Below are 144,179 nucleotides of genomic sequence, written 5' to 3' on the forward strand. Positions count from 1 at the left end.
CAGCGGTCAACAGCACCTGAAGTGCGGAAAAGGATGACATAGGTGTTCTCTTGTCGATGTGTGCCCCAACTGGTAGTCCCGGTGCGGTCGCTTTTGTAGATGCCAGTCGGTCGATGTGCCACGTTGCCAGACACTGTTGCAATTTGGCGCGAAAACAAATTGCTCCGTCATCGGATGAAGCGGAAGCGTGCCAGCCAAGATTTAATGCCCGGTGTCCGATGGATAGTTGACGGTCGATGGTGTTCCACGGGATCCCGCTGCCAGGACAGCGGTCAACAGCACCTGAAGTGCGGAAAAGGATGACATAGGTGTTCTCTTGTCGATGTCGTGCCCCAACTGGTAGTCCCGGTGCGGTCGCTTTTGTAGATGCCAGTCGGTCGATGTGCCACGTTGCCAGACACTGTTGCAATTTGGCGCGAAAACGAATTGCTCCGTCATAGGATGAAGCGGAAGCGTGCCAGCCAAGATTTAATGCCCGGTGTCCGATGGATAGTTGACGGTCGATGGTGTTCCACGGGATCCCGCTGCCAGTACAGCGGTCAACAGCACCTGAAGTGGGGAAAAGGACGACATAGGTGTTCTCTTGTCGATGTCGTGCCCCAACTGGTAGTCCCGGTGCGGTCGCTTTTGTAGATGCCAGTCGGTCGATGTGCCACGTTGCCAGACACTGTTGCAATTTGGCGCGAAAACGAATGGCTCCGCCATTGGATGAAGCCGAAGCGTGCCAGCAAAGATTATCTGTCCGATGTCCGATGGATAGTTGACGGTCGATGGTCTTCCACGGGATCCCGCTGCCAGGACAGCGGTCAACAGCACCTGAAGTGCGGAAAAGGATGACATAGGTGTTCTCTTGTCGATGTCGTGCCCCAACTGGTAGTCCCGGTGCGGTCGCTTTTGTAGATGCCAGACGGTTGATGTGCCACGTTGCCAGACACTGTTGCAATTTGGCGCGAAAACGAATTGCTCCCTCATCGGATGAAGCGGAAGCGTGCCAGCCAAGATTATCTGCCCGGTGTCCGATGGATAGTTGACGGTCGATGGTGTTCTACGGAATCCCGCTGCCAGGACAGGGGTCAACAGCACCTGAAGTGCGGAAAAGGATGACACAGGTGTTCTCTTGTCGATGTGTGCCCCAACTGGTAGTCCCGGTGCGGTCGCTTTTGTAGATGCCAGTCGGTCGATGTGCCACTTTGCCAGACACTGTTGCAATTTGGCGCGAAAACGAATTGCTCCGTCATCGGAGGAAGCGGAAGCGTGCCAGCCAAGATTATCTGCCCGGTGTCCGATGGATAGTTGACGGTCGATGGTGTTCCACGGGATCCCGCTGCCAGGAGAGCGGTCAACAGCACATGAAGTGCGGAAAAGGATGACATAGATGTTCTCTTGTCGATGTGTGCCCCAACTGGTAGTCCCGGTGCGGTCGCTTTTGTAGATGCCAGTCGGTCGATGTGCCACGTTGCCAGACACTGTTGCAATTTCGCGCGAAAACGAATTGCTCCGTCATCGGATGAAGCGGAAGCGTGCCAGCCAAGATTATCTGCCCGGTGTCCGATGGATAGTTGACGGTAGATGGTGTTCCACGGGATCCCGCTGCCAGGACAGCGGTCAACAGCACCTGAAGTGCGGAAAAGGATGACATAGGTGTTCTCTTGTCGATGTGCGCCCCAACTGGTAGTCCCGGTGCGGTCGCTTTTGTAGATACCAGTTGGTCGATGTGCCACGTTGCCAGACCCTGTTGCAATTTGGCGCGAAAACTAATTGCTCCGTCATCGGATGAAGCGGAAGCGTGCCAGCCAAGATTTAATGCCCGGTGTCCGATGGATAGTTGACGGTCGATGGTCTTCCACGGGATCCTGCTGCCAGGACAGCGGTCAACAGCACCTGAAGTGCGGAAAAGGATGACATAGGTGTTCTCTTGTCGATGTCGTGCCCCAACTGGTAGTCCCGGTGCGGTCGCTTTTGTAGATGCCAGTCGGTCGATGTGCCACGTTGCCAGACACTGTTGCAATTTGGCGCGAAAACGAATTGCTCCGCCATTGGATGAAGCCGAAGCGTGCCAGCCAAGATTATCTGTCCGGTGTCCGATGGATAGTTGACGGTCGATGGTCTTCCACGGGATCCCGCTGCCAGGACAGCGGTCAACAGCACCTGAAGTGCGGAAAAGGATGACATAGGTGTTCTCTTGTCGATGTCGTGCCCCAACTGGTAGTCCCGGTGCGGTCGCTTTTGTAGATGCCAGTCGGTCGATGTGCCACGTTGCCAGACATTGTTGCAATTTGGCGCGAAAACGAATTGCTCCGTCATCGGATGAAGCGGAAGCGTGCCAGCCAAGATTATCTGCCCGGTGGCCGATGGATAGTTAACGGTCGATGGTGTTCCACGGGATCCCGCTGCCAGGACAGCGGTCAACAGCACCTGAAGTGCGGAAAAGGATGATATAGGTGTTCTCTTGTCGATGTGTTCCCCAACTGGTAGTCCCGGTGCGGTCGCTTTTGTAGATGCCAGTCGGTCGATGTGCCACGTTGCCAGACACTGTTGCAATTTGGCGCGATAACGAATTGCTCCGCCATTGGATGAAGCCGAAGCGTGCCAGCCAAGATTATCTGTCCGGTGTCCGATGGATAGTTGACGGTCGATGGTCTTCCACGGGATCCCGCTGCCAGGACAGCGGTCAACAGCACCTGAAGTGCGGAAAAGGATGACATAGGTGTTCTCTTGTCGATGTGTGCCCCAACTGGTAGTCCCGGTGCGGTCGCTTTTGTAGATGCCAGTCGGTCGATGTGCCACGTTGCCAGACACTGTTGCAATGTGGCGCGAAAACGAATTGCTCCGTCATCGGATGAAGCGGAAGCGTGCCAGCCAGGATTGTCTGCCCGGTGTCCGATGGATAGTTGACGGTCGATGGTGTTCCACGGGATCCCGCTGCCAGTACAGCGGTCAACAGCACCTGAAGTGCGGAAAAGGACAACATAGGTGTTCTCTTCTCGATGTCGTGCCCCAACTGGTAGTCCCGGTGCGGTCGCTTTTGTAGATGCCAGTCGGTCGATGTGCCACGTTGCCAGACACTGTTGCAATTTGGCGCGAAAACGAATTGCTCCGTCATCGGATGAAGCGGAAGCGTGCCAGCCAAGATTTAATGCCCGGTGTCCGATGTATAGTTGACGGTCGATGGTGTTCCACGGGATCCCGCTGCCAGTACAGCGGTCAACAGCACCTGAAGTGCGGAAAAGGACGACATAGGTGTTCTCTTGTCGATGTGGTGCCCCAACTCGTAGTCCCGGTGCGGTCGCTTTTTTAGATGCCAGTCGGTCGATGTGCCATGTTGCCAGACACTGTTACAATTTGGCGCGAAAACGAATTGCTCTCTCATCGGATGAAGCGGAACCGTGCCAGCCAAGATTATCTGCCCGGTGTCCGATGGATAGTTGACGGTAGATGGTGTTCCACGGGATCCCGCTGCCAGGACAGCGGTCAACAGCACCTGAAGTGCGGAAAAGGATGACATAGGTGTTCTCTTGTCGATGTGCACCCCAACTGGTAGTCCCGGTGCGGTCGCTTTTGTAGATGCCAGTCGGTCGATGTGCCACGTTGCCAGACCCTGTTGCAATTTGGCGCGAAAACAAATTGCTCCGTCATCGGATGAAGCGGAAGCGTGCCAGCCAAGATTTAATGCCCGGTGTCCGATGGATAGTTGACGGTCGATGGTGTTCCACGGGATCCCGCTGCCAGTACAGCGGTCAACAGCAGCTGAAGTGCGGAAAAGGACGACATAGGTGTTCTCTTGTCGATGTCGTGCCCCAACTCGTAGTCCCGGTGCGGTCGCTTTTTTAGATGCCAGTCGGTCGATGTGCCACGTTGCCAGACACTGTTGCAATTTGGCGCGAAAACGAATTGCTCCCTCATCGGATGAAGCGGAAGCGTGCCAGCCAAGATTATCTGCCCGGTGTCCGATGGATAGTTGACGGTCGATGGTGTTCCACGGAATCACGCTGCCAGGACAGGGGTCAACAGCACCTGAAGTGCGGAAAAGGATGACATAGGTGTTCTCTTGTCGATGTGTGCCCCAACTGGTAGTCCCGGTGCGGTCGCTTTTGTAGATGCCAGTCGGTCGATGTGCCACTTTGCCAGACACTGTTGCAATTTGGCGCGAAAACGAATTGCTCCGTCATCGGATGAAGCGGAAGCGTGCCAGCCAAGATTATCTGCCCGGTGTCCGATGGATAGTTGACGGTCGATGGTGTTCCACGGGATCCCGCTGCCAGTACAGCGGTCAACAGCACCTGAAGTGCGGAAAAGGACGACATAGGTGTTCTCTTGTCGATGTCGTGCCCCAACTCGTAGTCCCGGTGCGGTCGCTTTTGTAGATGCCAGTCGGTCGATGTGCCACGTTGCCAGACACTGTTGCGATTTGGCGCGAAAACGAATTGCTCCGTCATCGGATGAAGCGGAAGTGTGCCAGCCAAGATGATCTGCCCGGTGTCCGATGGATAGTTGACGGTCGATGGTGTTCCACGGGATCCCGCTGCCAGGACAGCGGTCAACAGCACCTGAAGTGCGGAAAAGGATGACATAGGTGTTCTCTTGTCGATGTGTGCCCCAACTGGTAGTCCCGGTGCGGTCGCTTTTGTAGATGCCAGTCGGTCGATGTGCCACGTTGCCAGACACTGTTGCAATTTGGCGCGAAAACGAATTGCTCCCTCATCGGATGAAGCGGAAGCGTGCCAGCCAAGATTGTCTGCCCGGTGTCCGATGGATAGTTGACGGTCGATGGTGTTCCACGGAATCCCGCTGCCAGGACAGCGGTCAACAGCACCTGAAGTGCGGAAAAGGATGACATAGGTGTTCTCTTGTCGATGTGTGCCCCAACTGGCAGTCCCGGTGCGGTCGCTTTTGTAGATGCCAGTCCGTCGATGTGCCACGTTACCAGACACTGTTGCAATTTGGCGCGAAAACGAATTGCTCCGTCATCGGATGAAGCGGAAGCGTGCCAGCCAAGATTATCTGCCCGGTGTCCGATGGATAGTGTACTGTCGATGGTGTTCCACGGGATCCCGCTGCCAGGACAGCGGTCAACAGCACCTGAAGTGCGGAAAAGGATGACATAGGTGTTCTCTTGTCGATGTGTGCCCCAACTGGTAGTCCCGGTGCGGTCGCTTTTCTAGATGCCAGTCGGTCGATGTGCCACATTGCCAGACACTGTTGCAATTTGGCGCGAAAACGAATTGCTCCCTCATCGGATGAAGCGGAAGCGTGCCAGCCAAGATTATCTGCCCGGTGTCCGATGGATAGTTGACGGTCGATGGTGTTCCACGGAATCCCGCTGCCAGGACAGCGGTCAACAGCACCTGAAGTGCGGAAAAGGATGACATAGGTGTTCTCTTGTCGATGTGTGCCCCAACTGGTAGTCCCGGTGCGGTCGCTTTTGTAGATGCCAGTCGGTCGATGTGCCACGTTGCAGACACTGTTGCAATTTGGCGCGAAAACGAATTGCTCCGTCATCGGATGAAGCGGAAGCTTCATCCGATGACGGAGCAAAAGCGACCACACTGTTGCAATTTGGCGCGAAAACGAATTGCTCCGTCATCGGATGAAGCGGAAGCGTGCCAGCCAAGATTTAATGCCCGGTGTCCGATGGATAGTTGACGGTCGATGGTGTTCCACGGGATCCCGCTGCCAGTACAGCGGTCAACAGCACCTGAAGTGCGGAAAAGGACGACATAGGTGTTCCCTTGTCGATGTCGTGCCCCAACTCGTGGTCCCGGTGCGGTCGCTTTTTGTAGATGCCAGTCGGTCGATGTGCCACGTTGCCAGACACTGTTGCAATTTGGCGCGAAAACGAATTGCTCCGTCATCGGATGAAGCGGAAGCGTGCCAGCCAAGATTTAATGCCCGGTGTCCGATGGATAGTTGACGGTCGATGGTGTTCCACGGGATCCCGCTGCCAGTACACCGGTCAACAGCACCTGAAGTGCGGAAAAGGACGACATAGGTGTTCTCTTGTCGATGTCGTGCCCCAAATCGTAGTCCCGGTGCGGTCGCTTTTGTAGATGCCAGTCGGTCGATGTGCCACGTTGCCAGACACTGTTGCAATTTGGCGCGAAAACGAATTGCTCCCTCATCGGATGAAGCGGAAGCGTGCCAGCCAAGATTATCTGCCCGGTGTCCGATGGATAGTTGACGGTCGATGGTGTTCCACGGAATCCCGCTGCCAGGACAGCGGTCAACAGCACCTGAAGTGCGGAAAATGATGACATAGGTGTTCTCTTGTCGATGTGTGCCCCAACTGGCAGTCCCGGTGCGGTCGCTTTTGTAGATGCCAGAAGGTCGATGTGCCACGTTACCAGACACTGTTGCAATTTGGCGCGAAAACGAATTGCTCCGTCATCGGATGAAGCGGAAGCGTGCCAGCCAAGATTATCTGCCCGATGTCCGATGGATAGTTGACGGTCGATGGTGTTCCACGGGATCCCGCTGCCAGGACAGCGGTCAACAGCACCTGAAGTGCGGAAAAGGATGACATAGGTGTTCTCTTGTCTATGTGTGCCCCAACTGGTAGTCCCGGTGCGGTCGCTTTTGTAGATGCCAGTCGGTCGATGTGCCACGTTGCCAGACACTGTTGCAATTTGGCGCGAAAACGAATTGCTCCCTCATCGGATAAAGCGGAAGCGTGCCAGCCAAGATTATCTGCCCGGTGTCCGATGGATAGTTGACGGTCGATGGTATTCCACGGAATCCCGCTGCCAGGACAGCGGTCAACAGCACCTGAAGTGCGGAAAAGGATGACATAGGTGTTCTCTTGTCGATGTGTGCCCCAACTGGTAGTCCCGGTGCGGTCGCTTTTGTAGATGCCAGTCGGTCGATGTGCCACGTTGCCAGACACTGTTGCAATTTGGCGCGAAAACGAATTGCCCCGTCATCGGATGAAGCGGAAGCTTCATCCGATGACGGAGCAATTCCAGACACTTTTGCAATTTGGCGCGAAAACGAATTGCTCCGTCATCGGATGAAGCGGAAGCGTGCCAGCCAAGATTATCTGCCCGGTGTCCGATGGATAGTTGACGGTAGATGGTGTTCCACGGGATCCCGCTGCCAGGACAGCGGTCAACAGCACCTGAAGTGCGGAAAAGGATGACATAGGTGTTCTCTTGTCGATGTGTGCCCCAACTGGTAGTCCCGGTGCGGTCGCTTTTGTAGATGCCAGTCGGTCGATGTGCCACGTTGCCAGACACTGTTGCGATTTGGCGCGAAAACAAATTGCTCCGTCATCGGATGAAGCGGTAGCGTGCCAGCCAAGATTTAATGCCCGGTGTCCGATGGATAGTTGACGGTCGATGGAGTTCCACGGGATCCCGCTGCCAGGACAGCGGTCAACAGCACCTGAAGTGCGGAAAAGGATGACATAGGTGTTCTCTTGTCGATGTCGTGCCCCAACTGGTAGTCCCGGTGCGGTCGCTTTTGTAGATGTCAGTCGGTCGATGTGCCACGTTGCCAGACACTGTTGCAATTTGGCGCGAAAACGAATTGCTCCGTCATCGGATGAAGCGGTAGCGTGCCAGCCAAGATTTAATGCCCGGTGTCCGATGGATAGTTGACGGTAGATGGTGTTCCACGGGATCCCGCTGCCAGGACCGCGGTCAACAGCACCTGAAGTGCGGAAAAGGATGACATAGGTGTTCTCTTGTCGATGTCGTGCCCCAACTGGTAGTCCCGGTGCGGTCGCTTTTGTAGATGTCAGTCGGTCGATGTGCCACGTTGCCAGACACTGTTGCAATTTGGCGCGAAAACGAATTGCTCCGTCATCGGATGAAGCGGAAGCGTGCCAGCCAAGATTTAATGCCCGGTGTCCGATGGATAGTTGACGGTCGATGGAGTTCCACGGGATCCCGCTGCCAGTACAGCGGTCAACAGCACCTGAAGTGCGGAAAAGGACGACATAGGTGTTCTCTTGTCGATGTCGTGCCCCAACTGGTAGTCCCGGTGCGGTCGCTTTTGTAGATGCCAGTCGGTCGATGTGCCACGTTGCCAGACACTGTTGCAATTTGGCGCGAAAACGAATTGCTCCGCCATTGGATGAAGCCGAAGCGTGCCAGCCAAGATTATCTGCCCGGTGTCCGATGGATAGTTGACGGTCGATGGTGTTCCACGGGATCCCGCTGCCAGAACAGCGGTCAACAGCACCTGAAGTGCGGAAAAGGATGACATAGGTGTTCTCTTGTCGATGTCGTGCCCCAACTGGTAGTCCCGGTGCGGTCGCTTTTGTAGATGCCAGTCGGTCGATGTGCCACGTTGCCGTACACTGTTGCAATTTGGCGCGAAAACGAATTGCTCCGCCATTGGATAAAGCCGAAGCGTGCCAGGCAAGATTATCTGTCCGGTGTCCGATGGATAGTTGACGGTCGATGGTCTTCCACGGGATCCCGCTGCCAAGACAGCGGTCAACAGCACCTGAAGTGCGGAAAAGGATGACATAGGTGTTCTCTTGTCGATGTCGTGCCCCAACTGGTAGTCCCGGTGCGGTCGCTTTTCTTGATGCCAGTCGGTCGATGTGCCACGTTGCCAGACATTGTTGCAATTTGGCGCGAAAACGAATTGCTCCGTCATCGGATGAAGCGGAAGCGTGCCAGCCAAGATTATCTGCCCGGTGTCCGATGGATAGTTGACGGTCGATGGTGTTCCACGAGGTCCCGCTGCCAGGACAGCGGACAACAGCACCTGAAGTGCGGAAAAGGATGACATAGGTGTTCTCTTGTCGATGTCGTGCCCCAACTGGTAGTCCCGGTGCGGTCGCTTTTGTAGATGCCAGTCGGTCGATGTGCCACGTTGCCAGACACTGTTGCAATTTGGCGCGAAAACGAATTGCTCCGTCATCGGATGAAGCGGAAGCGTGCCAGCCAAGATTTAGTGCCGGGTGTCCGATGGATAGTTGACGGTCGATGGTGTTCCACGGGATCCCGCTGCCAGGACAGCGGTCAACAGCACCTGAAGTGCGGAAAAGGATGACATAGGTTATCTCTTGTCGATGTCGTGCCCCAACTGGTAGTCCCGGTGCGGTCTCTTTTGTAGATGCCAGTCGGTCGATGTGCCACGTTGCCAGACACTGTTGCAATTTGGCGCGAAAACGAATTGCTCCGTCATCGGATGAAGCGGAAGCGTGCCAGCCAAGATTTAATGCCCGGTGTCCGATGGATAGTTGACGGTCGATGGTGTTCCACGGGATCCCGCTGCCAGTACAGCGGTCAACAGCACCTGAAGTGCGGAAAAGCACGACATAGGTGTTCTCTTGTCGATGTCGTGCCCCATCTCGTAGTCCCGGTGCGGTCGCTTTTGTAGATGCCAGTCGGTCGATGTGCCACGTTGCCAGACACTGTTGCAATTTGGCGCGAAAACGAATTGCTCCCTCATCGGATGAAGCGGAAGCGTGCCAGCCAAGATTATCTACCCGGTGTCCGATGGATAGTTGACGGTCGATGGTGTTCCACGGAATCCCGCTGCCAGGACAGCGGTCAACAGCACCTGAAGTGCGGAAAAGGATGACATAGGTGTTCTCTTGTCGATGTGTGCCCCAACTGGTAGTCCCGGTGCGGTCGCTTTTGTAGATGCCAGTCGGTCGATGTGCCACGTTGCCAGACACTGTTGCAATTTGGCGCGAAAACGAATTGCTCCGTCATCGCATGAAGCGGAAGAGTGCCAGCCAAGATTTAATGCCCGGTGTCCGATGGATAGTTGACGGTCGATGGTGTTCCACGGGATCCCGCTGCCAGGACAGCGGTCAACAGCACCTGAAGTGCGGAAAAGGATGGCATAGGTGTTCTCTTGTCGATGTCGTGCCCCAACTGGTAGTCCCGGTGCGGTCGCTTTTGTAGATGCCAGTCGGTCGATGTGCCACGTTGCCAGACACTGTTGCAATTTGGCGCGAAAACGAATTGCTCCGTCATCGGATGAAGCGGAAGCGTGCCAGCCAAGATTTAATGCCCGGTGTCCGATGGATAGTTGACGGTCGATGGTGTTCCACGGGATCCCGCTGCCAGTAGAGCGGTCAACAGCACCTGAAGTGCGGAAAAGGACGACATAGGTGTTCTCTTGTCGATGTCGTGCCCCAACTGGTAGTCCCGGTGCGGTCGCTTTTGTAGATGCTAGTCGGTCGATGTGCCACGTTGCCAGACACTGTTGCAATTTGGCGCGAAAACAAATTGCTCCGTCATCGGATGAAGCGGAAGCGTGCCAGCCAAGATTTAATGCCCGGTGTCCGATGGATAGTTGACGGTCGATGGTGTTCCACGGGATCCCGCTGCCAGTACAGCGGTCAACAGCACCTGAAGTGCGGAAAAGGACGACATAGGTGTTCTCTTGTCGATGTCGTGCCCCAACTGGTAGTCCCGGTGCGGTCGCTTTAGTAGATGCCAGTCGGTCGATGTGCCACGTTGCCAGACACTGTTGCAATTTGGCGCGAAAACGAATTGCTCCGCCATTGGATGAAGCCGAAGCGTGCCAGCCAAGATTATCTGCCCGGTGTCCGATGGATAGTTGACGGTCGATGGTGTTCCACGGGATCCCGCTGCCAGAACAGCGGTCAACAGCACCTGAAGTCCGGAAAAGGATGACATAGGTGTTCTCTTGTCGATGTCGTGTCCCAACTGGTAGTCCCGGTGCGGTCGCTTTTGTAGATGCCAGTCGGTCGATGTGCCACGTTGCCAGACATTGTTGCAATTTGGCGCGAAAACGAATTGCTCCGTCATCGGATGAAGCGGAAGCGTGCCAGCCAAGATTATCTGCCCGGTGTCCGATGGATAGTTTACAATCGATGGTGTTCCACGGGATCCCGCTGCCAGTACAGCGGTCAACAGCACCTGAAGTGCGGAAAAGGATGACATAGGTGTTCTCTTTTCGATGTGTGCCCCAACTGGTAGTCCCGGTGCGGTCGCTTTTGTAGATGCCAGTCGGTCGATGTGCCACGTTGCCAGACACTGTTGCAATTTGGCGCGAAAACGAATTGCTCCGTCATCGGATGAAGCGGAAGCGTGCCAGCCAAGATTATCTGCCCGGTGTCCAATGGATAGTTGACGGTCGATGGTGTTCCACGGTATCCCGCTGCCAGGACAGCGGTCAACAGCACCTGAAGTCCGGAAAAGGATGACATAGGTGTTCTCTTGTCGATGTCGTGCCCCAACTGGTAGTCCCGGTGCGATCGCTTTTGTAGATGCCAGTCGGTCGATGTGCCACGTTGCCAGACATTGTTGCAATTTGGCGCGAAAACGAATTGCTCCGTCATCGGATGAAGCGGAAGCGTGCCAGCCAAGATTATCTGCCCGGTGTCCGATGGATAGTTGACGGTCGATGGTGTTCCACGGGATCCCGCTGCCAGGACAGCGGTCAACAGCACCTGAAGTGCGGAAAAGGATGACATAGGTGTTCTCTTGTCGATGTCGTGCCCCAACTGGTAGTCCCGGTGCGGTCGCTTTTGTAGATGCCAGTCGGTCGATGTGCCACATTGCCAGACATTGTTGCAATTTGGCGCGAAAACGAATTGCTCCGTCATCGGATGATGTGCCACGTTGCCTGACACTGTTGCAATTTGGCGCGAAAACGAATTGCTCCGTCATCGGATGAAGCGGAAGCGTGCCAGCCAGGATTGTCTGTCCGGTGTCCGATGGATAGTTGACGGTCGATGGTGTTCCACGGGATCCCGCTGCCAGGACAGCGGTCAACAGCACCTGAAGTGCGGAAAAGGATGACATATGTGTTTTCTTGTCGGTGTCGTGCCCCCTCGATGTCGTACACACAGTCTTATCACACACTACAGCTTAAGGCGCCTCCCCGACGTGATCCTCCATCGCTGCAGTACTCCCGACTACGGGACAGCCGATCACATCTGCCGGCGATGCCCCGGCAATTCGGGCTGCGCGGGTTCCACCTGAACGACCCCCTTCCACGTTACGACGAGCATCCTCAAGAAATCCAGAAATACCTTCGTCGTCCGTCGTCTTCTGCTGCCGATTTTCCACTGAGGTTCCCGCTCACCTTCAGCTTGACAAAGCCTGTCTCCCATGTCCCACCAGGAGTACTAAGCGCGGCAACCCCTGGGTGTGGAGTTGCCGAAGACGGACGAAGAAAAGAGCCTCCAAGAACGTCGCAGAGCGCCCACTTTAACACCGTCATGCTTGTACACGACGATTCTGTAGTGGTGTCCAACAACCTCAACGTTGTTATCGACGGCCGCGGCGCATCGGCACTCGTGGACAACGGTGCGGACTACTCCGTGTTGAGTAGGACACCCTCTCGACGCCTCCGGAAATTGACGATGCCATGGGACTTACCTCAAGTACGAACCGCCAGAAGGCACTTCATTACGTTCACCGCTCGCGTCGAGATTCAAGGCGAGACCAGCCCGGTGAAGGTCGTCGTCCTACAGGACTGCGCGAGGGACGTTATTTTCGGTATGTTTTTTTTTTCTGCGAGTACGGCTCTGTCATCTACCTAGGAGGTAACAAGTAGATGCTCCGAAAACTTCTCCGAACGCCTAAGGACTTCAAAGTAACGATATCTGCGGTCCAAGCCGTCACCGACCACTCGAAGCTGCCGCCGTGTTCGAGTGTATTTGAACATATAGGGAGCGACGCATCCAGGTGCGGGGAAGCTCTTCCGGAAGGTAGCGTTCAACTGCCCTTGGGGAGAGGAATTGGCGTATCACGAGGCATTGCGGATTTCCAAGACGGACGTGCAACTGTTTTTGTGGCAAACTTTCTACAGGAGTAGCAAAACCTAACAAAGGGTACCGCCATGGGCTGCGTCGAGCAAGTTCCAGCGTCAGCCGTTATTACCACAATCTCCGAGGAACTTTCGCCGACACAGTTCAACGGCACGCTGCCTTCGCAGCTCGCCATCGACCTCGAGCTGCTTTCTTCAGAACAGCGACTCCTAGTTGAACTTTTAAACGAGTTCAGCAAGTTCTCTACGACGTCATCGAAGGTTCGTCCGCTCATAGGCATCGAACCCTTTTGCATGGGAATCAAGCACGATAACCAGTTGGCCACAGGCGCGCTCGCTCGGAGGCGCGCGTGGCAATATCAGCTTTTATCAATATATTTAACGAACGTGAGTGCGGCACCCCGGATATTATTCCAATTAAAATATTGTGGTGAACGGCGCCAAATGTGTTCCTTAACTATAAAAACAAAGTGTAATTAGCTTATCTGCAAGTTATGGTGAATAGATATTTTTTTTCATATACAGAAGGTCTAGATGTGCAGAGTTTCATTTCTAAAACTGTTTGGTGCAGTTAATATTGCTTTATGATTCACGTGCTCCCCAAGACATAGCATCCAATCGATAAAAGAAACATTTAATAAATGATGTAATATTTTATTGACTTTGGTCTCAAATGAATTAGAAAAAATGTCAAAACAAAAATTGGCCTAATTATAGCCTTGTTTGAATCTCATTCTTATTTTTTGTTTTGTGAGATAATGCAAGCTAATCAATTAGACTATTTGGTAATACAGCGCGCAAAAGAAAAGGTCAGAGAGAAACAGCAGACAAAGTCGAGCGCTGATTTTCGACTAGCCATTAATTAAAACAGTCCGACGGAAATCACAACCACATCAAAATCGCCCCAGTACGTGCTGAAATGGCAAGCTTTTTTCTGTGTAAAAATCGAAGCTTGACTTATGTATTCATTCTGACTCTCCCCTCACCTCATACGCCTCCAAAAGCCACCTGGCAGTCTTAATACCCCTCCCCCCCCCCCCCCCCTGAACAAAGTCGTGGCTGACATGGCATGTGCCATAGTGCAAAGGAAAGTGCCAACCTGAGACAGACTGGAATAATTCTGGCTGTATTCTTAATAGGAAGGGCTCTGTGTTCATAGTCTCCCGCTGCTTTGCCTTTTTCTTATGAATTAAAGTTTGTTTTCCTCCAGTGCAATAGGGAACAATATAACAGCTTATGTTACATTTGGTGTTATTTTGCATCCCACTCTTTCTTTCTATATGGTACACGTACCGCTAGTTATAAAACGTTGGTTTATTATGTTTACAGTGTAAACACTTTTCACCTCGGTTTTCTACGGCAAGATTTTTAATTGCTATTTTAGTTTCAAAGATTTGTTGCAATATTGATTTCATCAAAAAGTGTCTTGTCGTTGAAGACAGACAAACGTATTTTGGTAACAAAATACGTTAGTGTGTCTATGCCTCTTTTACATATTTATTTATGTATTTGTCTATATCCAGAAACAGCCGAGGCCTTAGTACTGGTACACACTCACGCACAACATACACTTTAAAAAAAACACGTACACATAATGGCAGAACACATATAACACCCGAACACTGATGTTAGTAAATGTGAATGGTTAGTCCGCTTTTAAGATCCCACTCACTCCCGAAAACGTCAATCACCGCGCTCAGTGCCTTACAATTGCTCTGAATTGGTAAAATTGGGAAAAATAAACATATGTATTGCACGTAAAACGGGTTGTACTGTCGGCAGTTTACACGAAGGACATAATTTACATCATTATTTTCTTAACTTACTGTGTTGGATAGCATAAAGCAAACACAGAGAATCCTTGAACATGGTATTTGTGTTTTATTTACGTTACAAATTATTAGTGACCCAACGTTTTTTCATGTTTTTTTTTTTTTTCGTTTGGATTTTTCTTTAAAGGCATGGCTGGATCCAAAGAAAAATTACAGTTATTGAGAAAGATACTAAACGCAGAGTTTGAATATTCTTGTGGTTTAAACCTGGCTCTAACGGGTTTTTAATTTGAGTAAAAATTACTTAGTGTCATTGCGTAATTGCTGCAAAATGTATTTCGCATGTATTTTGTTTGTGAGGGTGCTTGTGTGTGTCTCACGAAAGGGCATAAATGAATAATCGGAAGATACCGCTGATATCTTTTTAGAACCCACCAGGCATGTTGGTGTATGTATTTACATTTGTATTGCAAATATTCATTGAGGTTGGGGTGTCCACACTCACCCCGGTAGTCAGCGTTATTCCACTATGATACAGGCAAATTACAATTTAAGGTTTTAAGATCGTTTCTACATTTTTATTTTGTAGAAATAAAAAGTAAATCATGACAAAAAAGCTGGTGTTGCAGCTTGCAGAGGTCTTCCTTACACACGTTGACAAAGAAATAAACATCGAAAAAAATCCTAACATACAAACTCAAACACGTACATAACTGCTGAAATATCGCTCTCATGGATACTTGCAGAAACTAAATATAGAAACACAAGCACAACTACTGATATCAGTAGCCTGACAGACACTTCCAGCGCGAAAAACAATTACAAATTCGTAGACGATACATCTCACTGTAGGCAACACCTGAAAAAATTTGATTGTCTGCAAAGAAATGTAATTTAAAGCTTTGCGTGATTACCCAAGGACGTTCACGACATTTGGTTCCAGTTTATTAAGTAACGATGGCAAGGCATATCGTCATGATATTATGAGCAGTGGCGCAACTTGGAGCGCAATGGTAATACGCGCCAAATCGACCTCCGAGCTTGGAGAGGTGAGCAGGCCCGGCTCGTGGGCCTCAACAACAGGAAGCGAGAAACGGCGGAGCAAATTTGAAAAGGAAACCGTTGAAATCGGCCGACCTTCCGGTGTTTTCCCTGTACCTCCTCCCTCTGCTCCCGCCAAAGGCCATCCGAGACCAGAAATAAACTCCCTCACATTATAAAGGCATAATTGCGGTGTCAATTTTCTCCACGAGTTGCTGCGACGTGCGAACCTTTCGATATAATGTTTGCAAGCATGGCAGTGCAGACATAAAATGATAATATTATAATGTAACGCCGTCGCCCGCAACCAGAACCTATGCATCTGGAGCCTGTACATCTTTCATCCTCCGTACATTCCAGGAGTTGAACCACTTTCAGGGAAAATTGTCGCCATGAAGATCTGCGAAATGTTTCGATCTGCAATTCAAAATAAAAGGCTTATTATATTGTGCCTAGCCAGTAATTTGTATTTTGTTAATGTATATTTTCTTTCTCCTCCCCCCTTCCGTAATGCCTTCGGTCCTTGAAGGAACAATGACTAAATGAATAAACAAACTGGTCAATAAAACTGATATTATTTTTTTTTAAACTTCGATGAAGTTTAAGCTTCGCCTTTAAGAGTGGAACACTATAGCGTTATCGAGCCCCATTGGTATCGCCTTGTCATCACTTCTCATGCACTTCCGGCCAGTAAGCAGGATATGTGGCGGACATGGCCTCGTCAGTCGCGAGTTCGGCTTGCAAACAAAGGTTCGTGGTTTCGCATTCCGTCTAAAATTAATCAAACTTTACTTTGAGGCAAATTATATACTCTATAAAGCGAAATCATTCGAGAATGGGGCGACCTTTAATTCGCATTACATGTCACGTTTTTATTCACTTATATTTCACGCGTGACGTCATGTTTCACGTGAGCGTTCTGGATTGTTTGAAATTCCCTTGCAAGTTCATGTGGCTGTGACGTATGACCCTAACGACCAATCGAGATTTTCCCTTCACGCCATCGAGATTGACTTTTTTGCGACACGAGCTCCGTAACAATATTTTGTTAAAAATGTTCCTTGGAAGTGTAATATTTGCAACAATTCGTAGAGCGCTCTTTTGGATACGTAGTCGTTTTGTGAAGCTGTCTTTTTTCTGTTTGTCCTCATACAACATGGAAATTGATGTACGTAATGAGTGTAAACCGAAAGAATAATTTAAATGCAATTTACACTGTTTGGGAACATGTAGTAATTTTTGCAGAGAACGTAAATGAATTTATAGACGTTTCCAGTAATATAACCAACGTGCTCACTCCATGAAAATAATTCAGTGAAAAACAGTGACATAAGCTCACCCCGAGCGAGGACACGATTGACTCTCCTCCATTTTTCTACCTATATATGGCTAACAACATCCACAAAAGCGAAAACCACACCTAGTATTTGGCCGACTTTACCAACCGAAGTGTGGACGAGCGTAACATTACTTGAAACAAACCAGCTATCAGTATATTGTGTGATCTGAATAGAAAACATTTATTTTTATCTGTATTTAAGAACATTTACCTTCGTCCAGAGATCGATGTTCAAATGGACTTCATCCGCCTCACGCTCTATTTCGGTGACAATGCGGTTTTTAATAAAAAAAATAAGAAGTTCTAGTTTTAGCAATATTTTCTAATTGTTAAAGGAGAACACTTCAGCAAAACAAAATTACACATATATATATATATATATATATATATATATATATATATATATATATATATATATATATATATATATATCAGTGTGTCGAACCGAAAAAAATACGGGTTCGGTTACGGTTAAGGTTCAGGTAAATTTATTTTGTTCCGGTTCAGTTCCGGTTCGATTAATTCGATCCGCGAACCGGTTCGCGAACCGGTTCGAGGCGCTGAACCGGTTCGCGAACCGGTTCGGAAATTATAAATGACAAATTGCAACATCAAAATAAATTACAAATAAAACATCTGAAATCAGCACATACGAAATGGGATACATCGTAGAGTAAGTCTCAGGGATTTCTACCAGGAATGGTTTCTTTATGTGCACTCAAAGGTTACCTCACCGACGTTTACGCATTCGGACTTCATCTAATTGGGTCCGACGCAGTAGCTGCAAAATCCGCGACCTCCTTACAAACCCACTTACAAGTAGAACTCGCTAACCATCCCGCCACCTCGGCGTGTAAGCAATTGAAGGAACAGTGGGGAGAAAATGCAGCTTTCTTTATTTGAACTAGCCTTCGGTAACTTTAGACCCTTAAAGAAGTTTTCATTAAACAAGATACGGAATATGAAAAACACTTCACCGAACGCAACGCCAGAAGGACGTAATAGGATAAATATTAAAATAGAAGAGTTCGCTGTCTCACAAATATGTTAGCTTCTAAGTGCCTATACCAAACCGGATGCATTATTATCAAACTCCACAGCCTTTTCTTTTTTCATTCCGATGGAAGCAAGCTTCAAGAACTCGCGCGTTCTAGAAACGTGTTATGAAATGAGCACACAGCGGCATTTAGATTTACGAGATTGTAAGAAAATGAAATCCCGTGACGCGATTTTTTTTTTTTTTTTTTTTTTTTTGCACAGTCTTTTAATTTTTTTTCTTCCGTGCAAGCCGCGACCAGCGCAATACTGGTTCCTATGTCAAGATTCATGGATGCAGCGTTTATATTCCTAAGGCTGAGTGGAAAAGAAAAATATGTAAGCGAGGTGTGTGTCAGTTGACGGCACTTAAAAAACAAATGGCATTGATAGCACATTCATTGTCAACAGCGCGTGGCCGAACCGTTTTGACATAAGCCGGTAACCGTTATTTATTTTCCAGTTCAGTTCCGGTTCGGGTTCATCGCGATAACAATATAACAGTTCGGGTTCGGGTTCAGTTCCGGAAAAAAACCGGTTCGGTTCCGGTTTTCGGTTCGGTTCGGTTCCGGTTCGACACCATGATATATATATATATATATATATATATATATATATATATAATTTTTTTCTTTCCTCTTTTATTTACGGTACAAATCAGGAGTGCAGGAGGTGTCCGTTCAGCCTTGGTCTTTTAATCGAACTGACGAAGGGGCCCGATAAAGACGGTCGTCGTCATCTTCTTCATAACATTACCCTCCCCCCCCCCCCCCCCCCCCTTTAGGTGTTATGGCGGTCGTCGCGACCGACTGCAGAGTAGTGTGTGTTATGGGGTGAAGGGGGTGCAGTAGGGCTTCATGATGGCGACGTGTACGGTGTCGGTGGAAGTCTGGCGAATATCAGCCGCTGGTTCGTGAAGCGTCACCTGGAACACACAAATCCCATGTTCGAGGTTTTCCTGTGTTTGCATCACAGTGAGTTGAGGAAAGAATGATGTAAATTATTATGTAAACCAGGCCTAGGGATAGTGTTACCAATATACTTTAGTTGGTCTTCAATGACAAGATACTTTTTGATGCAATCAATATTGCCACAAGACTTTGAGACTAACATAACAATTCAAAAATCTCGCTGCAGAAAACTGAGGTAAAGAATGTTTACACTGTAAACTTAATAAACCGATATTTTATAACTGTCGGTACGTGTACCATATAGAAAGACAGAGTTGGATGCAATAAAACACCAAATGTAACATATACTGCTATAATGTTCCCCATGGCAGTGCAGAAAAAACAAACTTTAATTCACAAGAAAAAGATATAGCTGGGGAAGACTACGAACGCACAGCTTTTCCTATAAAGGATACAGTCAGAATTATTCCGTTCGACCTCAGACTGACACCGTTTTTTGCACTGTAGCACATGCCATGTCAGTTAAAATTGTTCAATTTTACGACTTTGTTCAGGGAAGATGATACGACGGGCCAGGGAACTTTTGGAAGCGGGTGAGATGTGGGGAGGAGGACATGAACGCGTAAGTTAATCTTCGGTTTTTACACATGATGTGGTTGTTATTTCGGTCGGACTGTTTCAATTAATGTTTAGTAGAAATTCAGCGCTCGACTTTGTCTACTGCCTCTGTCCTCGTCTTTTGCGCGCTGTATTACCAATCTGTCGAATTGATTAGCCTGAACTATCTCATATAAGAATTAATATGTTAGAAAGCAACGTTTTCACATTTACGTGAATTTAGTGAGAGGTACTCCCACCAATAAGAGTGAGATTTAAACAAAACATTGTAACTATGCCAATTTTGTCTTGAAATTTTTTCTAAGCCATTTGAGACCAAAATTAATAAAATATTACATGCTTTATAAAAAAAATTCTTTCGATTGGATACTATGTCTTCGGAGCACGTGAACCATAACGTAATATTAACTGCACCAAATCAGTTTCAAAAATGAAACTCAGCAGATCTAGACCTTCTGTATACGAAAAAAAAATATATATATATATATATTTTCCCATATATATATACACTCTAAGAAAAAAGTTGGCCTCAAGGGACTAACGGCAGCATTTGGTCCTCTGAACCTCCACTTGCCCCCCGTAAGGACCATCTGGTTCAAGCTAGGTACCGCGCGCAAAAGCTGGGGACTAACAGCGCTCGACTGGGACTAACCAATAGGCGTGCGCGAGCAAAAGCAGCCATTAGTCCCCCTCAGTCAGGGGGCATCTGTAGGATTTAGTCCCCGAAGGCAAACGCAATGTTCGCCGGGAGGCCGGATGATATTTCGCTCGTCTTGGGGATCGGCGAGACTCTGCCCAGCACGGCTGAAAGTGTTGACAAAATTTGGACGAAATTGGCGAATTTGTTTAATGTGCCACGAACGTTCAGACATTACATGGTAGAGCTTCACGCGTTGTTCGAATGCGAGTTAACGAAAATGTTGACTCTACTTCACCCTACTACCTCGTCAAAAATGATCTGTTGACATTTCACAAGTCCCATTCACGTAATTTGCCTTCGCGCAAAAAAAAAAAAAAAAAAAAAAAATGAGCATTAATCCAAATGCAACACCTCCGAATACTAACATTTTTTTTTTTTTCTTAAATGAAAATTAAGAGTTTGCAGAAGACGCGCTTTCAACACCGGAGGCTCGCAGTCAGAATAAATGGCCACTTCACTCGCTAAAACTGAGTTACTGAGAACAGGTCGAGCCTCGTCTGTGCGTCTCCCCGTAACCAACCTTTTTGGTAGTCCAATGTCGAACTCAAAATCCGCACTGACACACTTGATGCACGGCACGTTCCACTCAAAAAGCACATTCAGGGGCAGTATCCAGACGCCTTCATGCCATCGTCGTCGATGGTTCTGATAACATTCCAGATGAACAGCGGAGAACGAACCGCGCCCGGACGTCATTCATGGCAACACCCTGCTAATACAAAACAAATGCGAAAAAAAAAAAAAAAGTCCCCCGAGAAAATTGAAGAGAGAGAGAGAAAGAAAAACAAAAGCGTGCTTGCTCATAGGTCACTTGACCGACATGTTGAAAATGGCGACCTTCGACGTTCTCCCGTGTCCGTGTGTAGTGGGAGAGGGAAATTCGGGGAAAAGAGATTTCCCTTTCCCCTCCCACCAACTCTTTACCCCGCATTCCTCGCTCTCGTGGGGGGTTGGCAGATGGAGGGCAGAGAGGGCCGTCGGGAAAATGGGAAGGGGTCTTTGTTTGAAAAGAACCTGTTTTTAGAATAGCCTTCGTCAGGACTTAGAAGCTGGTCGTCTCCGATCATTGCGGGATCCGGTTTGGAATCGCGGTGCTGCAACACTGCACTTGATCTGTTCTGAATTCACAAGACAAGGGAACTCGATTAAGGTATGTCAAAGTACTTCAGTTTATGGTATATTCATTAACTGCGGCGTCAGAAAGTGTTTTATTTTGAGCGCGTTCTCTAGCTTCCAAAGCACGCGCCATGCTCTATTCTTTTTGGCACCATGGTTGCTTATTTTGTTACGCAGCACAGAGACCTGATATTCAATCGTATTGAGCAAAACGCCAGTTCTACCCATCGCTTATTTTTTGTGCTTTGCAGACCTTGGCAGGATCGCTTTACCATAAAGGCCTCTTTACACATGCAGCTGAGAGCTACAAGCATAGCGCTGACCTAGCGCTAAACGCGTGCTGACGGGAGCTTTCACCAGCTGTGTATCGCACCGTCAAAACTGTTGCTCATGGCAGACGAAAAGCAGCTCAAGACACGTGAGCAGCGCTACTTCAGCGCTTCGCTGCGTGTGAGAACCGGCTTTAATGGAGACATTAATTCGATTGTACAGACTTTTGCGTTGATGGCGGGAGCTCGTTCCGTCACTTTAAAGCATAGTTTGAGCACGCACACGCTGGGTCTGTAATTCGCAGCGAACGGTCTACTAAAAATATAATATTGCGCTGGTCTGCTGTCAACAGATCGCATGTTAGATGTGAACCATTGTAGCACCTTTGTAGACTATTTGTTATTTCAATATGTGTGTGTTATATCTCATACTTTTGCTGAGCGATCGGGTATTTCACGCTGCCCCTGTTGCTAATAATCCAAATTCCTCGCAAACAGGCAAGAAGCTGCAGGTGCCCCAATAAACGGTGCTTGGACCACGACCGGTTTGGACAGCCGTCCGAGTGTTCAAGCCATCGTCGACGCAAGTGCACCTCTTCGGAATCTGGCCTTATCGTGGAGTCTACCGCTCAGGAACTTTGACTTCAGTCATCCTTGAATGCGATGTGTATTTACGAGGCAATAAAGCTACGTTTAACCTGAACTGCACGATTTCGTTTTGGAAATTTGTGGCTCGGGACCAAATGCAAAGGATAAACCTTTAGTCCCAAGGGTCTAAATCCAACGGCGCAACGTTTAGACCCAGGGGTTCAAGTGCAAGGGCCTAACAGTTGGTCCTTAGGGTTCATTTGAAACGGTGTAACAGTTAGTCCTTGGGGTCCAAGTGCAAGGGCCTAACAGTTCGTCCTCGGGGTTCAATTGAAACGGTGTAACAGTTGGTCCCAGGAGACCAAGTGTAAGGGCCTAACAGTTGGTCCTCGAGGTGCAATTGAAACGGTGTAACAGTTAGTCCTAACGGTGCTAGTGCGAGAGACTAATGGAGGGGCGCAACTGTTACTCCCCTTCCCGTTAGTCCCCGAGGGGACTAATGGTTGTGGCAACGCACTTGCTCCCTTCGGGGACTAAGTCGCGCTCCCCTTTTTCTTAGAGTGTATATTCGCCATAACTTGCAGATAAGCTAATTACACTTTGTTTTTATACTTGAGGAACACACTTGGCGCCATTCATCACAATATTTTAGTCGGAATAATATCCACGGTGCCGCACTCACGTTCGTAAAATATATTGATAAAAAGCTGATATTGCCACGCGCGCCTCCGAGCAAGCGCGCCTGCGGCCTAATGGTTATTGTGCTTGATTCCCACGTAAAAGGTGTAGGCTCGATGGCTGGGAGCGGATGCACCTTCGATGACGTCGTAGAACACTTGCTTAACTCGCTGAAAAGTTCAACTAGAAGTCACCGTTGTCACCGTTCTGAAGATGGGCAGCTTGGGGTCGATGACTATATAGCTGCGAAGGTGGCGTGCATGCCGCTGAAGTGTGACAGCGAAGGTTTTCGGAGATTGCGGTGATGGCGGTTGACGCTGGAACTTGCTCGACGCAGCCCATGGCGGTACCTCCGCTAGGTGCTGCGACTCCTGTAGAAATTTCGTCACAAGAGCAGTTGCACGTCCTTCTTGAAAATCTGCAATGCCTCGCGAGACGCCGATTCCTCTCCCCAAGAGCAGTTGAAGCTCTCCTGGAATGCACCATTTCAGGAGAGCTACGCCACACCTGGCTACGTCGGTCCCTATACATGCCTCGCACATACGTCACACGATGACGTCGAACGGCGGTAACCACCATGCTGGTGGTTGACTCAACGGTCCTTAGCAGCGAGAGCAATGGTAAACTGCGCGCGCCACGCTCGGTGTAGCAATTATTACGTATCCCGATTCCCGACAATCGTATCGTCGGCATGTCCAGCGAGACAGAGTAGCCGTCAAGTTAGAGAAAGTACGTGCGGCAGGAAAGGGATGCGGCCGCGGATTACGGAGTTTGCGGGGCGCATTTCATAGCGGCGAGTGCCGGCACTTTTCTACCGTTGTTTACGTTCGCGCACGCCTTTGAATCGGCTTTTGACCATTTGTGGTGCAGATTCCCTTTGCATTTCGTTACATCACGTCCTTTCCACGCTTCGAGCGCACCTTCTGGGCTCCCGGCCGAGTACGGGCGAGTGTCGCGACACGAGCCTGGCCAGACGGCGATCGGTCGGCGGCGGCCCCCGTGTTCAAGCTCGCCGAGACGCCGCCGCCGGGACATCGGTTTTATACAGTCCGCGAGACGGTAACCTTTACAAGAAACGGAGGAATGCAAGCAAGCCGGTCAGGAAACATCATAATATAAACCCTGAGACAATTACAGTTTTCTTGTTCGTTAGTTGATTAATTCTCTTATCAGGGTTTAGACTATGACGGTAACTTTGCGCTGTTTGCCAGTACTTCGCAGAAATGTACAAAATTTTTTACAAGCGAGTCTTAGAGTCGCTCGTCAAATTTTGCGGTAAACATTTAAGCCTTCTTTCTTTTTTTTTTTTTTTTTTTTGGTACACTTAGCTTTTTGCGTCAAAACTTAGCGGCATATCGAAACTTTCTGCTCGTAGCGCAATCGCACCAATGCCGAAATTTTCCGCACCGTATTGGCTAAACTTCATCATCGAAAGTTTGGTTCGTTCTTCCACGTTAACATATAACAAAACTAGGTACCTTTGATGAAAATATGGTGCATGTCAGCGCATGTCCGGGCAGTTAGCCGCCTCCAACGCCTCCTCCCGCGCAATCTGAAGTAAACCATCAGCATGGCGCAGTGCCCCGTCCTTCCCTAGCGTGACGTCATGTGCAAGACAAGTAGTGTTCAAACATACTCGAACGACGTGGCTGGTTTATGTGGTCGGCGAGAACTCGGATGGCAGCTGCCGTTACTTTGGAGTCTCGGGCGTTCGGGCAGGTTTTCGGAGCGTCCCCTTGTTCCCTCTTAGGTCGATGACAGCGCCGTATTCGCATGAAATGTCCATCCCGAGAATAACGTGCCTCGCGCAATCCTGTAGAACGACGATCTTCACCGGGCAGGTCTCCACAGGAATCTCGACGCGGGCGGTGCACCTCCTATTTTTGTTTTGCCAATTTTTCTAATTCATTTGAGACCAAAGTCAGTAAAATATTACATCATTTAGAAAATGTTTCTTCTATCGATTGGATACTATGTCTTGGGGAGCACGTGAATCATAGAGTAATATTAACTGCACCAAAAGAGTTTTAGAAATGAAACTCTGCACATCTAGACCTTCTGTATATGAAAACAAAATATATATTTACCATAACTTGCAGATAAGCTAATTACACTTTTTTTATATAATTGAGGAACATATTTGGCGCCGTTCACCATAATATATTAATTGGAATAATATCCGGGGTGCCGCACTCACGTTCGTTAAATGTATTGATAAAAGCTGATATTTCCAGGCGCGCCTCCGAGTGAGCGCGCCTGTGGCCGAATGGTTATCGATCGTGCTTGATTCCCATGCGAAAGGGTTCGATGCCTTCGAGCGGACGGATTTTCGATGACGTCGTAGAGCACTTGCTGAACTCGCTGAAAAGTTCAACTAGGAGTCCCCGTTCTGAACTGATCTTTACACCGTGTTTGCTGTAGTTTGTGGCCAATGAAGTGTTATGCCAAATTAGTCCTTAATCGCGCAGCAAATGCAATGCAAGCCGCCCTGGCCACCCGCCTCATACAGCCTATCCAGAACATGCTTTAGTGGCGCCCTCTCGAGCCGTCGACACGGAGTGCGGCAGCCGTGAGCGTTCGATGAGCTCACTACTCCTCTAGTTCACGGCCACTCAAGCCAGTACCTACGACGTCATGAAGGAGGTTATTTTTAGAGCGCAGCTCTTAGGGGCCCGTTTCCAGCCTGAGCGGCGTCGGCTTCGGCGTAACCGGGGGGGGGGGGGGGGTCACGTGACCCCCCCCGAGGTCACGTAACCCCCCCCCCCCCGGGGGTCACGTGACCCCCCCCCCCCGAGGTCACGTGACCCCCCCCCCCCCCCCGAGATCACGTGGTCCCCCCCCCCAGGTGACGTGACCCCCCCCCCCCTTGAGGTCACGTGACTACCCGCAGGTGACGTGACCCCCCTCAGTACCCTTCCTTACTCCTCCTCAAGAGCTGCGCTCCAATTCGGCGTTACAGGGATTTGTAAACGGCTTTCATTTTTTGTTTGTTTTCGTAATTCTAAATTGCCTCTAACTTTTAAAATAAAGCGAAATTTGTGAAAAGATTAAGTTACTACGTTCAGTGCGCTCAAGTTCGGTGCAAATTAAAAACCAGTCAAAAAGTTGTTGCAGGGCCCCCTTTAAGAAAAGTTTCGTCGACAACATCCTTTTTTTTTCCCCAGTGTTAATGGTAAAAAAGAAATGACGTAAATATCGCCCAATGCCTCGACAAAACAAAATGTTCGAGAAAAAGATTTTAAAAAGTAAGCCTACACTGTGGATCGAATCCGAGTCCGCTGCCTATGAGGCGAGCTATGCTACAATTTCCAATAAGCTACGCTACAACTTCGAAAAACTCGTTTTGACAATTCGCTTTACATAAGACATTCGGACGGCACTTGAAGACGTGAGTGGAGTGCCATTGCACGGCCCGTGAACGTTCTGCAAGAGTGCCGTCGGACGGTACTCGAAACTACAATATATATTATATATATATATATGTATATCTTTTTGTAATTACTCAATGCGCGTTTTTTTCCACAACCTTCACAATACACTACAGATAGAGGGCTACCAAATAAGTGCAACATATACAACATTTTGTATAAAAAGTTTGTGCCCTAGTCAAAAAAGAACTCTTCGCAAGCAACATCATCAATGCAGAGAATCGAACCTGAATTCGAACACCCGCAGTGAAAGCAAACGGGGTGCAAATACGAGCGCCAGCACGTAATGGGCACCTTTAGGCCCGCTTCAGACGGGGCAACTTTCCCAGCAATTTTGAGGTTGCTGGTGGGTTGTTCCCTAGCTTTCCCTAGATCGATGCGAATTGCTGAGATCGGGTCCGGCTCGAACAAGCGAGCAACTCGGAGCAATTCGGGGACGGTTGAAGCGGCTGCGGCCAATCAGAGACGCGTTATTTTCACGTGACACCCGTGTGGTGGTGATGATGACAGCTAAAGACTTAGTTCTGGTTTGGAATGGATCGTTTTCGGAAGTAAACAGTTTCAGAAAAATGAGCTAGTATTCTCAACGCCGTTCAAAGATGTAAGAACGCGTTTTTAACGCGTAGCTGGGCGTCTAAATAATGAAAGAAGGATCAAATTTGATGATGATGATGGCAGGTCGGAGCAATTCGGTTGCTGCGTGTGAACGCGGGCGGCCGGCGTTGCTGGTGTTGCGACGTCAAGTTGCTGGGTGAAATTGCTCCGTCTGAAGCGGGCCTTAGCAGTCATGGGATCCGCGAAACACACCACCTAGTTAGGTGGTAACAAGGCGCCACCCGATTTGTAGAACTCGTCTTGTCCACCGATCCACGAGATAAAGCTCCCGATACACTTACGAAGTCCCGTCCCCCCCTCCGGCTTCGGTGGGACCTTCGCCTCTGTGTGCGTTCCCGCAATCTGACTGCTCGCTCAGTGACAGGCCGTGGTGACAGGTCGGTTGCGGGACTTCCTTGGGAAAAGCTCGAAGGTCATCCAATGCGCAAAGCACGTGTGCGACAAGGAGCCCCACACGTTCGCCGCATTCGCCTTCACGCTTCCTACACACACACACAAGGACACTTCACAAACGCTCCGAAAAGAAAGCACTGAAAACGTCAAGCGAATAGGCGAGTACTCACCAAGTAGGCTGAAACCCACAGCTGGGTCCATGGGCACGGCGGCACCTGAGACACTTTTAGTTTTTCGGAGAACGTTCTTCGAGGGCACTACAGGCCTGAAACTGCCCGAAAGCACCGAAAGTTTGTAGCTTGCTTTGTTTTTGATTTTGGTTACGCTGGCGATGGCGACGCGGCGACGTTCGCGGCTTACGACGAAACTCATTTGACGCAACGTGAATGTTTCTGTTTTAGTCGACATACATTGGAACTTTTAAACGTAAAAAAATTTGTTTAAACATTTATCTAATTCTTTGTAATGAAGTATGTTGGTTGTGTACTAAACTGAACCTTGGCCTGTCTCAGCTTCGTCGTGTACTAAACTGCAGAGCTTGGCCTGCCTCAGCTTGGTTTTATTTCAACATGGCGGCGACAATCGTTGCGTGCTGTGTCGTGCTCAACCTATTTTCTGTGCATTGGTCGTCCTGTTAGCCACCTCCTGCAATCCACATCAGCCGCAAGCATGCTCTCGGAGTATTGTGTGCCCACCGGAAAGAATATACAGTCTTCTCGGAAGCAAGGCTGCTACTAGGGCTGCTCGGATCGTGGCTTGGACGTCGTCGGCTCTCACGAACCGCGTCCGCGAGCCTCACGTCGTCTGCTTGGTTCCTTTACGTTTCCGGCGATGAATCCCCCAGCCTTGGCCTTGGTCTCATCCCTACAGGACCTAGCTGGTGAAAAACAATCTACGACAACGCGGCGTCTTTGGAATGCGATTGCTACGATTGCGATTGCTCTTAAAACCTCAGCGGCCCCCTTCAATTGTGAGCTCTGTGTGTGTGTGTAAGCGTTGTAAAGAAAGCTTTTTGGTGTGAGCGCTCTTACCTTCACAGTGTGCACACTCTTCGAATGGTTATTCAACAGGCGGCGCTGCGAGACGCGAGCCTTCGGCGTTGCTTCAACTCGCAGTGTGGTGGTGTGGTTCTCAAAATGGGAACTTTTACTCATTCTCATACATAGCGTGCAAAGCTGTCAAAGGTACTGAAGTGGTGCGCATGAAAATACAGAAAAAAAATTTGTTCCTGGGCGCGTTTCGTGGACGAGTGGTAGGGCTGCTCTGGCGATACCGACGTTTCGGCGGCAGTAATTCGAACCCACTAGACGCGCAGTTTTTTTTTTTTTTTTTTTTTTTTTTTTAGACATTTCTTGTGCAAGATTGTGCGCATTGCCGAACTGCATATTTCAATTCCTCCTTTCTTCTTGCTTTTTATTTATAAGTCGCCGAGAGGCCACATTTCTACCATCTGCTCTGCCGCTTTGCAAGTGTTATTTGCCTCCAGCACCGAGTTATATTTTTTTTTTTTCGTGCTGCGTGGAATGAGGAATCTCACTGATAGCAGCCTTGCCCCAAAATTTATAATAGGACGTTAATCGACAATAGTTGTGGCCTGAACAGTTTATTTTGAAATAGCTGCCAAGGGTATGAATCCCCCTCTCGGGGTACTTGCTATGCACCTTGAGGCGAATGGCGTTGTGTGTGAATTCGGCATGCTTGACAGTCCCCGTGCTCGAAACTTCTACATGGCGAGGTCTTCGCTTCGGGGACGCCAGCTTGCCAGATAGACACTGCGCCTTGTATTTCGCGACAGTACGGGCGCACACTCCGGTGTTGTTACTGACCGTCTTCAGGACTTCACGACCGACTTCTCCGGGAAACGCGTTCTTGTACTCGCGTACACGTTGGCGATCACCTGCTTGCACTCTTTCAAGGTCTGCGCACAACGAATCTTTGAAAATATCCGAGCAGGAGAGGTACTTGAGCTTGTTGCGTAAGGCGCCATCGTCCCAAAACCAGCCAGTGCCACACAACCCGAAAACACGCAGCTGCAGCCGCACGGACGAAAACGAAAACAATTTAAAGTAGTTTACATTATCTTTTCCTTTTTATTGAAAACAATTTTTCACCACTATCAGTTTCTAGCTCCAAGGAGGCACCTTTTTCGACTTTTTTATAAGTGTTTTCGCAGGGGACGCACTATTTTATGGGGTGAACGTAGACACGGTCGGCGATGCAAACCAAACCGGTGCGCTAGCTTTGACTGCGTTGCATGCTACGTATGAAACGGAGTATAGTCTTGAATAAGCTGCTGCACCTTCACTCGCTCCCAGAGACGCACTCCACGACAGTTCTAGAAATGTGTAAAATGCAGACGCAGGATTCGGTTTCGAATAATATGCACGACGCAAAACTTGTTGATTCTCGTATAAAACGAATTCTCAAAACGAGTACTCGCAGGTGTAGCTATGTGGAAAGATGCCCGCTTCTTACGGAGCGAACCCAGGTTCGATGCGAAAAATAAACATACGTTTTTTTTTGTTTTTGTTTTTTTGTTTTGTTTTTTACGATTATTCTTGAGAAAAGTGAATGTCGACGAAACTTTGTGCATTATTTTTTTTTCCTTTTCTTTTAATTTTTTTTTGCATAATTATTATTTTAAAAAAAACGTCGACAAAGCTTTGAACTAAATGGTGTCGGACTCCCTTTCTAGAGGTGCATAGGGAAACGGCGGAGCTTGGGTTGCCGGATGGACGCCGCGAAGCAGCATTCATACTTTTTTTTTTCGGTAAGGCAAATGCTGCTGACCTGTGACTCCCGTTGAGAAGGGGAAGAGTCAAAACAGAGTCACATGAAAAATGTCTCTCTAAGAGAGTCGTGAAGTGTCAAAGAGAGTCATGGAAGCAGTGACTCCCTTTGGACTCCTTTTTTTTTTTAAAGTGTAAGATCCTTGCTTGGGGGTACAACAATATTTAGATATCCAATAATACTAAATCTCAGAGAAAAAGTTGTACGAATACTCAAATATTTGGGGGCAACCTAAGAAAAAAGGGCACTCAACCATCCTTTAAAAGTACAAAAATCTAGTGTGCGTGCTACTTTACATGTCGTTAAGTAATTTATATGATACACTAACCTGTTATCAGTGGCAAAACGGCAAACGAGAAACACCGTAGTCAAATTAAAATGTTTTATTTATGTCCATTTTGGAATGCGTTGACGTAGCGAAAATAACAAACAATTTGGTTGATCTACGTGCCTCTCTACCTCCGCAGCAAAACAGGGAAGCACATGCTAAAAACGCAGACCTATGGTACATTCATCAAGCAAGACCGGAAAAGCTATATATCAGTGTGGAACAAAATAAATTAAATACATGCAATCCAGTATTCATAACTCAACTGTTTAAAACACCCGTGAAAGAAGCAAGTATATGATTATTGAAGATAGCATTTTTGGGGACTCAGTGTTGCTACATGAATTTAACAAAAATGATTAAGTAGCCATTTCTTCGCGTTAAAGGGAAACCCCGTACTGCGAGTAATTACCAAAGCAGAACCCACATTAGCAGGGGTTTCCTCAGGAGTTGAAATTAGGGGTCAGGGGGTCTAAATGTTTAGGGGGAGGGGGGGGGGGCGGCATTGTGAATAGTGGAGCCGTTGCGAATTAAATGGTGGCTTCAGAAAAACAAGGGGTGTACAACCCCCCCCCCCCCCCTTTCCTGGAGTGTGTGTAGCAAAATTACTGCACATTAGGTAGCTAGTAGTTTAATAAATACCTTATTCGAAATAAGCTTTAGGCAGTGATTCCCGATATAAAAAGAAATCCAACGAAAAACTGGAAGGTAGAGTTATAAAAGTTCAAGAAAACCTGAACCATACTGCAGTTTAAATGAAAATGTCTCATAAAGTGTTTGATAAATAATCGAAACTAGGCTGTTTGTACCATTTGATAGCTTTAAATATTTTCTTCCTAATTCTGAAGGTTACGCATTTCATTTGCATTGTTCTATTATTTTTTATGTGTGTTTTCTTCAGACTTGGACGTAGTTCAACTACTCTACTCAAACTACTGCAGTTTAACTACTTTTTTGAGTAACTTGGTAACTTTCAATTACAATTTGATTTGGGTAATTAGTAGTTTAATTTAACTACTTTTTTCAGGTAACTTCTACTCAAATTACTAACTACTTTCGAAATTATATAGGGCTAATTTTGCCCATCACGAAAGTTTGAGCTAAGAAATGAGTAAGACGCCGGCATGATGAAGAGGCATTCCCTAACATGGGGCCCCCTTGTTCGGAAGGTGTCCTTGGGTCAAGGTGGCGACGAGCAGCCAAAACATAACACCCCACGCACGAATGCAGGAAGAGATGCTTAACAAGCCTTGGTCGGGTATTGACCTAATCCGGTAATGCACGCAGGCGTCGCGTTTCCAGCTGCAACCGTGAAAGACGGGGACACTCCGATAGTTGTTGTCTGTCTTTAATGAGTTCTGACTCAAGCGGTAGGTTCCACGGGAGGCGCCACTGGAATGACCTCGCAGCTGGGCGCCTGTTCCCATGGTCGCCTTGTCGTAAGCGCATACACCTTTGCAAAGCCGGACTCCCCCGCGCACAAACCCTGGCACAGATAATCCGTTCATGGAAGCACGTTCCCGCTTCCAGCTGCAACTGTATACGAGCGACGATGCTTGTTTACGTAATCCTTCGTGTCCTTCCGACCATCCACGCCAGGGAGACCTCCTCTTTGTTAAAAACGATTTACTTGTCAGGCGTGTCAGACGCGTCAGAATATTGTAGTCGCCGGCGAGGATTGGGAGTTACCCTTGGGAGATCCTTTTGTTGGACCCGGCGTCAGCGGCGAAGTATACTTCGGTTCATCTTCTGTTAGACCAAAACATTTCTTTTTTCAGTAGCGTAGCACTAGCACTACAACGGGACGCGCAGTCGTCCGGATGATCACATCGTCGTGGCGCGAGACTTGAACCCTTGACGGTCTGGTGCACTCGCTCAGCGTACTCTCAGAACGACGTCGGAATAAAGAGGGGCCAGTCATAACAATCTCAACTTGACAAAGAAAAAATAAAAAAGGAGGAAAGTTTGTTATAAAAGACCCTCTACCCGAGGCGAACCTCACATGTTTCGTCATGGACACCTAAGATGCCGACACTCGCTTACTCGACCCTGCACAGCCTGTTTCTCAAATTCAACGCTGCCGCTCCATTCAGTGTCACGGTGGAACGTCTATTTAGCTTGGCTGGGGACGTCTTTAAAAGAAAAAGGGGAAAACTCTCCTTTCAAAAACTTTGAAAGTCAATTGCCTCTGCGAGCGAATAAACTATTTTGGCGAAAACGCAAGCTATAAATAGACTGCATTTATTTTAGGCTCGCAGGGTTTTTCATTGATCAAAACTGCTGTTCATTTCGCCACCACAAAAATATAAAAAAAAGTAACTTCGAAAGTAACTTGAAAGTAACTCGCTACTTTTTAGAGTAGTTAGTAGTTTACTCAATTACTATTACAAATGCGTAATTTCTACTCTACTCCAATTACTTTTGGCGTCGATACTCAGTAACTTAACTTAACTACCTTTTTTGAGTAATTCGTACATGTCTGGTTTTCCTACATCATGCCGAAGGTTCGGACCATTATTTTTTTGCTTGTAGCTTTGAGCTGAATTCTTTCCTTTTCTATCATGTACTTCCTCGGTGCCTCCTCGGATTTCTATTGTGAATTGAAATAAGCCTCTTTTCGAAAACTGTGGGAAAAAAAATCGGTTTTTTTCTTGCACTTTCTTGGCAAAAGCAGGAACAACACGGAATGTATTTCATGTTGCTTTACTGTAAGGATGCACAGGTGAACTTATCACAAACATTTCGTGCCCCAGAGGTGAGTACGAGCTTTCGAGGCGTAGGCGTCAATTTTTCAAGCTCGTTTTACAGTGAACATTCTGCTTGGGACACCCTAAACATTAGAGCTAAAAAACTCACTATTACCGCTTAAAAAAAAATGCTTTGTTTTTACAGGCAAAGAATTAAGCTTGAGATATTTGAGCAACCACAAAAACAACAAATATGTGCAGGTCAGTTTCAGAGACTCAAGTGCTAACTTGCGAGCAACGTTCACGAGACTGGGTCTTTAAAGCATGAAATACTTTATAACGATACCCCCAATTCCAAAATTGTGTTCGTCCGTCCATCTGTCCGTGCATTTGTCACTGAAATCAGCGGGAAAACAGATATCACGAGACCTATACACAAATTCAGTTTCTCGGCTAAATTTAGCGGGAAAATTGATGTAACGTGACGCGATATCACGGTACATACAGATCAATTCAGTTTCCCTGCTAAATTTGGCGGAAAATTTTACGTCACATGATTTTACACCACTTCAATTTCCGTGCTACATTTGGCGGGAACGTGGCGTCACCTGACGTCACGTGACCTCTATGTTTTAGAGAAATTGGCGTCACGTGACCGGTACGTCAACCTAGTTTTTCCGCTAAGTTTTGCGGGAAATTGACGTCACGGGGCCCCTTCACCAATTCAGCTACCCGCTAAATTTAGCGGGAAAATTCACGCCTAGGCACACAGACCAATTCAGTTTCCCCACTGAATTTAACGGGGGAAATCGACGTCATGTGACCTACAAGTCTGCATAATTTCTCCGCTAAATTTAGTGCGAAAATTGACCTCTTGTGGTCACAACATCAATTCAATCTCCACGCTCAATTTAGCGGGAAAATTGATGTCACGTGACCACAACACCAATTCGATTCCCTGCAAAACTTACCGGACATATTCAGTTTGTCGCTAAATTTAGCGAGAAAATTGACGTCATGTGACCTTAACACCAATTCAATGCCCTGAATTTAGCAGGGAACTTTCCCTCTAAGTCTAGCGGAAAAAATTACTTTTTTCATGGCTGACGTGACACCAAGTCATGTGAGGTCATTTTCTCCTCTTAGCGGGGAAGCTGAATTGATGTTGAGGTCTCGTGACGTCAATTTTTTGCTACGTTTAGCTGGGAAACTGTGGGAGGAGGGGAGGGTAAAGAGCAAGGGGATGGGAGGAACTGGAGGGGGAGGAGGGGAGGGTACAGAGGAAAAGGAGAAGAGAGGAGGAGAGGGTACGGGGGAGGGGGAGGAGGGGCATACCTTCTCCTCCGTACTCACCCCTCCCCCTCCACAAGAGCTGCGCTCTAATTTCGCATTACAGAGGTTTGTCTTTCATATTTTCATGTTTCCATTAAGAAACTTTTTTAAAAGTAAACATTTGCCAGAGTTCCGTCTGGTCTGGAGCAATTAATTATTAAAAAGTTGAAACGCCAACCAAGCTTTTCTAGGGACCCTACGTTTCGAAGCCCATTCGGCCCCATCTTTAGGGGCTCAACGGCCATAGCCGTAGTCGCCCCTGAAGAGGCCGAATTGGCTTCGAAACGTAGGGGCCCTCTAGGAGGGCTTGGTTGGTGTTTCAACTTTTTAATAAGAAACTGTCTTGTTTGTTTCACTCTCTTCAACGGTTATCGTGTTAGGTGACGGGCCAGGCCGCGCTCCTTGTCCAATTGACGCGCCAGTGCCTTCCAGTCCTTCATATATTCGAGGAAGCGGTGCACGCAGAGAGATTTGCTCACAACCTTGGTCAGCCTTTCTTCAAAGGGAACGATGAAGTTACGCTCCAAGCTTGTTCCCAGCTGGTACTGCGGAAACAAAAAAAGATATAGCGTGAGATGTAGGCATCTGAATTACGTTTTTTTACAGGAAGCTCCAGACTGTGAATGGTTCATTGCTTGTGGATGGGGCCAGCTGAACATTAAAATTTCATGAAAAAGCTACAGATTATTTCAGCCATAACTCTACTGCCTAACTTGAAACATTTCATTGAACGATAACGTAAGGCCGGAATGTATTCTGCGTGGTAAAAATTGTGCTTTTCCACTTTCACCTTTCTGCTAGTGAAAACGTTTGCCTTATTGAGGATAATTTTGAAATGAAGTAGTGATTTCAAATACATATGGTAGGAAGGAACATAATAGAAAAGTGTATGGCAGATGTTATTGAAAGGGTTTTGCCTACTTCGGCGGATCTGACGAAAGTCACCCAATTCCCGTTGGGCGTGGCAACGCTCAAAACGCCCCCATGCGGAGTTTTATTTGCTCCGGTCGGCGCTTTCTTGTCGTAACCGATGTGCCTGGAACAGTGTTACCAATTTGGCGGGTTTTTTTTTTAGTTGTCAAGCGGGACAAGTGAGCGTTTTGCGGGCGGTGAGATTTTGAGCGATTTTCAAGTCAGGTTAGCGTTTTTAATGGCGGTCTAAGATGCTCTCAGATTTACATTTATGAATCATAAATAACTTAATTTCTGTAGTAAGCTAGAGTCATGGTTTAAAAAAGAAAACACACACGAAACAATTAGATGTGTAGGGACGAAGACAGACAGTATTGTTCTTTGTACTGTCTGTCTTTTCGTTTTCGTAGAGTCATGATCTTTCCGTTTCTTCACTCTGTCTTTTTGTTTTTGTAGAGTCCTAGAGTCGCTATTTTGGCTTACTGCCAGCAAAATTGTTTTCAGTAATAGCAACGCCTGAGACGCCATCGACATATCACAATGGCAAACCTCGAAACTCATCTTCAACTGATTTGTTCGCGCATGACTCAGTTCGTTTTCCAGCTCTCCCAGATAAAATGCGCCATTAAACTATGCACATAAATTTAGGAAATATGGGGGCAATATAGTTATAAGCTTCGATACCGGAGTTTGTATGGTGTAGGTGACGGTAGACGAGTCAGACACACCGGAAAATGCTATAACTTTTTCCAAAGCATGCGAATCTGGTCACTGAAGCTTCCAAATACCAAAACAACATTGCATTAATTATCGAATGATGGAGGTGAACGTCGGTAGGTTTGGCAGACAATGCGCCTGCTAACACAAGCATGGTAACAGTAAGATTATGCAATGAACATCGGTTTGTGCATGGAAGCAATTTGCGTCGAACAACGTAACTCCCTTTAAAGAGTTTCTTTTTTATTTATTATGTTATTATGGACTGAATATGGCAATGTATTATGTGATCCAAATATTGAGCGTATTAAATGGTTTCCCATAATTACTACAGCTGGTGTTCGCTTTTTGCGTTTGCAACACTGGTCGGTGAACTATGCGTACAATATCTCCAACAATAGAATAGGAGTGGAGTTTCGAAATCCTGAAAGTTTCCGTTCTTTATCCATTCTCAATACGTTCTCGTCAATATATTATGACACCTCATCAAACCTCAAGAGTTTCATGCTGTGAGAAGATTGCAATAATAATAAAAATAATAATAATTATAATAAGGTTTATTTCCCATTCGGTACAGGAATGGAGGAAACAGAGGGAAAAATCTGTTCAACAGTTTGACGGAGCCCCCTGCTCCCTTACAGCTCCACATGACAGATTCAAATACAAAGCAACAGCAAAAATATCAACATTGTATACAAACATAGATTATAACCCATCGCAGAAAACTAATATATTCAATTCAAATAAAAAATAAATCCTGCATTGTGACAGAAAATATATCAACGTTTTTGTTTAAGAGGAAATTTAGTAAAGTATTTAGCATATACTTTAGAGACTGCAAGGAATAGTTGCTATGGCAAAGAGGCACAGCCCGACGTGTCGCCGAACGAGTTGGATAGGAGGTAACACATTCCTTTAGTTTAGAAAGTTTAGCCAAAATATCCACGTTTCTTTTTTTTTCTACCTTAAAGCGGACCATCAGTTTATACTTATACATATCGAAAACACGCAACAAATTATAGTTTTTAAACAAACCCTCGGAGCTTGAAATATAAGAAACATTAGCTACGAGGCGGACAAATTTTTTTGTAGTAGGTGTATTTTTTGTAGATTTGACTGGTGGTTGTACCCCATACCAAGTGGAAGTAGTTTAAGTGGGATGTAAATAGAGTTTGATATATAAGTAGTTTAACGTTGTTTGGTAAAATAAAACGGTTTCGTGAGACTAATCCAAGACTTTTAAAATTCTCCACTAACTCTATAACATTTGATTTTATTACGAGACTTTTCGTCATAAATACGCTTTTATTTTTGGTTCGAAAGAGAATTGCTTTGGTTTTACTAATAATGATTTAAGCCTTTGTCGGATGTCCAATTTTGCAACCCTGTTAAAGCATCATTTGCGCAGTTCATAAGTTCATCACTAGTGTTAGCCGAATATAAAAGGGGTGTATCGTCTGCATATATAACAAATTTAGCAAGATAATCTATGTTAACAATATCATTATTGGGTGATTTCAGATAAGATCGACCAAAGGATGGCTAGTCGACATTTTCAAATCAACTGATGTTTTTATACGTTATTGTCTAGTGTCTGGTAGGAACGAATCCAAACTTAGTTTTGACTAGAAAAAATACTTGGGGACAGGAAAAATCGTAAGGCATGAGGTGGTGGACAGTTGCATTAACGCGCACTGATGGAGGGGGCCCGTTTGAGAGTGAATGACTAAAGCGATAACATTAGGAAAACTCTAATACGTTTTAGGCGCAAACTATGGGTATAGCTTGCTTGTAATATAAAGTAATCATATTTATTTAAAATTTATTTATTTTTCTAAAAATTGACAAACATGCCTGCTCGAACGACAAATGGCAAACTTTGGAGGTCTGTATCTCATGAAATAATTTAATCATTATAATATAATTTGCAGATATTATTCTACTAATATATAGCTAATATTTAAAAAATAACTAAGGTATCTGTGTGATACAATAGTTAGGATATATTTAGTCAAACATGGAAAAAAAATCAAACAAAGAAAAATTCCGATGCGAATAAAAAAAGAACACCACCCTCGATTTTTTTTAAATTTAGGTAACCTGTTATACTCTATTTCGGCATTCATTTCCATTAAAAACATGTTGCATCATTTTATTTAGAAAGAAGATACAACTCCCCAAAGTAGGGTCCTTTTTCAAAGCCTACACTTAGCAGTATTTTATACAAGAACTGACTCTGAGTTCCAGTTTCATGAAACCAACACACATCTTTTATATATTTTTATTCAGATGAGGCCAATGATAACTAAAGAAATCGTTCACACACTTAAATTAAGGAGAAACTACTGTGTACAAAGAGGTATCATATTACGGACTAGTGATCCGAGAAAAGATCATGCAGCCATCGGCCACTAGGAACTTTGTTTACTTTATTCTCCTGCGACACTATATGCTATTCCCTCTTCCGCTCTACCTTCATCTCTCTCTCTCTCTCTCTCATATATATCCCTGATATATATCCAGAATATATATATATTGGAAAAACCACCATGAAAATCAAACTGGCCAAGCTGGTAACTAAGCTGGTCAATCTGGTCAATGTGGTAGTCAAACTGGTATAACTGACAATCAAGCTGGTTTAAGCTGGGCAAGGTAGAATTTAAGCTGGTCAGTCTGGTTTAAGTAAAAACCAGCATGGTCTAACTAGAGTCTGGTTTTAGATTCAATCTGGTGTAGCTGGGAGCCAGTCTGGTCCTAACTGGTCAAACTGGTTTTTCATGGAGCCGATGTGGTCAAGCTGGGAGACAAGCTGGTCATGCTGGGAGACAAGCTGGTGAATCTGGTCGAACAAATAATCGTGGTGGTCAAGCTGGTCATGCTGGGAGCGCGCACGCCAAGGTCGGCTAGAGATAGCCGAAATGGCATTGCTGGGAGCGCGCGCGCCAAGGTCGGTTTAGGATAAAACGACGCCACGTCCTGTTCTTTGTCCTCTCGTTTTTGGAAGACAACAGGGCGCGTCAGGCGCGCTGCAAGCTACATTTGTGTGTGAGAAGAGAGAGAGAGTGGTAGGAACGGAGAATTTTAGACGCGTTTGGTTATCTTCGGCAGATTTTCGAAGGGAGGGCTGTGTGCGCGTTGTTTGGAGACTAGTTGAACGACGATGCAAGCGAAGCGGGTTTTGAGGAGACAGTGAGCGGCAGTCCGTTCAGTGCGGGAAGATGTCGGACGTCCCGACTGCAGCGTCGCTTCGTGTCTTAGAACGTGTGTGTGCTCGTGAATGACGGTGGTGCCGAGGAGTATCGCCAATGCCAGACAAGCCACACGGATTTCCTCGCCTCTGCCGAACACGCAAGTTGCCGCTTCGCCCCCATCACTGGCGGCACCCCAGGTTCGCTTCTCTCATCCGAGTAGTTTCTTCTTCAGCTATGGCCTGTTTTTGGCGTGTGTCTAGTATTTTTTGTGTTGAAAGATAAGCAATCTGGTGTTATTAACATTGTTCGCTTTGCACCGAGAACCACTGCCTGTGCGTCGGTTAGTACAGTGTGAGCGCCGAGGATATGTAGCATCACAGTTCATGTGAGGCGGCCGCAAGTACGAAAATAATAAATTGGATGCCGAGTTGGCTTTTCTGAAGAGCTTGGCTTGTTTATCCTGTGCATTTATTGAAACAGTTTAAACTGGTTGGGAAGTCCACCAGCATGACCAGTATAACCACCATGACCAGCATGCCAAACTGGGCATGCTGGGGCAAATGACCCAGCTTGAAGCTGGGACCAGGTCAACCAGCATGACCAGCATGCCAAGGTGGGCATGCTGGGGCAATAACCCAGCTTGAAGCTGGGACCAGATCAACCATCATGACCAGCATGCCAAGCTGGGAATGCTGGGGCAATAACCCAGCTTGAAGCTGGGACCAGCTTAAGCTGGTTTTTTCAATAGGGGCAAGCATTCCCTTTCTGCGTGGTAGTGTTCTGTGGCTAGCAAAAATCATTTCCTCGCTAAGCTCACGATAATGGCAAAATAGTTGCCGGAAACCGCAGACGACACTCGTCGCTAGTTCTGGCAAAACGGCCGATACAATCTCTTTTTCGCCTTTCCCCGCTCGCTGTCAAGGACAAGGGGGTTCGCTTCAACCAGCAAAACATGGCCGCCGACGGCTGTTTACTGAGCAGTCATGCCTGTCGCCATCTCACTCGCTGGCACAAAGGGGCACACCTCACACAAAGGTGTGCCCCTTTGTGCCTGATAATATCAGGCACAAAGGGGCACACCAACCGGCAGCATTATCCCCAAATACTCGAGCCTCGCGTAAATACATAGAGTGTAAACGCTGTCGCCATGTTATCGTAGTAAGACCGCCCCCCCCCCTCCCCCAACGGGGGACTGCAGTACGCGACGGCGTACTAACACAACGGCGACGATATCGACATCGCGGGCTCCGAATTTTCCCATAGTTCTACTCCACGGGCATTTCTCGAAACGCTTGATATTGTGTACGCCCGCCTGGAAGGATTTCAGGCGCGTAGTTAAGATAAGGCGGTTCTCCGCGGCAAAAGAAAGCAATTTCACAAAAGCTTAAAAGCGGCGGCGACGCGTGTGCGGTGAACGCTTGTAGTTTTGGTGTAGACAGGGTGTGTGTGTTCTCGTTGTTGACACCAGCCGGCGATAAGGCACTGCAGGCGGTAGCTCAGTACAGCAAGGGCTAATCCGAGTGACCATCAACGTAACCCCACCACCAACCCCTCGCGAACCGGTCGCCGACATGGCTCAGGCTGTGTCATGAACCACGTGGTAGAAGCTCGGGTGCTTTCATATCAGCGCGTGGAGGGACGACAGTGCGATTCCGGAAAGTCTTTTTCGAAGGCCGCTGACCACAATTTTTTGTCTGGAGACTTTCCCTCTTTCTTCCTTTGACGTGGATCAAGCTTTGCCGACAGCCTCAGTTGTGACCTCTCTTTTCAAATGTACGTTTGCAGTGAGTGAGCTCCTCAGCCTCGGACTTGTCACTTGTGCACCCAGTAGTTCTTTCACTTGGCAATTATATGCCATCAGTTGGGGTTTAATTTCTATTATTTATGTATACATTATGAAGACGTCCTGGAGCTCCGAACGAGTGTTTTGTGCAGATTACTTTTGCAAACACAAAAAGACTATACCAAAGCAGCGGAATTTTCGAAGTGTTGGCGAGTTGGACCTAAACTCGTTGAAGCAAATTCTTCCGCCTGACTGTTCCACCAAAGTGAGTGCGACGGACTACCTGTGCTACCATTGCTTCATGCACATCACTAAGGAGATCTTGATGCGAAGCTCAGAGCAGTGCCCTGACATATTTGTGCCAGCTGAAGAAGCAATTGAAGATCTAAATCGCAGCATACTACCTACAGATGTGTCGCCGCTGAGACAACCAAGCGTCGTAAGAAGTCGGGACAGGCCTGCCTATGTCAAGAGAAAGCAGACAGAACTGGAGCAGGTTGCTGTTAAGAATATACGCTCAAGGCTACGTATTGCGTACGACAGGGACGCACCATCGGGGTCGTCCGAACCAACATGCTCCACATGCACTGAGTGGGTGGACAACTTTCGGCAGGCCTTTGAAACCGCCACCTCTCTCCGGGAACGTTGTCAACTGCTTACACTGCTGCCGTCAACACTGACGAAGAATGAGGTTCAAAAGATGATTCCACAGGCCTCAATGTACCTCATCAGTAAATCCCGAAAACTCAAGGAAAAGCATGGCGTGTGGTATGAGCCGGATCCTTACACGAGGTGCAAGGTGAGCCTTGAGAACCTGTCTGCTGCCCTAGAGTACTTCACGAAAGACGAGCTACAATGTTCGCGCCAAAGTCCCAACCAGAAGGACGTAATCTCTGTCATGCTCAACGGAGAGAAAACGTTCGTGCCAAAGCGCTTCATGACACGCTCAATACGAGAGGCGTTCCGTATATACAAAGACAAGCATCCCGATTCCGGCGTTGGGCTAACGAAATTTTATTCGTTGCGCCCTAGATGGGTCCAATGTATTCCACACCAGGAAGTGTGCGTTTGTGTGCGCTGCGCCAATTATTATCTTTGTATTGCCGCTCTAGAGAACGTTACAGGCTCAACATTCAACACTGGTGAAATGAACTCGGCATTTCTGTGCGACCCAGCAACAGAACTGTGCCTTCAAGGAGACTGTGATCACTGCCCAAAAGGCCAGTTTCTTACACTCCAGGAACTTGATATCCCGGAGGATGAAGAGATTGTGCTTGCAACATGGGAGTCCGGCGACCTTGTGAAAAAAACTTTGGAACCTGAGACTTTCCTAAAAGTCATCCAAGTGACGGTTGGAAGTTGGGTACTTCACAACCATATCCGGCAAACGCAAGGTAAACCGATCTACGATGAAAAACAGTGCATGCAACGCGGGAGCATTGTCTTTCATTTTGACTTTGCTGAAAACTGGACCATCGTGCTTCCTGACGAAGTGCAAGCATATCACTGGAAAAAAAAACAAGTTTCGATATTTACATGTGTAGTGACGACAAGAAAATCTACAAACAGCTTTGCCATCATCAGTGAGGACCTGTGTCACGACGCCGCTCACGCTTGCTTGGCTCTAGAAAAAGTGAAGGAGTGGGTTGAAGACAACGTTGCGGTATACTCGTACGTGACGTACGTAAGTGACGGCGCCGCCAGTCATTTCAAGAATCGCTACCAGCTTCACCAATTTGCAAAGGACGATTGCCCACAAGCCCAGTGGTTATTTTCTGCATCTGGACATGGGAAAAATGCATGTGACGGAGTTGGCGGACTCGTGAAGCACCAGGCCACGCTGAACAACCTGAGAGAACGTTCAGTAAGCGCAATTCAGACGGCCTGGACAATGGTGAGCGTTCTATCAAAGAAACTGAAAGGCGTGCATCTTGTATATCTGGACGAAAATGAGGTTGTTCGGTATCGTGAACAAAAAAAAGAAGAGTGGCTGACGGTGCGCGCCTTCCCTGGCATTCAGTCTTGGCACGCGTGGCGGCTCAGCAAGTCATCAACAGAAGGGACCTGTGACGTATATGTAGCACGGACAGTCGGATCTGCTTGGAAGCAACTTTATTAAATGGGTACAGCGAGGAAAACCTTAGCGTAAAGTGCCGAATTTGATTTCCCAAGGACTACTCATTTTGAATGCAGGGACATCTTATATATCACATTTTTCTTCACGGGGTATTTAACCTACTGTTTTTGTTGGTGGTTACTAATAATTTTTATCTGATCACTATAAAAAAATCCCAAAATGTTATCCTCGAGCAGGATAAAATATATCGGCTTGCCACGATTCATTCATACACCGAGAGCATCGAAGCTGCTCCAGTTAGGCACTATGGCATCCGTCACCTGAAATTGTTTGTAATCGTAAATACACAGCCAACCTAAATATCTTACTATTATATCTTTGTTTTTGTGTGTGGAAGTAAAGTTATTTATTTTACTCTAGATGTAAAATATACCGGAAGGTACAACTTCACACTGCATCATCTTTTCTCAAATCATTAGTCTCTAATATGATACCACTTTGTACGCTTATGTAAAATGCTGTATATAGTTTCTCCTCCCTTTTACTGTGTGACCGATCGCTCTTTTTATCAATGACCTCATCTGAATAAATGTATATAAAAGATTTGTGCAAGTTTCATGAAACTGGAACTCAGAGTCACTTCTTGTATAGGACACTGCTAAGTGTAGGCTTTGAAAAAGGACCCTACTTTGGGGATTTCTTTTTTCTTTGACAGTGCAATGATGCAACATGTTTTTAATAGAAATGAATGCCGAAATAGAGTATAACAGGGTACCCAAATTTTAAAAAAATCGAAGGTGGTGTTTTTTTTTTATTCGCATTGGAATTTTTCTTTGTTTGATTTTTTTCCCATGTTTGCCTAAATATATTGTAACTATTGTGTCACTCAGATACCTTATTTATTTTTTCAATAATAGCCATATATTAGTAAAATAATATCTGCAAGTTATGTAATAATCATTAAATTATTTCATGAGATACAGATTTCCAAAGTTTGCCATTTGTCGTTCGAGCAGGCATGTTTGGCAATTTTTAGAAAACTAAATAAATTTTTAATAAATAATATTACTTTATATTACAAGCAAGTTGTACCCATAGTGTGTTTGTAAAAAGTTTTAAAATTCTCCTAATTTTATTGTTTTAATTATTCACTTTCAAACTTGCCCCCTCCATCAGTGCGCGTTATTGCAACTGTCCACCTCCCTGCCTTACGATTTTTCTTGTCTCCAAATTTTTTTTCTGGTCAAAACTAAGTGTGGATTCGTTTATACCAGACACTAGACAATGTCATATAAAAACATCAGTTGATTTAAAAATGTCGACCAGCCACCCTTTGGTCGATCTTATCTGAAATCACCCTATTATAAATGTTAAATGACAAAGGTCCCAAAACACTCCCCTGTGGTACACCGGAGAAAACAGACTTTGTATTAGATGAAAAGCCATTTAAATAGACAAACTGCTTACGATTACTCAAATATGACTGAAACAACGTAAGTCCTTGGCCCCGAATTCCATAAAGATAAAGTTTTTTAGTAATAAATTATGGTTTAAATAATCGAATGTTTTCGTGAAATCAATAAATATGGCTAAAGACATCTGGTTTGCCTCAAAACTCTCTAAAATAAATTATTTTTGTTCTAGTAATGCTAGATCTGTCGAACGATGCTTCATGAACCCAAATTGATCATTAGTAATTACGCGATACTTATTTAAAAAAATCTGACAGACGACGGCGAATAAGTTTTTCTAAGCCCTTAGAAAAAAGCCGGTAAGATAGATAGGTCTATAATTCATTATGCCGTTTTTTGTCTCCCTTTTTATAAAGCACAGACACTTTAGCTTTTTGCATAAGCTGCGGAAACACCCCAGTTGAAAAACATAAATTAGAATTGTAAGTAAGAAAGGGAGTGATCATTGGTAAAACATATTTCACCGGCCGAATCTGCATACCATCAGCATCACAGCTATGGCTATTTTTTTAATTCCATAAAGACAGTACACACCTCTTTATCAGTAACTGGCATAAAAAAAATGGAATCCATAGTTTTAAAGGTTATATTATCACATGCGGCATCTCTGCAGTTAATTTGAGGCAAATCAACAAACCTGTCATTAAATGCGTTTGCCAACGACACGCCAGTTAATTTCTTCCCTGCAGAAATAATGCCTTCTACACGATGGGACGTTTTGCCTTCTATAACTGAATTTAAGTTCTTCCACATAAGGTCGGAGCGGCCTACAAAGTTTCTAAAGGATTCATGATGGTAACGCTCCCTTGCTTTTCTCAGGGCGTTCGTCAGTTGATTACGGTACAATTTAAAAGTCCGAAGGTCATTGGGATCTCTAGTTTTTGTGAACTTTCTATATCGCGCATCTTTAACCTTTACATGTTCAAGTATATCTACAGTTATTAATGGTTCCGGATGCGTTTCTTCACTTTACTTAGTTTGAAAGAAAAATTGCTCTGATAAAGGCTTTTAAACCGCTCAAGAAAAAAATTGTACGTCTCATCGGGATCGCTCTTTGAAAAGATATCATCCCAATTTTTATTTGCCACAGATTCCGCGAACCTCTCCAAACCATCCGGCATAGCACACTGGACTTAAATATAAATTTAAAAATAAAAATGTTGTACCAAATAGTGCTCTAATTAAAAAAATACTGGAGTCACTTAAAACACGCGGGCCTAATGTATAAATTTTGGGCGTATTCAGATAAGGACAATCAAAGTGGTTTTACGTGTATTTTTGTTGGTTTTAATTCATTATTTTATGTGACGTAGCAATACATGCCACACACAGAACAGTCCTTACTTCTGCAAGATACGTTCTCGTTTCCGTGAAAAAAGTGGCGTATGAGAGAAGGTGAAAACGAGTTTCCTAATTGCACGTTGACGTAGGTAGCTACTGATTCAGCCAAGAAATGTGTACATGATCATGTACACATTTCTTGGTTGAATCAGTAGACAGACAGTGGAGAAGGCTAAACAGTGCTGGTTATGAGGATGAATTCGTAGGGAAGCAGTTATCCGTAAAATTCGCAGACGAATGTACAAGAGAATCAAAGCAAAGGCCAATATATATAGAACTATTGTAATTTCGTTTTATCACAAAATTTCTCACAACTTAAATACTTGCGCCAGAAAGTTCGATGTGGAGCTGGTGTTTAGTTCGGATTATAAGTTGCGTAAGCTTCCACCCTTCCACAAAAGTGTAAGGGAATGCACAAAAACGCATCGAGAAAAGTCTATTCCGTGTGATAATGGAGTGGTATATGAAATCCCCCGGGAATGTGGCTTTAAGTATGTGGGGCAGACGTCAAGGTGTATCAATGACAGATTGACTGAACACAAAAGAGATGTCAAAAACAACGTGGCTAATTCGGAAATAGCGAAACATGTTCAAGAATGTAATCATTGTATACCACGCTGGTCCGAAACAGAGATAATACACAGGGAGTTAAACGACATCAAAAGGGTTGTAAAAGAAACAATAAGAATGAAATCGATGGGCAACTGCATTAGTCAGGTGTCGTTACAGCTTAGCAGCAGTGCAAAACATTCTTGCGGATTTGAGAGTTTTGTAAAATGGTTGTTGAATGTGGAAGGGTGTAAGTGGTTTTCTCCTTTGTGTCTTCGGGTGGGGATCAGGTGGATTGGTATCTTTTGTTGCCGAGATGCTTTGAGATTGTGGGCCGGAGAGTAGAGGGGGAGGGTGTGTTATGTACGCGAAGGTTCGGTCAATTGTCTTCCGGGAGATGGGAGCCAGGGTGTGTAGCTTTGTGGAAAACGTCAAGGTTGTTCAAGGTCGTCTGACAATTGTGGTGGAAAGAGATGAGACCTTTGTTATGCTTTGCCTTTGGAGGTCGAGAAGGTCGAGAAGGTTCTGTGGTGAAGTTTGTGGAGTGTATATGAGAGGGTGACCAAATAAACTTGTTTTTAGCTGTGTTAGAGACGGGTCCTCGACTGTTCATTTTTCTTCTACTTTGAAACTTTCCTCTTTTCCTGCCTCAGTCTCGGGCTAAGAAAAAAATGGTTACCAGGAGATGAATCTCTTAATAAAAAGTAAACGTTCATGCCGTAATTATTTGAAAGCCATTAAATCGAGCCGCTCCACTGCGGTTCCAAGCCATGTGTTTCCTTGCCCTCGCGGCACGTCGTATACTAATAAAACGTTATATGAATTTATTTCTGATACGTTTATTGGACACATTCATATCAGTTGGCATATGTTGCATATGAGTTTTTTATGTCACATATCAGTTTTGGGGTATTTTATATCAGTTTCATATATCGCATATCATTTTTTGTATATTTCATATCAGTTTGATATGTCGCATATCAGTTTTTGTATATTTCAAATCAGTTCTTATATAGATTCATATAATTTTTTTCAGTAGGAGAAACGGAGCGAAGAAGCAACTCCTTTTGTATTGGGGCATTTCTCGGCGACCTTCGAAAATACATTAGAAGTAGGTCTTTGAGCAGAACGTTTGGGCAGAGTATATCATGCTTTTTGTACTTTCATCGAAGAGACACGCGCTCAACTGTTCCGACTGGTTTTCGCATTGCGCCCGGATCTTTGTTTAAAATCGAAAAAGTCAACTGTATGCAATCTTTGCACGATTAAAGAAAAACAATAATTTTGCCGAAGCTTTTTAAACTGCACTTAATATATCTTTAACAACCGGTAATTCCAAATTTGTAAAAAAAAATGTTGCCTATATTGCTTCAAGGTAAAAAATAATCACTTAAAAAGGTATCGTTTGGGGGGAGGGGGGGGGTACTGTCCTAACGACTAGTAGTCGGTGGCCTGCCGTCGACTATACTCGTTTTCATGTCAAGAAAGAAGCAAGTTTTGCGTATTGTTCATACGCCACGCGAAGTAGTTCTTACGAGATTTGGTTGTCGGAGGAGAAGCGATGATTTTCTGCGTTTGCAGCGGGTTCGCCTTGTTAAGATAACATATATCTATTCTAAAATTAGGTTTCATATATCTTAATTCTCTACACAAACGGGGAAATTAGTAATGCGAAGAGCCGGATTTTTTTTTTTACTTCAGTTCTTGAGGTGAAAACAAGTGTAGTTGTTAGCACACTACCCCTCCCCCACAAATGGTAACTGGTTCAGCGTTTCTTTATTGCCTTATAACAAAATACGGCAACATATTTTTTAGACATTCATAATTACAGTTCCTCAAAGATTCATGAAATGCAGTATAAAAATATCTATAACTATTTTCACTGTTGCACGGGGATTGCATACTTTTTACTTTTTCGATTAAAAAAAACATCTTCCGGGCGCAATGCGAAAATCAGTTACAGCAGTAGGGGGCTTAATGTAATGTACTATTTCCTCGTTAGCTGAGCAAACGCTTTCCTACTAGGCTGTTAAAAAAAAAAGATTTCCCTTTGCATGTGTCCTTCAAGCAATATCAGCCAACCAACTAAAAAAAAAAAAAAAGCTCATGTTTCTTTTTATAGTACTTCATGGTGCCCGGATGTTTACATGACCAGGTACGGCCACTATGGCATTCGGTGGTGGAGTGCTACTAGTAGTTAATATAATCACTGGACCCCGGGAAAGTAGCACCAAGCTCACCGTATGGTCGACATTTTGGTTCATAGAATGAACAGTTTCTTTTTGATATCCCCATTCTTTGTGAGTCGGTCTGAAGTCGCGGTGACAGGTTGCTTTATGAAGACATGTCTTGTACACAAAGATTTGATTATCCAGACAACGGCAAAATAACAGTTTCGCACCACCACAATGTGGGGCGTCGGTGCTTGGTGGCACTGGAAAAATAATTTCCCTGTCTTGAAATACCCATGAAGAGCAATACCATCATAAGGAATATGCGGAGAAAGCTATGACTGATAAGTGCATTGGATACACAGCGCCAAAGACGCTTATATTTGGGATAATATAGTAAGGGTGACGTCGAACTGGTGAATGTTAATGAATGTCACATCTGCCCCAGTCTCAGATTTGTTCAACATGATTAACGTTTATATTGGCGAGTAACGTTTTCAGGACGATGACGCTGCATAGCAATTTTGTCACGACTAGGGTGCCTTCACGTGCGCTTTCCTTAGGGTGGTGGAATACTTGGTACTACCTGATGCCGACAGCACGTGCTCCCTAGAAATTGAGGGCCCTTCCACCCCGTGAAGAGGGAAGGCCAGCGAAGCTGGCGCTCTGGTGGGATTTGCTAAGTTGGGGTTTAGCTAAATTGGGGATTTGCTATGTTGAGTGCGCCGCACAGGTGGCTGCCGAAGAGCGCGTGGCATTGCATAATGTCAGGGAATAGAGAGACGCCGCGCATGGCGAGGAGTATACACTACTCGGGAAAGAGGCGGCGGAGGTCGAGAGGAGTATGAAGTGGTGCATACGTCGTTGTGTTTGAAAATTGTCGTTCTACGCTCGGTCTGTCGCCGGAGATGATCCGCCAGAGCCTAGCCAAAGACAGCTTCGCTGTACAAAATACAAACAAATGGCTGTAAAACACTGTCGTCGTAGCACCCTCAATGCCAAAAGCTTGTGCACGGAGGCGCGCTCGCTCACGCTCAGGAACAAAAAAGAAACGAAAGCGCTGGGAACAAGATGATCAGATGGCATCACCCTAAGCAAAGCACATATGAAGTCGACCTGGTCGCAATAGGTTAAGAGCGAACCTTCCGAAGCTTCAGTGGTTCGAAAGGACCTATATGGTTATTGTCATGGCAATAAAGACGAATCAGCTAATCGCTGGTGAGGTTTCTGTCGTCTATAAGTTAGTACCTTCCTCTGTACTCTTAGCAGGCAGTCAAGACAATGGCGCTACTTTCCCGGGATACAGTGAGTTTAGCTGTTATGACAGGAACCCCCAAAGGTAATCGGCTGCAACATAAACCTGATTACACGTTTATACTTTAAAGCACAGCTCTTATAGGCGCCCGTTTCCGCCCTGAGCGGCGTCACCGTCGCTGTCGGCGTAACTGCGCGTTGCATTATGGAAAGCTTTCCATAATGCCGTGACACGTGACGTCACGTGTGACGTCATGAGGGCAAAATTTTCCTGGGGAATTTGGTGGTAAATTTTTCCGCTAAATTGAGCGGGAAAATTTTACCCTCGTGACGTCACACGTGACGTCTCGCCTGACGCCACACATGGCGCTCTCCTACGTACCCTCTCCTCCTCCGCCCCAAGAGCTGCGCTCTAATTCGGCATTACAGAGGGTTGTAAACGTCTCTCATTTTTTTTAACTTAAAACGTGTTCCCGTAAATTTTTATTTAGCAGCTGCTAAGGATCCATGAAATCAAGTTTTAAGAACAACGAGGATGCTTATTTCGTTATTGCTATACAAGGTGTCGCAATCAAGACTTTTTTAATCGTCAAAACACACCAGGGAGCACCGCAAAAATGGCATACAACATAAGAACGCTGCATATTTTGTTAAACGTGCCCAGACTGTGATACACCACTGCGCAAAACATTTGATCTCAAACATTTAATTCTAACATGTTGTAAAATTATCCAAAATGCCTCATTATAAATGAGTTCCTCAAAAAGACAAATTTTCATCATATTTCTACTGAAATATAAGCTCCTATAAAAATATTCTAGAAGATTTGGTGACAAAGCCAAATTCTCATTTTATTTATGTTTGAGTATAAGCTCAAATAAAATAAATTTGTTATTTTAGAAGAGTTGCTGAAAAAGCCAAATTCACATTACACTTACCATTGAATTTAATATCAAATCAAATTAATTTTTCTCATTCAAGTTAACACATTTTTGTGCATTACGCATAAAAATGACGACGGTGTTTAAAGTAGTATACTTTACTTCCTTGACCTTGAATTTGCGTCGACTCGCACTTGGGAAAGATGCAGGTTGAGCCTCCACTGAGACGCGATCTTTTCATATGAAAACTAGAAAGTACCTTGCAAGAGTAAGGTGCGTTCCCTTGTTTCTTCGTAAAAAATATTAATTGAACACAAAAATATAGAAACATGACACCCCTCTGACTGTCCTTATCTGGAGACACTCTGGTACGAATAATCGCAAACGATACTTGTACAAGTCAATGTGGCGATCTCTGGGAGAGTGTAACGTTTTGTCAGGGTTAAGTACATTTTCTCGTAAATTTTCGATGCCATGAAGTGAAAGAAAAAAATGTTTTATAATCAACTCTGGACAAAAGCTGTTTTCATATATTTTGAAAACAGAGTTTAATGGCAACCACACTCGGGCAAGTATATGAGGTAGCTCTCACAAAGGAAACGCAGCTGTCGCAATTTGTCTAGCGATGTACGCATTATCACATCGAAAAGTGCCGTATTTTATATACTTCGTTGTCTATGCCTGTCTAAACGTTGTTCTTGTACGTCGTGCAGACAATCCAAAGTTAGAGACTAGACAAGAGTTCTTTTTTTATCGCTTTTTATGACGAGGAACGAAGAACTGTAAATGGAAGAGTGTGTCAATTAAGTTATATGTATTATGCAAGCTTCTTCGTGACGCAATAAAGTGGGATTTTGTCAAGGTGTAATTTGTATGAAAATTCGTTTACCTTCGGACAAGGCACAAATTGCGGACCATGCACCGTGTGTTACTATGCGCAAGCCTCCGGGTGTGAACTACCCAAGGAAATACTTTTAATCACTCAAAAATATCTGCGTGGACTTTACACTAAATCAGTACCCAGTGTATAATCCTGCTTTTTGGATCTAATTCTGAAGAATAAGGTGTACAGTTTTACTTACTCTTAAACCCTAACAATATTGCACTTACACCGCGCAAGCTTTATACTTGGTTTCACTCTAGGTTCAACATGGGCCAACGATATTTGACCCGAGACCGGTTATATCGAAGTCGGTTATAACGAAATAGTGGATATAGCGAAGTGATTTCCGATTCCGGTTGACGTCGCTATATCTGGTCAAGAGGGTATGGCCATAGTTTTCGTCGCCTTTCTGCGTTTGCTATGACCGGTGAAACAAACCAGGCGCATGGTCCGTCTTTCCTCGCGACATTGGTCTAGCTCTATCGGATGGTAGCATTGGCAGCGGACAGATTATAGCCACCTATCTAGAAGACCGACAACGACTGGTCTATCCCTTAGTTATTCGGCGCATGTGTTTACCTCACGCATGGCCAGCTGCGCAGCTCTGAGGGCAGGTTCGCCGTCCTTGGTGAAGAATTGTTGGTTGGCGTGCAGGAGGCCCGGAACCTCGCCCTTGCAGGACTCGTGGAACTCGCAGTTGTCTCGGCGGAAATTCCACGTGCACGGCATCAGGAAGAGCTTGTCCGGGTTTTCGTTGAAGATGACGTTCACAATATCCTGGTCAGCCCACTTAAGGCGCGAACCGTACTGCTCCAGAAGCGGTTCCATCCTCGACCCCCAAGCGAAGTTTCGCATCCTCGTCAAATTCATCGGCATCACTCCAGTGTTCACGCCTGCAATTCATTGTTCGCAGGATGAGAACTTAAGCCAGCTTAAAGGGGCCCTGAATCATATTTAAGCATCTATCTTTCTTGCGGTTCCCACGTCTCTTCGGGTTCGGGTAAGCCAGCGGGCACGAAGAAAGTTACTAAATATTAGTGTGTCATATTTTAACCGAACGACGCGGAAACCTCCTCCACCGACGCGGGCGACCCGCGGTACCGAAAGCGCGCGATATGTGACGTCCTTGGTCCTGGGCTTACTACTGGACGGAGCCGCTGAAGCTTCTTTTTAGTTGAAATACAAAATATAAGTGGCGCGAACCGTTTCAATTATTTATAAAAGTAGTTTTTGTTCAGTATTTTAGATCAGAAAAGAAACAAGTGCTGTTTATTAAGTACGTAAACAAGAAAAAACCCGTCCACTTACCCGCCACCAAGTGGTGGAAAAGGCGCGTAAACTAGAAAGGTGTAGTGGGATCAGTCACCGACGAGCGGCGAGCGTAGAAAGGTCCCGGATGTACCCGGCGGCGCTGCGGTCGTTGCAGGCTCGAAAATCCGACCGGTTCCGAGCGTTCCGAAGGCCTTCGGCGAGAAGGCTTGGCTTGCAGTTCGAACGTTTGGCAGTATGGCAGCGCGAAGTGGCTCCCGTTCTAAACTGATCTTTACCCCGTGTTTGCTGTCGCTTGTGGCCAATGAAGTGTCATGCCGAATTAGTGTTTAATCGCGCAGCAATTACAATGCGAGCTGCCCTGGCTGTCCACTTCATACAGCCTATCCAGAACATGATTTAGCGGCGCCCTATCGAGCCGTCGACACGGAGTGCGGCAGCCGTGAGCGCTCGCTGGGGTTACTACCCCTCCTCTAGTTCACGGCCACTCAAGCAACCAAGATCGTCATGAAGGTGGTTATTCTTGCTTGTTTTTGAAATTTTAATATGCCTATAATTTTTAAGATAAAGCGAAATTCTAGAAAAGTTTCATTAAGTTACTACGTTCAGTGAGCTCAGGATCGGTGCAAATTAAAAACCAGCAAACAAGTCCTTGCAGGGCCCCTTTAACGAAGCAGCCGCAAATTAAAAAAAGGCGCGCCTTTAATTTACTGCTCAAACGTCGCGTATGCAGAATGCATCAGGAATATGCAGGGCTTTACAGACTGCTTAAAAGAAAAAAAAAATTTCTCGAACTGAAGGTCCGGTTCAGTCGTTATAGCGATATCGATCGCGGTGGATGTCATACGGAAAGAATTTAACGTGATAATTAGCAAATGAGGGACCTAAATAACACTAATTAACTTAATTCATTTTAATAAATAATAATAAATAAGTTCATATGCTGGAAGAGGCCAGATCGCTAAAGAAACATTGGTTTGACACACTTGTTGTCCAAGCAAATAAAAATGCGACAATTAGTCATATATGGATATTCTACAAGTGTTACTCTAAAACTAAAATCCGCACGCGCTAATACGACCACATTCACATACAAGCATCATGTTATTGTGAATAATTTGCATTGAGTTTAAATTATAATGGCTCAAAAATATATACGGACCGAATCGGGGCTCCAGAATCATTGGTGACAATATTCACAGGTGCGAGCTCATTCTCCGAAATGCGTATGCAAATAATATTCGAAGTCAAACCACCAAGAAATAAACTTCAAAATAATAAAAATATACAAATATGTGACAGCACTGAAAGAGGGATGTAAAAAACTGGCAAAAAAAAAAGAACTGAAAAATAACTTCATAGACAATTCAAATTCCCAACCTAGGCTGAAAGCTGGAGCTAAATTTTGTTTCTTTCAATATTTTGGCATGTTTACGTTATTATTTTCTGCCTCGTACCGCAGACGGCGCTACACGGCGCAGTTGAGGTAGGCGTCAACCAGGATTGTCTCTTAGCCCGCAGTGTAAGCAGCAAAACAACAAACAGTGCGACTCTATTTATGTTGTCCGCGTGTGCGGGTGCGTGTCTATCTGTGCGAATGTGTCACCCAGTGCTAGGCCGCTTGTGCGAGCGCTAAGGCTTTCGAGAGGTTGCGTTGGCGCCGCAAAGTCTTGCAAAAGTAATTGTAATTGTGCCTCATATTTTGCAATTACTGACGCTAGAAAGTAATTAAATTACAATTACAATTTCTTTTAGCCGAAAGTAATGACTTACAATTACAAATTACAAGAAAGTAATTATATTTCAGTATTTCAATTAGTGTAATTTAAAGACTGCCCAAGTGCCGTCCAAGTGCGGATCGCGGATCCCTCGTAAGATGACCCCCCCCCCCCTCCCACCCCACTCTTGCCCCTTTCCGCGTTTCCCCAGGAATGAAGGAAACGATCGCAGAATAAAGAAAAGCTGCGGTTTGGCAGCCATGTGCCCCCATACGTACAGTCGAACCGCTATTCACTCGTATGTTTCCAGAGATCCTGTTTATTTCATTCTTCGAGAGAGTTTGGCGGACCCTAGGGGAAAGGCACAGGGACTGTCAACCCCAGGCCATGCGTGCACTTTGGCCTGGGGTCGAGGAAATATTCTGTCACGCGGCCTTTGTCACTCGCCGGTGATACATATCCCCTTTAGATAATGGATGTTCCCTCTATAACGTTTCTTGTTAGAGGTCGCAAAGCCGAGGTTGAACTCATCCATAGCTTCCACTAGTTACAGATGTTATGTTAAAGTTCACAAAAAACCGGGAACATTCGCATTGTTATTTTTACCGGCTTACAATTGTGACCCACAAGCTGTTTTTTTAGGCTTTGGGGCGGAGGGGGGGATGACTAGGGCAGCGGTTAGTGAAGGCGCGTCTGGAACGCATGCATGGAAGAGCAAAATGTTTACTGTACCAAATTCGTGCCTGGATTGCAAAAGGGGACATGTGCACATGACTGTCAGCTAAATGACTGTCAGCTAGGAGGAGCTGGAGCACCATCATTATATCTTCAGCTGCCTCTACGGTATTCTCCCTGCTCTGTCGAGACAAAAAGTTAATTTTTGCCTACGTCTAAACACCCATGGCGAAGTTGTGACGAGGTTCTGAGGCTGTCGTCGCAGTAACGTCCAAGAAGAAATGCAAGTAAGAAAAAAAAAATTGGAGATTCCTTCCTGAGTGGGAGGAAGATTTCGCTTTCGGGGAGAAAAGCAGTAAGCCCCTTTGCTTCATCTCTAATGTTGCAGTTTCGTACCACAAGGCAAGCAATGTTCAACGGCAATATGAGACCGATTACGAAACCCTTTCTCGGGACTATCCCGCTTCATCTGAGCTGAAAAAAGCAAAACTGACCCAGCTCAAATTCCGACTCTAGAATCAGCAATCCTTGATGAAGGCCTTCAGCAAGGAATCTGACTTAGCAGCCGAAGCAAGCTTTGCAATCGCCTGGAACATTGCTCGTACCAATCGAGCTTACTCGGAAGGAGAGTTTGTAAAAACCAGCATCTCCGACGTCGTGGCATTGTTGGATCCAAACAACAAGAATCTTCTAAGGTTGGTCAACCAAGTCCCAGTTTCACGACATTAGGTTGAAAGACACATTTCACAGCTAAGCGCCGACGTCGTCGACAACCTACAGGAGGGCCTAAACAGCTGTAAAGCATTCATCTTAGCCTTTGATGAATCTACGGATATACAAGACAATTATTGTTATTGTAGGGAATATTCGCAACTTTCACGACCTATAGGGGGCGTACTGGTGCCTATCAAAATAGCTGTCATCTGGATGATCGTCGTAGAACAGCAGTACGAGGCTGGGCTTCCGACGCGTGGGTAATTCCAGTTTTGCTGTATACGAGCAGTATCAGAGCCTTGCTTCATTTTTTCACGTCAGGAAGGTGTAGGCAAGCAACTGTATTCTGAAGCCGATCATGCAGGAGCTAGGGAGCGCGACTCTCACACCGCGGAACCACCATCGCTGAAAGTTACGAATAGCGCAAAAGTAAACTCACTCACACTGGAAATACACGCACACCAGAAAAACGGTCACTCACGTTGCGCTGACTTACAACTCAGTTTGCATTCTCGTCTTTTTTCTTTTTCTTTTACCCGTAGTAAAATCGTCATTTCTCACTTTGTTGTCTTCTGTACAAAACAAATAGCAATGTCTATCACACATTACCTTCGGGCGTCTTAAGTACGCCCCAACAACAGTCGGTTTCCCAACCCCCTCCCCAAAACGCATTCTACTACTACTTTCAAGATATAACAATTATGTTTCAGTTGGTGTTATAAATGGACTACTAACACAAGTGTCACTTCTTTTCATGATGTTAGCTGCCTCAATTATGTCGCGTGTTAATTGGTGATAGTTCTTTCCAATTACGGCGCTATTTTCGAAGTCCGCAGTGCACCCACAGTCACGGAAGTGAATGTCAAAAAGTCATGAGTTTTAATACTGGTAAAAGTGACTGCCCAAAAGTTCTGATTTTATTACGGTTAAAAAAAAAGATGAAAATACAAACTGAGTTGTAAGTCAGCGCGACGTTAGTGACCGTTATTCTGGTGTGCGTGTATTTTCAGTGTGAGTGAGTTGACTTTTGCGCTAATTCCTACAATGTGAATATCCATACATGACCAGTAACAGCTTGCAATATTTGTTCGTTATGTTTCATCTAAAGAAAGCGTGAGATCAGAGCTTCTGGACGTGGTAGCCCTCAAGGAAAGCCCTCGTGGTGTTGACATTAATAATGCATTGTTATCAACGTTGGAGAAAATGGCGCACCGTTCATTCACGAGGGCGCCCATCAAACCAATCTGGCATCGTTGCTGCGAGGCGGCAATGCAGTTGCCTCGCCTCAGACACAATCACATGGTCCTGTCGCCGCGGGGTCGATCGGGATCTCGAACTCGGCTCCCGACGTGCCGCTTTTTCTCCTATCCACTGGATGGCGCTGCACGCGCCCCAGGGCGGGCAAGGAGAAACCTCCTCGCCCATCGATCGAGATATAGAGGGGGGACCGGGGGCCAAATAGTCTCTTAGGACTCCGGGCGGGCTCTGGGACAGGCAAGTGCGTGCGACGAGATCTGGGGTAATAGCGGGACACGAGGCTTGAGGGCCCTTTTTGTGTTTAGCTTTGGCTTCACGTGCGTTTGTGAATATTTGTGTAATGTCGCGTGTATTTGTAGTTTAGACTGAGTGCTTTAAGTGTTGTGTCTTATGTACCAATAAAAGGGGAGCGGAATCCTGCTCCCGTGAAAGAACCAGGCTTCACTTGGGTTGTTGACGCACCACGTGGGAAATGGCAAGTCGGCGGCGGTACGCGATTTCTTACAAGACGTTCGACGTTCCTCTGCAGAAACTTGTCGCTATTGCCACTGATGGTGCGCCTGCTGTGGTTGGTAAGAACGCGGACTTGGCACGTCTTCTGCGAAGCGACTCCAGCATTCCAGATTTTCTCCTAATTCATTGCATTATCCATCGTGAGCACCTGGTGGCGAAGCACTTCAGCTACGAAGACGTCGTAAGCTCCGTCCTTCGAGTCGTCAACTACATACGATCGAATGAAAAAACCCGCCAACAATTCTGCAACTTCCTCGACGAACTGAAACTTCATGAAGCGCCCACAGACGAATCGTTTTCCTGTGCTGTACGTTGGCTGTCAATGACCAACGTACTATAACGTTTTATAGATCTCCTGAAGCCAATTTTAGCTTTTCTGGAGGCAAAAGAGAAGCGAAGTCCCGAACCTAAGACGCAGGTTGGTGTGTCGATCTCAGTTAGCTCACTGACGAAGTTAAAACTCTAAACATGTCGTTGCAAGGAAAAGATAAGTGGTATTGAGATTTGCCCAAACTGTCTTCAGCTTCCAAAACAAGCTAAGTCTTTTTTTTTTCTCAGAAAGGCCTGAAAACAAAGCGCCCGATCCACTTCCCGCGACTGAAGAGCATGCTGGATGGTGAACCTGAGTCTGAGCTGACCGATGCTAAGATCAGGTAATATTTCGTTTAGCTTGAGGAACTCGAGAGGAACTTTCACTCCAGGTTCATAGATATGCACCAACTCAAGCCCTGTTTCGCGCTTCTGATGAATCCTTTTTTGGTTAACGCATAATGCGTTGAGTGTCGATTGTCCAACCATGGAAAGCTTGGCAGGAGTTGCAGGAGCCTTTGAAATGGAACTGCTTGAACTACAAGAAGAAAAAGGGCTAAAGACATTTTAGCGGCAGGCGCCAGAAGCAAGATATCCCCACGCCAAGCTCGCGGTCTAGAAAAAATTCTCCATGTTTTGATCCACATACTGCTACGAGGCTCTGTTCTCAACAATGAAGGCGGTAAAGTCAAAACAACGCGCGGCCCTTACGGTCGACCACCTGACTGAGCTGCTCCGGAGCGCAACGACGTCGTTCGAGCAGAACTTCAAGGGGCTTGTTTCACGAATGGGGAAGCCGCACACAGGCACACAATGAGCAACCGCTGCATGAGTGTAATTCACTGTGCCCGCAGCCGAGATAAATGAAAAAAAAAACCTGCTACGCCGCCTTTTTACTGCGGCTCTTCACTAAACTGGTTTTCTTTTATTGCTCCTTGCATATGTTCCTTGGGGAGAAGGGGGGGGGGGGCATACTTTTGTCCAGGTCTGGACAAAAGTATGCCCCCCCCCCCCCCCCTGGACAAAAGTTTTGCTCTCCCCCTCTCCCCCCGCGGCTCTTGAAAATTTCGAGGTTTTGCTCGCGGATCTTAGGCCAGGTCAGCCTGGACACCCCTGTTCTGTACATTATCCACCAGGATTGCGGCACCTAACGCGCCGGCTTCTTTGACGTGATTCTGTTGCCACTTCGGAAGCACGTTTCATGTATGAGCGAAATAGGACGCCATAGACCATTTTCTTTGAAAACGCCAGCACGCGGTGTCCAATTTCTGACATCGCAGTGAACTTCCGATTAAAAAAAATAATAAACAAATCCCACGTTAAAACCGCTTCTTAAAACGTCGATGAAAGATTCAACCACCAATTCTCCAGGTGAACGCAAAAAAAACCAAGGAACGCGAGATTCGTTCGACGTTTTCGAATCGTCTTGTAAGCCAACTTGTCTCCTCCAGAACGTGAAATCCTACAGCCGAATCGCTAACCGCCGAATTCACAAACTTTACTTCAATTGAGGCGCCCCTTCACATCCTGGAGGAAGGCGTGAGGGCCCGCACTGGCCGATTGCGACAACGGATAGGCGGCCTAGGCTGCTCATCCGTCCTCGCGATTGGACAGCGCCGGCCCTCACACCTTCCTTGAGGAAGAGGAGGGGCGCCTCAATTGAAGTAAAGTTTGTGAATTCGGCGGTAAATCTCCCACTTCGTTGTCCGTGTAGCATTTATGCTTTCTAGCACAGCTCATATAAGGAAGATGCAAAGAGGGAGCGACCAGAAGTCGTTTGGGACGCAAGGAACATTTCATTTCTGTAAAGAGTACAAGGGCCTAGACCAGTCGCAGGCCCATTCCAGGCATCGTAGCCGTGTCAGTCGTGGAGGAGGCTTCGGTCGTCTTTCTAAAAGAATTGCCTTAGCTAAGACAAGGTGGAAGAAAGCACTGCCAAAGCTATCGCACGAGTGGAGTGGCGTCTCAAATTGAGTCTCAAGCGCTCGTGCGCCCCAGGCTTGGCAGGCGTTCGTTCATCCAGTCTCAGCTAAGAGTGGTCTGTTGCAAGCCGATGCTGGATATCTGGCTCTCCGCGTTCGGATGTTCGGCACATAAACGTATACGTTTGATGGCGAGCAGAGGACTTGAGTCGTGCGCCAGCGTCCGAGGCACTTGGTCCGGTCGTATTGACCGAAGTGAAGCTGCCCACCGGCAACTCCGCACAGGAGTGGCCTTGGACAGCGGTGGGAAATCCGTTCTCCACAAGATGCATTCACGTACGTCGCGCAATTTAACACAAAGTGAACTGTTTCCCACTCAGAAGTATCGCACTTCAATTCAAATTCTTTATTTGTCTTCAAATTGGAGAAGGGATACGTAGATAAAAGCAACTCTATTGCTGCATGACGAGCCTCTATCATCCTCAGCAGCGACAAGGAAAAGCAACCACAAACATAATATTTGTTTTAAAAGTAACGCAAAAAAAATATTCTTAAAAATTGTAAAACACGAAAAATTTAAATCACACAACAAGTTCAGCAATTATATATGCAACCATAGACGAATGAATCCCAAACGAATAATGACCGTATTGTTTAGCAGAACCATTCGGAATTGAAATCCTAAGCGCAAAAGAAACAATTTAAATGTCCAGGAAGGGCACATTATAGCATCTGAGTGCCGTAAGTTGTTGTGCAGTACGTTACCATCTATGCCTTAGACCTAAGAGTCTCATATGCTGCTTCAGTATGCTATAGGTGAGAGATTACCATGTAAAAATTTTCATTGTGTTTTAAATATCGTTCGTATGAAAGAGCACGTTTATATTTGTGATGATTTGGAACTGACATACTATTTGTTTACTAAAGAGCAGTTTCGTATAACTATTATACCTAACGCGACACATATTACGAATACCATTTTTGTAGTATATGTATTTGCTTAAGATTTGTGGAAGTTTTGGTTCTTCAGAGTAAGAAGCAGTACTTCTGTTCTGCGCAGAAAAGATGATTGTATATTAAAAGCATTACCGAGGTGGGAAACATACTTCTACATTTATATATATTACGTACAGCCCTTGCGAGTTTATTAAATAGATGTTTCACAGCGTCATTCCAGACCACGAACGTATTAAATGTTATTCTCACTAATTTTACACTTTCTACTATATCTATATTATTTGCACCAAGCGAGAGCACGGTCGTGGGAAGACAGTTTATTTCGAGATCTAATACGCCGGCTTTTGGTTTGTTGACACTAATTTGTAAAGAATTTTATGTCGTCTAATCATTTAGCCTAATTAAAAATTTATCTGCATCGTGTATAACTCGCCGCCTTCGAAAGGTGATGATGCCGTGGGATGGCCCGATAATACGAACCGCCGGCGGACATTTCATTACACCAGTGGGAAGGTATACTGTGCGCGTGGACATCCACGGGGAGACCTGTCCCGTGAAATTCGTCGTCCTCAAAAACTGCTCTAGAGACGTCATCCTTGGCATAGACTTCCTCTGTGAGTACGGTGCCGTGATCGACCTTGGAGCAAACAGGCTGACGCTGCGAAAGCCCGCTCTACCTCCCGAGGGATCCAAAACGACGCCTGCCGCCGTCCGAGTCATTGCGGACCACGTGAACCTGTCGCCACGGTCGAGTGTTCTTGTGCTCGTCGTGACCGATGCAGTTGCCAGCGGGAAAGTCCTTCTGGAAGGCAAGAGCCCCCGTCGAGTCAACTACCGGCTGTGCCAAAGACGACGGCGACGAAGATGGTTACTTTTATTGGCGCAGTGAGCATTCACGGTATGGCAGCGCTCCGGCGGGACGATCCTGAGCTGCGCGCACTGATCGACCAGTTGGAGGGACGAGGGGGTACGATTCCCCGAGCTTTCTCACGTGACCTGCCCAGATTCGCCGTCCCGAGAGGTATCCTCTATAAAGGGAACTTCGGGGGCAGCAACTCGACGTGGCTCCTGGAGCTTCCTACTAGTCTTCGAGACGAGGTCTTCCAAGCCTGCCACGACGACCCAACACCTGGTCACGTTGGCTACAGCAGGACTCTTGCATGGATACGAGAAAAATACTACTGGCCCAAGCTCCCGAACACCGTATATACACCTCTACGTCCGTTCGTGCCGCGAATGCCAACGACGCAAGAAACCACCGACGAAGCCGGCAGGTCTCCTGCAACCGATCGCTCCCCCGACTGCACCGTTCCAGCAAATTGGAATATATCTTCTTGGACCTTTCCCACTGTCGACGCAGGGAAACCGTTGGAGAATCGTGGCAACTGATTATCTCACCAGGTACGCCGAGACAAAAGCACTCCCGTCGGGGACCGCCGTGGAAGTAGCCAAGTTCTTCGTTGAGTCTACCGTCCTCCGACACGGCGCTCCCCAAGTCCTGATTACGGACCGAGGTTCCTCGCTCATGGCGCACCTGACACAAGAGATACTCCGCCTGAGCCACACCGACCACCGCCGGACCACGGCATACCACCCGCAGACACACGGGCTGACGGAGCGACTCAACAAGACCATCGCCGACATGATTTCGATGTACGTGGACGTGGAGCACAATATGTGGGATGAAGTGTCGCCCTACGTCACGTTTGCGTACAACACGGCGATTCAAGAAACTACTGGCATTACACCTTTTCAGCTGGTGCACGGCAGAAAGGTGACAACGATGCTCTACGCCATGCTGCCCCATGACCCGACGGACGACGGCACTGACGACGCCCAGCTGGTCACCCAACGGGCAGAAGAGGTACACCAGCTAGCCCGCCTTCGCATAAAGGACCAGCAACGTGTCGACGCTGGCCGGTACAACCTCCGTCGCCGCGACGTGGAGTTCCATCCCGGAGACAGGGTGTGGGTGTGAACGCCCATTCGCCGCCGCTGCCTCAGCGAGAAACTGTTAAAGCGCTATTTTGGACCCTACAAGGTCATTCGCCGCCTTGGGGACTTGAACTACGAGGTGCTCCCCGACGGAACTCGACCATCAGGACGTCGCCAGCCACGACCCGAAGTCGTCCACGTAGTTCGACTCAAGCCGTTCTACGCGCGTTAGGATTGTGACACCGAATGTTTAGTTCGTTTCACCGTAAATTGTTTTAGCCATTTCTGTTTTCCTTTCGCTTTGCATCGGGACGATGCACTTTTAAAAGGGGGGATAATGCCGCCCGCAGGGTCGATAAAGAAACGCTCGGTCACGAAATTCTAGAAGATGCGCGTTCATTCTCGCACCAGACGTAACTTTCCCCTTGCTTTCTTGTTCTCGAAAGTGTCAGTTCATCCTCGCTCCGAGCGCGCGACGCTCGAACTTTCTTTGCCGAACTTTCGAGATAGTGACGCACTGTAGATAAGCAGCTGCCCCCGACCTTGTCGAGTCAGTCTCGCTCGCGCTCTCGGTTTCGCCGCCGAATCGCCGCCTGCTTTTCTGCTGCCTCGACGCTCTTTCATTACTTATTTTTGGTTGGCACAAGTTCGCCCATCAAACCTTTATTTTCAGTTCACTGTTCTGTTTGTTGTCACCTTCATTCGTGACAATATATATTACGAACAGCCCTTGTGAGTTTATTACATAGATTTTTCACAGAGTCATTCCAGACCACGAACGTATTAAATATTATTTTCACTAATTTTACACTTTCTACTATATCTATATTATTTGCACCAAGCGAGAGCACGGTCGTGGGAAGACAGTTTATTTCGGGATCTAATACGCCGGATTTTGTTTTGTTGACACTAATTTGTGAAGAATTTGATGTTAGCGTTCAGAACCCGCAGCTGGTGGGGCAGTCGTTCCGTCGTCACGCCGTCCTTGAGTTTAAGGCGCACTATCCTTGTGTTCGCCTCAACGCCGCTGAAGTTTTCTTCGCGCCAGGTCTCCCTTTCCAGGCGTTCCACCTTCACAAAAGGCTTGAGTGCCTTACGAACGAGGTCGTATGGAACTTCAGCGGGCAGCCGACGAAGCTTCAGTCGCACTTTGGCCCTGTTTGGATCCAGAACAAGGCAACGCCTACCCTTAACTTAGAGCATTTTGCCTCCAGTAGCTTGTGCTTCGAGGCCAAGGAGTGGAATGTGACCACCGAGAAGTGGTTCCTCTGGTACAGTCCACATGCCTTGAGGTCCCGCAGCCCACCTGCGGTCTCGAGTCCTGTTTTGAAGTCCGCAATCATATACGGCCTTCCGGATATGTCACGATGTCACGGTGAAGGAACAGGGCGCTTGAAAAAGCATCGCCTCTTGGCAGGGCAGGCATTACCACCTGATACTCCTAGGACACGTCGCAAGCAAAGAAACCGCGGCCCAAGAGGGCCCTTATATCCGCTTTATCGGAGCAAGCCAGCCTTGCGTCAGTACTCGCCGAGCACCGGACACAGAATTCGCGGGGTAACCATTCGTCCACGCACGCGCTCGCTCGGCTACGCATGCGTGTTGCCGAGCAATATATCCTGACCATTATTGTACGATCGGACGTGTACAATCTGGCGAGTGAACAGCAATGTGCGTGAAGTCAGATCCAGGAGCGACGTCATGAAATGTTTCAATTACGTCAAACTCCTTTGAAATGCATATTGAGTTTTGGCCATGGCGAAGGGACATACCTCCGAATCGGGCAAGATGATGGCACCAGTGACTTCCAAAATGATCGTATAAACTATTAATTTATGAACAGCGAGAGGTCGCCCCGAACCGGTCAGACGATTCACGTTCACAGATGGGCGATGACGTTCCTGAGTTCTAGCAGAGAAATCCAGAGATCAGTGAGGGTGGTGCCATCGATCAATTGGGAAGGAGAAAAACAGTCGTGCCCCTAGTGGCTAAATTGAGAACTACACCGATAAGGACAACAACATAGAATCTTTCCTTGGGTTCTGAGGCAGCGCTCGGCATCTTTGTACACAAACTTTGCGTCCGCGTTCGGCTGGGGCTCGTGTTCAATCAATGAAGTTAAGCGCGGACGCTGCCAAACATTGGGCACCAGTCGTGCCCAATTTTTGTTCCGCGCTCAATCGAGAAAGATGAAGTAAACAATCCAGTGCACGTGCCTTCTGTTGCTAAACACAGAACTCTGGCAAACCGTACGTAGCATACTCCAATAGCTGAGCAGATAGATAGCGGCGGTCTTTGTAGTGCGAAGATTGCAGCTAGTTCATTTTGTATCAATGAGAAGAGACCTGTCTTAGCAGCACCTTCCGTGGCTTGTCATGATACAGCACTGCGCGCATCTCTTGCGTAGTCCCTTGGATTTGTCGTCGACACAAATGAAACGGTATAAAGCCCGAGGTGTCCACGGGGCGCAGGAGCAAAAAGAAATAAAAGAAAATATATATCTGTATAATGACAGTCTCCATAAGCCGTCAGATTTCCGGTAACACGTTATTCGCAAAATTAAAAGGATTAGCAGCATAAAACGTATCACAAACAAATCTTATTTGAAGTTTTTTTCAAAACAACTAGAAAGAAAATTCAACAGAATTTTCACGATATTCATATTCAAACACGTCGATCGCCGCTATCTTATGCAAACAGCAGAATAACGTTATGCTTTCGGAGAACGAACAAGGATACGTATATACATATATTCATGCTAAACATATTACCGATATGCTAAATGTATTACATACAGCCGTAAACGGGGATAAGGGAGCTATTGACCAAACTGACCTGAACACCACAGCCACCTCAGTAATTTGTTTAAGGTCAGTACGCATTCAGGGTCGAGAGTTGGCTTAAAAAATAGTTCAATTAACCGCTTGACCTGACGATATTTCGTATATTCGTCACACTCGAACGTTATTCTGTAGAAACGTTCACAGGGATGCAGTTGCTATACCTTATAGAAGTACTTTTAATCAGTACAATGATCAGCGCCACTCAGCTCCCATGGATTAGCGAAAAAAAGCTACAAACGTCTGTGAAGATACGTCCCCCCCCCCCCCACACACACTCACACTCTCTCTTTCCCCAAATATTGAGCACCAATATTACGGCCTGGTTTCCCACCAAGCTTAGCGCTAAGCGATGTAGGTGTCATTATCTAAACCAAAATTAATTTAAGGTTTTCAACAAAGACCCGTCTTGCCATAAGTGGCGTCGGTGCAAACGGCTCTAGGAGTCAACTAGAGCAGATTATGAAGAGCACGACGACTTCGCACTCTCAAAAACTCATGTTTAAGAAAGATACGCACCATATGGTTTTACGTAGGGAACAAACCCATAATGACGATATGGATTTGTGTCAATGTCTTCAATCTCATACGCCTGCGCTATCAGGTGGCTGGGACCCATTGAATGGAAGATACGCCAGAGTTCTTCCACTGGGCGTAGCAGGAGAATATCGGCGTCCAGGTAAAGCACAGCATCTTCCTTCGGCAGCATGTCCTGTAAAAGAGCCAACACAGGACATAATCTACATTAGACAATCCGGCCATTAAACGTTAAACTAAGTATATATCATCAGCAACGATGTAAAAATATCGGGTACCAATTATTTTTTTTTTATTGAATGCATGGGATTGAGTTAGGAAACATGTAAATATTCCTTTTTGTAACTTTGAGTATTCAAACATACAACCACTTAGGCCATTTTCTTCAAAAGAAAACCCTTTTACGCTGATTTATATCCGAAGCACAGATTGTACTCAGCTAGACACACTAGAAATCAGTACGGAGCGCAATTTCGTCTGCTTCTTTTGCACGGGTTTCGGCAATGTGAGGACGCCGAGCTTTGATTGACACTGACTTAAGGATAGTGGGTAGACCTCAATGCAGCTTGCTTTGAGGTCTACCCACTATCCTTCAATCAGAGCCAATGAGAGCTAGGCGCTATGACGTCACCACAGCACTTGCCCCCCCCCCCCCCCCTTTCCAAGAAAAGACGAAAAAGAAAAAAGCAGACGAACTTGCGCTCCTCATAGACGTAAATAATTATAAGAATGAATGCCAATGGTAGCATTCGTTACGTAAAATATTTGTAATTCATATTTGTTTTTTCACCACAGCTAAAAAAAATGAAATCATTAAGCTTTAGAAATAATACTTTCAGCGGCTCAGTGATTTATTGATCTGGTGAAAAAGATCTAGAAAAACACCAGATGTATATTGATTGTTATACACATAAACGCCATTGATCTTTAGCGCCTTGTTATTTGATGTGATGCTTAGATGTCGATGGCTTTAGAATTTTTACCTTCGACATCTAATGCGCCTTAAAAGTTGCCATCGATGTTTGGTATCGTACAATTTCTGTTCTGCGTAAGCAACGGGCCGAACTTTGTAGATTTGGCATTCCTTGTTTTATAGGAAATCATTCGCCAAGTCTCGAACATGTTTGTTAGTTGCGTTATCTTTGTCTCCCAAATATCACAAGGAGCGGAAAGCTTTCTTTTTCTCACTTTTGTAACCTGCCCGTTGCTAACTACGTAAGCTGTTCTTCGCCGATGGCTTTCATAGTTTTCAACAAAAACAACATCTGTAGAAGAACGCAATGTTCTATCCCCTATCCCGTATTTGTTAGGACGTCCTATTTATCCCCTAAAATTATGCTCAGCCACTTCAATCCTTTTTCTGTCCTTCCCTTCCCCAAAGCCGTGTGCTACTTGCCCCTGATAGAAGGGCCACGTCTTTCACAACTTCTCCCCTTTTCTCTGTATCTCAACACCTTCACTACACTAAACTCCGTTGTTTGTTTGTCGTTCTCTGCGACACAAATTTCCCAATCACAAGTATCTTAACGCACTTAGCAGTGGCTTGTTTTTGGTCCTTCTACAAACGCTTGTACAAGCTTACTAATATAAATTTAGCCCGATACTGTAGCAGCAGGAAGACGTTTCAAGAGTGGTAGCTAGAAAAACAAAGAGGGAGAGACAACGTCTCTAACTCAGGTAGTGATTTTATTTATTCGCCCCCTTACACATCTATCAGTCTATTTAAGGAGTGTATATAAATTGCTGTCACAAGCGTTCCGACCGACTTCTCCTGAGTTAAGAAAACGTGTTCACCAAGGTATGGCAGTGTGAGTTATGAATGAGATATCAATTTAGTTATGGTGTCTGTACAATTATACATAAAAAAATGAACGCAGTGCCTAACGTTACGCCCGACGGAACCAAAAATAACAATTCAAGTTACGTCCGATGTAACCCAATTTGAAAATTAAAGTTGCGTCCGACGGAACTCGAAATAAAAACTAAATTTACGTCCGACGTAACTTTACCCCAAGGTTTCGATCTACGTCCGACGGAACTCGAAATGAAAATGAAAGGTCTGACGGAAATAAAAGATAAAGTTACGTCATTTGTAACATGCGCAACCTTATTGAATGTTACGCTTTACGGCCGATACATGATGTAAACACAAACATATCGTGAATTATTAGTACGTTACGCCCGATACAGCATTCGTTAATTGGTTAAAATTGCGACTACATTTGTACATCCAGGTACAGTAGCCCGTCACAGTTTAAAAAAAAAAAAAGCTTTCTCGCGTTTTTTTTTAAGACATTTTTTTATTTTTAAGACGATTTTTTGCGACGTTTTTTGAGAATCGCAAACGTTCGAAGGCAATTATTACGAGAGATAGAATGGTAACATGAACGTGCTGTTTACAGCAGCGGGGTTTCCGCAGACTTGTTGAAAATTGGAACAACCTTCACGTACCGCTCAAGTCGCCACGCCCACTAGGTTTGGCAGTGTTGTCTTTCAGAGTGTCTTAAATAAAGAGCTGTTTCGAGGGGGCCGCCCGGGTCTGAGAATGACAATAGAGCCTCGGCCTTTAGCCATATAAACCTTGCTCTCAGCCCGAGCCAGCAAGGGCTACAAGCAGGTGAAACAAACGCGGCAAGGATAGCACGAAGTGTTTTCCTATCGAAAACAATTAAATAAATTGTCTTAAAGGAGAGAAAAGAAGAGAAAAATAACGTGCATGTTTGGGGCCACCAGCTTCAGCATCCTCGATGTGCGAGGAACACAATCCAGCCCTCTCAACAAAGCTAAAGGTACGGATAGAGTTGAGATTTTAACCGATTCACGAAGGCTGCACATTCGACGTAACACAGTAATAATTCACAATATTTTGTATTTACGTCATGTATCGGCCTTAAAGCGAAACATACGCGTAGGTTACACCAGACGTAAGTTTAACTTTGATTTCGGGTTCCGTCGGATGTAATTTTACTCTTTATTTCAAGTTCGGTAGGACGTAGCTTTAATTTTTATTTCGAGTTCCGTCGGACGCAACGCTAGAACACTCCGAAAAACGCAAAACGTTTACAAATCTCTGTAATGCGAAACTAAAACACAGCTCTTGAGGAGAAGGAGGGGAGAGTACGGAGGAAAGTGTACGCTCCTCCTTCTCCTTCCCTCCTCCTACTTTCCTCCTCCTCTCCACCTCCCGCTGAATTCGCTCGTGCCTGACGTCACACTAAGTAATGTAACGTCATTTTCCCCGCAAACTTTAGCGGGGAAACTGAATCGGTGTTGATGTCGCGTGACGTCAGTGTCCCCGCTAAATTAATGAGGAAATTTTCGCGCTAAATTTAGCGGGTAAATTGACGTCACGCAACCTCAATATCAATTCAACTTCCCCACTAAATATAGCGGGGAAAATGTCACATGACTTCGTGTCACGTCACCCAAGAACAAATTCAGTTTCTACGCTACATTTAGCGAGAAAATTGACGTCACGTGACCTCAACACCAATTCAATTTTCCGCTAAGTATAGCGGGGTGGTTACGCCGACGGCGACGGCGACGCCGCAAAACGAGGAAACGGACGCTTAAGAGATGCGCTTTAAAACATCGTATTGGTTTAAAACTAGAAGCAGAACAAGAACTTCAGTTACACGCATCTCACTTTAGATTTAAAAAAAAAAAAACGGTCATCGGGAAGTTTGATTTATCAAGGCTGTTTACTCGGCGTTGTTCTCTTTGAATATGAACCAACTGACATAAACCACCGGTTTGCTTCATTTCAGAGTCATAATAGTCAATATTTTGTATCGTTTTTTTTTTTTTATGTTAAGAAATGCAATTATTTATGTTGGCATTGTTGCCCAATGACATAAAAGACAAGAATGATAACATAACGAATTAGCAATTATGCTATTTTATAGCTTTACAAATTTAATTTATTTAATCATGAAACAGATATTGAGGTGCACATTGTAAATATATTATTTTACTTCAAAAATAAAGTTTTGTAACAATCGAATTAGGTTAGATGTGCTCCTGATTGCCACACTACATATTATATTACCGATGTAGATTAAAAGTAAATATAAAAACTGGAGACGTCCGTCAATATAGGGAGATATGTTTGTACCGAAACGACACAAAAATACTTAATTGTATTGGTTGATGATAACAATTAATAATCTAAGAAACAATGCGCTCTTTTTGCGCCTGCTTCCCATGCACAACACAATAATTCTAGATATGATTCGCTTCATGTCACATGATATTGAGAGAAGAAATGTTCATGCTAGAAATGTTTTCCCATTTCTACTATATACTTTAGTTGTTTTTGTTCTTGCGCTATTAATGCGTTTAGATTCATGGAAGCTTAAATAAAATATGCCTAAGTTATTTTTCATTGATCAACATTTATAATAGAAAGGTTCGAGGTGTAAAAGTTCTCAATATTTTAATGGGAGAATATGGCGCGCCTCTGGCAAACTGGGGTGGTTATTCAATTAAAGTAATTTTGTCTATCTAGTTTAATACTTTCAGCAAAAACTGATATTAGTTACATGACTTAATTCAAAATAGAGCAGAAAAAGAACTCATGTTTCGAAAGCTTGTGATAAATATATATCGGGCAAATTCTGCACAATGACAGGACTAAAACCAAATACCGTGGAAGCCAATACTGGCCACTCCCGCCGAAAACGGGCGAAAGGTGATTGCAGCGCCCCTGGCGAGCTCGGAGTCTCCGCTAGCAGACAAATTCTCCAAAATGCATTGGTGTTGCCTATCTCCGTGCGAGGTAACCAACGAAGAAAAATTGTCACGGACATTTGCTGCTTTGAAAGTTAAAGAATGGGTGCCAGCTCATGAGTGAAGGATATTCTCTTCGCGTGGGAAAGATGTTACAGCTTTCTGGGTGCAATTTCGGAGTTCTCTCGAAAAAAGCATTCTGTCACAACTTATGTAAGCCAAGCAAAACACGAATGTATGCCTTCGCGCTGTTTCGTGAGAAAGGGCAATGTACAAACATTTCAGAACATAGCTTCGTTTCAACTTTATTGTTCTTATCAGTCAATTCGTTTTGTTGTTGCAATTCCCATTTCTCATGCATGTCTTTCTTATAACCGTTTCGTCGAACAGGCGAGCTGGCTAATCCCGTTAAGATCGTCTCCGGATGAAGAAGCAGAAGTCAATTTCGAACCACGTACGTTACGGCGATGTCAGTATGCTCCGAAAGAAGGCGTTGTGCACATGCAAATCTGACGCGATTATAGATTAACAAAAGCGGAGTTACGAAAAAAGCAGACTTCTCGCGCTTGCAAAGAAAGAAGGGGAGGGAGTCGTAGCCCGCGCAATAAGGTGATTTCAGTCACGTTATCTACAGTGCACAAATTCCGATTGTTAGCGCGGGGACGACCAACATCTTCTGCTTCGCTGCTTCTTTACTTCTACGATAAACGCCGACCCCCGTTGAATCGTCTCCACTCATTCCATTTTTGAGTCTTCTTTCTTTAGCAAATGCATGGCCTGTGACGATCGAGCGATCGTCACAGGCCATGCATTTGGGAGCTTCACTAGGCTAAGATACCTTCTTCACAACAAATAAATTTTTTACATGGCTTTGTATACTGCAGAAAGAACGCCAACTGTTCATATAATATTTTCGTATATTTTTGTCAAATATTCAAACCTGGCCCCCTTGAAAAATACTTACCTGGTTTGGATGATGATAAACTTCGCTAGGTTTAATTTTATCTCAATTTTAATATAAAATGGAAGCTTATAAAAAAGTACCTATTCAACAAGTTCAATATCGTTATTGTAAAATAAAGTTGTTTTAGCAATAAACGCCTATGAAGCCAAGAGTAAACTCTAAAAGTGTAAATTTCAACATACTGTCAAAAAGACTATTTTTAGTATTTTTTCGTTTCTTTTTTCTTATATCAATACTTTTCGAATGCCCTAAAGCATGCAATAAAAGCAGATGTACTCTATACTTTGGGCATATAAATCCATGCATTAGAAAGTACGATATATTTGAAGTTAAAATTTTCGGTGCGAAGTTGTGTCGTAGCTATTTCTTTTAGCAAGTTTATGAATTATTTGTTTATCCTTACACATAGTGTCGGTTGGCTTCGATTTAATATATTAAAGTTTTCATGCACACGCAAAGTTTGTTTGTATAAAAATCGCAATAGACCTGTGTTTCGTCCTCTCTCTGTTTTATACTTTCTGTTATCTAGTACCTTTTGCTATATTACCCAAGCATCAAGGAGAATATGGGGGTTGGTGTTTCACGCGCCAGACGTGCTGGCCTCAGCAGTAGTAACTTTTGTAAAGCAAATATCTAAAACAAATGGCATCTTGCACGCGCGTTCGTCGACGCTTTACTTTAGGTATTTACTTCGAATTGTTTATACGGGGAACGCGTGCGCGTGTGGCGCGTGGAACACCAATCTCTGCATTCTCCTTAAATTCAGTAAGAAATATCACAAGTTTATAAAGATTACACTCTGAAAGTCTTATCCGGGGTACCACGTCGCAATAGTGGCCAGAAAATGCAGACGACTTTTGTTTATTGGATCTTGACGGGACATGCGAAATTCGGTCGAATTATCCGATAGTCAAATTAAAAGATGCCTGCAAGATTTGGATATCCAGCGCTTTAGATCAGCCCCAGCACACTTCCCGGCCTCATGCTTGGGCCAGTTTGGCGCAAGCTTGGAACAAGCTTGAGCCAAGTTGGCTCTAGATCGCGCCGGTCTGGCCCAAGCCTGAACCGAGCAGGTGTGCTACTTGGGAGGTGAGCGAACATTTTTATAAGGAGTCGCCGCACACTGCCGCACGGCGGTGGCAGCGGCCGTGTATGTCCGCGCGATCGGTGCGACCGCGGCAGCGGCGACCGGCGGCCGGCGAATCAACCGGACCGCACCGGCATCTACGATGTAAACGTCACCGCTGCACGCGTTCACGTCATGAGCGGCCCTCTCTCACAAACAGACAATCGGCGCTCGCTGCTCCGCAGCGGTGTTGCAATTATAGTTTTGTGTTGAGACCCGGCCGTGTTCCCTGTTTCAACATGGGGTCTAGCTCTTTCTCTTTCTCTTCGCGAATAGGAGCACTCTTCAAAATTTGAAAACTTTTTTTTTTGCTGACGGGCGCAGTGGATGGTGCTTGTAATTTGCCTACCGCGGTTCTCTCTAGGTCGAAATAACCAATATTTTATATTTCAAGATCGAAATAAAGAGTTTTGTTTTCTATAGAAATGTACGGGCTCCTGCTGGGACCTTTGAACAATGTCGAATTCAAACGATAAGTCGAATTTAATACTATTTCTGATGTGCCGAGAGATCCAGCGAACATTTCCGTCATTTTACAACTGCCGCTTCGCCACGCACGCTAACCCTAATGACAAACAGGGTTCATTTCGCTCTTTCATAGTTTCTTTTCTTTTAAAAGCGCAGCTCTTAGGCGCCCGTTTCCGGCTTGAGCGGCGTCAGCGTCGCCGTCGCCGTCGGCGTCGGCGTAACCGCGCTGTGCATTATGGGTAAATTTCCCCGCTAAATTTAGCAGAAAAATTTGCGCGCTCTATATGGCGGAAAAAACTTCCGCGCTAAATTTAGCGGAAAAATATTCTCCGCTAAATTTAGCAAAAAAAATTCCCCGCTAAATTTAGCGGAAACACTTCCTCGCTAAATTTAGCGGGATATTTTTCCCTGATTGGGAAGCGAGCAGGAGAGGAAGAGGGGCATAGCCTCCTCTCCGTACCTTCCCCTCCTTCTCTCCAAGAGCTGCGCACTAATTCGGCGTTGCGGGGGATTGTAAACGTCTTTCATTTCTTTAAAAGGGGAAAGCTCCCGCAAAACTTGGGGATGTACAGTGTTCGCCAAACGGAGCGCCACCATGAGATAGTCAGTTTTGGGCACGTTTTCTGTGACTCCTGGACCTACCGGTCCAACTAAGTGGTGTCATTTTGATCTACCGAACGAAGGTCAGCATGGTGAAGACATTCGAGCTGCTGCAGTGACCAATTTAGTTTTGAGTAACCGGCAATAGATTAATATTTGGGCAACCTAGAGACGGCGTTGTTTGAGGAGCACTGTACATACAATTACATCAAATATGTGTAACGCAAGTTTACAAGAACTTTTATAGTGAAAACAAAGCAACGTTAAAATGAGATAACGGTTAGCTCTTAAAACTTAGCAAATTGTTTTAACATAATTTATATATATATATATATATATATATATATATATATATATATATATATATATATATATATTTCGAGTTTTTGTTGAAAAGTGGCATAACGAATGTTTTTGAAAGGACTAAAACCATTCTGCTTTTATTTTTGTGCATCATAGCGGTTGTCTACATGTGCTGCATCACTTTTCGGAGGAATATTTCCAGGCGCTTCAGGGGCGACTATACTAAACGATGTCACCAGCACGTCCAGTTGTGTTAAGTTCTGTCAATCTACATGGAATAATTTGTCGCAGGCGGGAAATGTTTGTGATGTAGACATGAACTTCCCTTTTTCGCAATGTAACGATCGAGTATGGAACAGCGATAGATGATGATGATTTTAGTTGGCCGGAGGTTGCTGAAAAATGCTTATCCGGCTTAAGTACGGCAAGAGTAGCGTATAACCCCCTAATTCGTTAATCTTGCCGTACTTAAGCCGGATAAGAATGTCAGCAATTTCACGCAACTTGACGGTAGGAGGGTGAGGTGTTTCGTCAGAGGCGTCGGAAGTATTGAGGTACAACTCACGGCTAGCGCTGTCAATGAGGGCGTCAGTAGAGGTCAGGAAACCGAGTCCTAAAATTATATACGAGGTGCAGTGGGGAAGGGCAAGAAAGAATAATATAACATACCGAGTTTCAGCCAGAAGCACTGATAGGGCGGAACATCCCAGCGGCTGGTAAATAGTACAATTTTTCAAACTCAAAAAGTGTCCACGAGCAGGGGTCAGAACTACGTGTGAGCGTTGGCGGACGTCATCGGAAATGCAAGATACCACAGCGCCAATGTCGACTACAGCAAGAAATGTTTTTTCCATAATAACCACAAACACACACAAAAAAAAAAAAAGTTTTGTCCGGTTTTTTTTTTTCGTGTCTCCGGTTACTATGTAAGTTCTTCACCAGCTCGCTTGTGTTTTTGCCCTTTCTTCCCAAAATGTTTTACCGGCGATTTCCATGTTAACAGATGTAGGCCCGACAGATGTAGGATTTACTGCAATGCGCGAGTGTGCACCCTGACCTCCGGTGACTTTGCAGGCTGCCGCCCTTAGTTCGACGACTGTGCGGGAGCGGCAGCATTGTTAAACGGAGAAACTGAACGACGACGGGCAGGGTATGGATACGGCGATCGGAAACTACGGTTCCCGGATTCCTGGCATTGCCTTGCAGCGCGGTGGATATTGAAGAGGTGGCTCTCGTCGCACTTGGAGTATCGCGGTGGTGTCGTGGTCATACAGTAAGGGGTTTCTTGATTTATTCGACGGCGACAGTATCGATCAATATGTCCAAGGATGCGGCAGTAGAAGCATACAGGCCTGTTATCCTCCGTTCTCCACACGTCAGATCGGCATTGAGCTCAAAGAATCCGTGTAAACAACTTAATGTCGATGTCGTCTTTTGAATATGTATTCAACAGCAACATATCATTGAGCTCTGCTGTTGGCATGGTAGCAGGAAAAGTGATTTTCTTCACCTGTACAGGGGCAACAGCGCTCCCGCAAAACAGTTACTCAAGTTTAAGCACACAAAGGAAAGACTCAGTTACGCAGCGCTAACTAACAACTATTTACACTCTTGTCTTCGTCTTCTCTTGGTAGTTTAAGTAGTCTCTTCGCCTCCTGCTTATCGGCTCATATCATAAAGCAGTCAATATACGAGTCTGTTTTAGTTCCATCTGTATAAAACCTATTCCCTTTATATTGAGCTTGATAATAAAAAAAAATGCTTGACTCATAATTTTATTCACAGTACCTTTTTTGGAATGCTTGTATAATGTTAAATTTCACTTCATAAGATGATAATGCAACGGGGATATAGCAGATAAACATTATACCACAGGAGACTTTGAACCTATTCCTACCGATCCTGCTGAAATCATATTGCTCATTTCGAAAGGAGGAACAACGCATGGTTTAATCACAAATGTTTTCTGGAACGTGATTTTTCAAGGGTATCACGAGAAGGGTGCTCAGGGACAGAGCGAGCTTAATAGAATACACAGAACTGAGTGCAAACTTTGTAGTTCCAGGAGATGGTTATGCATACAGACTAGCTACCGGAGAAGTGCGAAACGTACTGGTAGGTAATCACAGGTCCTGATGGTGATGGGCCCAGCATCCTTAAAGGAGCTGTGCAACGATATTCAATTGGAATGTTTTTCTCTCTACACGAGCTTAATGGCACACCTGGGACTCAAGGATACTCACACGCAACGCCATTGTCAAAGAAACTCCTTTGTTGCGGTGTAATTTCAAGGACAAAAGCGATCATTTTCATTCAATCTCTCCTTTGCAAAATTTGATGACGTAACTCGGGGATCGCAGTACACCCAAGTGACGATATTTGAATGCGGTTCATAGATTGGACCCGAGCATTGCGTGGGCACTCGACTTGGGCTCGTGACAATTGCTAGCTCGAGGAGCATTCGGGTTGTGAGCCGTGTCCAATCGCTGCAACGATGACAACAGCCGAGCCATAACAACGTCTGGAACTCAGCGCGTGTCCTGCGCTTTGCCAACCCCAGCGCGTGGCTATGATCAACACTGGCGGCATATAATCGGCTCCAGATCACGTGGCCGCTTGTTCTGGGTGCGAGTTGAGGGGGTGAACGCTGCTCGTTTTTCTTTAATTTTTTTCTGGGACTTCTATTGCGTGGGGTGAAAAACGAACGCCTGTTTCATAGGTCATTAACGTTAGGGATCCGTTTTAAGCGGTATTTGCGCAAAGTACAAAAATTGTTGCATCGCTCCTTTAAGAATAATGCTCGGGCAAAGTCATACATAATGCTACAATATTCAAGCCTTGTGCAAACAATCGCACGATATATGCGTAACAGTCATAGTATATCAGAGCCCTATAATACACGTGATGGAACCTTAATTAAATTCAGTGATTTGAATGATTTAAGTTCTAAGTTCCTAATATGTGGAAGAAAGTCAATTTCATGTCAAATATAAGTCACGGAAACCTGCGTTTTATTTTGTAACGATTAGGATTTCATGCATATTTAAAAAAAAACACATTATTTTCGAACTTCTCAACGGTGACAGAAACACACACAGGACGTTTTGTGATCCTGGAGACAACTGAAAAGCATTCGCGACCACCCATTTTTGTAAATTATTAATTGCAAGTAGGACCCGACGTTCTCGCATTGACCGATTACAGGACGAGATAGAAATGTGAATATCACCTACGGATATTGTCACGAATGACGATTGATGAGGCAAATATAACTGAAGAAACTAAACGTTTAATGGGGCGAACTTGTGCCCAAAACAAAAAAAGTGAAAGCCGTTTACAACTCCCTGTAACACCGAATTAGAGCGCAGCTCTTGAGGAGGAGGAGGGAAGGGTACTGGGGGGTGAAGTGACCTGGGGGGGGGGGTCACGTGACCTTGGGGGGTCACGTGACGATTCCGATCATGTCATCAGTGACGTCACTGATGACGTCATCCGTGATGATGACGATGACGATGCGGATGTCGGTGACGTCTTCAGTGACGTCACTGATGACGTAATCCGTGATGATGACGATGACGATGCGGATGCCGGTGACGTCATCAGTGATGTAACTGATGACGTCATCAGTGATGATGACGATGACGATGCGGATGCCGGTGAGGTCATCAGTGACGTCACTGATGACGTCATCAGTGATGATGACGATGACGATGCGGATGCCGGTGACGTCATCAGTGACGATGACGTCATCGAGGAGGTCACGTGACCTTGGCGGGGGGGTCACGTGACCCTGGGGGTGGTCACGTGACCTCGGGGGGGGGTCACGTGGCCTCGGGGGGTCACGTGACTTTGGGTGTCACGTGACCTCGGGGGGTCACGTGACTTTGGGTGTCACGTGACCTCCTTGAGGGTCACGTGACCCTGGGGGAAGGGTCACGTGACCTTGAGGTGACCTTGGGGGCCACGTGACCTTGGGGGTCGCGTGACCTTGGGATGACCTTGGTTACGCCGACGCCGACGCCGCTCAAGCCGGGAACGGGCCCCTAAGAGCTGCGCTCTAAAAGGAAACAGAAGAAAACAGCAGAGCGTCGCGGGCGTCGATGTCGGCGAAACCGCAGGATCGAGCGCAGGGGCGAGACTGACCCTGGCTCGCCACGCGAAGCCCCTTATGTACACGCGTGGGCTTCTGGAATAATCGGCATTGAAGGTTCGATGCGTAGAACATTCGGGCATCAATGGGCGGCAGCAGTCTCCACCCGTTGATGGAGACTGCTGCCGTACCAGATGTCTTCGGTTCCGGACGAGGGCACCTGCATCCGTGTGGACCACGTAGGAGCGTGGACGCTGTGCTGGGCTAAGGACTGTGCCGGCACAATTTGCGTCGCGTATCCACACTCTCTCCCCCTCCCCCAGGGGACGCAAAGAATGCGCAGCATGCCGGCGGTCGAAATCCTGACGCCGGCGACGTTGTTGGGCAGTGTCGCGCCTGTGAAAATCTGCCGCGACAGGTGATCCTGGAACCAACATGGCGGTTGGGACTGGGAGACAGGGTCCGGAGGCTGCACCCCATGAGCAGCTGAGCGGGGCTGTACCCAGTCACCCCCGGTCCGTTGCGGTAGGACAAGAGGGCCAAGGGCCAGTCTGGAGACTTCTCGAAAAGTTCCTTGACAGTCCGCACCATCTGCTCGACTTCACCGTTGGACTGGGGATACCTGGGACTGCTGGTGACGTGGGAGAGGCCGTAGCTCTGGGAGAAGGCACGGAACTCGTCGTGCGGAGGAACTGCACTTCTGGGTACCTCGAGTAGTAATCAACGAGGAGAAGGTAGTCTGTACCTTCGTGATGAAAAATGTCCACACGGACTCTCTCCCAGGGGCGGCTAGGCGTCACTGCAGGGAGCAGTGGCTCTGCTCGCTGGACCCGCGTGGTGGCGCAGTTGGGACAGTTCTCCACCATCACCTTTATCTGGCTCCCCATGGTCGGCCACCAGAGAGCCTCTCTGGCGATGGCGCGGCAGCGGTTCACTCCCAGGTGTCCGTCGTGGATGATGGACAGTACGTGTTTCCGCAGAGAAGCAGGCACCAGTAGACGTCCCCCGGAGAGGAGGAGGTCGTCGCCGACACTGAGTTCAGCGCGATGGCCCCAAAACTGAGCCATGCTGACGGGCAGACTTTCTTTCCGACGCCACCCTTATTCGCAGTACGCCCTCAGCTGAGCGCACTCCCAATCCGCAGCCTGGTGGGCACGGAAGTCGTCGAGGAGGACCGCAAACGTGGGAGGGATAGCACGAGCGCTTCTTGGACGTACAGCTCAACCTTGTCGATGGCTGGAGTCGTTGGCGGCTGGTCGACCGGGTCCCGCGAGAGTGCATCTGCGGTAGCCAACTGTTTTCCCAGGCACATACTTGACATCAAACTGGTACTGGAGGAGGCGGATACAAAAGCGCTGAATCCGGGGTGGCATGAGGTCAAGGTCCGCGGTTCCAAGATGCTTGACCAATGGCTGATGGTCAGTCTCCAGGGTGAAACGAAGGCCCCGTAGAAACTCGTCGAAACGGTTAATGGCCCTGGTGGCGGCCAGTGCCTCTTTTTTGAACTGGCTGTACCTTTGTTCCGTTCCTGTCAATGCACGGGAGGCGTATGCAACTGGTCTGCGATCCCCTGATGGCTGGTCTTGAAGAAGCACTGTACCCAGCCCGAAAGAACTGGCATCTGCGGAGACGGTCGTCGGGAGTGCAGGGTTGTACCTTGCGAGGCAGATGTCCGATGACAGCATAGTCTTAAGCTTCTCAAACGCTGAGGCTTGCGCTGGTCCCCACGTCCAGGCTGCAGTCTTGTTCAGGAGGCTTCGGATTGGTGCAGTCGTCTGAGAGAGATCCGGGAGGAAGCGACCGACATGGTTGAGCATACCGAGAAAGCGTTGGGCACCATGAATGTTCCGAGGAGCTGGCATACACTGAATGGCCGCCACCATGTCTGGATCAGGAGCAATGCCGTTGGCTCCGACGACGACACCGAGGAACTTCACGCTTGACACGCCGAAACAGCACTTGGCGGCGTTGAGGGTGACCCCCACTTGTTGGAGGCGACCGAGGACTGCTTGGAGGCGCTGGTCGTGCTCTTTCGTGGTGCGACCAAACACGAGGATGCCGTCCATGAGGTTAACGACGCCGGCCAACCCTTCCAGCAGGCGAGACATCTGACGCTGGAAATATTCCGGGGCCGACGCAATGCCGAATGGGAGGCGGCAATAGCAGTACCTGCCAAACGGAGTGATGGAGGTCGTATACTTCTGGGAGTCCCGGGCCAAAACGTACTTGATGGAAGCCTGCAGTTGCGTCCAACTTCGAAAAAACGCAGGCATCGCCGCGAAGTCCGAGGGTTTGGTCGACGGTCGGGAGTACGTGGCGCTCACGCAGAACACCTTGGTTGAGCTTGGTCAAGTCGACGCAAAGGCGGTAACCCCCGCTGGCTTCGGTACGACGACAAGGCCGGCACACCAGTCCGTCGGTTTGTCGACGCGCCCGATCACGCCCTCCTGCTCCATCTTGTCGAGATACTTCTTGACTACGTCTCGTAGGGGTATCGGGATACGCCGGGCTGTGCTGAGGGAATACGGTACCGCGTCCGGCTTGATGCGGATCGTGTACTCGTCCGGGAACGTGCCCAGGCCGGCGAAAAGGGCTGGAGAGACTTTCCGAGGTGGTGTGTCCGGGAGAGCAGCGGTCCGGGCCGCTGTGACTGCGCCGACAAACTGGACAACGCCAAGGGCGACGATAGCGGGATAGCCGAGAAGGGGCAGCTCCTGTCCAGCAACGACGTAGAGGAGCTCATTGACGTGTTTGCCTCGCCAAGACATTGCCGCAGAGAAGGTGCCGAGAACCTTCAGGGGTTGTTTCCCCGGTACGAAAAGTTTCTCGCCACGTGGCTTGTCGAGGACAACTGGAGAGTCAGGAAACGAGCTCGGAACCACCTAGACGTCGGCGCCAGAGTCCACCTTCAAGACGAGAGGACGCCCGTTGACCTGGACCTCAACGTACCGCCCGTTCCGAGTTACCGCCGCAACGGAGTGGAGCTCCACGGAACCGAGGCGCTTCTTTGAGCGACACACTGACGAAAAGTGGCCTCGCTTCTTGCAGTGGTTACAGACCGCTTTCGCAGCTGGACAGTCTGACCGTCGGTGATACACGTGACCGCTGAAGAGGCACTGCGCACTCTGGCTGCTTCTAGAAGCTTCTCGAACATTGCTGGTTCGAGAACTTTCGGGCCTTTCACGTGACGCAGAGTGCCAGAGTTGCCAGAGTCCCGTCTGAGGTCCCGTCCGTGTGCGCGCTGCACGGGTTTACGCGAAGTCGCTGCGTCCACGTGCGCTGTCGGCTGACCAGCTGTGAGGGACAGGCGTTGCTTCTCTCGCTCGGTGTCTTCGTGCTGACGAGCTTGCACCAGTGCGTCGTCCAGGGAGAGGCTCGGTGTGCGGCACAGCTTGTCCGAGAGACGAGAATCCGCCAAACCCACGACGAAACGGTCGCGAACAAGACGGTCTTCAACGGCTGGTGACGGATAGCTACACTTGCGCACCATGTTCCGAAGGGCCGTGAAGAAGCTGTCGACGGTCTCGCCTGGCTGTTGCGTCCACTTGTGGAACCGGGAGCTCTCGTACACCTCGTTTAGGGGGTGCACGAAGTAGCTGGTGAGCCAGCGGGTGACTTCTGCATAGGACTGGTAGCCCTCTTCGTCGGACATCAGCGAACTGAGGACGATGCGTGCCCGTGGACCCACGCAAAGAGGAGTTTCCTGACTCGTGTCTCGTCCGGCGCCACGTGCATGCCGGTGGCGAAGGCGTAGTCTTCGAATTGCTGCAACCACGGAAGCCATTCGCCGGCATCGTCGAAGGAGAACGGGGCCGGACTCCGGAGACTGGCGGCAACAAGGGCAGGAACCGGAGCGTCCTTAGCAGCCATGTCGAACCGCGGGAACAGGGCATCCCACTTCTGACACCATGCAGTGGGCGGGTTCGAGCCGAGGCGGCCGAGGTGACGGCCAGAGCCGAGGGCCGCGGAGGAAAGAGTGACACAGCTGACGCTCCGAGTGCTCGGACGGAAAGAGCTCCCGTTTATTCACTCACACCCTATTTACGCACACTCTGGAGGGCGCCCCGTAGCCCACTGCGCCTACGCGCCCTCTACAGTGCAGACGCTGCTCGTCGGTTCAGCCTTTGTGGCGGGCAACGCGTTCATACTGGTCAATCCAGTCTTCGACGTCTTCGTAGAGTTCACCGTGGAAGGGGGCAGCCGTCCGCGGTGCGACGGGCATGAAGATGACGGGAGAAGCGGCGGGGGCTTGCGACTGGTTGGCCATCGTCGTCTTCTTCGGCTTGTGCTTGTCCAGCAGCAAACCGTACTCAGGATCCTCTCCCTTGGTGCGGCGGCTGGTCTGAGCTACAGGTTCCGCGTTGAGTGGTCTTCTCACGGAGCCGGGAATCGGACTTGCACTGCGGGCCCTTGGAGGGGAACGCTGTACGGGCATGTAGAGTGCCTTCATACACACGCGCGCTTTTGCTTGAGTGGTGACATCTCGGCCATTTTTCCGCCCAATCGTTCTTTCTATGCGTTTTGAAGTGCGCGCAATCCGGTGTCACTCAGCACGAGCGCGTAGCTTTGGCTAATGCATAGACGCCATTTTACCGCCCAAGTCACGCACTAAGTGCGCGAGAGCGTCACGCGCTGGCGCATTCAGGGCAACAATGGATGTCTTCACCCTGAGACAGACAGACATGTAGGCACCCTACGGGCATGCGGTACCCAGCACCTCCACCAAAATGTCACGAATGACGATTGATTGGGCAAACTTAACTGAATAAACTAAACGTTTAATGGGGCGAACTTGTGCCCAAAACAAAAAAAAAGGAACAGAAGAAAACAGCAGAGCGTCACGGGCGTCGATGTCGGCGAAACCGCAGGATTGAGCGCAGGGGCGAGGCTGGCTGTGGCTCGCCACGCGTAGCCCCTTATGTACACGCGTGGGCTTCTGGAATAATCGGCATAGAGGGTTCGACGCGTAGAACATTCGGGCCTGGAACAAGCCCCCCAACATGATTCTCGAATTTTCCAGAACACTAAATTGCATGAATAAACAAAAGACACGTCACTCCCTGGAATCGAACCCTGGTTTTCCGCGTGGGAGACAAGCACGATAACCATTAGGCCACGCGCGCGCTGCGTACTTGGCCAGCTGCGCGCGCGGCAATATGAAATATTGCACGGAAGGAGGTATGCACGGGCAGTTGAAATCATCCTTACAATAAAAAAAAAGTTGTGCTCAGAACACCTTTTTGAAAAACTCCATTTTCTTGCGAGAACTCCTTGAAAATGGTTCTACCCAATCTTGCGTAAAAAGTGCGACGCTGTACGTAACTCTGCATAACACCTAGCATTCGACCTCAAGCACCAAGGCTGAACAAACACTGCAAATTCCAAAACGCCAGGTCTTACAATAACTCTTTCTCAATAATAAATTAAAAAAGTGTTCCCTATTTACAAATTCACAGTAGTCTCAAGTCGAAGCGTGTGATCGAGCGTGGATCGAGCTGCGCTTAAGCATTAGCATACCTTGAAAGACGACAAAACTGACCCTCCAACCATATGCCGTTGAAATAAATTTGAGCGTTGAAAGGAATTCGTGCGTTGAGTACAAATGAATTCGAGCGTTGAAAGGAATTCGAGCGTTGAGTACAAATGAATTCGAGCATTGAAGAATATAGGCTGCATAGCATAAAGTAGTGGATACCATCAGGGCCAAAGCAGTATGGTTGGGACCATGTAGCACTGCCTCGAATTTATGTATCGTAAATGGTGAATTAAAAAACTCTTGGTTGCCGCCTGAGGTACTTACAACTTATTTTATGCCATGAAATTTATACCAGATGAAAGCTGGCGTATAATGATCCGAGCTTAAGACAGACTTCAAATGATCTCCTAGTAAATTAGCTTGCTCCACAATATTCTCAATGAAGATTTTATCTCGAGTCAAAAGAGAAATAAAGCATGCACGGTAGCAGCCATTCATCTTATGCACTTGGTCCCAAGCACACCTCCTTGCGCGATGCCTTACTCTTTATGGAACATGCATATACCCTGTAGCTATCTCTTTTAGACGGCTTGCAAATAAATAAAGCACGAGATTTCAATATCTTGAAGGTCATGACATTCGCTTGCGTGGAATATCCCTCTTTCGCGCCTAACATTAATGACAACGGAACATGAATACCATTTTAAGGTTGTACTTGTATCAGGCCGACAGAGCTCGCTGTACGCGACTAAGGTTCCTCTCCTCCCTTTGAAACTGCTTCAACCGTGGCTAGTCAGGTTGGGTTCAAGACACCAAAAATCACGGCTGTCGCTAGCAAAGAATCCAAGGGCTCGAGCTCTCTCGAGCTCCTTGAGCGGTACTTTTATACCCGCAGATTTCACTAGTTACTCCATCTGTCGGCCTGTCAGTTAACCGTTTATTTTTTTGCAATTTGTTTACGTTTCAACGTTACACCTCGCTTTTTTTTTCTCTTTGCCATGCGTCAATCGTCATTCCACCATACTTGGGGTTTCTTGAAAAGGTCTGTTGACGTCATGGATATGGTGTAAAAACTTCCACGGCGGTCTAGAAGACGACGAAACAGCGGACAGAACAAGCCAAGGCTCGAGCACCACCGGATGAGCACGAGCAGCGAGGAAACGAGCCAGCTACATCCGTTTTCTGCCTAGCTTCGATGTCCCTTTTCTGACTGTAAATAGTGTACATAAAGTTGCCATCGATCTAAACACCATAACGTCCAGAAGTTCTTCTATATATGGCAATGATTGATGCTTCTAAAATATGCTTGGTGATATGCACAGTTACGCAATCAATGAAGAGCTCATGGAGAGATGTGTAGGTTAAACAAAAAGGTTCGCTTAAAAACTGACCAGTTTGCAGCGTCCAATTTTCAGTGGGGAGTTTGTGTTGAAGTGTAATAGGTCGTCCAATTCTATATAAAATTATCGGAAAGTTATCACTTCCATGTGGGTTGCCATCAACACTCCAGGAGAAGAGAGGGAATATGTTGGGTTATTAAGCGAGAGGTCAATGGGGGTGAATGAGGTGGTTGGAATGCTGAAATATGTTGCTTCTGAGGTGCTCAGCAGGCATAAACCCGTACAACAAATAAATTGTAGAAGGGTGGTGAGCTCGGCTAGTTGGTAAGCATTATATGTGGTTAAAGTCAGCGAAACAACGTCAGGATACTGTAGAAGAATGCAGCAGACACGATAGACGCTGAACTCACAACTCAATATTTCATCTAGAAGAGAAGAAGAAAGAAAATTTCATATAACCAACAGGCACTTTGAGTACATGTACAGGCTTGACAGTGCAGAGGGAAGAGGCCCCCCCACCGTCAACCTCATAAACAGGTTATGTTCACGTAGCCTATCGTTAACACATCTTACTGTCTGTCCCACGTACGTCCTACCACATGTTCAGGGAATGCTGTATACCACGCGCGAGGTACAGGGCACAAACTGTACAGCATGTTGCTTTTTTTGCATTTCATTCCAGATACTTTATCACGAGGGTCACTCTCGAAGGTCAGGTCGTGACCTTCGTTGTTACCTTCACGAGTCATTTTCCTGACGTCACTCGTGACCCTTGTAATGTTTGCCGACTACTGGAACAGAGGTGCATGAAGACAACAGCAGTCCAGTGTGATACGGAAGCAGTGTTCCACAAACGCGGGCCAAACCGTTCCTGCTTCGTGCCTGCTTCTGCAGAGAGCGCGTGAGGGGCCGGCACGCAAAACGCGCTAGGCTCGCGCTTCTAACATTCTAGCATTTTCGGCCGTCGGGTTTGTGCGACGGCCGATAATCATAATGTTGATTATGGCTGCGCCCACGCGCCACCTAGACAGTCACACTCCTCCCCCCTCCGCACGAACCAGCTGATGTTCTGCCGATGTTCATGGTGAGAAACGCACCACGGGTCTCTTTAGTCTTGTGCTCCTCCTTGGTAGTGGGGTGCTAGGGGTAGCCATGCCTTGAGACGCAGCTTTGGCAGGAGTGGCCAAGGCAGGCTGTGAGTCCACCACAGGAGACCCTTGAATCGGTGCAGCCTCGACAGGGGAAGTGGTCTGATGTGCTGCTTCTGTTGATGCTGCGGTTAGAGCAAGATCACGATATTGAAATTCCTGGTGATCTGGTGTTTTAGTGACTTGAGCGAGATCCGGACGCAGGTGTTCTTAATGACGCCTCCAACACCGGCCATCTGGTAGTGTCACGTCTATGATCTGGTCGCTCGGCGTCTCGATCACCGTTGCCGGGACCCGTGGCGGACCCGGACGAAAGTTGCGCGCATAAACTGCATCTTCTATCTAGGCAGGCGGTACCAGCCGAGCGCTCTTGTCATGCGCCATCTTCTGACTATGCTGTTTTTCTGACACTGATGACCTCATGCCCGGATGCAGCAACGTCAGCGCTGTCTTCAACCTGCGTCCCATAAGCAGTTCTGCTGGTGTAGATCCTGTGGTCTCGTGCGGTGTAGTCCTGTAGTTCAACATGATGCAGGCCAGCTGACAGGTGAAGTTACCGCTAGCGGCGTTCTTCAACTTGGACTTAATGGTATGGAGTGCATGCTCCGCAGCTCCATTCGATGCTGGGTGAAAGGGCGGCGTTAGAACGTGCCTTGTGCCATTCTTTTGTAGGAAGTTCCTAAAAGTGCCGCTGACAAATGCTGGCCCGTTGTCGGATACGATAAGGTCCGGCAGCCCGTGACTTGCGGTCATGAGTCGTAAGCAAGGAATTGTGGTTTCTGCTGACGGCGTAGACAGTGGAACGACCCCGATCCATTTCGAGTAGGCATCGACCACGATAAGCAAGTACCGGTTGTTAAGTGGTCCTGCGAAGTCGCTATGCAGTGTGAGCGCGTGGTATACTCCGTCCCCTTTTCTTCTTTCTATTACCTTTGACGCGCCCCAAGTGAGCGTGCCTGGCGACGGAAGACAAAGAAACCGCGCTCATGCGCGGCCCGGACCGCTCGTGCGTTCCTGTCTGGTGCCTGTCGCGAGCTTGTCGAGCCTTCAGCCAGTCCAACCAGCTACCACCAACTCGCTCTTAGCCCTACTACTTAACGTTTACCTTTAATGTAAATATACTTTCTCAATTCCTTTACAAGACTTCGCCCTCATGCCTTACATCTGGCGCAGTCGACTCTGAACCGTGAAAGCCTACACTAGCCCGACCTCCAGTCTTGCCTCGAATCGCCTGGTTCCGCCTACGCCCCGACGTGAACGTGACGTCAAGCCATTCCCGGCATTGTCTGGAGCGAACTGGACGCAAGAACTATGTCGTGTCTAAGCGTCGAACTTATTAAGGAAGAGCTCGCTGCACGTCAGCTAGACCCTTCCGGCTCAAAAGAAGCCCTCATTCAGCGACTCGCCGCGGACATCGAGGCGCGCCGCAAGTCTTCACCTTGCTTGGATCAAGCGTCGGCCTCTGCCGCTGGCTCCTTGGCACTTGACCCCATCACGCTACAAAACCTTGCTGTTTTGTTGCAGCAGTTGCCTCGTCCTTCAACGAGAGTTACAACGCTATCAGACCTGTCCGCGTCCCTCCCACAGTTCGAGGGCTCGCCAAAGCAGAACGTGAAAGAATGGCTTGAGGACGTTCGTCGCGTCCAGCAGCTTGCGTCATAGGATGACGCCACCACTCAGCTCATCGCTGCAAGCAAGTTGAAAGGTACTGCACGAAACGGGCACCTCGCGTTCGGAAGCCAATAGGACACGTGGCCAACTTCGAGAGACGCCCTCAAAGACTCATTCATCACAGAATGGACCCTTATCCACTGGCAGGAACGGGTGATGGACGTGACTCAAGGGATTGGCGAATCGCTTCTTCAGTACGCCTTCGCCAAATTAAGGATCATTCAACGCTGCCCGGTAACCCTGAGCGATCCGCAGAAGATCGACTGCCTACTCCAAGGCATGCGGGACCAACATATCGTCGCAGCATTGGCAGCCAACAGGCCAACAACCGTCCAAACCTTTCTTGCGACATGCACGAGCCTGGATAGGTCGGCCCAACACGCCAAGGCAAACCATTCGACTACTCCAGCCCTACCCAATCACCAACATCAATCGTCTAGGTTGGCTGAATCCGAACGTCCTGCCCACCCTACGCAGCGCTCTGGCTTGACGTCACCGTCACCCCCAGCCTCGCGCCAACGCATCGCAGACCTGCCCACCGACTTGCAAGAGGCCCAATACCAAGCCATTTCGTCGCAATATGGAGCCCCAGCTTTCCGTAGTGGCCAAGACTTGTCCCAAGCGGTCTGCTACAAATGCAAACACCTCGGAAACCTCGCTACCAAGTGTACAACATACACCGATGAGTCAGCACAGGCATCGTCGTCAGCAGCTAGGGTCATGCCTGCAAAGCCATTTCCACCAGCTCTTCACAGCATGCCAGCGACCTTTGAAGACTCTCAGCTGCAGTGCTCATTCTTTTAGCCACCATCACTGGAATCGGAAACTATGATGCTTTCCCAGGCTCAGGTTCCAAGTTGACTCTCATAGCAAAGTCGCTTGTTCCAGAACGCATGCTACATCCCTGGACTAAGCCTCCACTGGCAGTTGTAGGAGGTACCACCGTACTCCCAGCGGGTGCACCTTTGCTTAAGATCACCATTGGCCCAATCGTGGCAGTCGTCGAGGCCGCGGTTCTGGAACACAACATCCTCCCATTCATCATCGGTGAAGATTGGTTTCGAGCCGCACAGGCGCGTCTGATCTTTGAGCCTCCGCAGCCCGTCCGGCTCCAGCATACGGCCACAGGTCTGTCTATCATAGGAGAACAAAAACTAGCACCACGGATGTCTAATGCCGTAATTCTCACCCAATCGAGCCTTAATTCACAAGTGCAGACCATGTCACAAGATTGCTTACAGAGAGAGCCCTTGCCGTCGTCGGAGCAGCCGTCCGGCCAAGCCTTTGCCCAAGAAACTCCACGTTTGCCTTTCAATAGTCCCAATGCCGAGCTGCCAGCCCAGATAGCCGGTACTGTTGCTAAAGTCATTCACGCTGATCCTCCGCCAGCCCTTTTTGGAGATCAGTTATCTTTCAGTCAAAATATTGTCATTGTCGACATTTTGACACAGCAGAATGGAGTCTTCGCCCGTCACGAGGATGACTTAGGCTATTTTACAGGCATGCAGCATCGCATTGACCTGTTACCAAACGCCTTGCCTTACAGCCGTAGCCCATACCGATATGCTCCCGAAGACAGACGGTTCCTGGAAAAACAGATAAAGAAACTCCTGGACCAAGGTGTTATTCTTCCAGCATCTGGCCCATGGGCTTTTCCAGCGGTCGTAGTGTCTCGCGGAGATAAGAAACGTTTGTGTGTTAACTATGCACCACTCAATGAACGCACGATCACAGTGGTGTACCCCCTGCCTCTTGTGGATGATATCATCCATGACATCGCTGGATGCGCGTACTTCGCTACCATTGACTTGAAAAGTGCATACTGGCAAGTCAGCCTCCGCCCCCAGGACTATGAAAAGACAGCTTTCATCACTCACCACGGCACATACATGTGGACTCGGATGCCGTTTAGTTTGAAAAATGCGCCATCCATATTCCAACGTATCACGCAGTCTTTCAAGATCTGAAGCCCCGCCACGACAAGTCTGGTATTCGTGTATATCTTCATGATATTCTTGTCTATGCTCAGTCGTTCGACACGGTTGCGCAACTTCTTCGTGAAGCTCTCCAATTGCTTCTGGACAACGGACTTAAGGCTTCGTTAGACAAGTGTGGTTTGGCCTTCCACAGATTAAGTTTCTCCGATTAGTTATATCCAGCGCAGGCCAGCAGCCAGACCCCGACAAAGCCGCAGCCATGTGCCGCATTCAAACCCCTCACAATCAGAAGCAAGTACTCTCCTGGGTACAATCTTCTCCGGATCACGGTCTCTCTCATCACGGCTCAGCCTTTGAATCAGCGGAGTTCAAGCGCTTCATGCGCCTACAAACCGTAGGGCTCCACTACTCTTCAGCCTACCGGCCTGAAGGTAATGACCTTGTAGAGCGGAGCAACAGAGCACTCCTCACAGCGCTGCGCAAGCTTAGCGTATTGGAACCCTTGGCATGGTCCACCAAGCTACACGAAGCTGCCTTTTCCGTTAACACGTCAGTTAATTCGAGCACAGGCTTCTCGCCTTTTAAGCTGTTGTTCGGCTACGTACCTAAGCTTCCACTACAGCAACATCGCCATACTCAGCAGTCAAGTCTTGTTGAGCGTATTCTCGACATGACTAATCAACAGTCTGAAGTAGCAGCCAATAACGAGACAGCACAGTCATTGAGTAAAGGACTTTACGACCGTAGCCACCGTCCACATGATATAACAGTCGCCGATCTTGTATGCGTGAAGCGCCAAGTGTCTGTCCCCCATGGCAAGCTAGCTCCACGATTCAATGGAGTTTACCGCCTTGTAGAGCAGTCGACTCCTACAACCTTCAAGGCCTTCCGCATGTCTGGTTTGGGATCTCGTATTCTTAACCAACCCACGACAGTACATGTGTTCCAGATTAAGTTGTACCTTCCCCCGACTACCTCAGTAGAGGTTCAGTCGCCCACTTGCGAAGTAGAACCGTCCAGCCCCGCCACACAAGTAGCAAGCCGAGGCGGAAAGCGATTAAGCCCCGAAGAACAGCAGCGTTCCGCAAAAGGGACAGCAGAAAGAAGTGAACCGTCTCCTCAGCTGCCACAGGGTCATCAGCGCTTACAACGTATTCGGTGAAGACCTCACTAACTATGTACAGTAGTACTATGAGTTGGACTGAACGTTTGCCCCGGCCGTTCTTATTCTTGTTCTAGTAACTGTGAATTTGGCTTCACACAAACTAAGGGACTCCGTTTTTATAGATGCGACGGGGAGTGAGTGTGTTCGTTTCTTTCCTTTCTTTCTTTTTTTCTTTTGCGTACTTTTGAAGCCTTTGCATTCCAGCGTCAACAATTTACCTTTATTTGAGGTTAGCTGTAAGAGTGACTATGCGTTTCGAATGTTAGGCCTCATTTCGCATATTTTTTTTTCTTAGCTATAGCCTAGTGCTTCTAGTGGTAAACTTTCGCGTATTTTTGATAGCCATTGCCTTCTGCCATTGCCTTCTGCGTTCTTTTCGTTTTATTTTGTCGTAACCAGGTCGTTTGTTTCTTTTGCCCTAAACCAAGAGACTTGGTCTTTTAAGGCTACGGTGGGATGTGAGCGCGTGGTATACTCCGTCCCCTTTTCTTCTTTCTATTACCTTTGACGCGCCCCAAGTGAGCGTGCCTGGTGACGGAAGACAAAGAAGCCGCCCCCATGCGCGGCGAGGACCGCTCGTGCGTTCCTGTCTGGTGCCTGTCGCAAGCTTGTCGAGCCTTCAGCCAGTCCAACCAGCTACCACCAACTCGCTCTTAGCCCTACTACTTAACGTTTACCTTTAATGTAAATATACTTTCTCAATTCTTTTACAAGACTTGGCCCTCATGCCTTACAGCAGCCGAGACCAAGGCTTCTCTGGAAACGGCCATGGCATCATTGGTACTGGCCGCGCAATACGTTGATTCTCTTGGCATACATGGCATCCTCGTACTGTCGCAGTAATATCATCGTCCAAAGATGTCCACCAAACATTTCTACGTGCCACGGCCTTCATTCTAGCGATACCTGGGTGGCCTTCATGCAGGAGTCGCAGCACATCTGGTTGCAAGACTCCGCGAATGATTACCCTCGACCCCAAAAGTATGCAACTTTCTTATACACTCAGCTGAGTTGCTCGGCCTGCGTACGGTTTCAACTCTGGGTCGTGCAGCTCAGCTCCAGACCACAAGGCATCTCGAAGCTTCACCAAGGTCGGGTCCTTTGATGTAGCATCGGCCACAACAGACGCAAGTAACACCTTGGGATAGACGTTCTCAAGCATGAGCACCTCGGCTGGCCGCTCGATGGGGTGCGCAGGGACAGGCAGTGGCAAACGGCTGAGGGCGTCTGCGTTCGCTGTGCTTGTACCAGGCCTGTATAGCAGCTTATAGCAGTATGCACACAGCATCAGCGTCAACGCAGGACACGCGGTGAACAGGTCTCGGCCACAGGCTTGTCCGCAGCAAGCAGTTCCAGCAAAGGCATGTGATCTGTGACAGCGTCAAAGCCACGTCCCCAGAGGTATTGCCGAAATTTGGTCACGCCAAAGATTAGGGCCAGGGCTTCCTTATCGAGCTGGCTGTATATGCGCTCAGCTGGTGAGAGAGTTCGAGAAGCAAACGCAATCGGCCGCTCAGCGCCTGAATCTTCACAACGAGCTAGCACAGCCCCAACTCCGTACGGTGATGCATCACAGATCAGCACAACAGCTTTCTTTCTGCCATAATGCACCCGCACCGCAGCAGAGAGAAGCAACTCCTTGCTCTTACCGAAAGCTTCTTCTTGCTCAGAAACCCAAGACCATGGCGTCTTTGTTGCCAGTAGACGATTCAATGGGTGCAGCACACTGGACAAGTTTGGCAGGAATTGCCGGTAAAAATTAACTAGTCCCAGATAGCTTTGCAATACCTTGACATCCGTAGGCCTCGGTGCTTTCAGGACAGCCTCAATTTTCTCCGGGTTTGGTTGGAATCCCGCCGAGGTGACGATATGGCCCAAATATTCAACCTTGGGAATCAAGAAAGCGCACTTGTCTAGCTTGAGCTTCAGCCCAGCTTCCTGCAGACGATTTAGTACCTTTTCTAGGTTCTGCAGGTGATCTTGGTCATTTTCGTCAGTCACAAAGATGTCTTCGAAATACACGACGACGTGCTTGAGGTCCTGTAACAGGTTGTCCATTTCACGCTGGAAAATCGATGGTGCCGAGGTCACACCGAATGGCAGGCGCGTGTATTGGTAAAGACCGCGAGGAGTATTGATGGTCACCAATTTTGAAGATTCTTCATCCAGCGCAACTTGTAGATAGGCATCCTTCAAGTCCAGCTTGCTGAACTTCTTGCCCCCACTCAGCTTGGCAAAAAGGTCTTCTACCCGAGGAATCGGGTACTTCTCAGACACAGTCACAGGATTTACCGTCACCTTGAAATCCCCACAGATGCGAATCTGTCCACTCCGCTTCAGGACCGGAACAATAGGCGCGGCCCATGCCGACGTCGTCACGGTACGCAGGACTCCCTCCCGTTCCATACGCTGCAGCTCCTCGTTAACCTTGTCGAGCATCGCGAAAGGGACCGGCCGAGGCTTGAAAAACATTGGCCTGGCGTCGTCTTTTATAGTTATCCTTGCAGCCACGCCCTTGAAAGTTTCTAGGCCATCACTGAAAACACTCCAGTACTTAGCGATGACATCTTGAACAGACGTCACAACGTTTATTTCTTTTGCCCCACGCAACTCAATGCCGAGACCCTTTATCCCCCCCCCCCCCCCCCCCGCCCAAGTAGGGACGGACAGGCACCCGGCACGACGTACAAAATGTCCTGGCACCGGCGGTCTCCAAGCTCTGCGGTTGCAGCGAGGCTTCCGCGCACAGGAGATAGTTCACCCGAGTAGCTCTTCAGCATGACGCTTGACCGGTCGAGCCGCAACGGCGGGAATCGTCGGCGAAATGTTTCTTGCGACACGACGGACAGGCTAGCGCCCGTGTCGAGTTCCATCAGTAACGGAGTCCCGTTCACCGAAACTTCCACCCGGAACGGCTGGCCGTCGACTGCAGGGGCCCCCCGTTGCCACATCTTGTAGACCTCCGGCGGCAAGACATCCCTCACGCTTTCGCCCACGGTGTGGACCGATCGTTGTGGCCTGGTTGGCGGCGCTCGGCCATCGAAGCTAGCATTCTCCTTGCAAACTCGTGAAAGATGGCCCTTGCCCCGACATTTGTGACAGATGCTGCTTGCGTGACGACACTGGGTGGCGAAGTGCTCGCCCCCGCAGCGAAAGCAGGAAATGGCGCCAGTCCTTTGTTTCCATTTCGATGCAGCAGCAGCAGTAGAGGTGGTAGAAGCATCATGTGACACTGCGTTTTCAGCCGCAACGCTCGGCAGTCTCGGTATCGATAGCAGCTGCAAATCCTTCGTCGCTGCTTCCATCGCGATGGCAGTCTTCTTCGCGAGGTCGAGGGTCAGGTCCGGAAGTTCCAAAAGCCGCCGCTGTATCGCCTCATCGTTGATCCCCCCGACTATACGGTCTCGCAAAATCCGGTCACGGGACACGCCGAAGCCGCAGTCGTCCGCAAGTTTGTTTAGCCCGGCGAAAAAATCTACTGCAGCCTCCCCGGCATGACGTACCCGTAAATGAAACTTGAAAATCGCCACGACTTCTGACGGCCTCGGCGAGAGGTGCCTGCCAAGCACATCGAAGACGGTCACCAGGGTGGCTTCTGACGGCTTCACTGGAGCCAGTAAACTGTGCAGCACTGAATACGTGGCCTAGTCACAACAGGTGAGGAACACGGCTCGCCGTTTGTCCTCGTTGACATTGTTGGCGATGAAGTATTGCTCGACTCGTTCCCGGTACTCCTCCCAGCTAGATTCCGCGTCGAAAGGTTCAAGCTTGCCGACTGATGGCATTCTGGAACAACCGTACGTGTCGGCGGCAGCAACTTCAGTGCGTAAACGTCCTCGTCGCCAGTGTAATGTTTGCCGAGTACAGGAACCGAGGTACAAGAAGACAACAGCAGTCCAGTGTGATGCGGAAGCAGTATTCCACAAACGCGGGCCAAATCGTTCCTGCTTCGTTGCTACTCTGCAGAGGGCGCGTGAGGGGCCGGCACGCAAAACGCGCTGGGCTAGCGCTTCTAACATTCTAGCATTATCGGCCGTCGGGTTTGTACGGGGGCCGATAATCATGATGTTGATTATGGCTGCGCCCACGCGCCACCTGGACACTGTCACAACCCTAGTGACCCTCTTGACGTAACACGCGACGTCAAGTTGAAGTCATTATGGGAAACTTCCCATAATGCAATGCGCGGTTATGCCGACGGCGACGGTGTCGCTGCTCAATCTGGAAACGGGCGCCTAAGAGCTGCGCTCTAAAACCATCATCTCGACAAACTGAGTGATACAAAAAAAAGCCTGCTTTGAATCCATGTTAATATCTTACGAAGAAATTGTTCGCTTGTAATTGGCGAAATATGTTAGAAATATATGATCAAGCGTTTCACAACACACACTGGTTAGACCCGCGGTTCTCAAATGCGGGTCCGCAGACCCTTTGGGGTCCGCGAAGACTCGCCATGTCAGTCGAGTTTGGCAATAGAAGTTTTCTTTTATCCGATGGAGACGAGACATTCTAATTCTCGGGTGAGTTTTTTCGCGTGTAAGTCAATGGGAAAAGTCCACTTTACACCAGCCCTTAGTTATATTCACCTATTAGATCATTATCATAATTAACCTACACATTTCCCTTCCCCTCACCACGAACGGGGTCCTCCAATATTTCCGCCGATCCACAAGGGGTCCGCGAAACATCAGTGACTGAGAACCACTGGGTTAGACTATGTTCGGTGGGCTGACGCCGCACCGAACATGGTCTTAAGTCTATTTGTAACCTAGGTTCTTTGTGATGCCTGGGGACTTGGATCAACTGCTTTCATCGTGGGATTCGGTCAAGACGCCATCACTGCTGACTCGCGATGGAGTTTCCTGCATCAACCAGTTAACATCGTCCTGCCGGATGATTATCGGAATCTACCACTGCGTCTGGAACAAACCGATTTTTTTGTCCGGCAAGCAGGAACGTCTCCAGAAAGGTTATTTCAACGCCCATCACCGACTGCCACGTTTGTGGATGACGCCGCGCCGAACAAGGTCTTACGCCTAACTGTAACCCAGGCCAGTTACTTCAACGGTTCGTCTTGCTATAGATGTTCTAACCGTTGCCTTCCTGCGGTGTCATGCGCCTACGACGTTGGTGAAATCTGGCGCAGTGTGCTTGCAAAATGTTTGCTATTCATTTGCCGTGCAGTTTCAATGTGTTTACTTTTGCTCTAGTCCGGGAACGTAGAACAAAAGCCGGGACCTGATAAGAGCTCTGGACCGGATACGCAAAACTACTCTTGTGAATGTTCCGCTGTTCTCGATACAGTAAGACATATTTAGCAAGGACAATTGTAATTCCTGTCGTGATTTCAAGCTATGTGGCAATGGCAGGCTAGTATTATTATTAAGATGCCAACGCTTGACGAGCGAGTTATGAGCCTCGAACAAAGCAGACCAGTCTGTTTATGCTGGAAAAAGCGGTGGAGCAAATGGAATCGTGACGTCGCCGGTGTGAGGAGCCTAATCTCCATCGCCAAGAAACTGCATCGGAAGAGAACTGCACCGTGGCGTGTCCGGTGACGTCGCCGAACTGTGGCGATTGAGTTGAAACTACATCGTTGTTTTTCTCCCTACAGGGGATTTCTGAGAATCGCAAAACTCAGCAGTGAAGAGTTCTAGAAAGCAATAATCTTAAGTATTCGAAACGTATAGTGCAGAGCAATTTAACTAAACTATTTTTGTTGAAATTTGTCACATGAAATATTTAGTTTTCGATCGTTAGTGGATGAAATTCGATTTCATCCACCGACGATCGGTGGATGAAATCGAATTTCATCCACCTATCGTCGTAAAAGGTGTGAAAAGAAACACAAAAACACAAAAACAGGGAGCCAAAAATAATTCTTCGCTATAGAACTTTAAAAAGAAACTGGACTCTTTTGCGCCTTCTTTCCTTCGAAAGCTCTCTGCCCTTTCACTGCGATGTATCGGCGGAATCGCAGCACGTCAGCCGAATCCACGTCGCCTATTGGTAAGAGCCTACCTCACCAGCACCGCGATCGTAAACAATAAATAGCCGGCGAATGTTTCCTAAAAGTTTTGTTAAATAATATTCAGATGCACATTTTGTAGCATAATTAGAGATGTGTGGCGAAAATTGCCAATTTTGATAATGCTGAGAGCCAAGCGCCATCTATCTATGGTAAACGAAGCAACTACTGCGCGTGCGCATAGGGCCGACAGCGTCGCTCAGTTACTTGGGTCGCGACGACCAACGAACGTTTATTTTTCTACCTGTTTTCTTCTCGCGCGTCCCGACTTCAAGCAGTAAGAAAAAAGTACTTGAAACAGACCATGACGAACAAGAACGCTGGATCCACAAACCCCCGAAGAAAAGCGACAACGGCCACGAATCCACCAACCCCCGACCAAGCGAGCTCGGCAGATAGGCCTAGCAGGCACTCCGACTCGGCGCAGCATTGCTTCAACGGTACTTGGCCAAGAACCGTCTGCCCACGACCGGCTGGCGTGCTGAATGGAATATGCCCGCGCGACCCTTGTTGACCCTTCCCGTATTATAGTTTGATCGCTGACCTCAACTTTAGATTAAGAGGTGAGGTCAATCTCTTCCCCTTGTTTTCCGAGGCAGTGTTGACGAACACTGTCGTCGAAAGGGGACTCTCGTCGATTCTATCTTCTTGTTTTGTGTGATATAAAGCTCAAATAAACGCCGTATGGATTACCTTCGTAGCACGGTATGTACACTTTGTTATTAGTATGCCATTATTATTCTGACACGACTGCACGTCACTGTCGAACTATAACAGTTTGTGGGACCTACGTGCGATGCCGGTCCAACCTTTCATTGTCACGTCGGTATCGAGTTGCAATCGTAAAAGATCGGTCCCGAAGCGCTTAACAACAGCGCGAATACAGCACTTCCATCAAACGCGCCCGTCAGCTCCGAGTGTGAACAGATATTTACGTGGCTCTTGCTGACACTGTCGTAGTTCAAACGTTTCTTCTTTAACGTCGGCTCGCTCCTGCAACTCCGAGGCCGCGAAAAACGCCGTAGCAATTTGTTTCCATCTACGTCGCTTTGCAAACGACTGACACGGGCCCCCTTTTAGCAACAATGACAGTTGGGTTGACTTCTGGAGTCTTAACCGGAAGACTCGCTGCACTTCCCAACAGGCATACCGGCGTATGGGACTAGTCCCATGCTGTCGCTGTAGCGCAACATATCTCATTGAATTTCACTCAGCTGCGATGTGTCCATGGCTATCGCGGCGATGAGAGGCGCCGATTCAGAAAATACGTCGGTGACATCAGCGCCATCAACGCAATAAAACCTACCGGCGCACCCCCAACTCGCCGCCGCTAAGTCTCCCATTCTCCTACAGCCTAGAGAACTTCCGGTTCCTGTGCCAGGGTACGTCACGACCGTTCAAATTACGCCGCGACTTGTTTTGCGGTCAGTTGGAGAGAAAGAAAAAGTCGATATTTCATTATTTTTTGTGTAGAAGTTAATAATCCGAGATTAAAACGGATGCCTGTTCGGCATTCAGTGAACGTTGAAGGTTTAATATAAAAGTTATCTGGCAAAAGTAAAAAGGTCATTTCATGGTCCCTTTAAGTTACGCAAACACTATTAGCATTAGCTGCAGCCCTTTACGTTGCGCAGGCAGGCAGTCATGGCCAACAACAGGAAGAAGTGGAGGTAAAGTCCTCGCGTGTCGGTCCACCAGATGAGCCTTCTGAACGACTTTTTGACAGAAAACCAAGTTTAATGAGGGCCGCCACTGAAATTCCTCTGCCAAGCCCGAGTGGGACGAGGTGTGGGACAGTATTGTAGACGAGCTGAACTCCCAAGGCACGTCAATCAAAACGCGAGCAGAATGAAAGGGCCCCTGGAATACTCTTGCGTGCCACGCCCGAGCACGGGATTGGATATAGCGTGTGCTGTTCGGCCGCGTATCGCTACTGCGTGGTGCACGTTAAAAGCCCCAGGCTAGCAGTCGTACCGCACTGGCTAAATTGCTTAGCTACAGTGGGTAACAATGTCGCCATGTTCAGGCAGACTACCCTCCTGCTGTATAAACAACTAACGACAAATTTGACTTTTTGACTTTGTTTGACTGCGTTAGTGCAACTTCTCTCGTGCTGCACGAGAAAGAAAAAATGTTCCTTCGGGGTTAAATTTTCGGTGAAGTAGGAAGCGAAGAAAAAGAAAACAGAATATTTCCCTCAAGGTGGGAATCAGTTGTTAGTCCCACGGTTTGTATGATCTTTTCTTTATGAGTATGTTTATTCCAGTTCAGCTGGCCTTACCTGAAGTTGTTGCTTTGAAATAAAGTGTGTATATACATATATATATATATATACCTGAAGTATGAACCGACTAGCTCAACTTAAGCCTGTTACCGTTGCTTGGCTTTTCGCTCTGCCAAATCGCTTATATGGTGTGCACTTAAAATGAAAACACAATCGTGTTGAATCGTGTGAGAGTATTCAGAATATTTAGATCACGCCGCTTAACTTGCATCGCTCGAAGAACTTCCTATTTGCGAGCGCCTTCTCTGCTTGAGTTTGTTGGAAACACAGAAAGTTCGATCCGAGGCAATCGAGGATATCGCTGGTGACATCAACAAGTACGCGACTCACAGAGCACTGGTGAACTCCAATGTTTTCGTCGCTCCCGACGGTTCCCTGGAAGCCGCCAGCGGCGTAGACGCGTAGAGCTGCGAGGACTTGTTGTTCGACCGTCAGCACACTGGGCCCTTCGCGACGCCGCTGAAGCTTTCCGCGAAGATGGTCGCACAGCCAGCGAGTCACCCCTTTGGTCAGCGGGTATTCGCCCACAAACCTCGCATCGCTCGTCTCGAGAGCATCCCGGTGATCTCCTTTTGCCCCTAGCCTACCCCGGGCTCAGCTCAACCAACAGGATCCCCTTTTACCCGGACACGGGAAAGTAACGTACAGACAGCCGAGGGTGCGAGAACACACATGGCTCAGGGTCTGTGGTAACGCGACTCACCAAACATCTACTGACGCAGGTGTCCCCTACGTGAAACGCAACAAAAACTATCATCAACCAAACCAGTTAAACATTTCGTCAAAAGGGCCAGGTTGTGGATTTGTTTTTCAAAATCGAAAGGAAAAAAAACGTTTGTGAACAGTTGCCGCTTCATTATCAAGTTTAAAAAAAAAAGCTTATAAAATGTATTTGTTGTGCGAAAAACATCTCAAACAGGCGAAGCCGCCAAATACGTGACCTGTAAATATTGACTAAATTCAGAAATCTGTCTGATATTTTAGCTATCAAAATCTCGAAAACTAAAATTACGACGGAAAAGCAGTTTTCAGTTTTAGCCTAGTGAACCATTTGCCCGGCATTATATGTTTCCAATCGCTTTTGAGATCTGACCCCTTTTACTGCTCGATTCAAAATAAAATCACCCTGTTTTAATTTTCTTACTTTTTAGCCGAAGGCATGGCTGAATTTTAAATACAATTACAACTATATTTTTTATGATACTATCACATTGAAATTATGTTTATAAAGTTCTACAGACGCGAAAAAAGATCAAGCGCCTGGTCTCCCTTCTGCCAAGTCGTCGAGCTTTAATAAGCGCTGAGACTGCGCCAGACCGCCGACTGTAGACGCAGAGCTGAACAACTTCCAAAGCCAGTGCACTCGCAGAGGGGCACAGAAGGCATAAAAAGAGCGTCCCTTCCATAGTCGGCGTGTTGCGAAAGAACCGAAATTATGAAATGGTGACTGTACATCCATCGCCTTATCACGACTCATGAAGGACACTTCATGAGTATTTAAGAGCGTGAGCCTCTGCAGACTCTCTCAATGCCCACTAACACTAATAATACGCACGTATTTCAAACTGCCATTATAGAAAGATCACTAAAATATCGGTGGGGTTGCAAAATAATAAAACAACTTACCCATATTATGCTCAGAGATCAGAATTTATTTTATATTATGATTAATGTCAATACAACAACGGTCATAATGCGTTGAATGCAAAATGCCATCTCATACTGCATTTTGACGCGTATTTTAGGGGCGAAGCTCCTTGGGGGCTAGCCATGTCCGTATGTCCGTCCGATGTCCGGCGTCGGGTGCTCGTGCTCACGAGCACGTGAGCACGTGCTCCCGTGCTCGTGTAGGGCAAAAAAAAACAACCGCATCTCCACGTGGTGAATGATGTTGATTGGGGCGAAGCTCTGGTGGTGCTTGTCTGCGTAGACGCTGAGCCGCAGCATGCCGAGCCTTTCGTTCGTTTTCATCCATGTCAGAAAGGTATGGAACGTGGTTATATACGCATTTCAGCATTTGACCGCAGCGTGACATGGATGAAAACGAACGAAAGGCTCGGCATGCTGCGGCTCAGCGTCTACGCAGACAAGCAACACCAGAGCTTTGCCCCAATCAACATCATTCACCACGTGGAGATGCGGTTGTTTTCTTTTTTTAGCCCAGAAGAATGCTACCACATCTTTATCATTGAGCTGGGGCTAGAGTTTCAATTATACTAATTACAATGTAGTTGCGTTACTTTCTGGAAGTAATGCATAATTGTAAAACATTACTTTTGAAAGCTATTATATTAATAATAAGTTATCAATTTATGCAGCGAAGTCGCTGTACTTGTATTTATATTTTAGTTTCGAATTACCCAACTGTGATATCTGGTAGCTGACACCATTCCGCTGTACGCATTTGTGGACTTCGTCGGCCACTATTTTTATATAAACTTTTCTGAAAACCAATTAAGATTTTCAAATAAGATAGCAGTTATTTGTGAAACTTTGACATCTGTTCTGTACCCTGAGTGCTATATTAGAGCAGAGTAAACCTTCGGCGACGCAAAACGTTTTTTCAATGGAAAACATTAACTGTTTTTCCGGGCACTTTATATGAAAATTAATTGAGGTCCAAAGTTACAAAGCATCGAACATCGGTGCGGTATAATTGCTGCAGGAAACGACCAGAGCTATTATTGCGTGAACGGTAATGCCTTTACAATCATAGTCCGGATACTTACTGGCAGAAAGAGTCGTTGCGTGGCACAAGGTGCAAACAGTCTCTTCCACTTATGAAAATACTTTCTCGGGAACATTACAAGACGGAGGTCGTATTTGAGTCGCTTCAGGATGTTTTCAGGAAAATTCATTATCTGAAAAACACACCGTTCGAAGTTTAAGAGAATTTTGTGGCACAAATCACTTACTGTCGTTGCCCATAATTTTGATTGTAGACAAACCTGCGTGCACAAGTGTCAAACAATCACGTCAAACCTTATTTGCACCTGTTCGTGGCTTCTATTGCCCTGTACGAAACCAAAGTGAACTAAACGTAGCAGTTTCGGTTTCCAGATGCCACTCACGGCATACACCGCGAGAAACCCACCTCGTGCGAGCCGAATAATTATGATAGACTTTTCAATATTTTGCACACGAAATAATGACAGACATCTACATTCTATATGTGCCGTGGTGTGTAAAATGTGTATAAACTTGGAAATGTTTGTACCAAAATGTGGTTTTACACGATCTACATTTATAAAGTGTAAGCTTTTATTGGATATAATATTTTAGTTTATGACACGTCTTGAATGCAGGGGCAGATGTCAATCTAGAGTATTCATACCCTCCGCCATCATTTCGCTTTAACCTCTTTGTTTTCACGCTGGGACGTTTGGAACAAACTTTCTTCAATATTCCCGCATACATCAAACAACTCTGGCTAGGCTGACTTAGCGCTGATATTTTTGTTTTTGTTTTGATTTTTTAGTAATTAAGGCAGGTGCTGAACAAAAATATGAAATTTCCTCGGGTAACTTCAAAAGCAGCGGACCCGCTGACGCCCAGTGAGGATTGAGCCGAGGATATTGTTTTAATCCCAGGTTTATTAAACATGTCTGCATTACTATTATGATGAATTTGGTTATGATGCTAACATATTAGCCTAGGCAATGTCAGTCACTGGTTTGAGTATTAACTTTAAACTAATTTGTTGTTTGAAAACGTCGCAGGTGGAAGACATAGGCTCAATTTAAAGCGAGCAATATTTAGAGGCGTTAATTTAGGAAAGGTTTTAAACTACGCACTTCTATTTTTTCTAACAGATTCGGCAAGTTGTGGGGTCTAAAAATATATCAATACTATTGTGTATAGGACCGATGCCAAGGGTAAAAAATAGAAACTGTGGCCTTATATCTCCGTCAAAATACAAAACCGAAGTTGCACTTTCCTCCAAAGTCACTGGTGCTGCAATGAGATGGCACAGATCAGAACAAAATATTTCAGCTTGCAATTTTCTGGTAACTACCGGAGTCGACTAAAAAAGTACTTGGACGCCACTCTTGCCCGTTTCAAGTTTGTATAACGTGCCGGTTTTAATTTTGGGCCGAAGACCCCCATTTCAGTCACCGCAAGTGTATTTGAGGCGTATTAAGGGAGCATAGGCGAGCGATTAAAAAGAACAATGCATCTTAAGATCTTGCTAAATGTGTTTCTGGTTTTTCAGGTTGATGTGTTCTTTGAAATAATCTTAAAGTCAGCAATAAAAAGAGAAAACAACTAATACAAACATCTCGTAAATGTTTCTTTGAGATTCGCTAGCAAGCAAGGATGCTTGTTTTGATGGCATGTCGGTGCTTCTGAACGACCCCATTAAAACGTTTCTGTTAACTTTTCTTTGGGGGGGGGGGGGGGGGGGGGTGGCCGAACTTTGTTTGCTGTTGTTTTTCTTACTCCTTGTGTGCGGTAGGCGAGGCCGCCCCGTTGGTTTTGTTTGATTGGTGGCTTGCGAATTTGTGTTGGTTTCCCTAATAATCTTTTTTTATTATTTGTTAGTATTTCCTTGTTTCTTCCCGTGTCGTTTTGTTGTGTTTATTGTTCACTGTGAACTTTTGCTAGGTTACTAGTTCCTACATTCTTTGCGGTTTTTGTGTTTCCCTTTCAGTGTGTACTGCTAGGTCATGGGCCTATAAGAATGTCTTGGCTTAATAGCATTTTAGCTGTATCTAGTGTTCTTTGCCATCCGTCCCATGTTATCTCCCCTGTTCCTGGCTTACTTTGTCTATTAAACCTGGTCGCCACTTTCTAGTTTGTTCCAATATTCCCTCCTACTGCAGGCATTGGCCCCCTTATTGATGCTGTATTATACCGGATGAATCCTATGGACCTGAAGTTACACGGTTTGTTTGTTTTGCGCCTGTCGGCCATCCCTGTCATCGGAGGTGAAGTCAAATATGTTTTTTGTTCCGCTTGCCGTTTTGTGTATAAATTAAGGGAGGAGTTTTTTATTGAACGTTAAACAGGTTGAACATATTTATTGCTCAGTGTATACTTCTGTTCGTTTGGTAGTTACAGGTTTCTTTGAGGTCTTGCGTTTAGCATTCAATGTGTACTTCCGCTAGGTGGATGGCCTATTCAAAGATGTCTTGGCTTAATAAACGTTTAACTGTGTTTGGAGTTTTGTGTCTTCCGTCCACCATTTATTCCCCGGTTCCTGTGTTACGATGTCAACCTTATGCCGGCTTACTTTCAATACCACTTTAGTTTTTACATGACTTTCTAATGCAAGGATTGTCCCACTTTCTGTTTCTGTTTTAGCCTTAATAAATTCTATTAACCTGAAGTTAATGTTTTGTTTTGCGCCAATTACGTATCTGTGCGACGGGGTTAGAATCCAGAGGCTACTTTTTGAGCCTACCGCTTTGTGGACGAATTGCTGAAGAAGCTTGTTTCAAGTATGTAGCAACATCGTCACGATGTGGACTGATCGCAACATCGTCCTAATGATAACAAAAGGTATACATTGTTACTTAGATTTGTCTCTAAAGAGGAACGATGCTGTTATGTAATATAGTTACATTGGAATTGAACATCATAAATTTTCTGCTACGTCGCAGCGGTGCAAAAAAGTTAACCTTGCTGAGATGCACAGCCTACGCAATTTACGATGACACGATTTATGACTTCAAACGCACGAAGTCGCAGAAAGTTGCCATCTTAAGTTGACTATTGTTGACGACGATGCTAGTTGGTCGATTTTATATTAAACGCGAACAGCGTAAAACACACCTAAAATGGAATCGAAGACACTGCAGCGCAGTATAAGTGGACATTTGTATCAAAACTTTCAATGTTTAAAAAAAAACGCGGCACAAAAAGAGTTTATATAAAAGTTTTAATCTAACTTTTCCGAACAAATTTGATGTTGAAGACTATCTTAGATATCTTTTTTCATGGTGTGACTGTCAATTAAGAATTCCACATCAAAAAAACAAAGAAGTACTATTAAGTGGGGGGTTTCCCAATCGCGTAATCACACGAGACATGATTTACATGCTTCTTGCTCTACACACAAATTAAATGTTTAAAGGCAAACTCACTAGCATTACTCACGACATTTTTGCATGCATTGCTGTTAAATCTTAAATCTATATCTACCATAGACAAGAAAATTACGACTTCGGCACAAATAATGAACACTTCTGCTTATACGCTAAGCAACAATCATATTGAAGTTTACTGCAATATGTGTGACACATCAAACTGTAAAATATTCAGTCAATAAGAGACGAATTTTGTGATATCAAATGCTACCAGCAAAAAGTAGCGACTTGCTTTTTTGTTTGTTTTTTTCATCGCAGTACGAGATATTACATTGAAGGTCGAAAGTATGTTTGAAAAAAAAAGAGAGTGCTGAAAAAGTTTTATGGGAGAAACTTCCAAAATAAATTGATGTCACAGAGAGATGAAATATAACTTTTGAACCAGGTGCCTGACTTTTCACACGTGCCATGTAAAGTAATGTTACTAAAAATAATTTATTCCCCCTCTATTGCCCTTTCAGGGAAAGAGATAAGATTCCTTAGTTCAGAGCTTTCTCCCCCCACGTTCCCGGCAGCAACGTATCCTTGACGGCATAGCGCCGTCAAGGGTACGTCGCTGTCAAGAACGTTCTTTCCACTTTTTTTTTCCCCTCACTTTCTTTCTTTTCCTGTATATAAGCTAACTCTTGGTGTCAATAAATGTTGTTGCTAGTTCGAAATTTGTGGTTGTCCATCCTTTCTCGTTTTCTTCCTCAAGTTCAATTTATTACATTCTTCGTTAAAAGCATTTTACTTATCAAAACAGATTGTGGCTACTGGGTCTCCCTTCAAAACAGCCAGTTTAAAATACGTCACAATACGCTCTCTCAACAGACCCCTCACAGAAGAAATCACGAGGCATAAATGTTATATGTTTAACCAAAATAAAAAAAAAAGACGTTCGATCAACAGTCTTTGAAGAGCCTACAGCGACGTCCTGAAGCCGTGTGAACCCTTTAAATCGGCTTGGTAAGATATTGCACTACGATTTACAACAGAGGTGCCTAAGGGTGGTGGAAGCATCCCATGAAATTTTCAAAAAGCAAGCTTACCGTAAACAAAAAGTATATATATATATATATATATATATATATATATATATATATTATTGGTTTTTGCTATCTACGGCTTCCGTCTGCTAAATGAGCTCCTTCTGGCAGGCGCAACAACCGACAGGTGGCGAGAGGTGCACCGGCGCAACACCACCTAGCCAGCTTTCAAGCCTGCGCGTCACGTGATATTGCCGCGCGTGCCGCTGGCCAAGTAGGCAGGGCGCGCGTGGCCTAACGGTTATCGCGCTTGCCTTCCGCGCAGAAGGCCAGGGTTCGATTCCTGCCCGCGGCTACACATTTTTGTTGACACTGTAATGTGATGTTCTGGTCAATTAGAGAACCGTCTTGCTTATTCGAGGTTAGAATGTTCTACGCGCCGAACCTTCTACGCCGAACGATCCAAAAACCCACGAGGGTACATGGGATTCCGCAAGGCGAGCGGAGTCAGCTTCGCCCCAGCGTTCGACTCTGCTGCTACGCCGACTTCGACGCCCGCGACGCTCTGTTATTATCTTTTGTACCCTTCTATTTTTGGCACAAGTTTGCCACATTAAAAGTTTATTTCTTCCTGTTTATTGTTTATTGGTCACCACCCGTGACATTTTGGTGGAGGTGCGGGGTAACCGCATGCCCGTGCAGCGCTCCCTTCCGAGTTCCCGGAGTGCAAGTCCGAACACAAGCCCCCAAGAACCCAACGAAGACCAGACCGAGATCCGATTAAGTCGCCGGAACCTTGGCCTACCCCCGGAGTTAGGACCCTTGCCACCCAGGACCAGGCAAACAAGGAGGACGACGATGGCCAACCAGTCGAAGACCCCGGCCGCTCCAGCCGTCGTTTACCTGCCCGTCGTACCGCGGACGGCTGCTCCATTCCACGGCGAGCAATACGAAGACGTCGAAGACTGGATTGACCAGTATGAACGCGTTGCCCGCCACAACTGCTGGACCGAAGAGCAGCGCCTGAACAACCTCTATTTTTCGCTTGAGGGCACCGCCAAGCACTGGTACGAGAATCATGAGTCCTCTTTGACGTCGTGGGATATGTTCAAGACCGATCTCAAGACAAGCGCGATAACCGTTAGGCCACGCGCGCCCTGCCTAATTGGCCAGCGGCGCGCGCGGCATTACCGCCGAGAGAGAGCCAAGGACCTACTGCTAACCAGAACCCAGCGCCCCAACGAGAGCGTCACCGGCTTCGTCGAGGATGTTCTTCGCCTGAGCGCCCGCGCCGATCCTCAGGCTACAGAGGAGAAGAAGCTGCGACATCTGATGAGGGGTGTGAAAAGCGAGATATTCGGAGGTCTCATTTGCAATCCCCCGACAACTGTCGACGGGTTCGTCACGGGGGCGACGAATATGGAGCGTGCCCTACTAGCACGCGCCAGACACTACGAGCGACACCCTGGCGTGACTACTCTGGCGACATCCGGATACGACCTTGGTACCGACCTCCCAGACATCCGTGACATCATTCGTGAAGTCGTCCGGGAAGAAATCCGCAAGATTCTCCCCGCTACGGATCGCCCGTCCTCCCTGTCGCTCGCCGAGGTCGTGCGAGAGGAAGTTCACAGGGCCTTCCAACCTGAGGTTCCGATCAACACCACAACGCCAGAGGAGCCGACCTTGAGCTACGCAGCCATGGCCCGACGACCGCCGCAAGCTAACCGCCAGGCCACGGCGCCACCCCGACGAGACCCTCCGATGCCACAGTATCCTCGGCGCCAGGAAGGACAGGTCCAGGACGTCCACCCGGAGCAACCCTCATCGAGGAAGACCGACGTGTGGCGAACGGCCGACCGACGTCCGCTCTGCTACCACTGCGTGGAAGCCGACCATGTGTACCGCCGACGCCGCATACCGACGACTCGGGCTGCGCGGATTCCACCCAAACGACCCGCGCCCCCGGTATGGTGAACGCCCTCGGGAGATCGACGAGTACCTGCGACGACCTCAGTCCCCCGAGCCTGCGTTCCGCTGAGAGTTCCGATCGCCGTCGCCACGACGTCCAGCTTCGCCGATGCACCGACCCCGACGTGAAAGCCTGTCACCCCTCGCTCCTCGCCGGGGAAACTAGGCGCGGCGACCCCGGGAGGTGGAGTTGCCGAAGACGACCGACGTAAAGAGCCTCCAAAAACGACGGACCGCTCCCGCTCTCCCGACGCCACGCATCTCAACGACGCTCCTGCATCAGTGTCCAACAACCTGAACGTTGTGATTGACGGCCTCGACGCATCGGCACTCCTGGACACCGGAGCAGACTACTCAGTCTTGAGTGGGAGGCTCTCCCGCCGCCTTCGAAAAGTCATGACACCGTGGGATGGACCACAAATAAGAACCGCCGGAGGACACCTCACTACACCAGTCGGGAGATGCACTGCTCGCGTCGAGATCCATGGTGAGACATGCCCTGTCAAGTTCGTCGTTCTTCAAGACTGTTCGAGGGACGTTATCCTCGGAATGGACTTTCTCTGCGAGTATGGCGCCGTCATCGACCTCGCGGCAAACCAGTTGACGCTGCGATAGCCTGTCGTGCCGCCGGAGGAGACCAACACGACGTCAGCCGCCATCCGAGTTATCGCCGACCATGTGAACCTGCCACCGCGGTCGAGTGTTTTCGTCACCGTTATAACCAACGCAGCCATGCACGGTGAAGCTCTTCTGGAAGGCAGCGTCCAACTGCTCCTCGAAAAAGGAATTGGTGTCGCAAGAGGCGTAACTGATCTCCAGGAAGGACGTACAGCTGTTCTTGTGACCAACTTTCGAGAGGAACCGCAGCACCTAACGAAGGGTACCACCGTGGGCCACGTCGAGGAGCTTAAGGCGCCAGCCGTGGTCACCGCAATCTCCGAGGAAACCTCGTCGCCACAGCAGAAGAGCACGACGCCGCCGCCGCTCGACATCGACCTCGAGCTCCCAGCTCCGAAGCGCCGGCAACTGGTTGATCTCCTCGCCGAATACAGTGACTGTTTTGCCACGACATCGAAAGTTCGCCAAACACCAATGGCGAAACATCACATTATTACTGACGACGACGCACTCCCTGTCCACCAGTCGCCATATCGAGTCTCCTTAAAGGAAAGGAAAGTGATTAAAGATCAAGTCCAGGAGATGCTCGACGGCGACATCATTCAACCCTCAAGAAGTCCATGGGCGTCCCCAGTCGTCCTTGTAAAAAAGAAGGACGGAACCCTTCGGTTCTGCGTGGACTATCGTCGACTGAACGCTGTGACCAAGAAGGACGTCTATCCGCTCCCCCGCATAGACGATACGTTAGACCGACTGCGTCACTCCCGATATTTTTCGTCGATGGACCTGAAGAGTGGTTACTGGCAGATTGAAGTCGACGAACGTAACCGGGAGAAAACTGCCTTTGTCACTCCCGACGGACTGTACGAATTTAAAGTGATGCCGTTCGGACTTTGCGCATCACCAGCCACCTTCCAGCGCGTCATGGACACCGTGCTGGCAGGTCTCAAATAACAGAGCTGCCTCGTCTACCTGGACGATGTCGTGGTATTCTCACGAGATTTCGATGAACACCTAAGACGACTTCGAGCCGTGCTTCAAGCCATCAAGACCGCCGGCCGGTCACTCAAGCCAACAAAGTGTCGGTTCGCCTATGGAGAACTAAAGTTCCTCGGCCACGTCGTGAACAACAGAGGTGTTCTACCTGACCCCGAGAAGACCCGCGCCGTAGCTGCATTTGCGCCGCCGTTTGACAAAAAGGCAGTGAGAAGATTTCTCGGACTCTGTGCCTACTACAGGCGCTTTGTTCGAGACTTCGAAAAAACTATCCGCACCGCTGACACACCTCACGAAGGACGCCGTAAGGTTCGAGTGGACAGAAGAACACCAGAGGTCATTCGACGAGCTCAAACGAAGACTCCAGACGCTCCCGATTCTTGGCCATTTCGACCAGTTTGCTGAAACCGAGATCCACACCGACGCCAGTTACACCGGGCTGGGTACGGTACTAGTCCAAGTGCAGGACGGAGCAGAGCGAGTCATCGCATACGCAAGTCGGACGCTGTCTAACGCGGAGACGAACTATTCAACGACTGAAAAGGAGTGCCTCGCTGTCGTCTGGGCAATAACAAAGTTTCGCCCATATTTGTATGGAAGTCCTTTTCGCGTGGTCGCAGACCACCACTCGCTCTGCTGGCTGGCGAATCTTAAGGACCCCTCCGGACGCCTCGCCCGGTGGAGCCTACGACTGCAGGAGTTCGACATGACCGTGGTGTACAAGTCCGGCCGGAAGCACAATGACGCCGACTGCCTGTTGATGGCCCCAGTCGAGGCCGGTCCTTCCTGCACCAAAGAGGACGACGATGAGTGTTTTCTTGGCGCTCTGGATGTCAGCGACATGGCAGCACTCCAACAAGACGACCCTGAGCTGCGAGCACTCATCGAACACCTAGAGGGACAAGGAAGCGCCGTTCCCCGCGGTTTTGTACGAACAGTGCCAACCTTCTCCATCCGACAAGGTGTGCTCTACAAGGAGAACTTCGGCGACAACAGCACGGCGTGGCTGTTGGTGGTCCCTTCCAGTCTTCAAAAAGAAATTTTTCAAGCATGCCACGATGACCCGACGACGGGACACCTTGGTTACAGCAGGACTCTTGCCAGGATACGCGAAAAGTACTACTGGCCCAAGCTTGCGAAGACAGTGCACCACTACACCCGATCTTGCCACGAGTGTCAAGGACGGAAGAAGCCACCGACGAGACCGGCAGGACTTCTTCAGCCTATTGCGCCGCCATCTTCCCCATTCCAGTAAATCGGTATAAATTTACTCGGACCTTTCTCACCGTCGACGCGAGGAAACCGATGGATCATCTTCGCAACCGATTATCTCACGCGGTACGCCAAGACAAAAGCCCTTCCATCAGGGACGGCTGTTGAAGTAGCGAAGTTTTTCATCGAATCCATCGTCCTCCGGCACGGCGCTCCCGAAGTCCTGATCTCAGACCGTGGATCATCATTCATAGCCCAGCTGACGCAACAAGTCCTTCGTCTTAGCCACACCAGCCATCGTCGCACCACGGCGTTCCACCCGCAGACCAACGGGCCAACGGAGAGACTCAACAAGACCATCGGCGACATGATCTCCAAGTACGTCGACGTGGAGCACAAGACATGGGACGAGGTGTTGCCGTACGTCACATTTGCCTACAACACGGCCGTACAAGAGACCACCGGAGTGACACCCTTTCAACTGGTGCATGGGCGCAAGGTAACGACAATGCTGGACGCTATGTTACCCCACGAACCGGCTGTCGACGCAAGCGACGACGCCCAAGTGGTTTCCCAAAGGGCAGAAGAAGTCCGTCAGCTCGCCAGACTCCGAATTAAGGCTGAACAACGTGTCGACACTGGCCGCTACAACCTTCGTCGTCGGGACGTCCAATTCCAGCCCGGAGACAGGGTGTGGGTGTGGACACCGATTCGCCGCCGCGGTCTCACCGAGAAACTCCTGAAACGTTACTTCGGACCCTACAAAGTGCTTCGTCGACTCGGGGATCTGAACTACGAGGTGATGCCCGACGGAACACGGACTTCGTCACGCCGCCCTCCACGACCGGAAGTCGTCCACGTCGTGCGACTGAAGCCATACTACGCTCGATAGGACTGTGGACCTTATGTGTTCCAAATGACTCTTCAGTTTACCGTTATTTTTATTTGCTCTGTTTTGTTTTTGAGTTGCATCGGGACGATGCACTTTTTAAAGGGGGAAGTAATGCCGCGTGCGCCGCTGGCCCAAGTAGGCTGGGCGCGCGTGGCCTAACGGTTATCGCGCTTGCCTTCCGCGCAGAAGGCCAGGGTTCGATTCCTGCCCGCAGCTACACATTTTTGTTGACACTGTAATGCGATGTTCTGGTGAATTCGAGAACCGTCTTGCTTATTCGAGGCTAGAATGTTCTACGCGCCGAACCTTCAACGCCGAACGATCCAGAAACCCACGAGGGTACATAAGGGATTCCGCAAGGCGAGCGGAGTCAGTTTCGCCCCAGCGTTCGACTCTGCTGCTACGCCGACTTCGACGCCCGCGACGCTCTGTTATTATCTTTTGTACCCTTTTATTTGTGGCACAAGTTCGCCACATTAAACGTTTATTTCTTGTTTATTGGTCACCACCCGTGACAATATGACGTCACGTCCCGGAGGCCTGCACGGGCGCTGATTGGATTCGAGTGCCGCGTCAGCCTTCGCGTGGGACTATGATAGGAAACGAGTCCCACGCGAACGCTGTCGCGGCACTCGCATCCAATCAGCGCCCGTGCAGGCCTCCGGGACGTGACGTCATGTCACGTGACGCGCAGGCTTTGAAAGCTGTCTAGGTGGTGTTGCCCGGTGGCTGCTGAGCGGCCGTCAGCCGCCGCGGGGCCGCTGCCGCCATCTGCCGGTTGTTGCGCCAGTCAACGAGTGCCCAAAGAGTGCCCGGCAAGCAGACGGACGCCGTAGGTCCAAACAAAAACAAAAATCGTCTTTGTGCACTTTGCTTGGTAAGTTCGTTCTTTAAAATATTAACACGATGCTTCCACCACCTTCGGGCACCTCTGCAGTATATCGTAGGGCGATATGTTAGCATGCCGATTCATGCGGTCACTGTAAAAGCTTCACCCGGCTTCCGTACCTTGCTGTTAAAAGGACCAGAAAACCGTCCAAGTGAAAATTATGACATAAAATGATTTAAAAAGCGGCATCCCTGCCGTTTAAAAGATAAAGAATCACCGTTTTCTTTCGGAGCGACGATTGGAGGAAAGGCACCTGTACTAACACAAAGGCTAAAAGTGTGCTCAGAATAAAGCATGCAACGCTCTAGATACCATCGAAATCTTCAGTGTAACAATTATTACCGATACCACGAATTTGGTAATACCAAATCGCGGTGCTAATGAAATTGAGGACTGTTCATCTCTAGGCCAAACATTTATTTGGTAGTGATGTCGTTAGAGAGCCGGATTGGCTGGGATGTATCGTAGCGTTCACTCCGATCCATCACAAGCTAAAGTGGAGCATAGTAGTGGCTTTGCTCGGCTAACCCGAGCAAAAAAACTTCCAATATTCAGGTATCGATGGAGTTGCGCTAAGTTACATCAAAGATTGGAGAATGGATTGTAAATTTCGATATTGCTTTTTATTGGAAAGCGTGCTTCATCGATGCAAGGGCGGCTTGCTTGCGACAAGCTTAGTGCACTTTCCTCGCTCGTTCGCACCATTTGGATAAATGGTGATGACACATTATTAACTATTGCTATCGTCTTTATAGGATGCGAGCTACATCTACTCACCATAAGCGTTCTATAAAAGACAAACTAACCATCACGTGTCTTTTTCTGCCCTTAAACGGGACTAAACATCGTCATAGCCCATTTGTTATGATCGCAACAACCGGGCACGTCGCTGTGTTTGTTTGCGCTTTAATTTAAAAAAAGAAGCCACGCGTTGTTGGATTTTTGTGTTTTCGATGATGCTTAAGTGTATTTTCGATGATGCTTACGGAGTTAGTTTTTGCCATAAGATGAGGATCTCGAAGTGCCCATAGATGCCCCTTTATGACAGCGTTGAGAACAAATTCTAATATACTGTAAAAGACTTCATTTTAGCGAGGACCTAATTTCCGCGAATTTGGCGAGTCACCTATGAGCCGCGAAAACTAGGTCCTGCGAACAATGCCGACAAAAAGTAAACACATTGGAATATATATTCAGATCCCAGCGCGTCGCGAAAATTGGAACCCGCGAATTATTTGAAAACTTCAGCTTTAACCTATATCGCGAAATAATGAGCCCGCGAAAAATAAGTCGTTTCCCGTATTCGTATTTCAAATAAGAATCATGGGGTTTCCCGTGTGTCTGGGTTGGTTTGTGACGATGATGATCCAGCTGTGGGAAAACTAAGGACTAAGATATCTTCCGACTGCTTTTCAGATGTTTCCTTCTTTGTAATAGTCAGGAGGCGAATCCACTCTTAAGGCTTACCCTTAATTGGAGATCGTTGATGTTCTTAGCATCCGCATAAATGATCAGCCGGAAGGACGCTCTAGAAAATGCCAGGATGGACTTGAGGTTGGTCAGAGTCAGCTCCAGGCGATTCTCGCAGGTCACCATCACGATGGTCATGTTGTCGCTGCGGGGAAAGCAAATGTTTGCTGCACCATTGGCGTGTCAGGGGATGACAACTAGATTAAGGAAGCCCTTAAGCAAATTGTTGCTATTATTTCACCATTGCTAAGTTGAACTAAAATCGCAGCTCAAACGATGCCGTTGCTCTGTAAAATGTCATACCCAGTGACTTTTATTTTGTTGGCGATGTGGGGGGGGGGGGGGGGGTGGGAGGGTCTAGTCTGTTTTACAGAACAAACAGTGATCGTTGGCCCTTCATTCTGGCAAAAACAATTTCTAGACCATTTTAAAATTTTTGATTTCTTTAAAAATTATTTTTCGGGGTAAAGTTGTTAAGTTGAAGGGTAATAAGTTTGCGTCACTGGGTATGTCAGGAGGTTTTGGGCAGTTCTTAATAGCAGAATCGGCTCTTACATATTTATACACAAGCTAGTTTTCCTTAATTGCACAACCAAGTTTTCCTTTTCAAATCAAGTTAAAACACATAAAATAACGTTATCACTGCGTAGAGCCGGCTGAGAAGTTAATGCAAAGTATATGCGTAGTTGCAGGGAAAAAAACAGCATTTTAAACTGCCTCTCGTAGGCTAGAGTCACTATAAAACATAGCCAGTATAAGTAGATCACAAATAAAAACTATGTACGGGAGCACTACATGTCGAACATGACATTTGAAATAAAAGTTTCTTTCTGAATATGTACTCTGCCATAGTGATGTCTGTTGCAAGTAAGGAAACAGTTATTAAACTAACTAGGCAACATATTGTCACGAATGAAGGTGACGAGAGAATGAACGGTGAACTGAAAATAAAGGTTTAGAGGGCGAACTTGTGCCAAGCCAAATAAAAGACAGCGTCCAGGCAGCAGAAAAGTGGACGGCGATTTGGCGGCGTAACAGCAAGCGAGAGCGAGACTGACTGTCTCGACAAGGTCGCGGCCAGTTTTTAGGGGCCAAGCTCCTTAGGGTCTAGCCTTGACCGGCATCCGTGCTCGCATCGATTGCCATCCATCTGTCTTCTTAAAAAAAAGAAAAAATGTTTGCGCAGTCGAGAGGATTCGAACCTGTGCTGGGAAACTCAAATAGATTTCTAGTCCGTCGCCTTAACCACTCGGCCACGACTGCAGGACGAGTAGGGGGCTCTGAGATGTGGTAGTAACTCAAGAGCTGGGGATGTCATGGATGAAACGTTTCATGTAACCGCTCAACGTCTATACAGAAGAGGGCGCTGCGGTCAAATGCGTATACAATCGCGTTAAACTTTGCATGCATTGGCTCAACGTTTATAGACGAAAAAAAATCAGCACCATCAGCACTACCTATGAACAAAATCAGTATCATCAGCACCACCAGTGCTTCGCCCCAATCAACGTAATTCACCATGTCGAGATGCGGTCATTTTTATCTGGTGTACGTCACTATCTAGAATATTTGGCAAAAGAAGGTTCGAGAGTGGCGCGCTCGGGGCGAGAATGAACAGGCACTTTCGAGAACAAGAAACAACGACGAAATGATAGAAGTTACGCCCCGAGTAACAATAAACGAACGGGAAGCTTCTAGAATTCCGTGAGCGAACGTTTTTTGCTCGGCCCTAAGCGCGGCACTATCGCCCCCCCCCCCCCCCCCCCCCCTTTGAAAAAGCGCATCATACCGATGCAATGCGAAAGCAAACCAAAAACGGCAAACGACAAATAAATGCGATGAGACGAAATAAGCAAGCATCGTCACAATCCTAACGCGCGTAGAACGGCTTGAGTCGAATGGACCACTTCGGGTCGTAGCTGGCGGCGTCCTGATGGTCGGGTTCCGTCTGAAAGCACCTCGTAGTTCAATACCCCATGGCGGCGAATGAGCTTGTAGGGTCCAAAGTAATGGTTTTAACAATTTCTCGCTGAGGCCGCGGCAGCGAATGGGCGTCCGCACCCACACCCTGTCTCCAGGTAGAACGGACCACATGAACAGGAGACGTTAAGAATCTCATGCCCCAACCTATGGCGGACGCGGCGAGGGCGGTACAACAGCAGGTTGCATCGGAAAAAAAAATGAAAGACGTTTACAACTCTCTGTAATGCCGAATTAAAGCCCAGCATTTGAGGAGGAGGAGGGAAGGGTACGAAGAGGAGGGTATGCCCCTACTCACCCTCCTCCCCTCCCCTCCTCCTCCTCTGCTCCCCTCCAATTTAGCGGTTCATTTTCGCTACATTTCCCGCTAAATTCAGAGGAAAAACTTCCCCTTAAAATTAGCAGAGAGAGTTTCCCTCTAAGTTTAGCGGGAAATTTTTCCGATAAATTTAGCAGGGAAATTTTTTTGATAAATAAGTTGGGATTTTTTCCGCTAAATTTAGCGGGGAAACGTTTCGCTAAAATTAGCTTGGAATTTTTTTTCCGCTAAATTTAGCGGGGATATTTTTCCGCTAAGTATAGCGTTGATTGTTTTCCGCTAAATTTAGGGTGAAAAAATCTCCTCCCCCTCCTCCTTTGAGACGTCACTCGTGACCCTCGTGACGTCCCGTGCGACGTCATTATGAGAAACGTCCCATAATGCAACGCGCGGTTACGCCGACGGCGACGGCGACGCCGCTCAATCCGGACACCGATGCCTAAGAGCTGCGCTCTAAAATAAACGAAGTAGTGGAAACCTAAATAGCGTCATTGGACCAGTGCGGCGCCGTCGGACAAGTGATGCCTCTAGTGTTCGTAACGCCACTGATCATCAGGCAAATTTTTCACCGCGCAGGGGAGGCCTCTGTGCAGGCTCAGAAGAGGGACTCCATGAAGGAGGCGTATCTCCTTTCTGAATTATCTAATATTTGTCAGAAAATCCTGAGTTTTTTTTTTTTTTTTGTTTTTTTGTTTTTTATTAATTGCATGTTTCCGTGCCAACATCTGAAAATTCGCAGATTATCGCTCATGGTGCGGGTTTTGAGAGTTTTTTTTTATAAAATATAAGTAATATAATGAACAGTATTATTTAGGACAACTGAACTGTTCCCAGACATTGTTGCTCATAGGTCACATAATATTAACGCGGCATTGCGTTATGTCAAATGGCTAGAAACATCCACTTAACGAATTAGCTTACCCTTCTAAGACGGAACCATTCTTTCTGGCTGGTGGCGTCGGCTGGTGCGGGCGGGAGGATTTCCGGATTGCAGGAAACAAACGGCCCCTGAAGTGAAGAGCCAGGAGGCACAAAACCGCAGCGAGTAGCCCAATCGTCAAGGCCCCGGTTCGGCCGGACGCGAGCCTCATGATGATTTCTTTCTGGTGTCTCCACCTGCAATCGCATGCGTTTTCACAAGACCGTAAATGCACCCAATGCCTTTCATGTGCCTATCCTTCGACTCCTTCCTTTGAATATAACAATCGCTGCCTGCGCAGTCAAAGCCCCTCCAAGAGCACATGTGACGCAGTTATTCTGAACTTTGATTTCTGGACATTCTTTTTTAAACAATGGCTCGAATTGCGTAAGCTTGCACAAGTCCCATCAGATGAATTCAAAGTGTTGTACATGAAGCATATTGAGCCAACAATCGGAACCGAACCGTCATTTTTAGCCGAGCCGTAACCGAACCAAACCGAAATCGTCACCGAATTCATAAAACGGAAGCAGAACTGAACCGTAATATTTTTTAATCGTAACTAATTCAAAGCGTACGGTTTAGCCCAATGTTCTTTTTAATAAAACTAAACATTTGATAATACAAAATTAAATCGTCTGCTGCATTTCTATTTAACGGTCAAATCGTCATATACATAACAGCAATCAATGAGAAATAAGAATTGAAAACGAGCGTGTTGGTGAATAGATACAAATGCTTGAAAGGATAGCCATCGAGGACGGTGTCGGAAACAGGACTTCTTTCATTGAGCAACAACAAAGAGTGGGACAAAATATAAAACCGCCCCCCAAATGTTTCGACGTTCTCGATATATACAATCAGTAGGATTGTATAGATAAAAAAGGTTGACCTTGTGACGTCGGTGGTCGGTGGTTAGGTTGTGGATATATAAGTCATTGAGGAAATAAACGCAGTAGCTGAGTTTGAGACGTTCTTTTTCCCTGTCTTTCTTCTTCGACGACGTTTCCCTGCTTTTACCACACACTCGTGTTTTCTACATCAGGACCAACATCCACCAGCTCGCCTGCGCACTCACTGTTTTTTCATGTTACGGAGCTCGGTGTCTTTTAGTGCGTTTTTGTCACCGGTTAAAGCAATCGAGCGGACACCATGCACCATGGTCATGCGCTTTTAGTGTGCGTATTTGTGCTCGCGTACCTTGTAGTATTTGACTGCATTTCGATTGATGATAGAAGAAGCATTAGTAGACTCTTTACTCAAGACGGGTGTTCAGAGGGGCGCTCTATATAGTTCATAATTTTGATGACAGTTTAAATAAACTTGATTATTAATTATCTGACCCTATAAATAACGAACCCAATATTGTTGAAATAATACGCTAAAGCCGAAGAATCCGCATGTTCAAGTAAACAGTAAAAGCGATTTCTGCTGCCCCAGTCACCTAAACTTAAAAACTGTTCCTCGAGTAAATAGCAGATTTCAGTGTTTTTTTTGTGTTTTTTCTAGTGCTTTTGATGTTTTTTCTTTACTAATTAATTATATTGAAAATTTGATGGGCAAAAATATAACCATGCCTTTCATGCACCTTTATATATATTTTCTGTTCGAATGCAGCAGAAATGGAGAATTTTACATTAACGCTGACAGTCTATGTTAATGAATGTTATATCAACGATGCCGATGTGAAAGATTTATATTTGAAACTTTTATTGATGTTGATATTAATTATCGTTATTACGATGCTTAGCTAATGTCAATTTGATTACTTTTTGTATAATTGCTTTTTATGTTTACACTGTTCCTGCACATCACCGAATGCTGTGACAAAGGGTTGATGGCCTCGTCAGAAGACTTTTTAACGCGAAAAGATTATATGCCCCATTCCGCGAAAAATCCGGCGTCGCCGGCGGCGTGACCAAGCGGAGGTACCAAAAATGGTAGACGGTGCAAAGAGTAAAAACGCCAAAAAAACTCTCGGATTGACGTCAAATTTCTTACGGAGGTTCACTGTAAACAAAGTAAATTAATGGCCCTGGAACGAAACTTTGGTACATTTCGGTCTTGGTGAGAATCGAGACCGGACCTCCGGGGTACGAGACGAGCACGTTTCCCCGACGCCAAGCGGCTCCACTGTTCTGGCTTACTAAAGGTATGGCTAGTGTGTGCGTTATTGCACACGTCACGTCGCAGCCAGCTGCCTGAATAAAGCTGTGGCTTAGTGCGTTCGTCATTGGGCACGTGACGGCTCAGAAAATGGGGAGGGGATGGCGCCACGTCGTGAGTGTGTAAAATGAGCGCGCTGCCTCCCGCGCGTCACACACCGGATCAGCAGAAAGAAATTTAATGCATGTCGAAAACATTTCATCAAAGGGATTACCCCGATGCCCTTCAGCATTCTTACACTAAACAATCTTAAATGTCTGTGCCGATTTTTGTTTTGTGTTCTTTCGGCGCATGTTTTTGGACACATGTATGTCTCGAAATAAAGATTATTATTAACTCACTCACACTTGTTGTCGTTATATTTATTTGTATTTTTACAACATTAACACAGGAGAACCGCCAAGCGGCCAGGATCATCGAAAACACGGATGTCCCGGGGTCTAAGTTATAACTAGGGCTGGGCGTCAATTTTAATCAACTAAAAAATCAATTAATAGGTTTTGTACATTCCCATGCGTCGTAGTTTTGAAAAAAGTCAAAATTAAAATTTTTTTGCCACTGCTAAAATTGCGATAAACTTCAAAATGTACAATTTTAAATTTTAAATCAACTTTGAGAAAAGCCAAAAGACACCCACACTCGCAAATTATTACGTCAGCCGCAGAATCAAACACGTTCGTTAATATTTTCCAGCAACAGGGAACTCCTTTGATTGTTCACAATAGTCGCAGCTGCGCTAAACGAACAATCGCATTGCGTCGAAGCGGCTGAACACATATAAGATTCTCCACTTGTTTCGAGTTACATATCTCGCCCCCAGAGTTTACTTGAGGTCAAAGTTTCGCCTAAAGTTTGCCTTCATACAGGCGTACTCGTACACGTCTGCGTGGTGAAAGCGTTTGATTTTTACTTTTTTGTTTGTTAAAATTTAACTGATTAACTGGTTAAAAGTTTAATCACCATTGAGCATATTTATTCATCGGTAGGTGATTAGATCAAGTGCCCAGACTTAGTTATAACGTAATGTAGGAAAACGTAAGCAAACGCCGCTGTGTGAATGGACCTTTAGGATCATGTGCTCTTTCAGACACAACTTGTGACAAACGAGAGGTTTTCGTAGAAGTGAGTTGAATGATAATTTTAATTAATAAAACGTGAAGCACACGTGAGCAAGAATCACATCGCGGCGCGCCGATGGTATGAGGTGGCCGATTGCCGTGCCGTTCCGCGCGAGGTTTGCCGGTTACGCTGCTTGGCTGCGCGATGCGACGTGATTTTTCCTCACATGTGTTTCAGGCCTTTGTCTGTGTTTAAAAAAAAATGGAAAGGAAGCAACCTTATCAGAAAGATGCTCTTTCTCAAGACAACACTGTAAAATGTTACTGTCAGATACTGCTGTTATTTAAATCGAAGGAACAAATATTAATAAAAAAAATAGCACAATGAGTGTTTGGCCTATCTTTGGCCTATCTATCGCACGTCGCGGGGAGGCGGTATATTATACCCTTTTTCTTTTTTTTGTGTGTGTGTGTGTGTTTTTTTTTGTGTTTTTTTTGCCTCACCTTGACGCCCAGTCACTCCGTTTTAGACATAATACTCTCCGCGAGTTGTCTACGAGTAAAGTAAGGTTGAAAGCTGAAGAATCCCAGCACGATGGCGGACAGAACAGAACCGGCGCAAAACAAATGCCTGTTTATTTATCTTCGAGTGCCGGGAAATAAATTCAACTTTGTCTTCGCTATCATATGTAGTTCAAGGTTTGCCCCTTTCGTGGTTTCGGAACATGGCGGCAGCATGTTCCGAGACCTGTCGACGGCATGTAAAGTAAGATGGCGTCGAACGATGCGTTCGATTAGTTTGGTGATGTTTGTGAAAAGCATGGCGGATGCTTGAAGTCGCTGCATTCTTAACAAACAACGTAAAGTTGAAAGTCCGACTGTGCTCCTATTTGCGTCCGATGAAAGAAAAAATAATCCCAATATCATACTGTCAACCTTGTCACTGTTGGTGCAAGAAAGCGACGACTTCAAAGTTCCACCATACTGTTTTTTTTGTTGTTTTTTGTTTTTTTACACACAACAATAAAATTTTGTTTGACGACATATTATTTTTTTTTCCGGAACGGTGGGACAATCCTCAGCTCTCGGCGAAGTGGCGTAGTACGGGGATCAGCAAGCATTCGTGACCTGGCGCACGTGACTTCGAGACGCGATAATGCCTGCTTATTTCTTTGTAGAAAACCTTTGTGCAAATCTGACGCAAGTAATTTTTGTTAGATGTTTAGGCAGTGGAAAGTTAAACTACCCTAAGAGGCGCCCAATATCTCCAACGTGGGTGAGAAATTTATCACGCCGGTACGATGACCATCCAGATCGAAACGGGCGGTGGCGTGGTTTGAGTCGATGATTTCTGAGTTCTGCTGCGCAAGCTTTCCCTCCGCCTTATTCTCCAGGCGTGTGTAGGTTTGAAGCCAAATGTGTTAGTGAACATGAGCGTGTCTCGTTCAGCAGGTGGAAGAACAATGGACGGGCTAGAGTGAACAGGCGCGATCTCTTACGGCCTGCACGGGGAGTAGTTGCTCCCTGCGGTTGCAGCTCGAGGGGGCCGCTGTAACCCTGCCGCTCCTACAGCGCTTTAATTCCTTCTGAGAGGCACGTCCTCCTCACCGTGCTGTCCTCTTTGATCCGAGCTTGATTTGGACAAGTTTATAGAGTAATTAGACACACAGGACATGAGGCCGGCCGCCTGCAAGAACTTATGCGGAACACCTCTTTCTCTTCGTCTCCTCAAGAAAAAAGTTTATATTGACAAGAATCTAATTATCTTAAGTCGAAACTTATTTCAGTCTGCTCACTACAGGTATTTCAAGCAAGTATAATTGTCCACAATTTCAATCGCAGTGGTCGGGGAACAGTTCTTCTGGATGGCGTAGGCAGTGTTGGGCATGGTTGTGTTGTCGCAACCCCTCGCGGCTAAAGAAGTCCCACTGCTTCAAGACGAGAGTGAAGGCCGCAAGGAAAACATCTCTCCAGCCCGGTCATAGAAGAACATGGCAGGACAGCACTGAGCCTCTCGCATGGTTTTATTTCGCAACAATGACTGCAGGAACTCCCAAAAACGAAAGGAAAGCGCGAGGAAACTTCACGAGTTGAAATCCTTGGTCGGCTTGAGAGAACAGCGTATCAGCTGAGACTGGGTGAAAGAAAGCAGTGCAAAGGGTGGGGCGCTTGAGCGTCTTGCGACACGGCTTGAGTTCCGCTCAGCTCGTGCGCTGGCTTTGGAATAGACCTATTGCTATATTACCCAAGCATCAAGGCGAATGCAGGGATTGGTGTTCCATGCGCCACACGTGCTGGTCTCAGCAATAGTAAATTTTCTAAAACATAAACCTAAACCAAATTGTATCTTGCACGTGCGTTCGTCGACGCTTTATTTTGGTTATTTACTTCGAATATTTTATACTGGGGAGGCGTGCGCGTGTGACGCGTGGAACACCAATCCCTGCATTCTCCTTGATGTTTGGATAATATAGCAAATGGTCTATTGCTTTCTTTCCCACAGCCTCAGCTGAGACGCAGTTTCTAGCAAGTCGGCCCTGGCTGCTTATCATTAGTTGCAAAGGACAAGAGTCACGTTTGGTGTAAAGCGCAAAGTGGAATCTTGGGAGTCGTTGCATTATTAAACCAATATTATGAAAGTTGATCGTCTGACAATAGTCATATTTCAATCAATTAAATAAAAATTAATCCAAATAAAGACGACTTAGGGATGGTTTCGCCCATGTGCAACGCTTTTGATAGCGCACTTGATGGGATAAAGGTTTATTAGACCCTTTTCCTGAGCCTCAGATTTGAGCCACGATGACTGCCTTACCGTGAGGCCCAGTCACTGCGGTTTGGACATAACACTCTCCGTAAGTTGTCTACGTGTAGAGTAACGTTAAAACTAAGAATCTCAAATACCTGCACGATGGCGAACAGAACAGAACCGGCGCGGTTGGAAACCTTGACCCTGTGGTCGGTTTGCCTTGCTGCATACCCGATCCGGAGGAATAACACGGAGCCAACGGTTTCAACAACAAGAAACTACATTTAATGGGACATGGACGAGACGATTAACATGGTTACCAGAGTCCAGGCAACGATTCTCCGTGCGCCACCTCTGATGAGCCTTATCAAGGCGGCGCCTCCGATGTGCGCGTGGCTGGCGTGACGTCACCGCCACGCGGGAAAAGTTCGGCACCTTTGCCTCGCAGTTGAGCAACTGGGCTGTGGAGCCGCCAGGGTGCCCACAACCTTTAAATAAATATATGTTTGTTTATCTTGGGGAGTGAAGAGAATTAAATTCCCCTTCGGTCGTCGCTATCATATGTACTTCAATATTTGCACCTTTCGTGGGGTTGGAAGTTGGCGGGCAGCATTGAATAGCTTATTTATATTCACTAGGTCTTTTCGAAAACCTTATTTATTATTTATTTATTTATTTGTCTTATGTCCAGAAACAGCCGAGGCCTTAGTACAGGTACACACACACAACATAGACTTAACAAAACACGTAAACACATTGGCACAACACATATAAAACCCGAACACTGCTGTTAGTAAATGTGAATGGTTAGTGCGCTTTTAAAATCCCACTCACTCCTGAAAACGTCAACATCCACGCTCAGTACATTAAAATTGCTCTGCATTCGTAAAATTGGGGAAAAGGAACGTATGTCTTGCACATAAAGCGTGTTGTGGTGTCGACAGTTTACTCGAGGGGCAGGTTTAGAAAGCAGAGAAACAAGCCTAAGGCAACGTAACCTACTATGCAGTTTTATACAAAAATACATAACCACAAAAACTGCGACGAGCCTCCAGTGATTGCAAGTTTAATCGATCTAACATTGACTCTTAAACGAAAAAAAACAAAACAAAAAAAAACGGCGGCCGTAATAACGGTTGTAAACAATGCGTGCCAACTTTCTCTCCACACCTTCTAGGCCATTAGCGTTGGTCACAGCCAGACAGTTCCAAACTACAGAGCAAACTCCAGTTTGAGCACACAATTAAGAAGAAGCCAGACAACCATAGATAGGGAGCTATCGTCATTCGAAAGCAGACTTACGACGATTGAAAACAAGGTTGACATTCTATAAACGAGACTGCTAGACAGCTTGCACAGGCAGAAAACAGAATAGCCAAACTCACAAAAAATGTTTCTTTCTCGACCATAAAATTGATGACTTGGAGAATCGTTTACGAAATAACAACGTGATCCTGTATGAGATAAAGGAAGAACACCGTGTATCTTCGGAAGGTCTGCGTGATATCGTAACTGACACGGTCTTCAAAGATATGCTGGGCATTTCCGTGACTGGTATCTAGAGGTGCCATAGATGGGGAAAGAAGGGTGGTGAAAGACCTATACCGGTTATCTTAAAGCTGCTCGACTATATGGAAAAGGTTTCGATATTTAATAATGCGCGGAAACTAAAAGGCTCCGACATTTCAAAATCGGATGATTATTCTGGCCATGTTCAGGAACTACGAAAGAAATTGTGGACCAGTTCAGCAGAAGATAGGTCAGCTACCAAGAAAATAAAACTTAGTTTTGATAAATTGATTATAGGTGACAAGGTTTATTGCTGCTACGAAAGTAAAAAGGAGAGAGTACATCTCCGGTCTCGGGATGAGCAATGACCACCACGAAAACGTAATCAAAGTTCGTTAATAGTCATGAACAACAACGCCCGTAGCATCGTGAATAAAGTAATTGCACTTGAACATCTTTTACTCACGTACCGCCCAGATATATTGATTTTGAGAGGAAGCTGGCTGAATTACGAGATTCGCAATTCGTAGATTTTGCCGCCGGGTTATAACATTATACGTAAATATCGGGGATCACGAGGGGGAGGTGTAGCAATTATGTGAAAGTCTCGTATCCCGTACCGGCAGCTCCATTTCGACAACACTAATGAGTCTGCATGGTGCAGTGTTGAATTTGAAAATGCATCCTACCTTGTTGCATCCGTATATAGGCCGCCTAATTCTCCTCTCTTGGTTTTCGAAGAACTAAAAATGTGCCTTGGTAAAATATTCACAGAAAAAAAGAAAGTCATAATAGGCGGGAATTTCTTTTTTGCCAGATATTAATTGGGCCTGCCTAACGCACGGAAGTACTGATGCTGAATACTTCGCTGAACTAACAGATATTGCTTTTTCTTACAATTTATGTCAGGTTGTCGACAGTGACACGAGAGTAGTGGGAGATTGGAGGTCAATTCTAGACCTGATCTTTTTGTCTGCTGGTGCCAGTGCTGACGGCTATGAATGTCAAGTTGTTGAAGGGCTGTCTGAACACAAGGCGGTATTACCACCTCTGTTTAATAACACTGCGCACCCCGCGGAGAAAAATATTAAAGTATTGAACTTCAATTATGCTGACGATAACACTATCACGGACGAACTGGCTTTTCAGTAAGATGAGTTTCTATCCATATCGGCAACACCGGACTGTGTCGATCAGTTATGGAATCGTTTAGTTGCTATTGTTACTTGGTGCGTTTCGAAAAATGTTCCTCACCGAAATAAGAAGATAAGCAAACATAACCCATGGATCACGAGATGCGTGGTACATATGAAAAGGAAAGTGAACAGACTGCAGATATCTTGGAAGCGATCCGGCCTTCTATTCGCCAGAGAAAGCTATCTTTCTTGTAGCAAAAAACTTAAACAGGCAGTACGCGAATCAAAATAATGGTATTATAATGTCCGTCTTTCGTTATTCATAAAAAGAGCACCACAAAAAGCTTGGCGGCATATAAGTACTTTCGAAGACAAAAAAAAAAGTTAATCCCTTGTTGTTGACGGTTCTGTAATTGATGACGAATTTAAAATCGCTACCATTTTTAGTGATCAAATTTATTCCGTGTTTACAAGAGATAATAACTTTGTTCCTAACTACGACGACCAATCTCAGCTACCCGGTCTCCAGAACATTACTATTATTGAGGCAGGTAGCCTGTCACAATTACTAAACTATGATGTAAAGAAGAGCAGCGGCCCGGATGACATCCCCAATATGTTCCTTTAACGCTATGCGGAATGGGTTTCGGAATATTTGTTTGACATTTTTATGACGTCATTGGCTACTTCGAGATTACCTGCAGATTGGAAGTTAGCAATCGTTAAACCCACACATAAATCGGGTGGCCCTCGGATAGCAGTTAACTATTGTCCCATTTCTTTGACGTGTATCAGTTGTAAATTACTGGACATATTATTTCTAAACATATAGTTGCCTACGTCACGGGGCATAATCTTCTATCGAATGTACAATATGGTTTTAGAACCGGATACTCAACAATATCTCAATTAGTTGGAGCAGTGCATAATTTCTCTTCAGTTATTAATCGCCGAGGCCAAGTTGATGTAATCTACCTTGACTTTTCAAAGGCCTTTGACATGTTTTCCCATTCAAAGATTTTATAAAAATTACGTGCGATGATAAAAAAGCGATCAAATTGTAAACTGGATTCAGAATTTCCTGTCGGGGAGGAGACAATATGTAATGCTTAACCAAACTGCATCTTCAATAGCAAATGTAGAATCCGGGGTACCACAGGGATCAGTTTTGGGGCCACTGCTTTTCTTGATTTATCAATGATATAGCTACTAATATCAGAGTAAGCATAGGATTGTATGCTGATGACTGCATCTTGTATCATGAAATTAAAAGTCCCGATGATCACCTCATCCTAAATAATAGCCTTCAGGAAATATCAAAATGGTGCGAAGATTGGCAAATATTACTAACAAAGAGAAAACGGTATTTATGTCTATCGCCCATAAGTAGCACCCCTCACTTTTCACATACCACATATATAACCAATCAGTGATCCGGGTTAATGAATATACTTATTTAGGACTACATATAACACACAATTTAAAATAGATAAACATATCAGCACGGTTATAGATAAAGCATCGAGAAAACTATGGGTTATGAGACGCAAATTACGGCAGGTAGCTCCGGATATGAAACTACTGGCGTACAAAACTTTTGTTAACGTAGCAGCTTGGGCGAGTTGGTTGCACATGATTACACACACCACAGCGCACTATAACAAACAGCACTCACACCTTGCACACGAAAAATAAAGCAAAATTCAAACAAACCGCGCTGACTGACAACTCTTTTTATATAACTTTGTCTTCTTCAACCTCTAGCACCACCGAATTTCCCAAATCACGCGCACCGATCTCCTAGATGCCTAAAAATGTTTTCTCTTTTTCTGTCAGGTGTAAAGATGTAAAGACCCACAATCCCGGCATACACTGCCGGGATTGTGGGTGCGACGTTCACCTGCCATAGTGTACAATTTTAGGTAGGAACAGAAACCAATTAACTTGAGAAATTATCGAAGCAGAACATATCGCCAGGAACTATAACAACTGTATAAGTACACCGTCTTTACACCTGACAGAAAAATAGAAAACATTTTTAGGCATCTAGGAGATCGGTGCGCGTGATTTGGGAAATTCGGTGGTGCTAGAGGTTGAAGAAGACAAAGTTATATAAAAAGAGTTGTCAGTCAGCGCGGTTTGTTTGAATTTTGCTTTATTTTTCGTGTGTAAGGTGTGAGTGCTGTTTGTTATAGTGCGCTGTGGTGTGTGTAAAACTTTTGTTCTTTCTATCTTGGAATACGCGAGTGTAATATGGGCCCCTTACACCAAAAAAAGACATCAATAGGCTGGAAATGGTACAAAGAAAATCGGTTAGATTCATCTATGGGGTATATAACATGCTTCAGTTAGTTACTTAATAAAGCACAATTGTCAACCCTTAGCATGAGAAATACTATCAACAGGTTGAAACTGCTCTTCCAGTTAATTCATCGCAAGATCGACATCAATCGGGACAAGTATGCATCATTTTCTGCACGTTCCAATACAAGTAGCCAACATCCGTATTATGTCAATGAGCAATTGCCGTGAAATAATGTTTTCCAAAACTAATTTTTCCTCGCACTTTCAAGAATTCGAATAACTTACCCGCTGACATAACAAGCTCTAGTTCTCCAATTTCATTCCTATTCTGTACGAAAACTTGTCAATCTTGAGTGAAGATTTTGTTTCTATTTGCTTGCATGTTTTTTCTATCGTGGCATATTCTTGTCATTTGGTTTTTGTGTTTGTTTGTTTGTTTGTTTGTTTGATGGCTATTTTGTAACCTCAAGAATGTAAACATTTCTACAATGGTCCTGAACAAGGACCAGTATTATAAATAAATAAATAATAATAAAGGCCTGACGAGACAGGACGGCTCTTTGAAATGACGGGTAATACGGGAAAACAAACCTAAAAGTCACAAGCAAGAGCTAACCAACTTTGACACATGATTTGTAAAACTAAGGGATGAATCGATATACACTGCTAAGTCACGCATGCAATATTTTCGTCGCAATGATTCAATGCCCAGCTTATACAAAAAAATGAAGTGCTCACTTCTCTCTTATAAAAAGATATATAACACATGTTTTTTTTTTGTCTTTTTTTTTTGTGGGGTTGGGGGGGGGCATCTAGACGTAATTTATTTTGAAGACATCATGATGAAATAGCTGTAATAGCCTCCTGTAGCAGAACACAATCAACATGTGATCTTATCTGTTTGAATATTTTAATATCATCAGCGAACTGCAGCAGATTTGAATGTTTCACGCCAAGAGAGACGTCGTTAGCAAAAATATTGAACAGCAAGGGTCCTAGAGAAACGCCGGATGATGATATGTATGATTTCGACAACACACCGTTAACACGAACGTTGTTAATGCGCCCGGACAGATATGACTGAAACCACAAACATAACGGCTAACACACTCCATATTCCGATAACATGTGCACTAATAGGTCATGGTGCACAAGGTCAAAGGCTTTACTAAGTCAAAATAAATGGCGTCAATCTGCCCATGGCGTGCAACAATGCGGCCAACGTGACTTAAATCCTCAGCTAAGTTAGTTTCAACACTTTTAGATTTAACAAAACCATGCTTAAATTTTTTTTTTTTTTTTTAATACCTAGAATGGTTTATTTCTACCACACTCTCGAACAGTTTCGAGAATGTGGTTAGTAAGGAAACGGGTTTATAATTTCTAATAGCTGCAGAGTCCCCTGATTTGAAAATAGGCACCACAATGGCTGACTTCCACTTTTCTGGGAAAATACAGTTTTGAATAGATAAATTAAAAAGGTAGACCAAGACCGGCACAAACGCATCAGAGCAGCCTCTAACAATAAACGCTGGTATGCTATCGGAACCCGACTGGCAATTTACCCTTCTGACGCGCTTTTCTTCCTTTTTCTTTTTTTTTTCTCTGGCAAGATTAATTGTGATTTACTGCAAAAACGAGGAAGAAGCGCGTGGAAATATTTGAGACAAGAATCCTCTACGTAAGGGCAGAATCAGCGCCACTTCTCCTGAACTTCCCAACCTCGAACTTCAGCTACCTTTCAAAATATGGCGCAAGTGCGCGTCGTCTGCTACAACATAGGTCAATTTTAATATTTAGGAAAATAAGTATCCTTCAAATAAATTACAATCATAAAAAGTGATTTTATTTAGAACGACAAAATTAAAGAGTCGTTGTTTAAATAGCTATCCTCTTCTCTGAAACAAGCCTCTTACGTATAGAATCGAGCTCCAAAATAGTCCCATGATTTAAAAATGTTTTTTAAAGAAATCTGAATATGAATACAACCAAATCAATCTTACAGTGAACCAGCCCCTTCCTTTCGCATACAATTTACAAAACAAAATTAGATCAGATGCCAGAACGCTATCTGATAAAAACAAGAACGCGTGAAGGGAATTTTTCAAAATATTTATCCCAATCACATTATGTGCACAAGAAAACTGCTGGCGTTGCTCTTCTAATAATTTTTTTATAATGTATACCAAGAACATGCCCTTAAATATCGTTGCAGCGTAATGACATGATACTGAGTTACGACACTTCAAAATCGCATAAAAAAGACCCTTTTAATAATTATTAAAAAAGTGAGTGTTCTAAATAAGAAAAATACATACACACGGAACCAGGCGAGTCCTTCATTTATTCAATGAAAAAATAAGGAAGCGTGCTGGATGCATTACAAGTCTAGAAACTTAGACTGCCCAGAACTATGTCTTCGAAGATATCAAAACTCGCACTTTTCATTTTCTTATTGCGCATTAGGTTTTGAAAAATGCATATCACACTCTGCACTAAGAAAGTGATGGTAAATTGGAAATATATTTACAAAAAGAACGAAATTCTTGGCACGCGTACAGACGCGACTTTTGCACCGCATACAGGCGCGTTAGCACGGCTGCCACCGGTATTATGGCTGGGGCCGTCGGAAGCTGCCTTAAGGAACTTTGGGTTTACCACCTCAACTTGCAGCCAGAGAAAGCGTCCACGTGATCTGGAGCAGATTATATGACGCCAATGTTTTCGGCATAGCAACGTGCTGGTTTGGGCATAGCATAGGACACGCGCTACAGTGTTAGGGATCGGCTATTGTCATTGAAGCGATTGAGTACGAGCCATCACGCCAATGCTAGTCGAGCTATTAATTATTCCGACCTCAAGTGAAGCACTCACGCAGTGCTCGGGTCAACACTGAGCCGTATTCAAATATTGTCACTGGGTGACACTGCGACCTCCAGACTAAATCGAGTTTGGTGAAGGAGAGATTGAAAGAAAGCGCTGGCTTTTGTTATTAAATTAACGCAACAAGAAAATGACGTTCAGTTCAATGGCTTTGAGTGCGAGCAACCGTGGGTCACAGTTGTGTCAGTAACATCCTGTAAAGTGAAAAAATTCCTACTGAATGTTTTATAACCGCTTGAGAAGCCTTCCCGTTGGCACAGGGAGAATGTAGATGACACCGTTCGAATCGGCCACGTTTATAATGTTCTTCAGATGAAATTTATCGGCCTTTTGCCGAGGAAACCCGACGATGTCTGCTCATGTTACTAAAGATTAACGGATAATCCTGCCACAACTGACGCCAGGTAACTTTAGCCTGAATTCCGATTTTCTGCATGGAGACCTTTCATCGCGCACGTACCGACCTCCCGATTTCCAAGACACCCAACTCGGCATCGTCTAAATAAAATACACCTCCAGCATCAGACAGTTCCAGATGTCGCACGTCTGGTTGCTGACGTGTGTCCACTCTGTTACCAAGGTGATGTTTATAGCTCCACTGGAGCTTCAAGTAAAAGGGCAAACATGCTTCATAATTGATTCAGACAATCAAAGATCTGAACCTGAAACTACATTGGCGACTCCAAAACCTAGAGGATAGTCGAGTGCTCGAGTCATTGGCACCGTCCGGGAAAGAGAAATCACCACACAAACAAAAAATTGAGATGCAGGTAACTAGAACTATTGAGACTAAATCGTGACATAGTACTGAGATTGAGAGATGGTGGCAGTGCCATCAAGATACCGCATCTCCTCGACATCTACGAGCGCCAAAGTCTTTCCCTAATGTCTTGACGCCCTCCGTTTTGCCTGCGTTGCAAAAAGGTGGGACATTTTCGTGTTTAATGTAGAGCACAGATTTTTTTAACTGTCGGCAAGATTAACGTGAAAAGGAGAGCGCCAAGGTCTCGTTAAAATCCGTGCGCCAAGCCTGGAGCCACCCCGAAAGCGGAGGACCTATAGGACGCTGCGCGCGGCCAACCTGAAGAGACATAGTAACGCCAGATCCTCTTACTTTTACAACACTAAAGAAACTTTGTTGACTCCTACAACGCGCGCGGCTGAACTTCTTAGCGATTTAGAAAACAAAGATAGAGTCAGAGGAGGATACCACAAGGGCGCTTGAGCCCTTCCTATCAAGGTAGAGGTCGACGATAGCCACGCCGTGGGAGAATCGCCAAATTGTTTCTTTTTTCTGCGCTAAGACTTGAACTACACTTCGCTTGCCTACATTGTTGACACTGGCGATCGTCAGTGTCAACCATGTACGTCTGCCATAACTTAGATGATTAGCGCATGCACGCACTAACGAACAAAATTCCGGAAAATATTTACAATGGCGATTACTCAAGGACTTCAAATCGGCGTTATGACCGCATTCACGTTGTCATTGTATCCTTGTAATCAGATGAGGAACTCGGGCCCTCAGTTCCGCTGCTTTCGAGCAGTAGTGACGAGGACTCAGAACAGTTACCTAAGCCAGTCTGTCTTAAAAAGTTACGGCAGGCTGTAGAAAAGCTTCCCTGTTCAAAAGCACCTGGTCCAGACGGTCTTCTGGCAGAATTTTGCAAAAGACAGATAGGCATGATATGTCCAGTTCTTCTAGAACGCTTTACTGCTGACCTTGATTATGGTCATGTAACAGGGCGTGTAAACAGGGAAGGAAAAATGGCGAAGGTTTAACGAAGAAGTGTGTGCGCGTGAAAGGAATGGCGAATGCCGAGTCTGGATTTTAAGCCTGACATGAAAGTCCACCATCATAGTTTTCGTTCCGTTGTAAGTGGACGACAGCGAATGCTCTAACCCTTGTTCTCCCGGACGTCTTCACCGTTGAGAGGCACTTTAAATCCTGGGTAAAGCTTTTTTGTGCTTGCTCAGCAGGCAATGATTAGCATGACGCCCAGAAGCTGGTTTATGTGCTGACACGCTCGAAAAGAAGCCTTTCGCAACTTCGAGCATCTTCCCGCATTAGTGAAAATCTTAACGCTTCGTTTGGCGTCGGCAGGCTAGCCTGCTGTGTCTGGCGCAGAATTTCGATCACGCTGTCATCGACCCTGAGAAGCCCTGCGTAGACGTCCATGGGCGTCTACGCATTCAACCTAATGGACCTCTTCGGACAGACGGATACAGAGATGTCACTATAGGTGGGTGACCCCTTGATGCGAAACCAAATAATTACGGGTCTTCAGTACAGGTTTCGCGCCAAGAACCTTGCTGCCGACCCTGCAACTTTGATGAAGGCTTTTAAGGTCTCCTCAAGGATAGTATACCTCGGCCAGCCTCAGGAAGGTTGATAATGTGCACTGGTTGGCTAGCACTTCAGCTGTCACAGCAGGATTTGCTGAATACCTCATCGCGGCACTGACCAGCAGCGTCACTAAACGGAGTGCGAGAGTGAATGTGTCACCCATTCGCGGAGTTACTCCAATGACACCAGCAAACGTGTTCCTCTTGGGAACGGCCATAGACGATACCAGGATGTTTTCATTGTGTTGGAATCCACAACTCTGCAAGAGCAAGTGCGAGTTCTGTGCAGCTCGCATGAACACCAGGTACTCTTCGTCCATTTTTACAGCATACCGATCAGAGAATGGCGTACCCGTTGAAAGCTCACCGGGGACGAAAAACAATCATAATGACTGTGCTTTTTCCGGAACTTTTTCCGCATTTTCATGTAAGAGTTAATGGTAGAACGGGCTAATTTGCAATGGCAATGCTTGTTCTGTCTGGTTTATCAGCGACTATTCTGTGAGGCGACAAATGGCTTGAACTTACCCACCACAAACCGGCACTTAAGTTTACTCACCGAGATTGAGTCATAGGTCTTAACGGCGCCGTTATCGAAGTTTGGGGAACATGCACGATGAACATTGAGATTCCAGATATCTCTGTGAGCTCTCCTGTCATTGTTATTCGCGGCATCATTCATGAGTTTGCCTTGGGACTCGAATTTTCGATAGAACACCAATTTTATGTTTACATCAGTGAAAGAGCACTCGAACAAAGACAGGTAGAGGGCTAATGTATTCACGCCAAAGAGTTCAGCTTTCCATCACGTCTCTTCTTTTACAAAGGACCGCAACGATCTTGCTCGGGAACCTGTCACCAAATGCTGCGGTGTTTAGTACTGCACTTCTTGAACCTCGCATGAACCTACTTGTGAAGAAGAATACTGAAGTCCCCTGTAGGGCGTTCTCGCAGTGCCAGATAAGTCACCGGCATGCGTCATCAACTATTCCGTCGAGCCAGTCATTCTGTTCAAAGGCACGGCTATTCGAACCTTGCACGCTTTCGACCATACTGAAGTCGAGTATTCTGCCGCACATTTTCAGAAGTCATACGAGGACTGCACGTGACAGCGTCTGTCCGCGACTAAAAGAGAGAAATGGATGAGTACACTGTTGCGAGATGCTCTAGCTGCATCACAGGAACATCCGAGAGATCAGCTAATACTTATGGAAGACATTTTGCTTATCTTTAAGTGTGGCCTTTCTCAAGGTGATTGCGATTAGGTAAAACGTCAGCATTTCCGCACACTATAAACGCACACTTTACGCACACTCGCCACTACACCCGGACCCTGCAGGGGGTGCCAACACCGGAAGACGCCGCCACGTAGGCTACCATGCTTCCTCGAGATAATCTACCAAGGCAACGACAACGTTCAAATATATCAATGCGAGGAGACGGCCCGCGAGCTGTCAAGCGTCATGATTCTGTTACAGGATCCTGTTACAGTAACTGTGAAGCGTAATGACTCCAAGTCAGCAGCGAGTAGGTGAACACCGGTACAACCTTTCTCGTCCCAACGACTCTTTTCAGCCTGGAGACCAGGCATGTGTGTGGACACCGATACGGTTCCGAGGACTCAAAGGAATTTTTTTTAAAAGCCGCTTTGGGCCCTACGAGGTCCTTCGTTGTATTGACGATTTAAATTACTAAGCGGTGCCCGATGAAACGCGACCCTGATTACGCCGCCTGTGGTGAATTGGCCTCAAGCCGAAGTACGCCCGATAGGACTGTGAATGGCGCGTGTTTTATGCATTTTTGTTATTTGCTTTTACTGTAAGCTTTGTATTACTGTTTTTTTAGCTTCAGAACGATGCGTTTGTAAAGGGGTGAGCAACGCCGCGTGCGTGGCCGAGTGGGCAGCGCACGTGGCTGGTGAGCAGGATTTGAACTACGATGTCCATTTTGCAATTTACCTTTGGTTGCTTCACAAGAGAGTTCCAGTGCATGGCCGGTAGTTACTATATATCCTGCATACGGATCTCAGTGAACATAGATCGTGCATAAAAACAACTTTAGCACGCTGCAATAGGTCAGTTTTCGCTATTACGCCGGCATCGACACCTCCGACATAAGTTATTGAATTATGTTTCTTTGGCACAAGTTCGCCTCAGCAAACTTTACGTTGTCTGAGTTATTTTTGTCTGTCACAGATTATCGCTATCAATATTAGCTAATCAAGGCTACCTTGCTTCTGGTAAGCGGCGTTAATGTGAAAGCGTCAAGCGGGCCCATATATCACTCTTTCATATTTCTTATAAAACCTTTTTAATTACTTAGGCACTTTATTCGCAAAGAACTTTATTCTTATAGGTTTCAAATAAGAATTTACTTACAGTATAACAAGATGGGATGTTAACGAAAGAGTCATAAATTGTAAGTTCCTGAAGTAGCCACCGCAATGGTCAGTAACTTGAGAGAAAAAAACATGCCGAATGTGTACACCCCTGAGCGATATGAAGGTGAACAGCCCCCTTCTTGTTTTTGACGCTCCTGCAAGAGACGGAAAAATCGCGCGGGCGCCGTATCGCAACCGCTAGCTTTGTACCTGCTCCACGAGGGGTAACTTTAGTGCACTACTACGTTTCTCACGCGCTCAAAGTCATTTTGAAAATGACTGATCTAGTGGTTTCCGATGACGCTGAGCAAGTTTCTAATTGAAACCATATGTCTATTTTCATTAATTAAAAAGTTAACTAACGAATTTTAATTAATTAGACGACTGATCGTTACGATTAGCCCCCTATAATATGTCCCCCTGGCCGTATAACTCACCTCCACAAGCGGCATAAGTGTAACTTTCATGGCTTTTTTTAAACAAAACTGTTAAGCATAAAAAAACACACTGTATATATATATATATATATATATATATATATATATATACGTTATGAGCGCTTATCACCAAGGCGAAAAATGGTGAGTCACTGAGCTGTGTACCCATGCCCGGCGTCTGATATACTGCAGAAGAGAGCAACAGCGCCTGCTCATAAGGCGTTCCACAGCACAGCAGACTAAGATGGCAGCGCGCAGAAGGCGATTTTTCTAAATGTCCATACTATTCAAACCTTCAGCAGTTTACGAAGAAGGGGACAGGGACAAGCGCAGCAGCAATATCTTGAGAGCTAAGCTGGGGTGACATATTGGGCTTCTTTGTGACTACATGCGCATACTGCGCTACGTCCATAACCCCCCCCCCCCCCCCCCCCCCCTTTGCTGGCTGAAATTAATTTGCTTGCTTTGACGCGCCTATTGGCCTCTTGCGTTGTCCAGGGGACGCTGCGAAGACATACTTGTCAGGACTTGTTTTGAGTAGTACAAGCTTGAGCGTCTCAAACTGCCACGCTTGTAGAAGCGTGCGTGCTCTGGTGCGAAACGCGTGATCTCGAGAAAAATACAAAGAAACCCGAAAAATGCGAACCCTGTTGAAGCACAGGTCAAAGCTAAAATGCTAAGACCGTGATCCAAGAGACGCCATTTCACGCGTTCCGAAGTGAAAATTTAAAGAAACAAATACGCTTCAAGACACCAGATGTTTTAATGTCACCACGCAGAGATAAGAGACGCGGTCCCCAGCGGTGGTGGCATGAATCTGGCACTTTCGATTGTCTTGCGAAATTGAATCTAGCCGATTTCGAACGTACTAAGGTGTTTTTCCGTTGTTCAGCACTACACAGAAAGATAAAAGCTCAGTGAAGGTGTCATAAGTACTCCGGGTGAGCTTGTACTACCCAAAATGGGGGTGCCACTGGTTGTTCAAAGCTTCGACGCGGGAGGCCTATAAGCACTGCCAAGGTGAGAAGGGCAGTTGTCCGCCCAGCGCTAGCTAGCTTCCCGCCTTCCACAACGCCTCGGCCTCTCGCCCACTTAGTTCTGGTGGACATTGTTTTCAAACATTATCTTGAAAACCTCCAAATGGAAGGCAAAATTAAATACCGGTCTCGAATGTTGGTTAGGGGAGAGGACTTGCAAATTCTGGAAAGCGCATTACCTGTTCTAGAGAAAGGCCCAAACTTCGTTTTGAATATCGTATACCAGCCCACGAGTTTTTGGCATTGAGCCGGCTAGTATTCAGGAGAGCACTACCGGAACAACACGACAGCTGTCTGCTCGCGGGAAAGGTCGTGCTTGCATGAACTGTTCCTACGGATATCTTCCGAGGCTTACCGCCTAACGAGGAATGTTGTTGACTTCTTCGAGGAAAAGGGTCTACGGCTTCTTCGAGACAATAAGAAGGGTAGGTTCGTGGCACTGTCTCCTGTTGTCCACAATGAGGGAGGTCCTGGGGCTGTCGAAAAGAACTTCTGCTCTGTGGACGACAATTCGTATTGCGTAAAAAAGAAAACAATGGCTATGTGCAAGGACCTTTAGTTCACGAACCTCGCTTGGTTATTGTAAAAGTAACACCCTGACTGCTTTCTTTTCTGCAAAAACGCGCAAGCGGGGCTTGCCCTTTCAGACTATTGTTAGCGAAAATGGTTAGTGGCAGTTGATGAGCCGTTTTCTTTCGAAGCAGTTGACTTGCCTTATTGTCAAAGATCATGATGTAGCTTTCCGTTCTCCTGATGCTCCGTGTTTCTTTTTGCAACAAAATAATTATTTCGGTTACATGTTTTCCGTTGCTGTTAAAAATTTTATTTTTACTTGGTTCTTTAATGTGGTCATAAAAACGGGATTATCAGCCTTCGCTATTATTGCGGCGCCGTGGTCGTTTTGGCGCCGCCTTTTGAGCACGATTATGAGGGTTTTCGAGCTTTCGCTTACGCTCTTGAACCCGCTCCCGCGTCTCATTCTTACTTCGCCCACGACCGGCCCCCTTCAGCACGCCGTAACTTAAACTCGCTTTCTTCGGACTATCTCCCGACTTTCTAATGTCTAGCCATACATCGTGTGCAAGTTCGTCTGCTCGAATCGTGGTGCGCATGCGCAGGCACAACGGGATGTCGACTGCAGCCAACATTTCTACAGGTTTCCCGCTCATTTTAATCCAAATGACGGCCAATTTAATCTAAGTGCCGTTCGTTGCTGTTTTCACCAAGGTTTTTTTTCTTCTCAGTTATATATATATATATATACAGGGTGTTTTTTTTATTCTTACACATTTGATTTAAAAAAAACTGTGAAAGCTACATTAATGCGGTTTGTTCAGGTGGGTTATACGGCCAGGCGGGCATTATGTGGGTGGCTAATCTTTGCGATAAGTCGGCTGATTAATTCAAATTCGTTAATTAACTTTTTAATTACTGAAAATAGATATATGGTTTAAATTAGAAACTAGTAGAGCATCATCGAAAACCACTAAATCAACTATTTTTGGAAGGATATAACGCCGGAGCAGCACTTGCACAGCACTTGCACGGAAACCGGCAAGTGCGGCTGCAATGTCTTCAAGCTCCATCGCTTTCTTCATGACCCCGATCTCCGGCGGCAGTGGGCTGCGTCCGTAAACCGAAAAGACTTTTCCCCAACGCCATCCTCTAGACTATGCCCTGAACCTTTTGTGAACTCGCCTGCGCGCCGTTCGCCTGCGCGCGAACTGCGCGCCGAACTCAAGGCTGTATACCGTCGATGAACATAAAGTATACGCTTGCAAGGTGCGTGCAAGTTTTCTCGGGATAATTGCTGTTTCAGCTTGTAATCTTTTGTAACTTGTCGAAGAAAGAGAAAGAAGGACGGAAGGGCGAGGCTCGTGGCAGGCGAGGACACGAGGTAGTTTGAAGGCTGGAGACGAACGCAACGGAAGACCCGGTGCACAGCAAGCCCAAAGAAAGACCCGGACCACACAACAGCTAGCTTCCGCCCTCCTCCTGGAACTCAGGCTTGAGTGTTCATTAAACCTTTGTTTAATGGTGGCGGTTCCCCGTGTGACTTCCTCGAAGCGAATGAAACTCGGCCTGAGCGAGTGACATTGACTGCCTGTCCACATATATGCTGCCGCTTCTAACGGGGGTCCCGATCAATCTGCCGTTTTTTTTTTTTTTTCTGTTCGATCTCAGGGAGTCCCAAGAATCGCGATTTCTAAATTGAGGTTTCATTTGTTTTCCTTTTGAATTTTTGTTGCCCCGCTGGACACCAGTGTTTAACGTTCTGCCGCCATGTCCAGGTCGCGTACTAAGGCCGCCATCCCGAGGCCTCATCCCGGTCAGTGGCGGACATTGACTCGGACGCGGGAGAAGGCACGTGTGGGCAAGCGAGTGTTGCGGCAGCGCTGGGGCGGTGAACACGAGAAACGTCGGTGAAATATTGCACCTCATGACGACGAGGTTCGCAACGTTTTCTAGACATAAGGGTTTAGCACCAGGGGTGGTGAATCCCGCGCCCACGCCCGTGCCCCGCCCGCGGTTGAGCGTGCCGCCGCCGACCTATTCGGGCTACTCCGACGCAGCATCGATACACAATTTCCTGCGGGATCTAGACCAAAAAATTGCCGCGTTGGGCGCGTTGGATGAAATGGCCCTGATTTAGACAGTCCTAATCGCGTTGAGGGGTGATGCAGCGCGTCGGCGACGAAGCAGAGGCCGTTCCTTTCGATGGGAGTTTTCTGGGCACGGTTCAGGGAGGAGTTTCTGCCTCCCGACTATGAGAGGCGGATCAGAGATGACCTAGCCAGCCGTACTCAACATCCGGACGAGAGCCCTGTAGAATACATCCACGCTCTCCAGGAGCTCTACTCCAGGGCCGAACCTACAGCGTCACACGCGCGCGAAAGGTATACCTAGGGCGATCCGCCAGTGTCTCCCTAGATTTAAAGCGTCGCTGACACCCCAAGGGTTGCATTTTTTTTATTGTCTAAAACAATGCGCGTTGTAGTCATAAACACAAAAAAAAGCATTGCAAAAAAAGAAAATTTCTTGCGCGCGCGCGCGCCTTTTTATTTGTGGCGTTTTTCTTTCCCACTCTTCGCCTCCTCGCTTCTTTTGATTGGTGACGTCAAAAATCATGAAATTTAGAAGCTTTCTGGGAGACATCTCTATAACATTTAATAACGGCAATCGTAAAGCATGTTTCTAAAGAGGAACTCCGGCGATTTTTTGAGCAACCCCAACTAACTATATTTTTTAAATCGCCGTCCTTTACTTTTTTCGGTATGCTATTTAGTATCACTAAATTCAGAATATTGTGAAATCGGCAAATGAAAATGACGCCAAAACGAAGATTAGAATGTACCCGCGCTTTTCATTGCCCTGACGTCACGGGTGGGCTGGCTTGCGGCTCGAGCGGGCAGTCCAAAAATGAACTATGCCGAGCATTTGTATCGTGCTGCTGCGCGGGAGCGAGAGCGACCTTCCAAAACATGCATTTGACACCATAAAACTGCTTGTAATCAGTTGGGAACAAAGTCTACAACCCAAAGAGTGAACTACTGCCCACCCATGACGTCACTTTTTTAATGTTGCCAGTAGAGCTTTTCACTTTGAAAAACGGGATGAGGGCCAAAATAGTAAATTCTGTAACTGCGCGAAAAAAAAATTATTTTGTCCAAATATTTGGGTTACTAGTTCAGCGATGTTTGTTGGTGTGTCTAGCAAGTTTTTAGGCAAATCGGGGACTATGAAAAAAAGCAATTGCGAACGCACTACGGCCCTTCTTTTTGAAGTACCAAAAATCGGAGTTCGTTGTGGTGCCGCCTCCTGGATTTGTATCCTCCCACGCAAAACGGGCGACACCGCTCAAAACCAGTCCGCCGGCGCTCGCTCCTTTCCTTCTCGCTTTGGGTCGCGATGGCAACAGCACGGAGTTGTGAAAGAAAGTGGACTCTCAGGACTCCGTAATATTTGACGTCAACGCACCGGCGCGGATCGCGCGGGAACTTCGAATTCGGCATTTGGAAATTGTTTTTTTACTTCAAAAATACTGAATTCCCAAGTTTCGAATTTCGAGGGTAATGTCCCGGCATCGTTTTCAATCGTTTCGGATAATAAAAAAAAATATATGATTTTCATGTGTCAGTGCCCCTTTAAAGCCTATGCTTGCGCGGACGTGATTTCACTGATCTGGGCCGACTTGCTAGAAGCAGCGCCCCGAATAAGACTGTCTTATCTTAGACGAAAAAAGCACTGCCAAGCCTGGGGCGCGCCAGCGTTTGAGACTCGACTTCACGTGCCACTCCGCTCGTGCGTTAGCTTTAGCAGCGCTTTTTTTTTTTTTTTTTTTGTTTCAGATAAGGCAATTTTATTTGAGACGCTGGTTCTGGCAAGCCGGCCCTGGAAACACTTGCCAGAGAGGCGCGCACCGTTCAGGAGAGCGTGCTCGCCGAGTTGCAGTATCACCCCCGTTCACGCGCAGAGGAATCTCTGGAGCTTGGTTGCGCCTGGACAGGACGAGGCGCGGGAGCTAGCGACGACTCACGTACGCAGTACGTGGCCGTTACAGGACATAGGAGTAGCGAAACTGCTGTGCCCCGCGCCTTGAATCCCTTCGCTTTTGAACAGAGGCGCAGAGCAGCCAACGCGGGCTTTTCCAGGACGCATTCCCATAAAAGGAAGCGGCGCAACCGACCACCGCGGAGTCGCAAATCATTACAAGGGTCGCGGGAACCACAATGACCCTCGGCGCGGCACTGCATCGCGTGGTGGTAGCGGCGGACGCTCAGCACACGATGGCAGGTGACAGGTCAGGTGCTATAAATGTAGTCAGCTTGGGCATATGAAGCGTCAGTGCACATGGACGGCAGCTCACTCCCATGGGTCTCAGGGAAACGGGAGAGGCGGGCGCCACTAATTGGATTTCCCGACTCACGGTTGCCGGCCGCTGCCGAGGCCCCTCATCAGTCTGCCAACGAGGCTGGAGCTGCGGTCAGCGACCGGCTGGTGTTTGCTTGTCGGCATGTCGGACACTGGGTTTGACATCTGAGAAGGGGCCGTACGTGCGCGTCGAAATCGGTGGTAACATTTAATATGCACTAATCCACACCGGTTCGACCCTTTTTCTAAACGGCGACGATCAACGAAGACTGTCGCCGAAGAGCACTCCACGTGCTGGAAGTTCCCACCGCGCTGCGCTTAGCAGCTGAATTGGCTAAGGCGCAAAGAGCAGAACACCTTCACCTTAGCGTCGACGGCGGGCGAAGAAGACGCGTTTTCTCTATCTGCCAGACATGCAAATTCCTGTAATCTTGGGACAGGACTTCGTCTGCCAGGAGGGGATTATCGTAATCCGTTGACACCTCTTATCCCCTTTGCCGTCCAATCGAGTTTCGGTCAGGTCATAGAACGCTCACTCGCCGAATCACGAGGAGCGAGCATAGCTGCGCGAGTCGTATCGGGAAAAGTTTAAGCCTTACAACGGGCTGGTAGAACAGCGGCGAAAACTAGTAGACGCCTTGCATGGACACGCAGCTATGTTGCCAAAGAGGTCGAGTCTTACAAACATTTTACGACATAGAACTGGCACAGGAGCTGCTAGGCCATGGGGTTGTAATCCCAGACCGATGAGTGCGCACATGCGAGCTCATTTATATAAGACTCTCGATGAGATGATGGGCACAAGGGCCGTGCGGCGGTCACAGAGCCCCTGTGTTTTTACGACAGTCTTAGCGCCAAAAAAAGACGGCACTGCCCGCTTCTGCGTTGACTACTGCCGACTTAATGAGATGACACTAAGGGATTCATATTAATGCCGCGCGCAGGGGTCACGGACTTCTAGAAGTTTCTCGTTTATTCTTGCTCCGGACATAACTTCTATCGTTTATCCCCGCTTATGTTGTTCTAGAAAGTGCGTGTTCATTCTCGCCCCGAGTGCGCTACGCTCGAACCTTCTCCGCCGAATCTTCGAGATAGTGACCTACTCTAGATAAGACGCCGCTCGCGACCTTGTCGAGTCAGTCTCGCCCCAGCGCTCGATCTTGCGGTTTCGCCGACTTCGACGCCCGCGACGCTTTGTTATTATCTCTTGTACTCTTTTATTTTTGGCACAAGTTCGCCACATTAAACGTTTATTTCTTCCTGTTTATTTCCTGTTCTTTTTGGTCACCACCCGTGACATTTTGGTGGAGGTGCGGGGTACCGCATGCCCGTGCAGCGTTCCCCACCCAGGGTCCGCAGTGCAAGCCCGATTCCAAGCCCGGTGAGAACACCACTCAACGCGGAACCTGAAACTCGGACCAGTCGCCGC

General features: G+C 46.8%; 1 protein-coding gene across 1 annotated transcript; it reads right to left on the reverse strand.

Moving 5' to 3' along the window:
• Positions 1-34,713: 34,713 nt before the first annotated feature.
• LOC120847535 (glucoside xylosyltransferase 1-like) lies at positions 34,714-114,793 on the reverse strand. The gene is made up of 5 exons (XM_040219340.1): positions 114,653-114,793; positions 102,280-102,411; positions 66,205-66,397; positions 52,156-52,469; positions 34,714-34,890 (listed from the first exon to the last, which is right to left on the reverse strand). Exons 1-5 carry the CDS (start codon positions 114,791-114,793, stop codon positions 34,714-34,716), a joined length of 957 nt encoding a protein of 318 aa, XP_040075274.1.
• Between the last annotated feature and the right edge of the window lie 29,386 nt (positions 114,794-144,179).

Source organism: Ixodes scapularis, unplaced genomic scaffold (assembly GCF_016920785.2).
Source record: "Ixodes scapularis isolate PalLabHiFi unplaced genomic scaffold, ASM1692078v2 PGA_scaffold2__306_contigs__length_199485367, whole genome shotgun sequence".
Classification (NCBI taxonomy): Eukaryota; Metazoa; Arthropoda; class Arachnida; order Ixodida; family Ixodidae; genus Ixodes; species Ixodes scapularis.

What these genes read in the sequence shown, in the direction of transcription:
- LOC120847535 (XM_040219340.1), bottom strand. Translation starts at nt 114,793, where the DNA reads ATGACCATCGTGATGGTGACCTGCGAGAATCGCCTGGAGCTGACTCTG. An exon ending in TCCCTACGTAAAACCATATG is followed by an intron (nt 52,470 to 66,204) that starts GTGCGTATCTTT and finishes AATGAATTGCAG; the next exon opens with GCGTGAACACTGGAGTGATG. An exon ending in CGCAGCTGGCCATGCGTGAG is followed by an intron (nt 34,891 to 52,155) that starts GTAAACACATGC and finishes TTGTTTCCGCAG; the next exon opens with TACCAGCTGGGAACAAGCTT.